Here is a 118936-nt window from a genome sequence, read left to right as displayed (position 1 = left end):
TAACGTTGCACAAAACAAAACAAAAAAACACAAACATTACGTTTTAGATCGAGTGAGTTTTTTCACAGAAGTGTTCGCATACACTTCTATGGTTATTTTTACTGGATCGATGGAAGGGAGTCGTTATGTCATAATTGATTGTGGGATTTTGTGTCTGGCATTTGCAACGACGGGAGACATGAATAAAGCATGATTTGATTCTGATAAATCTGCGCAGGGATTTCTCACGCGGAATAAAACCAGACCCTAATTTGAATATATGCTCTTTCAATTCAGCTTCTTTCTCTTACAGTTTTACTCTACAATTAACTGAAAATTCTGCTTGCTGAAAATGGCAGCGGTCAATGAAACCTCCTCATCAACAACTTCGACTTTGGATGCGGATATAGTCATCGATCCAGCCGCCACCTACCGGTAAGTTAGCTTCAAATTAAAATCATCCTTAACCATAAAAACGACTGTTTGACTTCCTATCCTGTTGTTAGTTGTTTTGTTTGTCCGTTTGTTTTTTGCTTTACGTTATTTGGATCTTGGCTTCTCAAGGAAAGCCCTTTCAGATTATTCATTCAAACTCACGACGGAACTGCACCTTAAATTGTTGCCCGCACAGTAAACAGCCAGCAGGACTCGAGCCCGCTTGTCACTAAGCAGCCAGCAGGACTCGAACCCGCTTGATCAGCACTGATAGTAAATGCTACAAGAAATTGCTTAATCGTTTGATATAAACTCTGCATTGTAAAAACTGCGACGTATACATAAAAAGGATTTTAAAACTATAGAAAATCTGTCACGAAGCGCAGGTTTTTAGTATGATAAAAAAAATTTCGTCTATATGATCAATAATTTCTTGACAATCTACACTTTGCTTGAATCGGAAATCGTATACAAAATTAATTACTTCATCACAGCAAATGAGATAGTTACATCTCAGAAGCATATTTGGAATATTTGAACTGAAAGAGAAATACCGCAACGATCCCATGTATTAAAACGATGAATTAAGGTCGTTTTTCATTGTCACTACGATATTAGATTTTCCGATTTTAATTCTGAAATCTGATAACTTCGCCAGGAAATCCTCATTTTAACCAGCGTGGGAAGAGGTCCCGCGCCTATTGGGGGATTTAAAACACCGACTTCATCGCGATGCCATTTTTCCGGAGTTACCCTATATCGGGATAGAGAATACGGATCCCACGGGGAACGGATTTGCTTTCACAGTCGTCAACTGAAAACTGAACACGTCTTTCGCGCTATCGATTCCCGTTGAGAGAAACAGTGAACATTCCCGATATCCGCGCCGCGCGCTCTCTCTCTCTCTCTCACTCGGTCTTAATCTGTTGCCGGTATTATAGGCTTCCTGACCTGAATATTTACGACAATAAAACGACAACAAATCGTACGAGTTTAATGCGCGGCGCGTTTATTTGGGAAGCTAGTTATTAGCCTCATACGACGCCTACAAAAATGAATGAGTAGGAAGATAGATTGGTTTCGTTAGTTTTTTTTTCTTGTGTAGAATTATACGGATAGGGAACTACTGCTGCTGCCGGGTTTTGTTGAACGTCTAATGAATTACAAAACCGACCTTTTATGACGTAGTAATCTGGAACTTTTTCCGGAAGGAGACGGCAATGTTAGTTGTATTGCTATAATGACCACGAAATAATGTTTTTCCTATTAGAGTTATTGCATCTACGAACTTTTTTCTAGGTGAGAATCCGTCATTTTGAACAAATTAATTTGTTCCAAGGCTAGCATCAGTTTAGCTATTAACCTTTTTTTCCTACGGGAGAAACGGTAATTTTGTGCTACTTATAACCTCTCAAATATTTTTCCCAGGAGATATCGCGTATGCGACCTTTTCCTAGTAAAGAAACGGCCACGATCAACTAAGTACTGCGGGAATAATTTTCCTAGGGTATTTCGTATCTACGAACTTTTTCCTAGGAAAGAAACGGCCATTTGCTAGGATATTTTCTCTGTGGACTCATTTCATGTAATCGGTAACATCTAGGCACAAAATACTGTCGCGTCCTTTTCTTTTTTTGAATTTAGTCGTCCCTATCAATCCCAAAAGTAGAAAATAGCACAACTTTACAAGACGAGGCAGATAATTTTCAGCAAAAAGGCAACACCGGATTTTATCTTTGTTGCCTGCAAACTACATCTCAATGCAGTAAATTTCATAGAAAGCATCAGCATCCAGTTCCACAGTTGGGTTAACTCTGAGTTAGGGTTAACTCTGAGTTAAAATTAGTTAATTTTCAATGAGTTAACTCTTAGTCAAATCTTAACACAGAACTGTGGAACTGGGTCCAGGAATCCATTTTTTTCTTGGAAATTGCACCAAAATTCTAAGATTTTCTGACCCCTCGTTTATCGTGTATTATGCCGTCTTTAATAAGTTGTACTTCAACAGTGTTTTCTAGATCCGCCCCTGACTAGGGAAGGAAACAAATTCATCTTCGTTCATTACGACGCTCGCTACAATATGTCACAAAGTTACAACTGACAAGAAGTGTATCTCTATACGATCTATTCTGACGTTACCGTCGAAGAATTGGAAACCTGACCGGACATAAATTAAAGTGAATGTTATCGTCGTTTCGAAAGACACGGTGATACCGAACGATATTTACGATCGTTCTTCGTCACATCCATCAATGATCGAACGTCAATTATGAATGAGTTTTCCATTAGTCTCGAGATAAACGCCGATCAGAGAGTCGTACATCGTTTCTGTTTACCGGCGAATATCAATATTTGCTTTATCAGGAAAAACTCGAACGTCGAATCGATTGGAGATATGAGGCATTCGACATTCGACATCCGCGTGTAATTTCCTCGACATACACAGTATCATAAAACTGCACATACAGAACGTTGCGGATATTGTGCGTTACGTCCAAATGAAAGGCTGAATCCAAGAACATGTCTATCGCACTTTTGAGCTCTACTTTTACTTAGTAGCCACTTGAGGAAAATAAGCAATTAACAATATCGGCTACTTTTCCAGTAGTATACATTTCAAAACAGTCACTCTGAAATAGTCTACCCTTCAATTCGGTTGGTGTTCTATAGTTGCTGTTTGAAAGAGTCTACTACCGAAAAGTGACCGTTTTAAAACACCAGGGGCCGGTTTCACAAAGCGTAATTAACCCTTAATTATGATTAAACCACTAATCATGATTAATGAAATTTAATCATGATTAAGGTCCTAATTATAATTTAAGTTAATTACGCTTTGTGAAACCGGCCCCTGGTTCTGATAATGCACACTAGATTTGTGTACACATCTTTAGCAAACATTCACAAACAAACGAAATATCAAAACGGATGACAAACCATGTAATGATTTGATTTGATTAGATCCGACCATTTGTAGTTCTGATACGACTCCTCAGAACAACGGAACCGAACAATTTCGGTTCGAAACTGAGTCGATCGCGTGAAACTGCGTCCGCGATATCTGTTCTTATCGTAAGTAACGGTAAAACTATGCATAGGGCGTCCCGGGATTTTTCAACGATTGGGAGTGGAATCCTTCCCTGGGAGGGCCAAAACCACGAGATCCTTACTTCCACACACTGCCGTAAGGGATTCTATAGATGAAAGAAATTACTGATAAATCTCAGGTTAGATATTGGTGTGTGACGTTTGGAGCATATTGAGCGTAATTGATGAGGAAGAAAGTATCAGTTATCATTCGAAAAAGGGCAACTGTAGCTCAAAAGGCAGAGACACGATCACTACCCCCGGGCACCTGTGCCATGACGATTCAATTCAAAGTTTGCATTCGTAAAACGTTTGTATATTTTTTTCGTAAAGCATTGTATCTTTTATACTTTTCGTTGCATCTATTTCTGTTAACGTATGTTGAATATGATTGACTTTTTATACTGTATTTCTCAGTTGGGAGAAATCTATATCTTATCTTATCTTATCTTGATAAGCTGAAGCGAAATGTTCAATAAGGGTGGCGTGTCTAGTTCCAGTGCGTGCATCGGGCCGTACGAACGGTAAATTTCAATCGCGTTTCTTTGCAGCTCGCGAGGAAATTCTCCACCGCCAACGACAACGACGAATCATGACGTCACGACTTCTGCGTCGCTATACCTGCTACACGCAATGTGCTCGACGTGGAATTAGTTTTAATTGGAACCGGTTGATACTTCTTACACAAACACGGGCACGACTGCAACAGCAGCAGCAGCCGTGGTTTATTAATCATCAACTCGTAAGAGAAGACGTGATGATTTCATCAGATATATTCGTCAGCAGAGTCTAAACTTTCTACACGTCGTCAACTTGTAACCATGCGCAATAATTCACGCGCCGAAGCGTTTTGCAATGAATGCGCGCGAGTTCTGCCGTCTAGGGTTTCGAGAGCTCAGCAGAGGGAGAGGGAGAGGGAGAGGGAGAGGGAGAGGGAGAGGGAGAGGGAGAGGGAGAGGGAGAGGGAGAGGGAGAGGGAGAGGGAGAGGGAGAGGGAGAGGGAGAGGGAGAGGGAGAGGGAGAGGGAGAGGGAGAGGGAGAGGGAGAGGGAGATTCATTTCCGTTGCTTTCATTTAATATGAATAGGAATTATCCTGAACGCGTCACTTAACGCGTAGACAAAATGATCGATGGTTGGGTGCGAGAAAAATATGAATGTCGATAGTTTCGAAGTGCCGCAATAAGAAAAAAACAACCGGGGAAGTGCTTCATATGCAGCGATACACAAAGGTATCGTTATGTCTGTGACAGTTGGCTAGGTGAATATTGATGGTTTTCGTTTCGTCCATCAATAACATAACATTAATTCTTTGGCAACGATTTTTCCGGCTGAACTTCCCGCTCTCGATTTCGTCGTTAACAACGGCCACCGCCGGGACCCCAGGTGGTTTTGACTGTAAAATCTCCATGGATACATCGGCGGTGCAAACAATTAGTCGCCTGAACGCGAGGAGCGGCGACGCACTCATCAATCCTTCATCAGACTCTGGGGAATGGTATTCGGTTGTCACCTCTCCGTAGACGTCACGCGGTTTTCAGAAGACTTAGCAGAAACCCACCTGAAAGCATCACTTACGCGGATTGCACAAACAAACGCTCGGAAAGCAAATGAAAATGTACCCCTTTGAAGATACGTCTAATGATAAGATTGAAGTTCCCTGGTGTTTTTGTTTACAAAACGCAGAACGCTTTTTAAAGGTCTATTAGGTCGAGCGAGCTATTTTCAGCGGATCGATGAAAGAGGGAGTCGTAATGTCATAATTGATTGTGGGATTTTGTGTCTGACATTAAATGTAACCAGGAGACATGAAAATGGAAAAAGTCATTTTTTGCACAAAATCTATTGCTTGACTTGAAAACATTTTATGAGCTTTTTTCCATGGATTTCGCTTCATTATGGGATTTTGCATACGGAGATTATATAAGCCAAGGCCTGCATTTGACTTAAGTAATGAAAGCTAGGGATTTGATTGAAAGATAGTTCGGTATCGAGTATATGACATCGTGCGAGCGCGCATTTATTCCAGTTGTTAATTCAGCGGTCGTAACTCTGGCCATGGCGAGGATTAAACTTAGAGCAGCTACACCGTCGACACGTCCTTGTCAGAAAATTAACATGAACGCCACTTTGCGTGCGGTTCAATAAGAGAGGGAGAGAGAGAGGGGGAGAGAGAGGGAGAGATTGGGGCTGTACGTTTAATCAAAAGGGATTTAGACTAGTTAATCGTGATAGAACGTAATTACCGTGGATTGGATTGATTCCATTTGCCTCAGGTCATTTTAGGGACGACGTTAAAAGAGATTCGGCGACGTATGTAGTGTGTTTGGTTCGTTTGTTAAAAGATGCTGTGAAGATCTATTCAAAAATGTATTAGCACGAAAAATATCCATCTGCCCTCAACGACCAACTTCGTTGAGCCGATTCTTATATACGATTTCAAGTTGTGGAATTTACATTTCTGTTCCCTTATTCGATCCTACTTTCTTTTCATGCTTAATTTTATTTCATCGCAAATTTAGTATACGGTCGAATGAATTTGATAATAAAATCTCGCCGGCAATCGAGTCGGCAGCCAACCTCAAGGACGCCACTTACCGCTGCCGCGTTATAGGAGAGAGAAAAACGCAATCGAATTGTCGAGTTCTGGCATCGCGAAGGAAAGCAACCCGAATGAACGAGTCGTTTAATCTCCTAGTATATAAACCGCGCTCGAATTTACACCGAAAGCCAATCATCAAAGTTGGCAATAACTCGTTACTGGCGAACGGGTAAAATGCTCGAATCATTAGCGCGCCAAAGTTGTATGCCTGATATACATATTTTCTATTAAACCAGGGTTAGTCCTGCGGGTATGATTTTCTGCAGCCGGCGTCCTGCGTCGCCGCGAAGACGTCATATTTTCGCGAAATGAACCGCGTAAAAAACAACAACGACGACGACACCCATCGGCGTCCATTTTCTATACCGTAATAACGAAAGCGATTATTTTACCAATATCTTCGTTTCGTCGCATTGGCTCGGCTGCGTCGAACGGGGGTAATGAAAAGCAAGAAATGTATTGTCGATTGCATACCCGCAGGCTGAGCGATTCTACGCGCTACAAGACGACATTCTTGCCATCTTTTTGACGCCGTAAAAACCGTTGCAATAATGTTTATATACATTGATACCTAGTACGCGTTATTCGAGAGGTCCTGTCTGGCATTATTGGCATTTCAAAATAAAAATTACGATTGTGAATTTTGGCATTTATTTTGTAGCTTAATACATTTTATAACTCTTATTTTATTCCTGATAAATTTTTATAATCAATTTTGAGAGGATGTGTGCTACGTCATCAATATATTGGGATTAGACTGGTTGCCGGTCAATTCAATTCAATTCAATCATTGATATATTCAAATCTGAAATAACTTTATTAATCTTCGATATTGCATGTGTATATAATTGATATCATCTTCTTTTATTGTCGACAGTATTAAGTATAATATGTGTCGTGTTGGTTTTCAAGGTGTCAATAAACTTTCAAGTTAGTTTTTTTGTTCATATATATCCTTGCATACACGAATTCTCTTTTTTTCTTTTGTGTTCATCACTAGTCTCGCATTTCATTTTCGTTATAACCGTTTATAGATTTACCACTGCGCGTCTACATCATTCATTAATAAACTATGAATTGTATAGAAACAGTTTTTCCACGAAAAGGCCTACGTTACGGAATGGGGAAAAACTGGTAGTCCTGGAAACAGGTGTTTGCGTTGTCATTTCATATTCAAAGAACTTATTATCCTGTCAAAAACTCACCTTAATCTGAGGAAATAGTTTACATCGTGAGAGTTTTGAATAAATCGGTATCTAATTAGTTGTTCTTGTCGATTGTGTGGGTCACCCACGGGATAACGGAAGCACTCGTCCAGAACCTAAGTCGACATTGCCGACGGAAAAATTCCGCTTGGCAGACAAGTAAATAAGTAAATATCGACTACGACTTTCCCCGTGGCGAATAACAACAAAGTCTATCGATCCTCTGAAACTGGGTTAGAAATATACTCAGTGCGATATTGCAATATATTGGCACACCGACAGTACGCCTATGGGCAGCAGTGACTCCTTTCGCATCGACGGGCCCGATCTAATAGAGTTTTCATTAAATGTACCATGGGTCACGAAAAAGTTCGATTTTGCCGCCTGTACCTTAATAGAAAAGATCATCAAAAGCTCGCATAATTGATTTTCTGATGCCAAGTAAAACGCGTGATCAAGATACGTAGTTATTCGTAAATCAATTAGATCATTTAAAAATATCATGTCGAAATAATCAAAATATTCACAAGAATATGGTTATGTATGTATTGAGAAATTAAAAACGTTTTGGCGTTCGTAAAACTATTATTTTTTTTAAACATTTGAAGGAATAACGTGACATCATCGATTATGTTTCCGTGTACAGATCACATTTCGAAAACAGCCTTCGACGTTTAGTTTTCGTGTCTGATCGCTATCGATGCCTACAAGTCGTGATATTCGGACGACGAGGAAGATGGGGAGGGGGCTCACACGCAAACACGGCGCTCACTGTCCTCGATCAGCTTGTCGCTGTGTGTAGCTGTTGATCGCTGATGCAGCGGCTGACACTGCTGCCGCCGCTGCTGCTGCTGCTGCTGCCGCTGATGAAGTTGTATTTTCACGGTAGCCATCATCGGTGCGACACTCTCTATCTCCCGCTCGCTCTGTTCGCGCTGAAATTGGATTACGGACCTCTCCGTCGCTTTATTGACGAATGGTATTCATATCGTAGTTTTGACGCCTTTTCGACGCATAAAAACAAACGAGCGTGGTTGGGGTTTGATTTTTACGTAAGGTGAGTGGGAACTAGAATAATATACTATCATAGGAATATCTTAACTAACTGAGACTTTTTCAAATGAATTAGTTTAGAATTCATCTCAACATATTTTAGATAGGAATCAAAAGAATAGAATTTACTGAAGCCTATTATACAATATAGAATTTGAGATATGTTTTAATTTTTTCTAAATGAAGTTCATTAGCAATTATTTAAAATGGGCCTTCAATTTGCGATATCATATTCAAATTCACAAATATCAGAGTATAAAGACATTCTTGCATATTCTTTAAAGATGAAAAGAAACAACAGTTTCAGCGGTTCTAATAATATATCCTTTGAAAGTTAGACTTTTTGAAGATGGATTTGTTTGTTTTCTTTTTCATCTGTTTCTTAACGACAGAACATTCATATTACCCGGTGGATTTCTATTGTTACTTTCGAAATAACGAACGCGAAAGATTCTTCAATACGTTATTAGTTAGTCGGTTGTTTATAGAAAGCAAGGGTTTCGTTTTAATTAACTCGAAATAGACTCGGCAATGTTTGATCGGTCTGTATTCGGTAATACTCTCCAAATAACAACGGCGCATATTATGCATCTATTTTCATACATCCATCTTTGATTCAGCAGTTTTTAAATCGAAGTGTTAGCTGAGTAATTAGTAAACACGACACCTACGCGCAGCCTAGTTTCAGGATATTCATATAATGACGTGTCCCTGCACCAAGGGAGCAACATTCCACCAACAGAGACCAATTCTGACAGGCAAAAATGAGATATTTATCAATTAGAAAACGTGTTACAATCTGTTCTTAGCGGTAGCGAAATAAACCTTGAGTCTTTTCTGGTACACAAGCTTAAGTCTAGTAGAATTTTCAGCTTTTGCCCAACTACAGGGTAGACACTTTAAAAATGTAGTCATTGAACTGAGTGACTGAATGGCAGAAGTTGAGCCCGCAAGCCCAAAGCAAACAGCGCAGGGAAATAGGGAAACACATGAAAAACGTTTTTCCCGAAACCATGTTTCCCGTTTCTCGTAAACGTAAACGGCACAAGGAAACGTTCGGAAACATGTCTCCCGTTTCTTTCACCAAGAATCTTAGTGTCTCGTGTACACTATAGGATCGCAGACCAACGGAGATCAACAGTGGGAACAATTCAACTTCCTAGAATGGGCTTTTAGGATGAATAGTTCATATCGTGAGTTGCGAGGGGACTATGCATCGATAGCCGACGGCGACGACAGAGTTAACGAACGTATGGAATATTTATTACGGCGTGACGACTTTGATTTCGCGCAGGCGTCGTTATACGGCAGCCGACCGAGGAGGCGTCGTGTTAGAACCGGGGCTGCTATGATTAATCGTCGATGATAGAGTTTACTGGCACGGTAGAGCGTTAGATAAGCCACGACCGATGTCTCAATAATTCGCAACAGCTGCAACGAACCCCGGTGTATATTGGCTCATCATTCAAAGACACTGAACGACATATTAGATTACCTGATAAAATTCCTGCTCCTCCCCGTATCACTGAGTGCTTATCGTTATTGTAACTGTATCTGATAGCTGTAGCGGCATTGTGTCAACGTCTTAATATCTTATTTCTCTTTACAACATTGATAATACGGTTTCGCTTGTTCATTCTTCACTCGCGCCTTAATAATAAAAGCTCAAAAAGCCAATTATCAAATGAGCATATGTCTGGGTCTTTTCCTTTAGAATAAGCCCCAACCTTTGTTGTAATAAGGATGTGATCGGCTTAAGATTTTATGCAATACATAGAATAATAGAACCGTCTTTGATAAGCTCAAAATAGTTTCGCAGACAATATTGTTAGTGATAGATAACAACAAAAACTAAATTTGATTTCAATGAAAGTTAAGTTTATTAACGAAAATAGGTATTAGTCGTCGGGACTCGAATCCTTGGAGTGCTATACGGCCATTGTTCTTTTAACGCCGAGCTATCGATGAGACGCTTGTTCAACGAGTAAGAATTAGTATTTTAACAGAAACATGGTTCAAAGAAAGCCCTCTTCACCGCAAATCCCTTGATGATGTTTCTTTTAACTTACAAATTGATGGAAGTTTTTGTCCGATCCTCTCTGTTCTGTTCAAGGCCGTTTGCTTGACATTGGTCAATGTCACAACGTGCACATTGTTTTTCTTTTTGGATGATGTTGTTATCCTCTTAACTAGTAAAACCAGGGTCCAATTCCCCCAAACAGTTATACAACTGTATAAGTCGCTACCTTCACAAATTGATTTCTGACGATTATATTTTCCAAGAAAATAGAAGGACTGTATTTGTATTGTATTTCTTGTAACGCCTTTCATCTGTATGGCGAAGCTTGTATAATTTTCGTTACAGGGGAGATTTTCTCCGTGAACCCCGATAACATTGACGACTCCAAGAGCAGCGTTATGATAGATTGCATTTCGGTGTGGTGTTGAATAGCTTATACTGCATTTTCTCTAGAATCGTTTTCTTCTATATTTCCTATTCTCCCAGACTTTCTCTTCTCCCTGTTTCTGATTAAGCCCGTATCGCAATGCAATCAGTTACGCTCTTCGACTTGTGTATTACGCTAGTTTCCGGGTTCCGCGGTTCTGGCTTAATACCTCGCCAAAGGCGACAACATCCGATCAATTCGGCGAAGTTGCATTACTGGCGATGGAAGCAGCGCGGATGGTAAATGAAGCTTCGTCACTGCTGAAGTTTGGTACAGGCCCCGTTTCGGAGACATATTCAAAGTATCGCTAGGAGCTCATAGGTGCAATATTCTCAGAACAGGCCCGGGTCAGCCGGGTGAAAATGAAAAAGCCAGTATCAGTTTTTCATAACGATAATTCTACTTTTTGCCTCTTTTGTAATGCAAGGCAACAAAAACTTGTTGTCAATCACCAATACAATACCATTATAGTGATCTCGTGTTCTTCGTCATTATTCTTGTAGAGCTATGTATTGTTTTGTTACAATCAAAATGGAGAAATAAAGATAGATTAAAAATAGGCCCGGGGCCAGTTGTTCTTCTAAAGTTGGCCAAGGATAACCGGCGGATGGATACCATAGTAATTGTCAATCCACTGGTTGACTTTTAGCCCCTGAACTTGTTTATATTAACTGTTCACTGTTGAAACTTGGTTAGACTAAAATTCGGGCGAAAATCTGATGTTATCGCTAAAACTGTCCGCTGTATCTTTTATCTACGATTCGTCATTGTTTCCACAAATACGTGCGGCAACTCAACACTTGATTTCCCCTACTTTACTACTGACTTTAAGTTTCATTTATATTTATACTCACTATTGTTGTTTATAATCACCCCTTAGTTTGCTTCCCTTTAATCTATTTTAGCGTGTAACTGTTTCTACGTTAATTTTCCTTTAGTTTGTATCATCTCTGATTACTTGAATTAGTCTCTTTGTCTCTGGATTGTATATATATCTCATAATTTCTGTAGTATCTCATTATTCCTGAAGATGACTATTAGGATATAGTCGAAACGTTGAAATAAACTACTATCTCGAAGTTTCTTTTTCGGACTTTTTATTATCATTGTGGGATTCTCTCCTCAAGAATAAAATCATTTCATCAACCGATGCGCAGCGTTTGATTATTGAAAATGCCCGATGTTTGATGCAGTATGCATAGAAATTTGGTAGTATTTCAAATACTTTATTATTAGGGATATATCTTCGAATATCTTCGATCTATCAGAAACGGGCGGACATAAATAAATGCTACTAGATATTGCCTCATTCTGTCTGTCTATAACTTAAAAGATATTTGAACATCTTTTCGTATTGTATGTCAGTATGAAAATCCCCTAGTTTAGTTAGTAACATCGCTATAAACTGAAGATCTGCGGATCTTTCGCGATATCGTCGTTTCGTATACGTATACTTTCAAGTTTTGAGAGTTGGAGTTGATTTTTCGTGCGGCTAATTTTTAGGTTCGGCGAGTCGATTTTATCTTGCTCTGTAAACGAGCGCGCTGACGAATTCATTTCGAAGGCCGCGGTAACGAAACTCTGGACGCCAATTTTTCCAGCGTCACTATCAGCAACCACTTCGACGGGATGAGAGAAATCCATGAACAGACAGCGCCGTTCAGTGGCGTATGACAAATTGGTGTTCTGATCGAATTATGGATCGTTCGTTCGTCATCGCGACGATGGATGGAAACGCAGCAAAAAAGGTCGTCCATCTCTCGTCGTTAAACATTACTGGAATGAATAGGAAATTAAGGGGTCGCTGGAAAATAGTAGATAAAATAAATGATGTACACATTTTTAGAGCGGAATTGGACGCGCATTTCTCCGCTAGATTACACGCGAAATGTCATGATTGTCGTGTCGCTTCACAAGGGTTTAGATGTACAACCGGTGGTGAGATAAGGCGCAGACGGCGTTTGCCATTTTCTGTCCGCATAAGGAAACTCGAGTCAGGTTAATGCCTAGCAATGTCGCAACGCTGATATTGGCTCAACACATGGACGTATAAACTAGTTTATACGTCCATGCTCAACGTTACAATTGAGCGTGTATTGAAATTTGTTCAGTATATGGCCAAAGCAGAGGATATGAAAATAACAAATCTCTTACGTAATTGAATGCTGATAAATGATATACGATAAACGATCGGTAAAAGATTGGGGAGTCCGAATGGTTTGCTTCAGCCTGTTGTTTATTTCGACGTTCCGACTATATCCTAACTTCAGTATTCCTGACGATGATCATCAGGATACGGCCGAAACGTTTAAATTAACTACTAGCTCAAAGAAGAAACCTTTTCGGGCTTGCATTTCTTTTACACTGTAGGATTTGATCGTACATTATGGTACAACACGGACTCGCACGGTTTTTCATTAAGATTTGAATGCTGAATTATTGAAAACTTGTAGCGCCGAGATTCGTCGAGTATTGACGCGAATTTCATTGAATTTATATTATTGACAATTTAGTGAAAATCTCCCGGTGAGCGATTGTGAATTTTGATTTTTCATCAGCGGGAATGGATCTCTTTCAGCCATGCGAGAACTATAAATAAACTGCATCGTGAAACTCGATAACAACCGATGATATGAATTCCGTCGTCATATCGAGTAGATTTCCCGTTTTGAAAGGCGATACAGGCTTAGGCGGTTCTTTTTTTAGTTACATCGTTATTATTAATTAATTCGATATGCATTTCAAAGCAGATGCAACAGAAAGGGTCGTCGACAATCCACTTTCAGGTCATTCACAGTAAGTCTCGCGAGCAACATTCGGCACAAATCTGTCAACGCGATATCTGGGTCGAATAGTCGGTGTCGTGTGACACTTGAAATCTCATGCCGTGCTTATCTGTAAGAAAATAAGAAAGTTCGTGCAGGGTAACAACATTAAAACATATGCTACGCACAAATTTAACACGTTCTGTTACCAGTGCCGGCTACGAATGTACAAGTACTTTCGGATATGTCACCAGTGCCAGCTACGAATGCACTAGTCTCGTACTTTCGGTTCTGTTACCAGTGCCGGCTACGAATATACTCGAACTTTCGGTTATGTCACCAGTGCCGGCTACGAATATGCACTAGTCTCGTACTTTCGGTTCTGTCACCAGTGCCGGCTACGAATATACTGGTAGCGAATATATTCGTAGCTGATTCTTCATATTTACAGTTAGATATTTGCACTCTGGTACACGGCAATGACACAGTTCCTGATTGGCTGGCTAGTGAACATACTCAGCTTCATTCTCGATGTTCATTGGTCAATTTCGAGCAAATACAATCAGCATATCGTATTTTTTAATTTTTGATTTTGATTCTTGGTAACCGAATCTCGTTTTTTTCGAATTAATTGTAGGTTTTTGAAATCTTTTAATCTATTCTCCTCGTCCGACCGTACGGGCTATTCGGGGTGTGTATGCGAAATTAAATGAACGGTTCGAACGAGCGATTTCTCATTTTGCTTCGAGTACAGTATACCGACCGCCGGATATCATAATTGCAGTTCCGTGTATACCGATGCGAATTGTTTATCTTCTAAATTGCTTCACAGCGCAGAAGAAAAATACCTCGAACTGCTGTTTGAACTATCGTTCTATTTCAATATACCAGGCGCTTCATAAATTCAATTTAGTTTCAACGGCTAAACAGTTCATACCAAAATCTGAAATTGAACACCTCGAAAATCTTAAGATATAAAAAGCTTTTAAAATGTCAACACACTTAAAATTGATCGTACTAAGATTTCGTATCGCTTGTCTCAGACACCGACCACCACCTCCTTACCTGAGACAATGTCTAGAACTTATACCAGCAAATTTCCAGACGCGAAGACGCGTAATCATATTGAAAAACAATATTCTGTCAGTAAAACGGCTTAACTACAAAACTTTAATACGTAATCTCTTGCAGCTGTCGGCGAACGCTTTTAACGCTATCGAAGCGTACAATACCCGCAACGATGACGTAGGAATTCGGTGCGCGGTTTGACAGCCTTGCCAGACGACGACTGTTTTCGGTTCGCCAATGTCAAGGCCATTGTAGCATCTCGATTGGGGATTGAAAACCGAACTTATACTGTCAATACGCGGGCCCGAATCAAATGAATTAGAAATATCGATTACTAATGGATGAGTGCGCTGAATTCATTTCAGACATTTCAAATCGAAGTAGGAAAAACCGGCAAATCTTTTTCAACTCATGAATATTTAGGGAATAGTCAGTTCTTTCTCAATCTAACAGTTTAGAATTGCGCTACTTCACCACCGATCTAAAAGCGACACGTATAGCACTTGATTGACAAGTAAATCCCCGGGGATTAGTAGCCGGTTACACGCAACATCGATCGGATACGATCTGGAGCAGTAAAAAGTTACGAACACTTCCTATAAATCAAGAGCTTACTGAAGGCACAAAATGTATGATTCCTTAATCGACAATAGAGCTGTCGGTTACAGGGACCGTATTCCGAAGCACCGGTAAGTTACGTGTCACGTAAGATTTACGGCTGGTTCGCGAATACGGCCCCAGGCCCGTAGCGTGGGCAGTTCGTTTTCGCGAAAATGTGTGAACCATTTCGTCGGACCTTTTGAAAGGGTGCTTGAAGGTTACGGCGGCAACGGCATTGCGACGACAACCACGCTCGCAGTTTATGGCTTCTTAATGAAGTTCCGGTCTTTCTCGTAAGTAGCCCAAACGAACCTTGAGTATGTAGGACAAGCCTAAAGAATTTTATTCTGAAAATTCTTGGATTTTAGGTGGTTCGTGGTAACCCCTTTAACCTCTCCCCGCTACGGACCTGCTACAGCAGTATTTACCCTTTTGAAAAGAGTAGATTCCCGCTTCTATCGGAGTAGTCCTGATCAAATTCAAGAAACAAGATTCAAGTGCACACAGTTCAAGAAACTTTTTCTTTCCTTTTTAGTTTTTTTTTAGGAGGCCGCCCTTGTATGATATGTCATTTAATGTTAATTTCGGATGTTCGTTATAATCAGACTACGGGATAGAATTTGAACTTGAAATTTAACTTGTTACATGCTTTTTCTCTCTGAGTTTGTCCAGTTTCTATCATTCAGTGCGGATTTATCGCATTAAGTTGAATCCTGCTTTTTTCTTACGCGTGATCATCATAGCTAGAAACCCTTTTATCCAGTAACTTGTTTCAAAGTTTCAAAGTTTATTTTGCTTCATATGTTACGCACAAAAAAAAATCAGTACAGATAATTCTGTCTTACAATTGTATTACAAAGTGGTCAGATGATGGCCAAAAAACCAAAAATAATTTTGCACAAGGTTTTGTACATATATGGATATAGATCCGATACGATCACGTTTTTAAAGAAATACTTATGAATCGTTATCAAGTGGAAAAACGAGGAATATGAGTGTCCTTTCATATACGAGTTGAATAAACGATGGACGTTGTTTGTAAATGCGTTGATTGATAGAAACGCTAAATATTCAAAGTCAATCTGCGCCAGCGTCTTAGAAAACACCGCCTCGTTCGAAGCCGCGCTGTTTCTCGCTATTTTCGGAGCTCTTCATTTCAACCTGATAACCAGTGATCAGCGAGTGGAGATATTGAAACAAAAGTCACGTTCAATCCGCCGTCGTTGTCGTCCTCGATGGTTGCGCTGGTGCGATGGTCCTTAAAGTAGCAATTTGTGGTAATTTTCTCAAAGGAAACAGGTAGAAACAACAGCTCTTGACAACGGATCTTCAGATCTCCTGCGCCGGGGATGATGCGTGTTTGAAATAATTCTCCGTTGCGATTTCGTAGCGCTACGAAATGCCGTGGTATTCGTAATGGCCGAACTAGTAAAGAGGAAATTTCATATCGAGATCAAAATGAACGACTCTCGTATAGTTCAAAATGAGATTTTCATATTTCCTATTGAAGCCATGCCTTTTCACTGAATTCGTATTCTTTCTCTGATTGTGTACTCGTTAATGGAACTTCTATTCAATATCGTTAAAACCCTCTTTTCTTCATAGGATTTTCAATTTCAATTCGCTGCAAAATATCGTTTTCCGTGTGCGGACTGAGATAGTTTATGATGTAAGTGCTTTTGAGTGAACAATCATTATCAATATGCCATCTTCAATTTAAATGCGTATTTCACCGGATAGCGGACGCTTAATCGAAAAGTTTCAGCATGCCCGATTTTATTTTCCGTACCTTTTCCATAACCAGAATTTTCCATATCCCCAACTTACCACATCGCCAACCTAGAGCGGGCCTATTCGAAGTAAATACGTGCCAATCATCAATACCATCGACAACGTGTTTTCACAAAGTTTGTTATCAAATTAGCCTAAAATTCAAAATAGACGATAGAAAAAAATATTTTGCGACCATTTCTGGTTTTCCATACCTTTTCCTAAGCCGTAGAGAGAAAAATGCAAAAATTCCATCGCCGGGGAAAAATTCCATTTTCCAAAACTTTCCAAGACTATTTCGAAGACCCGTATATAAAAACCCTGATGAAATACGAATTTCCAGAAGATTAATCGACATTTTTCTATCGCCGCGTCCGTTCGGTCTGCATCACTTGTTTGAAATCGGCTACTGTTTCTAGCACTGCGGCGCGGTGTACGCGGGCAAAAACAAAATCGACGAAGATTAAACGTTAATTGCCGAGTAAAAGCTTCTCGTTCCGAAACCCGAAGCAATTCGGTGCGGATCATTTGAAGTAAATTTCGTATAATCATTATTGAATTAATTCGAACGCCTGAATCCACAGAGAGACGACGATCAGACGCCGAACGACGCCGTAATTTGCCTTTGATAAGTTTATGTTAGCTACGGGCTTTACAACGTAACATCTCGACCGAAAACGCAATTATCCACGCTGATCGGTTTTATATTCACCAGTCGCCGATGTATATTGAATATGATGACGCGATGCTACAAGTTTTGACATCGGTCGTGCGGATATACACGTCGTAATTTTACCGCGCGCGCAAATACCTGCAGCTGATATAATGAGTAAACCGAGTGCAGTGAACTTTGAAATACTGTGTGATTACCAGTCACCTATTCAGCGGTGATCGTGATGTGATTGATTTCAGGAGACCGTAGAAATTTTGCGTAATTAACCTCAGGACTTGAACATACGGGAGAGACCGTGGCCGAGTGGGTTTTTGGTGTGTCTAGAGATATCCAAGCTGCCCCAGCGACTAGAACACGATTAAGGGTTAGGATCAGGGTAAGGGTATGGTTAGGCTATTATGTTGTACCACCCTTCGAGGTACCTAACTCAGAGAAGACCAACTTTTGACTAACTCTGACAAAAATCGAATCATTTTTTGACTTCCTAGCGAACGGACGAGTGGTTAAAGCTGCTGGTCGCCACGGTCCCGTCCGGTTAATGCTTCATGGGTTCGAACCCTGGGCGCTACCGAGTTCTTTTGTCGATGGTTCTTTTTTGGTCTGAAACATTGAACCCGATGATAATGCCCGCTCAGCGGGTTGAGGGTTAGCGAAAACGAATTTGTATATAAAGATCCATAGAACTCACCAACGCGATCAACGATGGTGTAGATGAGCATGTGCATGTTTCGAAAATCAAATTTAGCCGTATTATATTGAATCATTTCACGAGACTTGTCGCATTTTACCGAATGTTTATTAAGCTATGATAGAAGGCGCGAATCATCGGGGTTGCTTATAATGGCAGCCAATGCGTGAAAGTCTTGGGATGATCAATACTTTTGTCGAACAAGACATACTTAAAGCTACGGAAGATAAAAAATTATTTACGGAATCAATTCTGACAAAATTATCTCGGAATAAAATCGACAAACTTTTTAATTTAATCGAAATCGAAATATTTTTTCATGATATAATTTGTCAGAATTAATTCCGAAAACATCTTTTTATCTCATGTCCCTATAGGACGCTTCCATAACAAAACAGAAAACTCCATAATAAAACTTCATAAATTTCTGTGCTGGCGTTTCACTCTTCAAAATGCACGAGTCAATTTCATAACTGGCGAATCGTCTGTTTTACGAAGACCAGGTAACAAATTCCCTTGAAAGATTAGGATTTTTGAATCTATTCCGTTATCTATCTATTTATTATTCAGCAACGCCATCGGATACAAGGTTAACGGGGAAGAAATGCGAGAGCTTCAGTTAATCCCTTTATTCCTGAAGTTTTATGCGTCGTGGAAATATCATACGAATACATCACGACTAAAAGATCTTAGCGTTAACTGCGGCTGTGTATAGCGACAACGTTTAATCCTAATAAAATCAGAGATGGTCGCCATAAAGTATCAATAATATCTGATGATATCGTAATTTACGGGACGAACACCGCGGCATTCCTACGAAGTATGTTTCCCCATAACGTATCACCTCAAGCTGAGAATTATAACGAAATCGGCCACGAATTTCGCGCACAGCGTTGTCTGCGTCGTAGATCAAGATTTGGATGTAATGTTCGACAACTCAGACGCAATCAGCCGTTATAACGAGGTGATTAATTATCGAAACATTACATCAGAGCATATTTACACACGTTGCAGCGGTAGAGTCTAACTCGATCTCTTATAATACGCTGACTTATGCGGCTTTGTTGCCCTTACCCATGTTCGGGATATCTTCGCTGAGACGATAACTAGATGGAGTGAACCTCGCCAAACTCAGACATGTACTGGAAAAGACAAAAATGGTCCGAGTTCCTTCAGCGAGAGTCCGAGTAAAGAATTGAAAAACATGTTAGTTCAGTCAGAAGATTTCATTTTTTTCCGAGTTTGTCAAAAGTTGTTTATGTCTGAGTTAGGCAAATTTTTAATCAAGCAATTACGTTCACCCTTTTGACAGAACGAAGGCTGAACATTGACCGAGAATGCTCAGGAGACGTTACTCTTGTCAGAGATATCTCAGAATAGAAAGTTACTCGCAAACGGATTAATCAAGTTCTACGTCGTTCTCCGTTCGCGCTCACAAACACCGTTATACCATCTTGTCCTTTGCGAACCAATTATCCAATTACAGTTGAAACTACGAGAGAAGGTATTTGTATCCAATTTAGATTACGAACACGTCCTGTCTAAAGAGAAAGATTGCTGCTTGTACGGTTTGATGTCGGATTGAGTTCACCGGATCAAGTCTTTGCCGGCGCAGTATCGGGACTCGTAGAATATTACCGAGCTTCTGAAGAGAGAAAGAGACTTAGCTATAGATGAATGTTTTGCCGCTGGCGATTTTCTCCGCTCCCGTTTTATGCAGTATCGGTAATTAAACATTTCTGTCGACAGTTCTCTCTTTGGTATTCCGCAACTGATCGGACGCGATAATGAACGCACGCCCCGAAGCTGTGCAGCGATTTGAACTCGCGACTCGAAAAGATTTCAGCTTCCAGCGAAGTTTTCTTTCTTTGAGCGTCGTCTTCGTCGCCGTCGATATAAGGATACAACGCGAAACGATTAATGAGATTGCACTGTCGATTTTAAAACTACGCCATGTATTTTGTAGGATCTTTACTACGAATCATATAGATTTGCTTATGAAGATTACAATGGTGAAACCGATTGCAGGTGACCACTTTCCCAGTTTGGACGGTATCTCCTAATGCGTGGAGACAACTTTCCCAGTCTGGACGGTGTCTTCTAATGCGTGGAGACAAAGTTCCCAGTCTGGACGGTGTCTTCTAATGTGTGGAGACAAAGTTCCCAGTCTGGACGGTGTCTGCTAATGCGTGGAGACAAAGTTCCCAGTCTGGACGGTGTTTTCTAATGCGTGGAGACAAAGTTCCCAGTCTGGGCGGTGTCTGCTAATACGTGGAAACAAAGTTCCCAGTCTGGACGGTGTTTTCTAATGCGTGATGGAGACAAAGTTCCCAGTCTGGGCGGTGTCTTCTAATGCGTGGAGACAAAGTTCCCAGTCTGGGCGGTGTCTGCTAATACGTGGAGACAAAGTTCCCAGTCTGGACGGTGTTTTCTAATGCGTGGAGACAAAGTTCCCAGTCTGGATGGTGTCTCATAATGCGTGGATACCACTTTCCCAGTCTGGACGTTGTCTTCTAATACGAGGACAACACTTTCACAGTCTGTCTTCTAATGCGTGGAGACAAAGTTCCTAGTCTGGACGGTGCTTCCTAATGCGAGGACACCACCTTCCCAGTCTGGGTGGTGTCTCCTAAAGCGTGGGACCCAATCTAAGTCTGGACCGATGGTGTGTGTCTCCAAATGGAAGGGATGACAGTGTCTCGTAATGCGTGGAGACTATCATTCGATCCGTTCTATTCTGCGCATGCGGTTGAACGAAATATGAGCAGCTAAAACCAGCAGGCGGTAAAAATAAGCTTGCGCACAATCGTAGAAATAATATGAGTGATTGCAATGTCAGCGAGATAGAAAACGACGTATATTCGCGCAGCCGTTTCAGTGCAGAGAACCTTTGGTGATGTCGAAACGGAAATTGGAACCGATTCCAAAGCTACCGGATTAATAGCATTACTCGACTACAGATCTGAACGAGTAGACTGGCACGTAGGAAATCGTGTTCCTTCGTTCGCTCCTCGAAGGCAATTTTTAGACTTGTCGACTGAAATTGAAAGAGGTACAAGCATCGATTCTGGCCCCGGGGAGGTTTAATAGCGCGGGATCAGATCGGTCGTCAGTTAAGTCGTGAAAATTGAACGTCGGTTTAATCGGATCAAAGTCGAAATGTTTTTACCGGCTGACGACAAGGCCGCGTGTAATTGAACGCTGTTTAAGATTCGCCAGAGTCGGGTGGAAAACCATATAGACACTAAGCTGGAAAGCTATAGACACTAAGCTTTAAGAGCCTGACAGTGTTGATAAAACTGAATTGGATTCGAACACGCTGCGGAAATAGGTTTTTTTGGAAAGGCGCCTAAAACGGTGAATTATGAAATGAAATTAAAATGCTACGTAAACAACGACTCCACGTGATGATGAATTCATTAAATGTCTATAAACGAACGCTGATTGAAATACCACGACAGGATCCAGCTTCACGATATAGTTAAACTCAAATACCACGACAGGATCCAGCTTCACGAAAGAGTTACACTCAAATACCACGACAGGATCCAACTTCACGATATAGTTAAACTCAAATACCACGACAGGATCCAACTTCACGAAAGATTGAAATTGGTTTAATTGCTATTGGCCACTTCACGAGGACAACAATTTAAACTTTTAAGCTTAACATCCTCGTGAAACTGGTCTCTATTGGGTAATTAAATGAACATGAATCTTAACCAGAATATCTTGCAATTTCAACTTAATCAAATTGTGAAAAACGGAAAACTTTCGAGTAATCGTTTATCAAATGACCACTCCAACTGAAAATCGGTCAAGGCAGATTAACACGAAGTTACATGGAGGGAATTTCAAAAAGGGAAATATCTTAACCTCAACGTTTCTTATTTTCAATTTCTACAACTATTTCCATCAAATCCTTGTATGAAAATGGTGAAAAGAGGTCCGCTTCCCGGAAAGTTTAATTTCTCATTATACCGAAGGTCAATAGTCCCTATAGCTTTCTGTATCGCGGGAAGGAGAAACGCGACAGTAATCAAGAATATGTGACAGGGAACAAAACTTGCTTGTCACCGATTTCTTGCGGCGCTTGAAAAACCTAATGACAAATGGGACGCTAAGCTGTTTCATTAATCAAAGAAACCGACAAGTCTTTCGCCACATTGAAATTAAACCGAGATGAATTAAAGCCGAGGAAAACAAGACTACCGTTACTGATTAAATAATTACTGTGTGAAACAGCTGGAAATATAACGACAGCGGTAAACAAGAAATACCCCGGACCGCTACCGGTGGAACTACAGTAAAACCTCGCCTTACTCGCACTTTTGATTGAGTCGAACAAAAACAAAATCGTTTTTTTCAGATTTCCTTATCTCGGTCACCATCGATACAACACTATCCGTGTTGAGACGATAATATAACGAGAATCCGACAATAAAGACGACAAAATAATTACGTCCGAAAGTGTTTCCTTGAGCTGTTGTAGTTTATTGAAATTATTCATGAAGATGTCTATTTGTATATGGTCGAAACGCTGAATAAACTACTAGCTCAAGGAAACATTTTCGGACTTAATTATTTTCTCGCCTTCATTGTGGGATTCTCGTTATATCATCCTCAACTCGGGCTTCGGTTACCTCGGACAGATTTTGCCGGTCTCCTGCGCAGTTTCCGATTAAGACGAGGTTTACTGTATTAGTTAGTAATTAGTTAAGTTCGATTTCGGGTCCCTTTTTCGGAAGACTTATACACGGTACTTGTATCTCCGGGGAGTCTTTTGGGCGAATGGAGGACATTACTGATGAAATTGGATATTATGACCTGCCCCGAACCGTGACTGTGTGCATGATTGCCGAGCTTCGATTTGCCCGACGATCTATATGCTTTTAGCGTTCTATCGTCAATATGGGAATACGCAATCTGCTTCGACGATAAGTTATTTATTACGATTATTCCATCGATTTTCGAGACCGGAAAACACATCAGCCGCGTGTGCCGCCGCCGCGCCGACAACCGTATTTATATATCGGCAAACTTACTTATCGAAAAACTGAGAAAACGCTAAAAATCATAGCAATGCGAATGTTAAATATCGTTATGAGAGGTAATCATATTGTTGCCTTTCCAGAATTTCTAACCGAAATAGCAAAACGGATGAATTTGTTCTAAGAATTGACGCCATCCAGTAACTAAATGACGTTTTGTTCAAAATTATCTTTTTATATATATTTCGAAATTTGGATGATTACTGATATTAACCTTGTTCTCTGAAACGCTATTGTATTTTATTGTGGATAGACAAATTGAAAATTGCCTTTTTAACAAGATTCTGTTATTTCAAATCTGGTATTTCTGTCAGGCATTTCTAGATAGTTCTCGCATTTCCTGTTGAATTAAGACGATTAAAATCAACGATTTTTGCCTTTTTTTATCGACCGAATTTGAATTCATGACGTTCTACTGTAAAACGCAATCGGCGACGTATCGAGACCGAAATGATTTTTAGCATCTGTGATACGTTTTAAAACGGAATACACGCTACCGCGATCGATTTCAAGCATAACCGATACGGGTTTATATCCTCGAGGCAAACGGCGCGTTTCAGTTTGTTAATCGAAATGAAATAACGCTATAAATCTGGAAATTATTGCGAGGAGAAAGCTATACGAAATACGATACAGGTTGTTGAAGCACTCCTCGACGTCGACGCGGAATCCCGTAAATTCAAATGCATGCTCAGTAATAGAATATTCTACGTTGACGTCTTGTGTTGATTATACACCGTTAGCTTGACGTCATAGATCGGCTGCTGCTATTCCAATAGTAAAGATATTCATATCGGTATACGTTAAGAAGCGCTTCAAAGAGATCCTTAAAGAATAAAAAACAGTCATAAATAACCTTTAGACGGACCCCGCGTATACATCCCTCTGTGCCAGTTTAATTGTACAAAGGGCTCCACAGAGGCTCTGCGTAATTCTTAAATATGGAGGTTATTGGACCAAAATTTGTCATAGAGAATCCGACACTAATGTGACGAAATATAAAGTCCGAAAAGTTTCCTTTGAACTATAAGTTTATTCGTGCGACGTTTCGACTATTTCCTATAATAGTCATCTTCAGGAATCGGTGGCAACTCTGTGTGTCCCAGCGACAACAATTTTTTTTTATTTTACGTGCACCCCCTTTTCAAAACTTTCTCGACGTGCTCCGTCCAGTAAGTTATTTCGGTCTTGCTTAAGTTCATTCAAGAAGGGGGCACATCTACGCTCCTATTATTAGATTGTTCTCCATCTGGCCACCAAGCGGATTCTCTACCCTGCCTGACGGATAACAGTGATTACTCTATTAACCGCCCACCGATACTTATGTCCATCCGGCGTTGCACCGACGACAGAGGTATTCGTGCGCGAAAAAGTGCGCCGATAAATCAAAACGCTGAATGAAATGGAAACGTCGTTGTGGGGAATCAGCGGATATTAGTCTGAATAAATTCGCTCATTTTTTATAAACGCGTTATGTGTATGCCGGACGCAGACGGCTTTATCGTTTATTTTTATCACCCATTCGAGCTAATGTAAAACATATAGCCGATGTGTCTCTCTATCTGCTGCGTCGTTTATTTCAAGCGTTTGCTTTTTGTTTTATCATAAAAGCGGTTTTGATTTTAGGAAATGCATTAGTTAATCGTAAAACAAGTCGCGATTCGTAAAACGTATAACTCGTAAAGTCTTATATGGACTGTACAAGAATTCTGTACTTGAGGAATTCCATATGGGGGGCTTCCATAGTTTCGTTCGCTTAAGCGTCGTTCGCATCTTGATTTACCGTGGTTGCTGATTCGAGCCATCACTTAAGATTATTACTGATGTGGAAATGAGGGCACGAGAACGCCAGAACGCCAAAACGAAAAAAAAACATCGAATTTCCTTTTAAAAGTCCGTTTTGGCGCGGCAAAGCATATTTTCCGAACGACGGACTTTCGAATTCCTAATCTGTTATAGGCGCTAAAACGGATTTGACATTTTTCGTTGTTTCTGGCGGAGGTTGCTCGTTCAACCTTGAACCGTACACTGCCAGCAGGACTCGAACCCACTAGTCCCTTAGCACTCCCAGTGTAAATGCAACAGCATGACGCCATACACCACCGAGCTACAACTGAGGTCGCTCTCTGTGGATGAAACTTGTTTACTGATTTCAGGCGTTTCCAATCAGGATATCGATGTCGACGATATGAAATTCGCGTCAGCGGTAAAATCAAATTCGCGTAGACTTGCGCTGTAAAGGTGGGTTGATGTGGAATACCAGTCTTGTCGTTTCTGTCACGGATGGCATTGAGTTTATTGACTTTCACTATTCGCATCGGTAATTCTGCGAATCCAATGCGTCTTTCAAGATTCGATTCGCTGTTATTTACAAAGTAATATCTAACGAGCGGCGTCGCAGAATCTTCCTATCTTCCTATCTCTACCGTCTGTGTGCGATATGTCAGGGAAGCACTCGGAGCGCCGAGGTGTCTGGTTTCATCAGTCGTGAAATTGTAACACGAAGAAAAGCGTCCATTCTGTTGAAAGTACATGTAATGATATATATCCAAGTTCCTTTTGAAAACTTGTACATGTATATATCATATTCCCTTGACATTGGAGACTGACGTATTAACGTTTTGACTAGAATCCTAATTGCCCTCTCAACCTGGAAAAAGGAACAGCCACACTCTGGGGAACAGATAATCAGTTAAAAACCCCTATCCGTACTTCGATTTCGAAATCAAACCCCCGGTTTCGCTCCCGGCAGGTGTGGTGGGTTTTTAAGGGACGCCAACTCAAAAGAAATCGAACGAAATCTACCGATCAAATAAATAACAGGGTCAATCCCGATTCTAAAATCAAAAAACTACTGCATACATAATTTAAAACAAATACGATGTTATCTGATGGTTAGTTAGGCCAGATGGGCGACCATGGTGGCTGGCTTACGGTACTGGCTGGCTGGCTGACTGGCTTGGCTGACTGACCAGTTTCCCTGTTCCATAATCTATTAGATATTGTGTCGCATTTGAGATATTGTGTCGTTAATATCGCTCAAGCCACTTCCGTCTTGTTGGATTCTTTACGTACGCACTCGATGTGATAAGCAGGTGGTTATTGCGTCTAGCAGGGTCAATAGCCATCGGCAAAAAACAGTATCATTTAGCTATGCGCGCATATTGGAAGCCTAATCGAGGGAAAATGCACGCTTCTTCGTAATGTATTATCTCATATCAATCAATCATGCGTAAAAAAAGACAGTGTCGAGAAAGAAACACGAGTATTCCCGCGAGGGTAAACGGCCGTACGAAATAACAAAACAGTTCCGTTGGTGAAGTACTGTAATGCTGTTGTTCGTTATTTAAGTGGTGGGAGAGTCTGATAGAAAAACTCGATCCTCTTCAAACCATCCGCCCCGGCAGGGATTCGAACCTGATTACATCGCGACACGCCACGGTGCGAAACCCTGCAACACTTAGACTGGTCGCCTGTCCAATTCTGTGCCACCTGCATTCGCAGTCAGACCGGCAACCAGTCTATGTAACACAAGACGAGTGCGCAGCTACATGCGCATCGGAGATGATGTAATTATTAGCCAATCAGGAATTCTGTTTCATTTTAGCGTTGGTTATTCCGTGAGATTTGCCTCAGCGATCTTAAAACGGGCAATCTGATTAGTTTAGCGCGGTTAACCTGCGCATCTATCTGCGCACTCGGTCTGTGGAAGGGTTTCGTACCGTGGCTGATTCTAGCGATGCCATCGGGTTCGAATCCCTTCGGAGGGAGGATAATTCAAACATGCGAGCGTAACGAAATCACCGGTTCCCTAATCCGATTGACTACATCTGTATCGTTTCTACATTTCCTGATTCGATTATAATGCCAGGTTAGGCAAGTCGGTGATCAAACGCTCACAAAAAAACTAGCAACTTAGCTTTAATAGATTCCTATCCGCGGAAACATTTAAGATCCTGATTGATTAGCCGTATTCAAACACCAGCAGGACACAAGAGACGTGTTCATGTACCTGGCAGTAAACCCGATAAATCCTTCGTCTCGCACTTAAATCAGTTCATTGACAATGAATAGTTCGGATTCCGTTCGCGCTAGTTCTTTTCTTACATAAATCAATGATACAAGCGACGTTACAACCGATACGGACCCGGTGCATAAACTACACAAGCCAATAGCAACTCGACGGCCATCTTTTTATTGTCCTCGTCACGAAAGCCGACCGCGATCAATCTTTATACGCGGTTCTAAAGGAACATCGCAAACCTGTATCCGTTGGCATTTCGCATCTAGCCGAGAGATATCGGCGACTGAAGACAAGGATGGCATTGATACGCTTGATATCAGAGGAAGCTTCACTATACGAACCGTTGAGTTCGGCGATTATCGACGAAACGGTGTCGAGGGACTGCCCAGTATCAGATCTCCTTCCGTGTTTACTTTAAGAAAAACGCGAAGATGAATGAACGGAAAAAGTCAGGATTCGTAGATTATGACGGATAGCGATATTTCGTGACGCCGAATGAGAACGCTATCGAAATGTTTATACACTAGGCGAATGTGCGGAGCGTTAAGCAATAACTTCACGATTAATCAAAACATCTGCACCGAAAAACGATACAGCACGGATGTCCAAAGATTCGATTTTGATTCCGTGGGTTATACAGTCCGTGGCAAGCAATGGGCTCTCTATTAGTCCAATCGGGAGTGAATAGCCTTCACTTTGCCTACATTGTGCCATTTTACAAATATCTATTCCTTGGTTACTTTCTGATAGAAATCGACGGAACGAAGTTTTGAGTTCTGTTTGACAGCACGAATCATTGTAACAGCGAGGCACGTTATACAATACGCCATTTTATTGTTTGCAGTGGCAGCCTCGCTTCGGCCGGAGTCATGGTCGATTGTGGATAAGGCCTATGATAAACTAGTATAACCATAGAACTATAAGCGAACGGGAAGGCCGACTCCTCAAAAATCCGCCAGGCACCACTAGTAATCTTGTGTTTTGTTCAGCGCCCTCACCGATGGCGATAAACAATAGATGTTGTAGACTGGTTGCCGGTCTCTATTCTTAATTCGGCGTTTTTCATTAATTTGTTTCAGTCTCAATACCAAATCTTGAAAAACGATTATTTTCAATGCTCGCAGAGATTAATATAATCGAAAATATTTCCGAGAACCTATTGTTTATCGCCACCGGTGAGGGCGCTGATAAATTTCAAAGACAGCAAATGCAAATGTATAGTGACGTCACGGAGTATGCCTTCCTTTTCGCTAAAAGTTATATGGTATAACGTACAAAAAATTGTCGAACGTCCTTATTTGGTTATTCACGACGCACCTGTGGTGTTTAATGGTTTCTTTGTCTCGATGTTTTCATCCCCAATCGTCTAAAAGTGACGCCTAATACCGACGTTGTCTGTCTGGTCGGTGCTTATCCGAAAGCTTACCACAACATACATGTAACTTACTGACCGGATTACATGTAAGAGCATCGAATATCAAACTACTTTCCGGAGTATAAAGATTCGTCGGTGTTTGCCGCTAGACAAAGGCGGGTGGTGAGGTCGTCGTTTTCAGGTTTTCATTCTGAAGTGTCGACAAAATTGTTTATCTCGTGCAAAGTAGATAATTTTACGACCCGCCTCGGAAAGAATTATTCGAATGTGATGACATCGTAAAGTTGAAATGCTTGAAGAGCGGTTACACAGCCGTTCGTGTCATCAGAATACGACAGCCACTGGCGGTTCGAATCTCAGCCGAGGGGCGACGAATTTACATCATTGAATAAGTTAACAGCGAAATTAAGCCGCGCGTTAAGTAGTTTCACTACAGGCAAGACGTGCTCTCATCTGAATTAGGCAAATGTATCGAGCACTCGTTTACTGATTTATTACACTTTTCCGCAATGACACGGCTAAATCTTTTTGCACCGGGTGAATATCTCTCGACGTTGAGTAAACAGCAAGGATAATCAATTACTGCTCTCGTGTTCCGGCGCTGGTTACTTGTGGATTAATTCTTGTCAGAAACAGGGCGAACTAACCCCACCAGCGCCGAGGATTATTTATATAAATATGTTAGAACCGACGATCGTATTATGATTTATACAATAACACCACCTTGACCTGTTATTATTGTGAAGAAACCCAGATGCAAATTGAACTGACTGTTGATTCAGTTGTAGTTTCTGCTAAACTTGTCCAAATTACTGGTGGCGCCTCCAATCGGAGATTCTGTATTTACAAAACAAATCAATAACAATAAAACTTAATTGACAAAGAAATCGACATTAGACCCAAACTTAAGTGTTCATATAGAAAAAGAGGACCATGGTTCAGTTTTATGTAAAGTTCAAGCTTAAAAAGCACGTTATGTTTGAACCCGTTGCCCGCATTTAAAGTGACCGATACCAATTCAACCAAAATATTGAGTTCAACTCATTCTTGAAACTGGAAACTGACAATGAAAAAAGAAGATGGAATTCCCACTCGCAACGTTTTACAGAATATAGTACAAATGAAGTTACGGAAGACTTTGTTGAAACTACATTGACTCGCAAACTGTGTTTACTGTCTTACTCAGTTCAAAACTTTCATAACAAGATAACAAAGTTAGTGAAAGTTCATTTAAAAATAATGCGTATATATTGCTAAATATCGTCGACAATAGATAACATGTTATATAATTATATAATATCAAGGATCAATAAAGTTATATTGGATTTGAATATATCGATGATTGAATTGAATTGACCGGCAACCAGTCTAGTTCCGACATATTGACGTAGTGCACATTTTTCATTTTTAAACGCCAATATTGATGACGTAGTGCACATCGACTCACATGGAACCCCTCATTAACGTATCTACTCGCATCAATGTATGTAGATTTTATTGTAACAGTTTTTACGGCCAAACTGTTCTCATTTCAACCGTTTATCCGGAGGTACGCATTTGAACTTTGTTTGACGTGGAAAACTGCGCTAAGCGACTATCATCATTATTTGTACCGAAGAAGGCTGGTTCCGACATCGCACGAACCTTAACGTCTTCGCATCTCCGCTCAGAACTATCGTCAGATTTTACCCCGGTTTTGGGGAAGTTGAAGGGATATTGTGTACACGGTCGATACAGCTAAGTTGCTTAGTCTCTCGACCTGCTCGCAGACGGGATAGCACGAATAAACACCGGGTCCCAGTTGAACACGCAATATTCTGTTATTTGGATATACGCGTAATGAGTTCAATAACAGCTCATACGGTAAAGAAGACCGATCACCAACTGGGGAAATACACGAAATGTGATACAAATCTCTTCTATGCAAAACCTCTGTCATTTCGATCGAAGTTTTCCTAACATACGAAAAACAGAGACGATGAAACGTAATTTTTTTCGATTTTGGTGAATTTCTAAGACGATTACAAATATCGAGACATAACGTCTCGCCCGTCCCTATTGACCTCGCTTATGAAATATACGCGTTCTCAACTATCCATTACGCAAATTGGCCATTAAATCATAGCATTTTCACCGCGTAAAAGAAATTCGCCATCGGGCGGCGATAATTTCATCATCTGGGAAAAAAGATTAACAAGAGTCAGCTGCAGTAACGCGTCAAATAAGTTAAGTGTTTCTGTCGGTGTTTGCTTAGCGAATCATACGTCCCTGTCGGCGACGAAATTAACCTTGTCACCTAGATGGCTGGTGGACATAGATCTTTGCTGTGGTCCATTATCTCAACAGGTATTAATGGAAAGGACGGGCTCTCCGTTTATCGGGTTTTTGTTTGCCGTTCGTCGGGGCATCGCATTGTCGGCGCTTCTAGCTGTCAAACAAGCCCGGCTTACCGAAAATCCGGCGAGCCATTTCGATGGGCGTCTCCGCGTGGCCGCAATTGGTTACCCGAGTCTACCGCGTTTCAAGGCGTGGCAGCGAGGAAGGAAGGTATCGGAGACGTTACCTTTATTTCACCTCGCCGATTCTGTACAAATTAAGCCAATTGGTGGCAATTGTCATTGGTAATTTCGCAGGCGCAATTCGTACGAATCGAACGTGGTTACAGGCACAAAGTTAATCATAACCGACCGCGTAACGAGTATAATCATTACATCCTTAATGATCGGCAATTATGACCGAACCGTTCATCTCAAATATCTCCATCGTAACAATAATAATAGCTCTCATTACTCGCAAATATTCCGATCACGACGACTACGAATCATTAGCTCAAAATGACGAAGCTTTACTGAACAAGAACATCTTATTTCTTCACGCATAGATTGTGATAGTGATTTTTAGTAACAGTTATTCATAGTAATAGTAATTTTCACTTCTATAGCGCCCTTTTTTCACTGTGATACAATGTTCAACGGCGCTTTCCTTTATATCGGTATCATTACCTCCAGCCTATAACTCAAACCATTTATCAGTCATCTCTACCCGGGGAGAAGAAACATCCGAACAGCTGCTAGGCACTCAGGAGTCATCTATCTGAGTAGGCACCCATTTTTATCCTGGGTGGAGAGAGGCAATGGAGATAAGTGGGACACGACTGTAATGTACAGGGTTCGAACCCACGACCGAATGCTCGAACACTCACCCACGCCACTCGCTCCGATTGTGAATTTCCACCATTTCAGGAATCGATAATTGGAATTGACAGACTAATAACGTTGAATCGTTCACGGAACGGTTGACGTGAGGAGACCGTGTTTGACACATTAGGCGAATTCGGTGCGTGAAATCGCCGATAATTTTTTTTAAAACTCGCTCAACCCACTGAGCGTCACAAAGGGCATTATTAGCGGGTTCGATGTTTCTTTTTTTCCAACGGGGGAGGCACCAGAGAAGAACTTTCGACCAAGAAACTCTGTCACCACCAACTTTTAATTTATTCTTGCTAGTCGATTCCCCGACTAAAAACATCACCTCCCTCGGCGAAATTCGGCGAAAATCGCCTCGCATATGTCTGGCACGGGCTTAAGATTACTGTTCGTACTAAGAAGGGAAGCTATGATCGCTATGAGATATAAGCGCATAAACAATCTTCCTAGTATCTATCCGCACGCGACCTTGCTTTCTCGTCCTCTCGTTGTTGAATGACGTGTTGTTACCAGCAATGAAGATAAATTGTCCGGCCGGATTTTGTCGTCGTCGCGTACGTGATTTCTGACGCATATTACAGTCTTTCCCGGCCACTTCATCCCTGTGAAATACATCGAGTCAAGTGCGCAGCGACGTGATGTCCGCAAACGCATTCTTAATCCTCATTCCTTACATTTCCGCGTCTAGCGAAATTCTCGTCTCCTTTTCTATCTCATAAACAAACATCGGATTTATCCGTGCTTGACGAATAGAGTAGGGTGCGTGAGAAATGTTTCATGTCCACCCCTCTTCCATTTTCAAGTAAAATACTCTAGATGATCTATGAAAAAGATTGATATTTTCTCCGTCCAGCGAAATTCTCGCGTGCTTTTCTATCTCATAAACAAACATCGGATTTATCAGTGGATTTGTTGAAGTAGGATACTTGCAAAAGATTTACTGAAAACAATAAAATATGTGCGAAGTCGCTCATCGATATTTTTGCGACCGAAAATAAAAGCGATTCTTAGTGCAGTTTGGTTGTCCAGCTCATGGCGCCGCCTTTTGGCCCGTATAACCAACCAGCCAATCAGGGCCAAGTACGTAGCCACGTCTTTTCAGTTTCGGAACTCGGCGTGAAGTTTGATCCTTTTTTCCATTTTCAAGGAAACTAATTCTAAATGATACAATATACATAAGTGATAATTAAAAAACTATTATAAAAAACCTGTTTATGATATAATTGATTTGCAGAAGCTTATTCCTGATTAAGTTTATCACGAATTATTGCATTAAGTCATGCAACACGACGGGTTCTTTTCCGTCTTGTGGGTGCAGTCAGTTGCTCAATCTCGATACAAATCACTGCACATAGTTAGGTTATGGGGCCTAGAGTACTGGCGCATATTGAACGGAGCCTAACTATGTCCCCATAACATAACCTAACTTTGCACAGTGTTTTTTATTGTAGATATCATTTTAGACTGCACGAAGAAACCTGGTAGGAATCAACCGAAACATTTCTTGGTTTTTTTTTTTTAAATAAACCTTGTTTTCATTCGACAATTGTAGGATTCATTGTTTATTATGTGTTAGTTGATTAGCAAGCTCATTACTGGTTAAGTTCATCACGAATTATTGCTTCATGTCATGCAGCACGACGAGCTCTGTCCCGTCTTGTGGGTGCAGTCAGTTACTCAATCTCGTCGCGGCGATAGTTTCATTAAGTGTGCGCGATACGTCCATAAACGCGCACACGTCGTATACAACGCGTAATGTTCATTTTGCGTGACACGCATCGCGATAAATCAGGAAATTTCCACCATCGAGAATCATTTTATAGAGGGAAAGTTCCGACCAATATTCGCCAGACGCGCACGCATCGTTTGGCCATCGAATGAATAGGTAAAACGATATATCAAAATAACGACTCGGCTGAAATAAGTCTTACGGTTTATTGTGTGTGTAAAAATGTGTTAGGTTTTTCGCGGCGTTGTCGTGTCGTAACTCTTAATATTCGACATAAATAACTTCTCGAGACGCGGCTTTGAACAATGGATATTCTTAATGCATAACAAATGCGTAAAGGCTTAATTAGGATTATTTTTCCAATTAGATTAAGAGAACATAAGGAAGAAACATAGAATATACAATATATGAATATATGAAAGACGCGAATTACTGCACAAAAGTTAGGTTATTGGGAATAGAGTACTGACGTATTTTGAAAAGTTTGTTATGAGGACTGTTGAGACTGACAAATCGAAGCGGATTCAACTATATGTCTTTTTGAGAGATTGTTAATAGGAAAATTAATTTAGTTCCAGGGAAATTTAAGTTGTGCCCAGTTTCTTAAGAATGGAGGACTATATCCCAGTTTGACTCATTAGATGGGAGGGTATTCGACGAACTGACCAATAAGAACACATCTGACAAATCGATGCATAATTCATTTTTTTATACTAATAAAAATGCGTAGAATATTTCGTGTTTATTTTCGATGAAATTCATAATCGTTTTTACTTTATCAGTTTACATTCAATTAATATTAAGGCGCGTATTTGAAGAATCTTTCGCCGCCTTCTCGTTTTGAGAAAGGTCGAATCCATTTTTAAACGCCGCTTAACGCTACAAGCGCTTTAGAAACATCTGCCGGTTTTCTTGAACGTTGAATTTGAATACGATTGATTTTAATTTTAATAAATCAGATCGAATGAACGATATATAAGATAATAAGATATCGGTCGATCGATTCGAAGCAACTGCGTCGTTTACACGATATGTCTTTTTTGAAGAAACGGACGATTATCAACGTCGGATGCGGCAAGGAGGAACGAACGAATCGAATGCGCGCAAATACAACGAGAGGTCGATTACGATTTGATTCGGCAGCTGATCCGTTCGGTTTCGCAGAGGTCAACGACAAATCCTCTACGTGTGACTATCGTGCGTTGCGATGGCGCGATATTCATTTCTACATTAGTGGAAGTGCAGAATGACATTAGGAAAGTAGCCGCGCGGATGTTATAGTTTGAAGCTCTGGACCAGTCTCCGAGGATACGATAATAGTATAGTGTAGGGATTTTGGTACAATTACGTAAAACGACTATAAATCTGCTCTCTCTCTCTCTCTTTCACTGGTCGGGACCCTGGATATAGGAATTGATTTCTCATTTAAAGCAACGTACGAAATGAACCGTTGACTTTAAACGTCAGTGATCTGATAGGTCTTTATATGTATTCAACGCCCATCGATGATCGATCTTAGCTGTCGGCGAAATACTTCATATTGTCCGTTGACAAGAGACGAACAACTCGTTTCGCAAGCCGAGTCGACAAAAATTCGATGAACTGCCGGCTCCGTTTTCATGTTTTGCAGCAACATTAACGATTTTCGATGGCGATCGATTCGTTTCGGATATAATATATAGAAGGGCGGACGTATATTATCATCGCAAAGATCGTCGCCCGGATCGAGACCCCCGACCTGTCGCGGGAACTGACTTCATCAACAGTCTTTGTGGCCGCGCTGTTCTACACACAAAATAGTATCGCGCCATCCAGCAGCGCTAAAACAGTTCCTATGTTCAACGCGAAAGAACGTTCACGCCAGCATTGATAGAAGCTACGGTAAAAGTAAATTTCCGATGAACCTACTTGTACACAATAATGTTTCGTAGTACCATCATCTGTACGGACAATAAGGAATACACGCCGATATAGATAGAAGAAAATTGAGTCTCGATCGATACTCTGAGCGTCGTGAGAGAGCCGTCTGAGATTCTAGATTTTATAAGAACGGGAATAATCACAAACATCATTAAAAATGCCTCTCGATTTGGCCGCGCTTCAAAAACAATTAAAGGGAGATCAGGTGCCTCCGATGCGCAATTCAACGGATACACCACCGATCAATCAAAAGGTTGCCCATATGCATAAATTGGAAAGGTAAGTTATATGTGAATCGTCTATGAACTCTTTATTTGGTTACTTTCAGAGTATAGGGCAACGGTATAAAGGACTCTTTTAAAATTTCAGCATCATCTTTTCATGTTTTATTGTTAATGAAATAATGTGCATTAATTTACTTCAATACAGGCATTGCCCTGAAATCTTATAGCTAGATCCTGGGGATTTCTCAAAACTGTTTCCTTTCTTAATCTAGACCATGTCGCAATATAAATCATGAGAAATCTCTGCATTCGTACAAACACGCGAGGCTGAGTCCCTATAAAAGCAACCTCGCCGTTTCTTGGACGGTGACCACTGTGTCGTTAATGAGCTGATTGTCCAGTCGTGACTTTATTCGGTTTGTTGATAGTTATCGTGCTAATTAACGGGATAATTTTCAGCCACGACGCCGAACACTAAGAGTTCATTTGACCACTGACTGTCGTCGCGTGTTGGTGTCGGTGTTTCCAGATAATTAGCTCTCGCGATAAGACGATCTCCGGTGGATTCGGTAAAGCATGCCGCAGATGACACATTCCGATGTGTCTGCTGTATCAGAACACGAAGGGAATTTTCGATCTAAACATGTGGCCTAATAATGTTCACCTAGCAATGAGGCTCGGACGACAGGTTATTAAACAAGAAAATGAAAATCATGATTAATATCACCCAATTCCAAACAACGGCCCCCCATATTTAGCTCGGCAAAATCCAACGATACAAATAGAAAACACGTCCGTAAGGTTTCCGTGAGCTAGTAGTTTATTTCAATGTTTCGACTTTAACCTGATAGTCATCTTCAGGAAAAGACTGCTACCGTTTTTCCCGAAATGACTATTAGGGTGTAAACGTCGATTACAGATTTTGGAAAGTTGCAAAAACGCATTCTTTTTCGTTATAGCTCACAAAATATCAATATTAAATGTCTGCAATCTATATAATCGTACCTGGGAGATTTTCGAAAGGTTTTGGAGGTCAGCAACTGTGCGGATCAGTGCCGCTCGTCGGCCGTATTGTCTTACAGTCGTTCGGTAATCAACATACCTCGCATCTGTTGCCTCGGCTTCAAGAGTTATTACTAGCTGCTGAAGTGAAGTAATGCATCGTAAGCCACAGCGCTACATAGAGCATCGATGCCTTAAAATTCAATTTCACTTACTCATTCGCACACATATATTGTTAGAATTACTTAATAGCGAAATATTAAATCATGGCATATCATATCATTAAACATCACCGACCCAAAGACTTTTTACTGTAAACAGTCATATTCCTTAAAGCATTTCAAAGACAATTTTCGTTGCGGCTATAATCAGAAAGAACTGTTGTTTACATAGTAGGATTAGCGCTCCGCGTATCGAATAGCAATAATAAGTCGATTCCCTGGACAATCCGAAAGCCCTTTCCTTGACTTACTTCGTGGAACTGTAACTCGGGGAAGTATTATTATTCAGGAGGGATGTGGCCCGACCGTGATAACGTATCTTTCATTACGCACGCATCTCCGCGCTGAACGAAACGACGATTACCAATACCATCCAACACATGACCGACTTCACGTGAGGTAGCTACGAATGATTCGAGCGTCAAATATTTTCGTTTGTTCTCGTTGCCCCGAATCCATTTTCTAAATATCTCTGAGACTCTTCCACTATGATAATGGGCAGCCGATAATCCAGTTATCCTATGGGTAGTCTGGCATTCGAGCTCAGACCACTATTCCAAATTCTTCTATATCCTATAGTAAAAACAAGCAATTCGAGAGTTTAGTTCATATATAAGCGCGTAAATTTAGGGGAAATCCTGCTTATGGCTCATAGCCAGCATCTTAGCTACGCATTGAAGTGGTTTTCGCCCCACATACCCATATCCCAGTACAGGTATGCCAGTACATCCGAGCCCACTATCTAAGGGAATCCCCACCGTGTTTAGTACCCTTACTCCAAGCAAAAAAGGAAAAGGGAAAGTCCAGGGAATTCCTTATTTCATCATCAATCTGTCTCTCAGGATCAATGGATTTCATACATAACCGAATTTCGTTACCTATCCAATTTGCAGAAATTATGGCAACATTTATGGGGGACCTCTTCTTCACTCTAGGTACCATTTTTGGGGTCCGGCCCTACGCATCTTCGAGCTACTAACCTAATTGTGGTCTGATGCCATTCGGCTTACGCGCAGAAGACCGACTATACTAGCGCCACTAGGTGGATCCTCGATTGCCATAGTAGCACTCGGAGACACACGTCGAAACGCCTTAAGCCGATACTCCGTAGCTGCAACATCGCGAGGCTTGCGTCACGTAACGACGTTTGACCTTGGTTTTGAAACGGGATCGGTTAACCCTTTTGAACGGGGTACCGCCGCTGAAGTGTGAAATTGATTAACGAAATATCACTGCATTTCGCGAAGAAAATTGAAAAACCTTCCCGCGAGGCCCACTCTTGCGCTACCGTTCCTGTCAACGTAAATTATAATTTCAAATTGCATAATTACATTATGAATCCCGGGGAAGAGGCGTGATGGGTGATAAGAACTCTTCATTAATTCAGACATCGAGCCATTCGACGTAGTACGTTTTAAAACGGCCTCACTTTTCCGCGCTTTGGCGATTAAAAGACAAACAATCCGTATGAAGAGTTACCGATACCGCGGAGCAGTCGACAGCGAATAAACTACGGTTGCGCGGTTTGGGACTTGTTGGTCGGACTTCACCGTGTGGCGATAATGATACATCGACCCAACTCGAAATCCGTGCTGTCATTTTAGTACATTTGTACGCAGCGCGCAATTGGTAGTAAACGCGGAATGCCTTTCGTCGTTAACTACGACAAGCAAGGAAAGCCATACTCCGCTTAATCTCTTAATCTGTTCTGCCTATTAATTCGTGGATTAAAATGCAGCCTGTTCTGGAAAGGTAAGATTTTAATTCGATTTACACGCGTCTCATGAAACAATTGGTACCGATGTTTCTGCAAATGTCTGTTGTTGAGCTTTTGATAAAAAAAAAGGATCTTTAAAATCATAATATTTCATTTCCTCGCGTTAATATACTTAAGTATATTAACACGAGGTTAAGGCCTTTTTAAATTACTTGGAGAGGGCGAAGGGAAGAAAATAGAAATGAAAAACATTTTCAATCGGTGTTTTAAAATGGAAGGGAACAGGAAAAATGAAAATAAATTTTCTTTTACTTTTTGAGTGTTTTCCTCATACAACCTAGGAAGGACTTCAGAAAAAAAAAACAAAAAAAGAGTGAAAACTGTATGTATTTGTTTCAAATAATGGGAGAATTAAAAAAACTAACTTTTTTGCAAATCATGAAATTAATCAATTTTGAAAATAGATTTTACAAGTTACTAGATTGAAAAATCAAGATGGATATAACAAAAAGATGAAAACGCGAAGGAGGACTAAGAATCTTTTTTTTCAATTTGATGATTTGTTGCAGTATTCTGGGAGCCGGGTCTTTACTCCAAGTAATTTGAAAAAGGCCTAAATAATAACAAAAAATATCTACTTCATAAACTCTTTTTATTTCAAATTAATTGATTGGTAAATAAAAAATATGGAGTTTACTATTCTATTCTATCTTGCTAAGTTTCCAAACGCCTTTTATAATGAAGCCTAATCCGAAACAAACGAATGATTCATCAACAGGTTTTTCGTGCTTTCCACGCGAGATAAACAATTACAAACTTCTCCCTAATCCCAATAACAGCAGACATACGTAGCCCCGCGGGTGACAAATCTATATTTTCTTTTTCGTGGTAACCAAAAGTTTTTGGTTGGAACGAAATAATCTTTTCGTGGGACTAATGGATATCAGGTAGTCATGGAATCGATGAATGACTGCAAAATGGCTTTGATCTCTTTGGGGAATCTGTTCGACCACTTGCATGGATTCCGGGGTCGGTGGGAATTGTCATTAAAATCGACTAAAAACGTTCGAACGAAAAAAGACTTCGTTCCCATGAAAGAAAAATATTCATTTTTCACCATGTCACCTCCGGGGCTCCGCACAGACGCGACGTAATGAATTGTTTTTACGTCGATGCATACAGCGCGGCTGAAATGACATTTACAATTTCATATTGACTTACATTCATACATTATCGCCGCGATTCATTACATCGTAGGCGACCGCGCGCGCGAGTATATGACGAAGTTTGACCAGATTCTGTATCATCTACTTGTGCGACAATTTATTAATCAAACTACCACCAGCAACCACCGAACAGAGTCGCTCGTTACGCGGCGTATTGCAGCCGCTATTTCAGCGCTCGTTCATCATCGGCAAAAACGTCGGTAATGTAACAGGCGAAATTGATGGCGAAGCGAGTGGCCCGCATGTCTAATCCAGTTCTACTTTGGCGATCTGCAAAAAATACAGTTCTAATTTCGGACGAGTACGGCTTTTTTGTCCACTGCCGGATATGCGCAGCTAGAAAAGATCATTATTTGCCCGTTATTGGAAACGCAGTTTACGAAAAATGGAAAAAAGTAAAGATGGATGTTTTTTTCAATCCGATTTGGTCGCTGAGCATCGATGCAATAACACTTGTTTTCGATCTGAATCATTCATTCATGGTCTTAACTTACGTCAGTTTCTTCACCGATTGGTCGAATTTTTGCTTACCTCGAACAAATTATCTAAATCATCTCTGAATCTCTCCGTTGAGACAGGAATAAGAGGATTTTTATAGAAAAAATACTGCATTAATCTCCGGGGAAATCTCATAACAAAAAAGAAATCACTGAATAATAATCAAATAAAACATGTTATTTTAACGGTAAAAAATTCTCTATTTCGAAACTGACTTAGAAATAATGTCTCATAAATACAAAATTTTCAAACTGAAATATTATTCTATATATTTCATTTTGTTTGTAGATGGTCTTTGATTAATCGATCACTGAACCATTTTGTGTCGATATCTATATATTTCTCCCCCTCTTTGAGAAACACTCTCAACCTTCACACTGACTTTAAGAGGCATCGTCAGCGTTCGTCGAAATGTAGTATGTCCATTAGACGGTCTATAGCCGAGTAGTCGAACTACGCGCGGTGAACTTTTGTCGAATTGAATTACTCAGCATTTCAATACCCGCAATTGATATTTCCCATCAATACATTTTCACCAGGGGACTAGACCTCATCAGCGCCGGCCTTGTCTATCCCTAATACGCCTAGCGAACCTTCAAAGGATTCTATATTGAATTCCGATCGCTGACTGACTCCGAGAGACAATATGAAATTAGCTTTGTGTATAAATCTACATATTTTCACGCCGTCATCGCCGACACGACCAAACTGCCGCGACAGATATATAGAATACTCATAATGTTTCATAAGATATTTTCACGAGTAACAATTTCGAAGCTTTGCATTCGGAAATATATGAAATACAGGCCAACTGTCTTGTTTTTGCTCCTCATCCTCTCTCGCAGGGTAACGAACTTGATGGCATCGTAAAACGCAATCGCGCGTAAAGTTAGTGTTGTCTTAGTACCTCTAGAAAGTCGTAACAAAATTCCTCGTTCGTGGAGATTATCTACCCGGGACCAATTGCATGCACGGCAGCCCTTCTTATGTGTTTGGTGACCTTAATAGCGTTGACTGCTGGAAGACATTTCTAAAAAAAATCTTAAAAATCTCGCGCGCAAGCTCTTCTCCTTAACTAAAAACATTTCCCATTTTCAAATCAAGTCAAGTGCTTATAATTATTGTACAAACGAGGGGAAAACGTGACTGCACATTTCGTTTGACGCTTGAAGATATCGACGCGCCGCTGTCGTCACTGTGCGTGATACGAGGATGCACGCAGTTGATGAACGCACATTTGTTGTTATTGGTGAAACGTATTCGTACCCACGGTTTCGATCGGCGTCGTCGGTTATAACAATACCTGAAAGAAGCAAATATCATTTGATTGAAAACTGCAAATTAACTGGAAACCTATGAATATTCCGTCAGACACCGGTACACGACATAAGCGTAGCCTTGATACCAAATAATATTCGAACGACCGCGATTCATTCTCCGTATAAAGGCTTCGAATCTGGTTACGTGGCGCAAGACTCCACCGCGATTACGATTCATGAAATACTATATCCTAATAGTCATCTTCAGGAATAATTCATTCCTGAAGATGACTATAAGGATATATTGAATAAACGTTGAATAAACTACCAGCTTCAGTTACATTATCGGATTTTTTTTTCGTTATTATTGTGGGATTGTCTCTACTCCACCACGATTCTAGGGATGTGATCAGGTTCGATTCCCTGCACGGCGATGAGCGTAAATGTTCCTCTACAGTCATGTCCAGTTAAATTAATCAACTTCCTCTGATTATAAACCCATCGCTATAAACTCCCAGCGCATAAGCCTTAACGAAAAGAGAAATGTACCTAACTCATCCCGAGTTGGTTTTATTGACAATATCACGAGTTATGAGATATCCTGAAACGAACGTGCAGTACACATAAATCTATCATGTTTGACAAATTGGCGATAGTCGATACGAGCCATGACAGAAACATGTAATCACGTATAATGCCTATTTGTGATACTTAATATATATTAACAGTTAAACTCTGCGATATCCATAATGCTAGTGTTTACCGCCTTGTCAAGAACTGTCAACCAGGAATCGGGAATATTAACCGCCGCGCTTAGACTTGCGTCGGTGCAGATCCGTCAGATCGGCATCAATTTCTTCAGTCTCTGATTTCGGTCGTTGTATTATATATTAGGCGCTATATAACTTTCTCGTGGGGTATATATATATATATATATATATACATATACAATCGACCGGCTGCTGTGTCGTAGATGTGTCGATGGCGGAAATTCGTCGTTCCGAACGAGAATTCTAACTTATAAGCCACTTTCGTCTGTAAACTCGATATAACTCCGATTCCAAAAGTTGATACGATACAACGCGCTGCTAATTTGTTGTTAGGATGAGATGACGCAGCGATAGCCATGTTTTCGTACGATGCTGGTTTAGTATATTTCGCTACCGGATTATGTTGATAATTGACATTGATAAATCATCACCGGTTGTGATAGAGAGCGGATGAGGGATGTTTTTTTTCTGATGTGTGTTTTACTACGCGCGGATAGTCTTCGCAAAAACGCCAGCGTATTTTATCAATTTGACTTCGGTTACCACCCACCAGTCGTGTTCGAAAATAAGCAACCAATTTCGCTAATATAACGAGAATCCCACAATAAAGACGAGAAAATAATGAAGTCCGAACATGTTTCCTTGAGCTGGTAGTTTATTCAACGTTTCGACTTGAAACTACTCTATCATTTTCTCGTCTTTATTGTGGGATTCTCGTTATATCATCGTTTCAACACGGATATAGTGTTTTATCAATGGTGAACAACCGCTTTCGTTTTTCGAGGCGGAGTTTTCGTTTGGTTCATATCTAAATCGAACGTCATCTTGAAATAATATACCGTACGGCCGAAGCCATGAGCGCCGACAAGTATCTCACCAGGTAAGTTAGCAATCTGATCTGCATTTCTTCGAAATAATATGATATCGACGAAGGCAATTTTCTCGTAAAATCGTCTTCGAAAACATTTAACGCTAACGAGATTTCATCGAAACGTAATCTCGTTACAATCCGAACGAGCTAACAGATCTGGCGTCTCTTCTAAAATATCTGATGACGCTGTGATTGTTATTGAGTTTCTAGCCCGAGTCGCGCACGGCGGCGTCGAGTCATCTCCTACCGCCGTTTCTGATATATTCGGAAAACAAAACAAAAATCGATCCCCAGGAAATAGAGAGCGACGTTTCTTTTGCTCGTTTGAAAAGAATTTAAAACCTTATCTTTTTTCGTACATCAGGTTGAAAATCGAATTTCAACGTCGAGTGCCACACATTTCAGATACGAATAGGATGGATATATGTATTATTGTTATGTCCTATAGAACTGCCCTTTTTCGGGTGGCTTTGTCCCCCAAAAAAAATTTAAATTGTAGATACAGCCCTGTTACCATCTATTTCTATAGTATGAGTACAACGAGACGAGTAGTAGTATATATAGGTTAACTAGTTTGTTTATCGTGGACTCTAAAACGAAGAGTCCATGATTTGACGCGCGAGCTTTCGTAGCAGCTTCATCAGGTGAGTATATTCAATGAAAAAACAACGGTATTTATGGCAGATTGACACTAGAACTGAGTGATTTACAAACAAATTAATATAAGTGTTATGATAACCAATTACCAAGTGAGTAGAATATTCGTAGAGTAGCCGTGTTAACCAGGTTTAAAATCAGTAACGAGACGAGTAGTACTGTATAGCTATTTATTTGACGCACGAGCTTTCGCTTCTAATGAATAGAAGCTTCATCAGGTGAAAACTTACGAGTGAGAAGATTAATAGTTAATCACATTACAAAAAAAATGAAATGAATCTAAGTAAAATAGATTATGAGTATTTCTATAGTAATAGCAATTAATTTTATAGACACTGAAATAATCTAAAAATGTCTACAGATCGGCGAACTGATTACGGAAAAAGTAAACGATTGGTTCGTTGAATCCCGAAAAGCGTTCGACAGAATCAGCACGAATTCGATCGATTATAATCGACGCGTCTGAAAACGTTCCACGCCCGTATGTTCTATTTTCATGTCTCGGCGAATTTGAGATCACGCGTGGCTGGCGCCCGCGCGCGCCTGGAGTTGACATCTAGACAGACTTCAGACGCGGCGTTTGATTTTTAATATAATAAACTCGTCACCGGCTTATCCTACTCGACGCACGACGTCTTGACATACGCGATCGCTGAATCGCGAAGATAAAAGAATGTTTTCCGAACTACGAAAAGTTTCTATCGAGTTTAACTTGCAAATTCGCGAATGAGAGCATTCGTGATGATAAAACCAACGCCGCTCTGATAAGTTTATGATAAAATGTGACGAGTCAGTTTTTTAATTGAAAATATTCATTCACTGAAGCGGTAAGAGTTATCGCTGCTGAAATATCAGTTGTTATTTTTACGTTCATTGCATCAGAAACAACATCAATATTGATTGGGCTTCGGGTCGTAATACGGGTGTTGTCATACAGCCGTTTCTTTCTGCACGCTTCGCGCCGAGTTGGTCGGTCGTTTCTATGCGGTGACGTTGATGGCTAAACATGAATATTCAAATGAGAATTATAATTTCTTATTAAATAATCGGCTTAATGACGGTATCTTTCTCATCGATATCGTCGTTTTTCATTATCGTCACGCTTATATCGTGTGTTGATGCGGCGCTTACTCGAATTTATCAACGGTTATTGTTTTCGTGTCTCTCTTCTTCAAAACATCATCATCAAACAACTTGAACAAACGAATCGTCACCTCGCAGTTTCATAAAACTTTGTTATTCTATTGCCGATTCTAATCCCTCGCTATTTGAACGCATCCGACGCATAGTAAGCCGTGTGTAAGTTATATTTAAACGGTATCATCTTTAAGATGCCTGAGTTGAAGATGAGTCAAACGCGGAAACGAAGCTTCGTGCACTATAGCAGGATGAACACAATATACTAACAACAACGGGATTAAGATTTTTTTCTAAAAAAAAAAATTACTAGGATTATCAAGCCCTAGACTAGGAGTTTCAAATATTCGATATGACCAGTTCGTATTACCAGCGCAACAACAACGGAAGGTAGGAGGTCTTCGTAAAGTTAAAAGTTTCTAATCGATCAATCGAGTTCAAACGCTTAGAATCAATCAACCCTTCCTCCAGTCAGTTCTGCTTAAATAACCTATCAGTTAATGGCTTCATTACAATAATTGCCTGCGATTACGAATATGCTCTTAGTTCGGACAAGATATATCATTGATACCGTGTTAATCGCTAATATCTATGGTGGCTGATTCAGGCCAAATTTAAAAAACATATGACACTCAATCTCCATCATTTTTTGCGTGCCAGAAATGCCACGTTATTATCCAACTTTTCCATACATGTCCAGAAGTGACACTTGACAGAAAGCTCAGAATTCCAGAATGTTTCTGTTTTTTTCTAAAATGCAGACAAACATCCGGTATTCTAGTATATCGGAAAATCCACCAAGATGATAAATCTTCTATACTTGATTATGCGAGGGCATTAAAATATAATATTTCATCAAAATCATTGCATAACATTGAGGATTAAAGCCTTATTTTACATCATCCTAGAGAATAGATCAGTCCGTCGTCTGGCAATCGAGTTCGTTAATTCTTCATTCATTCCATTTCACAGTAACTTTGTACAAAGCACAGCGTTTGAAATACATCGTATATATTGTACATGTAACACAAATCTGATGCCAATACATGATAGAGTAATGATAATAATTAGTGATTAGGGGGATACGTGATGGACGTTCATAAGCTGCTCTCGATTTCTGCTCAGTTCGATTTCAAGAAAAAGAGTCCTTTTTCACTTTCCTATCAAAAAGGGCAGATCTTGAATATGACTATTTGAGTACCTCAAAAGATCATCTTAGAATGGACAAGTTTTCATTTTCGAAAAAATTGTTTCCAAATTTCGAAAAATCTTGACCCGAATTTTTTACGCCGACTTTTATGGGCACATTTTAGGGGGTCCGTTCGCTACCCCCGAAACCCCTCGGCACGGGCCAAAGGCTTCAGTGATAGAAGGCTTATGGTCCAGTTGATATAGTAGCTAAGGTCTCAATGACATCTACTTCGCGTCTTCAACATATTTTCTAGCTGCTGGGTAAAGCTTTACGTGCGGTGGATGAACCTTTTAGATTTTAGATGTGGATATTGGTTTCATCAAAGTATCTTACTATGTCATAATGGTTCCATCTGTTTAGTATCGATCGAAGCCTTTAGCAATATACGTATTATATCGACCAACACTGGGAGTAATGGAAGAAGCAATGGACTGCGCGCTGCGTTTTTGTAAAAAAAGAAAATAGGGAAAATTGTTATTGCGACTACAGGAAGAAGAGATAATCATCCATCGTACTAATGCGAACATGAAGTTTTTATTTCTATATATCATATCATATCATCGCATATCATATCATATATCATATCATTATTTGAAAGCAAAGAAGGCCGTAGCCCTATATACAGACATCCTTGTAGTTTAGATATTTAATGTCCTTTCGTGATGTGCGCTTAAAGTACCTCCCTTGACTTGATGGTGCCGTGATGGCGATCGAACTAATTTCATAGCTGTAATTAATGTAAGAATTGCGAGAACTTCACGTGATTCGGACAGAAATTAACGAAATAGTTTTGCCCTGATGCCATCGAAATTTCCAACTATGTAATTCGATTTACACAAAAACTCCGTAAATTCGACCGCCGATCACACATTCCGGTTTCAAAATCGAGCAAATCCCTTGTTTCAGTCCCGGCAGGTGAAATGGGTGTGTAAGGGACACCGAATTAGCAGCCAGTCCATTCAAATTCAATCAATCAATCAATCAATCAATCAAAAAATAAGAAGGACAGTCATTCCTAGTTCGAGATCAGATATAGAACACAGTGAGCAGTAGTTCTAGTAACGACGATGCGTTGCCGCACGGCTGCTGACTCCACAGCCTGCGAAACTCCACCCGGCAAGAAAAACCGCGCCAGGCAATAACGACAAGTTAATCAAAATAATTGAATGAATTATAGCGCGATTAATCAATGGAAATGGCAGCTTCGCTCGACCACGAAATTAGCAGCAAACCCTCGGCGGCCCGCGTGAGTAGCGCCGGGGCATAAACTCGACTCGAGTTTTTTTAGGCCACCCGTGGCGACTATACGATTCGACGTAGATAATCACGATGAAATTATAGGCGCTTCATCTCGTCTCCTCGATATCTGCGAGAAATAAATTGAGACTCACAAAATCATTCGATAACCCACCTGTTTCATCATCGGTCGTTGCCACGGCAACGATCGGTAGGAGGAAACAGCGGAATCCTTAAACGACAGAAGAGAGAGAGAGATAAAGTTTTGCACGCTGTTCGTTCGTACGTTCGTTCGGCGGCGGTGGCGGCGGCGGGGAGTAACAACCAGATTATCGCTTGTACTGTGTCTGAATTCGACACTTATCGAACGCGAGATTGGGATTTTGCCGATACACGCCGCATCCATCTATCCGCATCTACCAGGGCCCAGTTCCACAGTTGTGAGTTAGTGTTAACTCTGAGTTAAAGTTAGTTCATTTCCGATGAGTTAACTCAGAGTTAAATCTTAACTCAGAACTGTGGAACTGGACCCAACAGGTGTATTATCATATAGACGTGCATGGCATGAGCTTGCGAAAAGTCGTACTAAATCGCTACACCGCCTCCCCCCTCTCAAAGGTGACTAAGATCAATTGCAGAATTGCAGTTTTAAATTTTCCTAAAAAGTAAGTTTTTAAAATTCTTCTGAAAACTGAACTGACGGACTTCGTCTTATACTTTTAAGGGCAGAAGGTCCCACAAAACAATGCTATAAATTTAGATAACCCGTTAAACGCTTTGAAACTGACTCGTAGAGCGGAGAGACCTGGTGGGTGCATAGAGACACAAAATAGACCGTAAATACTCTGGACCCTGATATTTCCGGGGTTTACAGATGTAAATGGTTTTTCGAAGTATTACAGACGATAAAAGTGTCCCGTAATGGGACCCCGCGGATGCTGAGGACACAGACAGAGACGCAGAGAAAGAGACGTTCTGAATTATTTCGAAATCGATTTATCGTCTTACCTGGCGGCGAGAGTTCGCCGTTTCGTGTTCGGCGGAAGGCGTATTGTGATTGAAATAATTTCCCATTACACGCGGGTCGCAAATTGACTAAAATAATCTCGAGCTAATTTAGAATTTTAAGCATCGTCGCTCGAAGGAATCGACGCTGCCGATAATAAAACGAATTCTTGCGTCGCCTAAGAATCGCGTGGAATGTCTCGTCAGCTATTTAGAGTTATGTACTCCTGACAATCAAAATTCGCTCAGGGCCGCTTAGTATTATTACAGAGATCTTACACGTGACCTTATATTATAGTCTGTTAGACGGCCCATGTTTGAGACTTTTACCAAAAAAGATAATCGTTTATTTCTAATTTTGGGTAAATCTCGAACTTTCATAAATCTCACATTGATAGATGGTCACGTGATAAAAGCACATGACGCAACAAGACCTCGAGGCGCTTTCGACAGCGGCCTTTAAGCTTTGTCTGGCTTCACCCAGTCCCGGCAGTGGTTGCCTCCACAGAGATCTCCGTCACTACGATCCTAGTGTAACCAACTGTGGTACTTCGGACACTAAGTTTCTCGGTGAAACCTGGCCCACGCATTACGCATTCTGTCAAATGAACTTGAGCTAGAACGTGTTAAGTGACGCTCGGTCCTTTTTTGTAAAACTGAAAAACTTTGCGCGCACGCGATCGGAAATAAAAGATCAGTCACGTGATATGGCCGCTTTCATTGTACTTCCAGTTTTGTTTTGTTTTTTAACAAATCCTTGTCACACGTGAACGCAGGCGAACTTCCGGTTGTCGCCTTTCCGCAAATCGCGCGCTCGTGTTACTTTTGTATTAATGTCATTTGAACGCGGTTTCCGCGATAAAATCTATTAATATACAATTAATCATCTACCCCAGTTGAGTCCTGTTGTCTGTATGTCCGCGGTGTGTCTGACTCGACGACCATTAGCGGGATGCACCCAATAGTATTAATATACGGCTCGTCATAACAACATCGGTGCAATGATATCATATCTATCCCTGATCGACTCGGCACTCCACGCGACAGCGCGATTACATCCGTATTTGCGGACAAATGGCATCCGGGCATCGAACGAACGCAAATATTTTGTTTAATGAGATTTTAGCGATCGCATCATAGCTCAATAATGAGCTAATATCGTGCGCTACCGTAGAAAATCATTCCAGACCCAGACGTGGAAATTCCTTCCACGTCGGAAAGTTTCAGAAATTAATCTATTTTTAGCCAGATGAATATGAAAAATTCTTTCCTGCGTCGATGAAATAGAAAGCGACGATTATTCGTCCACCTCATTTCGCATCCCATCCCCAAATGGATCAAGCCACTTAGCTGATTAATTTATTCAATTGATTCTATTATTGATGAAGACGATGTTGATGATGATGATTATGACGATGACGATGATAGGTTGTGGGAGAGGAGCGATCGATTGCAGCCACCGGTAAAACCAGAAAACATGACCTCTGCGCGCGTTCTGGATTGATTTTGAAGTCAAACTAGCCATTTTTTTTCAGATAGCATTCAATACGTTTCTAATCGTAACCTGTAACTATTTAATTGGACGTAATCCACAGCTTTAAACACTTGACTCTACGATAAAACACGACTCAAGTGCATTCTACCGTCTGCTAGGAATCTATACGTTCTTCAAGTTTCTCCTCGAGTTGATACGTGGTTTTAGCTGCGCTCAAAGCGATCTATCAACATTCCCGCGGTAAAGCACTCGAACTAAACTAATGCCTAAATCAAATGCGCAACGGTGGTCGCGGTTGCATTACTGGTTAGTTAGGAGATTTTACTTAAGCCGCGTCACGTATACGCGGTGTTGAGAAATAGGTACACGAAGTATAACAACAACTGAGACGCAATTCGCTAGACGACGACGACGACATCGCCCAGCGCTACTACAACCGTCCATCAGTCATCGAGGCGCACTGTTAGCGAGCGCGCGTGTGTGTTTACGCCGGAGGAGACTCGCCGGATTATTCAAAGCTATTTTCGATCGCGATCAACTCGAATGTTTGATGGCCTGTGATTTTCTGAGTTCTATGATGGATCTAAACGGCAAAGAAACCGACGAAAGTAACGAAAAGCTGTACAAAATGTACGTAAGTGAACCTCGTTCGTCTAAACGTTTAGATAGATATACCGGGTATAGTTAATATAGTTAAAACACTCCAATTAAGCCGTGATTCTCCAAAAAAAATTTTACGAATATCCACAACGGCAGTTCGTATTCAAACGGCCGGTTTTGACCAAAATGTGTTCAAATTTGTATGTTGAAGCTACTTGAAAAAATAACAAGGATGCCAATAGCGTTGTTAATGGTAGTTCTTGTAAGCCTCGGAGAATAATACTATTATACAATGCAATTAAAGTTATTGTGCTATAATCACTTATTCCAATCTCTAAATTGATTCCTCGTTTATGTAGTTCCTCTAACAGCGCTCTGTCACTGAGTTAGCCTTCGATATCGAACGAGATAATATAAAAAGGCTGACTGCAAAACTTCAGCCAAAATCGTCGTTTTTTAGCTGTTTAGTGAGTCACGCTATGTGTTGTTTTGAATCAGATGAGGTATTTTAAATCGGATGAGATATTTCGATATCTCTTGGGAAAAGGGAAATGAAAATTGAAACGTAGAAATGAATATGATGCGGAATAGATAATCAATTCGAAATCGACCAACTGGGAATTATTCATTTCAGTCGAATTCATCTAATTTTGAATGGATAAAAAGTTGATAACGATTTGAATATCTACGAACGACTGAAATCGGGACAAATTTCACAATGCGCTATCGGCCACGCTAACTGTAGCAAGTGAGGATCCACCAGGCGTGCTGCTTACATTCACTCTTGGCTACTTCTACATTTCAACCTTAACGGCCAATACCGCCCGATTGACGGTTTTGATGAATCTAACAATAGGTTCAAATTCAGTTCATTTCGACGATTCCAATTATTATATCCCTTTATGATAATGGACAGCATTATTACCGGGCGTACGGGAGATTATAATCAAAAATCCTCTGTACACATGTAAGGAGATTAATGAAAGGCGATTTGCAATCATATAGACTTAATGTAATCAATAATTCGCCATGTTCCGATTTCTTATATGGAAAATCACTCCAGACAGACTCAAGCGCCGCAACGACGAAATCGTGTAATTTATCTGTTTCTGTCAAGTAATGTCGTCCGAAAGTCATCTATTACGTCGAAAATGGCTCTATTATGAGAGAATTCGTAGGCGTATTTACTCGTCAGTTTTAAGCCACCATGAAAATATAGAAGTGCATTGATCTCACAGGATTAGAAAAATAGACGCATGATCGTATAGCTGCCGAGGACAAAATGGTGTGGACATTGTATTTAGTCTATCTGAAATGAGATGAGTCCGAATAGTCTGCCAGCTGGTGGGATCGAACCTCCAACCTCATAAACTCCGGGCAGTGTTCGTTCCGATAAAGCCAATATTGTGACGGTTGTGTCCATTGACGACGGCCATGGATCAGTGAACGTGTTTGCCGTTGTCGACATCACTTAACCCCGTATACACATGTCCGCGGACCTTTGATGATAAGAGCGATGAATGTGCGTGAAAATGTTGCACAAATACAAATATCTATTACGATAAAAGGGTTGTTTCTGATGTCGACGTCGCGGTAAATCGCTTAAGACGATTCGGCCGACTGAAATATTACACTCGGTGATTTATTCGTTTCGCAAATGGTCAACGGCTTCCACTGACTGAAGCGTGTTCAGTCTCGTTTCTTTGCGTAGCTCTTATATCCATCGGAAGTTGCGCATACAGATTCATCATCATTGCCGTCGTCTCTCTTAAAGGAATCTTTCCACCTGCAACTGACAGCCATTAATTAAAACGCCTACGTAAACTACGTAACTTTTTAACGTTAGTTTCTACGTAAGAAATAGCGACGTTCTTTCGGCGAAATTGCTCTCTATACGAAGAATATTAGAAATTACTTCCGAGACTAATCTAAACGATGTAAATAAAAATCGGAACTTTTTCTAATTACTTGAGGTACTTTAACACACGCGCGTCGTGTTTAAAACGTTATTAAGTAGAAACCCGACACTCACGAAGGAAAACCGATATTCCGGGAATCTGGAAGACTTTGCTACGAGACATGTGCAAGCGCGTCGTCAACAAATAAGATCGTAAAGACATGTCGAGCATGGTAACTAAACAGTAGCCGTTGACGTCTTCTACCTTTGTTTATCCCAGTCAAAGAACATCGGGCATCAGGCGGAATATTTTCCAAGACGACGTACTTCAAAGGTTTTCTCGAAATCGACGTATAACCGGATTTTTTGTCGCGCAAAAAATCAAGCATTCGACGACAACGAGATGAGACGCATGCGAGGCCCGTTCCGGCAAATGCATAATTCTATCGTCGATGTCTCGGTGTAAATTGACAATATCGAATGGAGGATTGCTTCTTAGCGACGCGTACGAAATTCGATGTTTGTTCAACGTAGAAATGTTGAATAAATAAGCGGCGTTATTTCACCGCGAGCTGCAATCGGCTCCGACGCAATTGTTTTTAGCTGCCGTAAAACATGCATGGCTATTCGTCATCGCGGCTTATAAAAAGGCTGATAGATTTCGATGGATATATCTAATGGCAATCGATGCTCACGCTTATAGAATCGCTGGGCGAATGGAAAAAATGGAATGAATACTTTATTGTGAATATGATGTGCAGTCGACACAAATGTTAGAAATAGGTGATTCAAAATTTTTGGACAATCAAATCAAAATGAAATTTGTCAATTTTTATTCATGGATACGTCCAGGCCCGATAGGTTTTAATGGCTGTCCGTCGATAATCCATGGTGAAAATGATTTCAACATGGGTATTTGCTTATTTCACATCAGTAAATATGAAGGCAGTTATGGTAATATAATGATATAATACATTCATCAATATATGTTTAAGATTTTCTATAAATGATGCTTTGACATCCACAGGTCCTTCATAGGCCTAATTGAAAGGACACCTCTCAGGCCTAAAGGCTGTGCCAAAAAGTAGAGCCAGTTAGTACTGGGTAGGTTAACTAATTTCGGGTTAACTATTTTATCTGAATATTACGAGCTTTCGTTGCTAGTTTTTAACAGTTTCATCAGGAAAAAGATAAATCTTATTTTACGCACGAGCATTCGATACTAGTATTATAGTATGAGGAAAACAATGACGAAGCTTTAACTTTGCACTAGCGTCAGTTCGTACTTTTAATCGAATTGTTCGATGAATTAGTTAATCCGCAAAGTACTATTTGCCCTGACGTTTACTGATTTCATAACAGGTTAACACGGCCCCTCGACACGACTCTCCGTATTCTACATCGTAAACGATATGAGCAGATAGATCTAATATAGATTTAATGAGTAACCCTCTCTCTATGACTGACAGCTACATCTACGAGGTTTAACTCTACCGGTGCTCGCACTGTACTGATCAGAATTCATCAAACTTCCGCGATACGGAATCGGTTTAGTCGCGCACGGCGGGGATCACCCGGGTTCCTGAATGATCGATTATCATCTGTTGCCTTCAAAAGATCCTCGACGCAGATTAAAATTAACACCTATCTCCCTTTTCTGTCTGTTAGTCGGTATTCTATTGCGGCATTCGATTTGATGGATTACCGCCATTAAACGGCAATGACAGTGTAATAGTCGAGCCCGGACACTTCCTATCGACGAGTTTACGCTTGATTTATGATGGCGAAATTTCTGCGATTATATTTTGCGCAATCTATTAAATTCGATCTCACCTGAATTTGACACCGGTTTTAAGGCGAAATATTCCATTCTTTTTTCGTATTTCCTGATTAAAGATTTCGAGCTGTAAAGTCAACCGCCCACGACGCAGAGAAACGCGGAAACACGGCATGTTTGATCCTGGTAACCATTGTTTCCCGAAACCATGTTTATCGTTTTTCGTAAACGCGCACGTCACGAGAAGAGCTCGGAAGCCGCATGCTCTGTCTATGTTCCCTGCGTGTCCCCCTAAATAACCACTTTTTACATTTTCCAGGCGCCATGTTTTTGGGAATCCTCCAGGTACACATTTTTTATTTTTTGCCTTTTTCCAATCTTATTTCCTTATTTCGTTCATATCTCAAGATTGGATGAAGATAGAAACGCTAGTGAGATTATTAATCAAACTGGCTGATCATTACCGTTTCAATAAAACTCAGTTTCATATTTACTGTTACAATGCGAGCTGGTGACGATATAGACATTGATTCCTTCGCGCCGATAGTTAAACTTGAATTGAAATGTCTTTTAGACGAGGGGCGGAAGTTCGAACGCGGCAAATAGCGTGAAGTGGAGAATATTAAGAGAAATAAGATTAAGCCATCATCGCGCGTTATCGTTTTAAATGCAATTTCTGATGGAGTTAAGTGCGTTCGTGTTTAAGCGCCACCAGCGTCACGTTCAACGAATCCGGAAAACAATCGTGCTACGTTTTAAGCGCCGAGTCCTACTTGAAAAGCAGTAGCGTATAGTAATTGAATTTCATTCGCCTTAAAAATCAATTTTCACATCGTCTCGCGTGTGTACCGAACAGAGCGTTGTTAAAATGCGATGTAGTGTTTTTTTGCTAGGATGGCGTTCCATACGCGCCGCCGAGTCTCCAGACTTCAGAGCCGAGGCGTCGATTATGATCCGAGATATGAAAATCATATCGATCGAATCGAATTCTCGTCTGCGCGGCGGTATCGATCGCACCCGAGTCGAATCGTATGGAACGAATTGGATGCAAAAAAACTATACGGCTTACTCTCAACCACAGGCACTTGAATATGGGCTTTGATAATGGATAAATATTTGATAATTTACCAGCGATACGTTAATCCTACTTTAATAGATCCGCCATGTTTTATAATAAATTTACACATGATGCAACGCGCGCCGGTCGTTTAGTATAGCTAAACGACCGGCGCGCGTTGCATCATGGGTAAATCTATTATAAAACATGGCGGATCTATTAAAGTAGGATTAACGTATCGCTGGTAAATTATCAAATATTTATCCATTATCAAAGCCCATATTCAAGTGCCTGTGTCTCAACTCAACCGAATTTCGCTACGAATCCAATGACTAAACGGCCGCGCTAACGCGCTATTGGGAATCAACAGCGCTGAAAATGCAGCTATAAGCGAACTATCGCTTTTCACAACTCAATTAATATTTATTTACACACAAGCTATTTGACGCCCGTTGAAAGATAACCACTTTTTCGCGTCTCCGCAGAATGAAAAGTAAATAGTCTCTGCGTCGCCTGCATTATTTATAACCGAAAATCACCGCCGACATCGACGTCACGTTTTGAGAGTCGTCGACGTATACGCAACGACGTGACGCGGCGCTCCAGACTCGAAAAGATTCCTATTTACTTATGCGTTCATGAAATCCCTGTTATTATTCGATTATTCAAATTGCCGTTCACGAAGCCGTGAAATTACCCGGCATCTTCTCAGTCGGAGAGCTTAGTGTGTAAGACATGCCCGTGATCCTGTCGTGGATTTTGATTCGGTCAAAACCGACCGACCGCCTGCGCGATCTATTTGCTCGTAATTCGTGTAATTAGTGCCAGGCCACGTCCGCCGCTACGCGTGTCGCAGCGACCGCCGCCTGCGGTGGATTCCAGCATCCAGCGCGCAGAGGAATTATATCGAGCTCGCGGGTCAGTTTATATGCTACTTGAAAAAAGAAATGACAACCGCACATCGATAAAACCACCACGAATACATAGAAACCATACGTGAGAATTCCAATATTTAGACGAACAGATTTTTCGTAACGGTGTATAGCTAATTGGGTGTAGGTCGGGCACGTCTATGATTGCAGGAGCAATTTTCCAATCATTCGAACTACTCACAATTCCTGTTGTTGAGCCTTTCTTTCGAATGCCATGTGCAATTTCCCGCACTCGAGGGACTCAGGGTAAATCTACCTCTCGATAATACGACTCAAAGGCGTTCTCGAAATGATGATTTACCATCATCGCGGTTAAGATAGCTGGATAATAAATCATTGAATGACTGATTGAACTCGTGGTGTTGTGTATACTCGCCTCATTACGTCTGATTGGACGCTATTTTATTATTCTACGTCGAAAATACATCAATATATTATTATCATGGTCGTTATGGCCGGTCGCAACTTCAGAAGAAATTGTAAGATGTTTACCTCGCTTTTTGAATGTTTGTTCGGGGTGTACATAAGCCGGGCACATAAAGCGCGCGTGTGCAGGCCCGGAGTCATCCTCCCCCGGCAGGGATTAGAACCTGATGGTATCGCTAGACTCAGCCCCGCCACACTAGACCGGGTGCGTAGCTACATGCGCAGGTTTGCCGCGCGAGTCCAAGGTAATGGCAAGTTCGATTTTGATGGCAAATTCGACGCTATATCGTGGATCGTAAAGGACCTTCTCGAGATTCAATCTCAGTGGTTTATAGGGTACTACGAACGCCGTCTTTGATCGAAGATAATATCATACGAGCGACCATTCATTGCGCCGAACAACAAACATGAAAGAGATATCAGACAAACGACACTCACAGTGTTAGCCGTGAGAGAGGCGGCGGCTGACTGCGATTTGTGTTTACAATAATTGTTCTTGGCAGTAGGGTGAGCGAGGGCACTAAAACTTGCCCGTCCCTTCATCAATAATAAAGCCACGCTAAATTACGTATTCGCTCCAACCGCAGGCGTGAATGAAAAAAAGACGAAGATTGCTGTAAGAAAATGGCATAAACGAAACATAACTAATACGAGAACGTTAGATCTTCGCAGAGAGAGATTGAAAATACAATAGAGCATTTCACAATATGAGGTCATTAAGGACTAAATCCATAGTAACTACAACTAGTTGGCCTGCAGAGGATCCAAAATGGGATATTACGGCATTTTTTGTTAATGTTTGGCAACATACAGCAATCAGTAGATTAGATCCCATAGTTCATGAAAATGCCTGTTACCGTTCCGGTCGTATTAACCAACTGTTGACCGACGTGTTGGATCTTGTGGGGCAGTGAACGATGCACTGAATATTTCTCACCTATTTGTTGAAATATTTATTATTAATTTTATATTATAAACGTAATTTCTGAAGATATAATTTCGTAAATCAATGGGTACGTGAATAAGAAGGGCAACCTCAATGCCTAGGGGATGTGCCTGATAGGGGGTTGCTCTGTGTTCATGGTTTCTGTATGTTCTTCGGAGTGGTTCCATACATTAAGAATGGTGGGCAGAGAACATCCTAATAATGTGAACACGTGAATGTGAAACTTGCTGAAAACCTTGCGTTTTGTCTGTGTAGCTACGTAAAAATCCAATCCAAAAATGAGCAGATTTATGACGTAGTGAAATGGAATCCTCCTCGGGAGGAGCAATCACTTAATATCCGCTTGCGAGTAGTGTAATCTAGAGCCCCCGGATTGAGGACGACTGTTTGCATGTGTTGACGTATACATCCTGAAACACCAACTCACTTCATACATTCGAACCTCTCTCATCAGGATCGGTACCGATACTGTTTCAATTAATTAACGAAAGTGCTTCATATGCAAGAAGTGTAATTACAAAGGAAATATTTGTCGATCTTCGATGGCGAGCGCGATATTAATTTCAGCCCCAATCCGCTAATATTGTCCACGATTTATGACAGGTTTCGTGCCGCGGGTTCAGGCACCACGCAACTCCACGTGCGCTGGTTATCTTCGAATCCGAAGTCAAATATAGTTCACTTCCAATTATGTATACAGTTCATTTACGATTTCAATAACCAGGTCTGAATTTGAATTTATTAGAATTTTCGGTTCTTGCTACAACAAAAGTTCTGACATAACACTCATGAATCAAAACCCGATAAATTACAAATATAAACGATTGAAAACGAAATTTCTTTATCAAAAGTTTTTTTACAGTGGATTTCAATTTAAGTCTTTGCTCCATGTCTGAACGGACTATTCATTATGTGATTAACATTTTATCGTGGTTTTCATTACGGTTTCCTCGGTTTTAAATTGTCTAATTCACAACTTGTTGTTGCTTTATTGCTGTTTCTCGGTAAACGGCTCGAAACGGCCCGACGATCTCAATTCAGTGATTCGGAAGATAATTCGGCGCAATAATGATAAATCATTCTCTACGAAAACGACAAAATTCCTATCAGAATAAAAAACAACAGAAAGGCCTTAGAGCGGATAATGCCTGATATAGTTAGCGGATTGAGAATAGTCGGAAATTAGCAGTTCTCAACGCACGCCAAAGCATGAATACGAATTAGTGTCCAGTAATCGCATCGGTTGTCAAATTCAAATTCAATTTGTCTCGTCAATCGCGTTCGTCGTTTCCACAGCCGCGAGGATAAACCAGTTTGGTAGTTAGTTCCGACCATCCTCCCCGGTAGGGATTCGAGACCCTGCCACACTTTGATCGAGTGCGCAGATACGTTTGCAACTTAGTTAATGTCATTATTAGCCAACCGTAATTGTCTGTTTTGTTTTGTTTTGTTTCGGCTTTACGTCGCTTGGATCTTGGTTTTTTGATCGTATTGAATTATTCATTTAACCGACGGGCGGCCTTTGAAGTGTTGCCCGCACACTGTTAGCAGCCAGCAGGATTCGAACCCACCTGTCACTCGGCTCGGCACTGGTGGTGGATGCAATAGCATCATGCCAAATAGTACGTCACTGACCTACTGAGGAAATCCCTTTTTATTCTATTCTGGTTTTTCCATTTACAGTTTATCTGTGAAATCTGCCTCAGCGATTATACAACGGGCAATCTGATTGGTGCCGCAAGTTTCCTTGCGGCAAACCTGCGCATGTACCTGCGCACCCGTTCTAGTGTGACAGGGTTTCGTGCCGTGGCGATGCCACCAGCCATCAGGTTCGAATCCCTGCAGAGGGAGGAGTATGGTTTGAACCGACTTGCGTGCGTCAATAGTCCAGTAAATTAACCACATCTTTAGACTCACTGGCTGTAATCAACTCAATTCATTATATAATTCCTCGCGGTATAATCATTGTACATAAATAGTATTTTAAGGTTTCTTAAGCTACTGCTATGAACTCCGCCCTATACGACGAGTGCATGTCTCGTTAACTATAAATCCGTTGATAAATGAACACCAGATTCCTTAATTTAATCAGTTTAGTCGGGAAGAGTTTCTAAGATTCTTCGAATGGACAGGATGACACACGGCTTCATAGATTTCATACACAAAGCTTCGCTTTGCCGTCTAGACGTCCTCTTACATAGCCCCGGAGGTGAGACGGTGAAAATGAATATATATTGTTTTTCCTGGGAACGAATTTGTATTTTTTGAATTGTATTTGCGCGGCGAGAGACTGATGACCGCGCGGTAGCGCCATCTAACTTGTAAGTTACGGGGGCTCTGATTGGCTATCCGCAAGCCAATCAGACCCTTTCTCTTTTGTCTTTTCTTTCTCTTTGTAGACAACCATCTCAATAGGTAGACGTGCCTGGCCATAACACCACATACCTGTCTTTGCCTCAGTCTCTGGCTGCGTAAATTCTATTTCGATTCCTCGAAGAAAAATATTCATTTCTCACCACGTCACCTCCGCAGTGTTGTTTTAGATCTACAATGCGGGGTTTCGTGATATTCAAGACTGAAATTAGTCACAAACTATCTAGTGCATCCTCCATTGTGTTTCTCCAAACAAGCATGAAATATATAGGTGGCAGCATCACCTTACAGTCTGAAAACATTCGATGTTTGGGCCTTTAAACCAAGCATTTGCACCGTCGCCCCTGCCTAAAAACATAAAAAGCATGAAAGTTTATTTTCGCCTTGAAGAAAAACAACACATATATTTCACCTTACAATGATAACAACCTCGCCCAACCTTAAAGATCAAGGATCGCAGATGACCACTATACGTATAATCACTATACGTACGTATAGCGACTCGTCCTTAATCTTCACCTTGGCGATCATTGAAGATCAATCTGCAATCTTCCTCTCGAAATATGACAGCAATGATTTATCAAATCTAGTCACAGAATCTTCTGAAATCGGGGTTACAATCGGTGAGCGACGACGTCGTCCATTCGCATACGCAAATAACTACTTTGCGCACTTGGTCAGAATGTTGATTGGAAACGGCAGAATTTGTTTTGTTGTTAGACGCAATAACAAGTTCCGGTAGGCGTCGTCGAATGCGATTCGGTGGATGTGTTTGTTTTCGATGCATCGGGATTTGTCAGGTTAATGAAGATTTGTGGTAATTCTGACTTGAATCCGATCGATGGCGGCGTTAGCTCGCAGCCTCCGTCTCTTTCTCGTTTTCTATCTCCCTCTTGTACGCGCTCCGCTCATTCGATAGATAGAAAACACAAACACATTATAGAAAACACAAACACACGACAAATTCTCATCGAATCCGTAAGAAAAATCGCCTACGTGAAGTAAAACTTGAATGTTAGTCGATACGTAGTGCACCGGGGTAGTAAATGAGTCCGCTTGGGTATACGTCATCCGATCCGGAGCTCCATTTTTCAACTCCCGGCGCCGAAACATCGCTGACGCGTTCTTCGAAAAAAACTCCTGAAAATAAATGTCTGCAAAAAAAAGGATTTCGTGTTACAGATCAGATCTTCGCTCGGCTCGTAGATAAGGAGAAACTCATATTTCAATTTCGGCGAACGAGTTCGTAAGCTTGAAACAATGAGAATTGAATATTCCCAAAGGCGTATATGAAATTGAATCGTGACTAAAAGAACTCGTTCACAGACGATACGTATTAGTAATGTTCAATCTCAGTAATTCGGTAGACATTCACTTTCCCGGTTCATTGTCCACGTCACGAAGGATATAGTTTTACGACCAGTGAAGATCGTCTCTGTAGCCTATAATCATGACGAACGACAAACTACGCGTAACGTAACAACGCGCCGTGATGAGGCTCCGAACTTCCTGTCAAAGCGAACCCGTTCCTTCCTCCGCCGGTACGTGACTTCCTCCTTGTCTAGAGTCGATTGAATGGAAGCGCAGTCTCCGCTGTTGAATGGGAGGCCGCGGTGTACTTTCTTATCGTTGATGATCGCATGCGTCTCCACGCACAGCGGCGTTGCGTTGGTGCTTCTTACGCTTCGCCGATGAGCAAAACCGATGAAAGAAACAGAAAAATTCGAGGAGACCGGAATTAATCGGAATTGGAAGACAAAAAATGACTTCCGCGTTACGGAGCGACGCATACAGTCACGAAACAAGCCGGAGAATCGTTTCTGTTCTGTATTTCGGGTTTTCGCTGCGAAGTCTTTGGGGCACTTCGCCTACTTTTATCAAGTACGACTTCGACAGATGTTTATGCTGTGTACACGAAATGCACCTCCGAAATACACCAAAACAAAAAACAAAACGCACCTTCGAAACGCACATTTTTCAGTTTCAATGTGTATGAAAACTTATCGCAAAAATCGGCGCTAATGACCCCGACGTGATTCGAACACGCAGCCTTCTGATCTGGAGTCAGACGCGCTACCATTGCGCCACGGAGTCGGCTGGACGTTAATGAACAGTAAATCAATTTGGTAAAAGCATTCAGCTTTTTCCGGGTTTCCCTGCTCCATGTATGAAAAACTCAGAAAAGCTGGAAAACCACATTTGTTGGAAAAAATAAGCTGGAAACCACATTTGTGAAAGCCCAGCACTTGAGGGTAATTTCGTGAAACTGGGATGATTCTTGCACAACCTAGAGAAAGCAATCTGCACCAGCAGCTCTATACTCACGAGTAACAGATTCATCATTTTCGGAGCTATTCGATTTTCACACAGTTAAGGCAATCATTTTCAGTGAAACGCAGAATATTCAAGTGTATAATATGAACTATTCGATTTCTTTCGGAGCGAAATCACGACAAACAATATTCCGTTGATTATGATTGTTATCATTTTTTCGCAGATCGCGTTCTTTGCTTATACCTAATTCATTTTATTCATAGGCTATTATTATGAAATGACTGATCGACGATATGTCAAATAAACATGTTGATGGTGTTTATCGAACGTGGCGTCGGCTTTGACGGAACCACGCGCGACGCGACGACCCTCGAGTGCGATTCCCATTAAACAAATACAGTCACCGTCCGCTCCTTTCGGGATGTGCAAAAAAATACCAAATGCACCTTCGAAATGCACATGGACGGACAATTAACACACGATTGGAAAACGTATGCTTTATTTGGAGGCATTCGGCAACAAAGTTCGCTTGAGATAACGCGGTGGCAATATTTCGTTTTCGTTTTTAGAAATATTTTTGCAAAAACAAAAACGCACCGATAACCCCGACGTGATTCGAACACGCCATTGCGCCCGGAGTCAACCGCTCATCGCTAGTTACTAAATTTAAAAGCTCGAAGCGTAATTTTGTTCTGTATAACTATCCCAACGCATAGACCCTTAGATGTTTTGTACACGGAATAAGCCCGGTTCAATTCATAAAGGAAATGCCATTACTTATTCTTTACCGTGAAGAAATACAGTCGTCAACCAGTCATTGCGGGATGGGTAAGATTCTGATTAAACGTCTATCTTTCGTGGGCGGACCCAGAGGGGGTTCGGGGTTCGAACCCCCTATTCTAATCAAGCGTCCTTTTGAAAGTCACGGTTGAAAAATTCCCCCGGACATTGACTTATGATGAAAGTCCACAGTACCGTTTTAAGCAGTGATGAATATTCTCTATAATTGCAAAAATGTGCCTTAATGTTCAAGGGGAAAACCCCACAGTACTGGTTGCGAGCGCACCACTCCTTCGGTTCTAGACGACAGTGGCCTTTTCCAGGTGAACCCCTCTCTTCAGCCTGGATTCCCTGGCTGGCTGGATTCCCTGAGTTAAGTGGACGGAAGTTTATACGCGATTCGAACTTATTTGTATGGGGGTGATTAAAAGTACGCTTCGAAAAAACAAAAATTTTCTCACAACAAAAGCAAATTTCGACTACCTTGACCCCGACGTGATTCGAACACGCAGCCTTCTGATCTGGAGTCAGACGCGCTACCATTGCGCCACGGAGTCAGCGGATAGTTAGCATTCAGTAATTCCTATAAGACAGAACGTTCTCAAAATCTAAATATTCTATACGGAATAAGGGTTAAAAGCATCATTACCGATGTTTAATCGAAATCTTCGAACTGCCGACAGCCATGAAATAAGCTCTTGAACAAATTGCGACAATAGCGCATTTAATTTAAAAACAAGCCGATCTCTCGATTCTGTGTGATATAACGGCATTTTGCCGGATTTATAACGTGGCGGGAATACGACAGCTGTACAAACGGTCGTCTCAGTCCACGAATAATGTCTCCAAGCGATCTAACATCGAAGTCCACTGCATAGACGAATTTAAAGTTATGATGATAATATACCACTTTCAAAATGTTTGCGCCGGCGTATAAAGCTCAGCACGGCTCCAAGATCTAAAATCTTCCGGCGACTAATGTCGTCATACAACGTGGAGCCGTTGCTATGGTAATCATAATCCCTTCCCTTTGTGTTATCTGTATAGTACTGCTTTTGCATTTTTTGTAATGTGTGCTTTTTAAATTACGTGAATTCAAGTGGGGAAAAAAAGCAAGCGTTACGTTATCTTAATGCGCTCGGGATGAAGGTCGGGGAATTTCAAAGGTCGACTTGGCGGAACCTTCTCTACCTAGCCGTTCTCTTAAAAACTTAAAAGCAGCAGAAAAGTAAAAGCTTTTTGAATAAGCAATGATGGAGGGGGAGTTTCAGGACCACATTATCTTAAGAAATCTCATATTTTGCATTGTGTATAACGTTTTATGACATGTCGTAATTTATTGTGGAAATGATAATGATTATTATTATCACTATTATCATCATCATGTCCGTTGTAAGACGAGTCAAATTCTACAGCTGGCATTGCTCTAGAATATGACGTTGCATTCTCGAGCATTTTTCATGATTGGATTTATAGGAAATCTGTACAAAGTGTATCCCAATATTTAAGAAAAATAGATAAGGTCTCCTGCCAATAAAGCCTGACGGAGAGGTAGATAAGTGGGCGGAGGGAGAGATTGAGAATGATAGTAGAGGATAGAGTGATGAGACCGAACACTATATATCGATATGAAACGGACGTATTACTTCTACTTGTCTAGTTGTTTTGGAAAGTCATTTATAGTCGAGTTATTCGCATATATCTGCTTGATAGCGCTCTCCGTCTCTCTCCGCTCTCCAACTCTGATTACCCGCTCCCTTCATCCAATACGCATCATTATCTCCATACGCGATCATGTATGTATACGCCGCATATCTATGAGCAGACGGTGATTTTTTGTCTCGTCGACTTCTAGAATTTCTTCGTCACGTCGCATCATCAACAGGTTTTATTTTAGACCGGCGTATAGGCTTACCGGAAGGGCGATGACGCTTTGAGTAGTGTATCAAGCCCTGAAGCGACATTACGAATTAAGTTTTACAAATTACGTTTTACGAATTAATACATTTTTCGTTTAATGACTAATTAGCTTCAGAGTTACGCAATGCGTCATTCGTCATGTCGCTCCGAGTGCGTGTAATTCTCCAAATATCTTCAGTGTTCGTGTTTGTCGGGTTTCCGCGTAAAAATCAACCGCCGAATTAATTCGTATCGGTAAAGTGGACTAGAATTACGCGCACAAGTGGAACTCGCCGCCGACGATTTCACCTGAAGTATTTGTCGTATAGGAGAGCTGCATCTGCGGCGTTGATGCTCGCTTAGGTTTTCTAGAAATCGGATCTTTTTTCTTTATTCTAAAATTCAGTCACGCGCGGTATCGATGTCGAACTTTCACTTTAAAGAATTTATTTACAATTCAATCGAGTTCAGGCATTCGTGGTGTAAGAGCGCGAAATTCATATAGAAAAAAAAACGCGGTAGAACGCGATTTGAATAAATATACATCGGAATGAACACGACGGTGACAATGTCTCCATAAATGACGACAGTCTCTCGGGAGTACTGGAAGTTCGGGAAACGCGTCGTATCATGTCATTTCTATTCTATTTTTAGATTTGTGTCACTGCTTGCAGTCTAGGACCGTATCCGTAAATTAATTCAGCGTTTCGCGAATAAGGACTCTCCATTACAAATGAACTTACGTAACGCCAGCTTATACTCGGGTGTTCGCGAATACCGCCATTGCCGGTCGATTGCCGGTTCGCACCCGCCACACCTCCGTACGCCCGATCCACCAAGCTCCGAAGACAGGAATCCTTTGGACGCTTGCTTTCGTTACTGTTATAATATCATTATCTAGCGGGGTATTCATCTATACTATGAAGAGAGAGCTATCGCATATAGATTTTTCGTGGGAAAGGGTCAATCGGAGTTTTTTTTTAGGCTGACATTTACCCCGCGCTAATTTAGGGGGAATCCGGACTCCCTTCGGAATCCCCCATAACCCGTTCTCGATGTTTTTTTCTTCCTTGGCCCCACCGAAGACTCGTCTGATTTTCGAACCCGACGCGAAGATGGCTTATCCGCACCGTGTAAAATAAGTCGATCGTTCCTTAACGTTGTTGTTGTTATTTTTTATTCTGCATCAGCGCGGCGACATAAAATACTCTCTACTCGATATCGTCAGCCAGACTATAGACAGGTGCGGTTTGATCGATTCTAATACACACCAGACACAAATCGCCGAACTATCACCATGCCAACTATCAAATTATAATTAATTCGATACAATAAAAGTGCTCTGGAAACCATTCCCCAGTGACGTGATTGATTCCCGTTTACAATGCGTCAATGGTTGCTGTCTATAAACACGTTCAGACATTACCAAGTGTTTTATTTCGACTGCGCAGTAGAGAGAATAATCTCGTCTCGTCCATCTCAACCCCAGACGTTCATTTATATCTATTCACTCACTTTATTACCAAATACCCGATTCCAATAGTTTTCCGACGCCGTAAAAACCGTTAGAATTGGTATTGATATATACTACGCGTTATTTAAGGGGTTCTGTGTAAGTCGATGTGCACTACGTCATCAATATTGGCGTTTCAAAATAACAATTACAATTGTGAATTTTGGCGTTTAATTTGTCATAAGGTATATTTCATAACTCTTCATTTTATATTTGATAAATTTCAGTAATCATCTTTGAGAGAATGTGCACTACGTCTCCAATATATCGGGGCTAGACTGGTTGCCTGTCAATTCAATTCAATTATCAATAAATTCAAATTAACTTTATCGATTCTGAATATTTTACAATTCTTGATTAAATAATTCATATCGATGATATTATGCGTTATTTCTAAACGGCGTCAATAAACCTTCAAGTAAGTTTCTTGGTTATGACGTCATCCGTCACTCGGGTGTTGCGGACCAGGCATAAGGCTTCGTGGTCCGCATGTAGAAATCATCATTAAGAAAAATTGAAGGAACGACGAAGACATAGTTTTGCTTTATATGGGGTCAACATTTTCCTTCCGAGCATGGAACAGATATTCTATAGTACATGCGTATTATAGCAGTACACAGGTGCGGATCCTGCAGCGGGAGGGGGGGTGGTTTGGGTGCTGCAGCACTCCCCTCCATAGAAAAATTCCTACCGTATTATTAATTTTCGGATTTTCATTGCCACATTTCAAAGTACAAGGTATATCTTAAAAGTATGGGATTCTTAAGCATTGCCTAAAATGCATAAAAAACAGACCAATTCTTAAGATATTTCTTGCGGATGACCAGAAGAGCACTTTGAAAAGCCCTGTTCGAAAATCCTTGAGTTAAAGACTGAATGATCTCCTAGAGTATCCCGCGATGCCGTGTTGCATTTATCCTCATCAAATCTATACGAATTCAGAGGCAGTTTAGTAACGCGAACGCGTTGCGCCGGGTTGATCGAAAAACAAATCGGGCTTAGGAAAAAAAATCCCCGTCTGAATTGATATGTACACACAGTCGTTAACGATGCAGTGATAACTGTTTATTTTGGAACGGAACTGTATTAGATCGAACGGCGGCGCGTCTTCATTTACTCGAGAACCGTTGTAACGACGTAAACGATGATTGATGTTCTACTAATTAGCACACTCTCACCGTTCACGTATCGCTCGTCTCGTCAGCGATATATCGTTATCATTAATAAAATCGCGGATCGTAAAAAAAAATCCGAAATGATATCGTAAATATGCAGCATGTGATAATGGTTAACACTGGTTTATTGTATTCAGGCACTTTAAGAGTCGGTGTGAATGGGATGCGCATTGCCTGTGACAGACTGGACGAACTTCAGTTTCTAGCTGGTCGACTAGTGGCCGGAACCAAAAGAACGCGCTTATTTCGGTCGTTACGCATTTCATAGTGGCGGCCATCTTTGAACTAGGCCCGAACTAAAGCGACGTGCTCAATCCCGTGCTCGACCCACTCAATCCCATATAGTCTTATAGACAAAAATCTGATAACCAAAGTTCGAGTTGTTCGATTTTCGCCGGATTTTGCATAGTGTGCCATACGGGACGTGATATGAATTTTCTAGTCAGCAAATCGATTCGTACGAATCAAACATGCTATAGATATTATCATCGCCGAATTTCTAACGGAGATTGCCTGATTCGCCCCGTGTTTCACGGGCTTTAGTAATCAATGGGATGTGTATGGTGTCATCCACTTTGAAGGTTCGCTTATACAAAACAGATTTATACAAGGCGAGATTAACCTAGAAGTGCCCAAGTGGCTGACGCTCTTTCGGGGATACACGCCATCTCTTTCAAGTTTGATACTTGCGTACTTGTGATTTGTGGCAATGATAAATGTGGTGTGGGGGTGATACGGCCTAAACTGTTTAAGTCTTTCCGTGTAGCTCGATTATCTTGTTACATTTTTCTTCCTTAAGCAATAACGTCCAAAAATTTCCCTTTCAATGAAAATTTATTTCAATTTCAATGATACTAGCACAGACATTTTAGCCGTCTCCGCATCAGAATGGGCACGTTTCAAATATCATCCTTTCTGCTGTACAGGTTACTTCACATATTTTGCACGCGATTGCATGTGGTCGTATTTATTTGTACGATCAGAAGGATCTGCAGTTAGCTCTGTACGAAGCGTTCGCGTTCTGTACGTAATCACGATATACCCTCGGTTTTCTGTTATTGAAAAAAATTACCGACAAAAACAGACCGAAATCCGAAGCGGTTTCAGCCGAGTGGTAACTGGGTGCGTAATAAGTTTCGTCGGAAGTTAGCTCTCTGAAGCACGCAATTAAAAACGATTTGCTCACTTCAAATGGAACCTTTCCAGTATAACCCTTTAGCAGTGAACCGAGTGTCTGTGGTAAAAAATAAAGCAAACGAAGACCGATATAGCGTAGATAACGAGCGATTCCGCTCTGAATGGCACAGATCTATTTAGCCCATGTATTTGAAATTTCCAATCTATTGGTCTTCATTCAGAAATCGCAGAAACAAGTTTCATAGAATGACTGGATACATATTACCTTTCCTCAATAAGTCATCATAATTGTAATATATATTATGACTTTAGTAGAATAACCTCAGGCAAATAGATGATATGATAAAAACCCACTATGTACAGATAGATGTAAAAGTTTGTTTTTTTTAAACAAAGAATTTATTCAAACAAAAATAGAAATACACCTGGGCCCAGTTCCATAGTCATGGCTTAGACTTAATACCAATTCAAGACCATCTTAGTTCTATAGCCAATCTAACAACTTAAGACCAGCTTTAAAATTTAAGGATATTTTTGGACTTAAATCTTAACTGAGGAACCGGCCCCTGCTGACGATGATCTCTAGTGAGATTTCGAAACATCGTGTCGATTTTCATTTTTGATCGAATGAATTCACGGTTTCAAAACTTTTAATCATGTACGCAGTGGGTTTTTATCATATCATCATCTATTCCCCACGATTCAGTATATGGTCATTCTACTATAGTCGTATAGAGTGATGATAACTTCTATAAATCTATGAAACTTATCCCTGCGATTTTCTAACGAAATCCAGTTGAAATTAGAAATTTCAAAGGCATATCATTATTACTAAAACCAACGTATTTTTGCCAACTTTTAAATCGTTATGTGAAACAATCCCTTCAGAAATTCGTGATGGTGTATTATGTCAATCTTTATGTCGATTTTTGGTTTGTTGTCTGTAAGTTGCGTGTTATTAAGTTGGGTGTCAGTATACTGGACCTACATTTCCGCCATTTCTACCATCGTCGCGCGTGGATGACGCTCCATTCGATATGACAGTCGTGGCTGTTGTGACAGTCGGTATGAAAAACACACAAACCGTCATTTGACAGTAAATTCATATATCACCGGCGCTTGTGTGATATTTTTACCCGGACTTGTCAGATTCGGCGAGAAACGCAATAAGTTAAAACCAGCGCGTCTCGCGCGATGAAATTCGAGATAAATTTGACATCGATGCGAGCTCTCAGGCGCGCTTATAAGATGAAGTGCCCGCTCGCCAACCTCATCGATATAAATCGTAAATAAAAGCCGTTTAAAATGATATGTCGTTGCAAAGCTTCCCTGCGCCGAAGTAGATATCAGTTTTCAACTTGTTGATAGCGCTAGATTAATTATTCACCCGCACAGACAACTTCGTGAGAATATGAAACCAGACTCCATGTCGTTCGTTTTACTGCTGCACTGTCGGGTTTATATAAATACTGTAAAAAAGTGGAATCTAAAGATTTATTCTTTTGTGAAAAAGCCGATTCAGTACTCCCCCCCCCCTCCACCCCCACTTGGGCCCGGATGAGGTGATTAGTGCCGATGCATGGGGCTTGCAATTGAGGATCTCATTTGAGTGTCAAAAAGTAAAGGATGAAGATTTGACTTTCAACTAGTTTTTGTAACTTATATACGAGGTATTAGCGACAATTCGGCTATTTTCAAGAAAAAGCGATGACAGTTTTAGAAACAGAACTAATATTGAAAATGCTATACGCTGAAGACGACAACAAAAGAGAATCCGAAAATGTTCCTTTCGCGTTTAGTTTATTTCGACTATTTCCTGATAGTCGTCTTCAGGTTAATATACCATGTAATCTTACCCGGGCGTAGTGGTAACGATATCTGTTGACTTAACGGCGGTTACCATTTTGACCTGACCAAATAGGGTTGACGGTACGCGTAAACGGTAAATCCACCGGGGATGAGACGGGGGTTAACTGTAGCTATTGAATCCACGCAATTAACATCTCCTAGAAGTACAACACGCCGCGGTTTAAGTGTTATTTAATGTGCATTTTACGGCGCGAGACAATTTCCCGATTACTCGACTCTTCAACGGGATAAAGACCGTGATGACATCCTGGCTCGACCAATCTGCAGGAAATTAACTCTAAATATAGAGGACGTACTGGATTATCCGAGTACATTGAAGAGCGTACATCAAAGCACTTTGTCAACAGCGCCTTTCCTATATGTTTTGGAAGCGCTAAATGCCCTTTACAATATTGGATAACTATAAACATTTCCCGACTACAAGTTCTTAGTTATTTACATCGATGTCTGGTCGCTAGTTTATTTTAACGTTTTCTGAAGCTGTTTGTTAAAGGAGAATCCGATTACTTCTTGATGCAATAACACAACCAAAGCATATCATGTTGAGTTAAGTAGCTATCATATTATTATCTATGAATCATCCATATTGCACATAAAATCGGTTTTAATGATGATCGGTTTTAAAATAATTGCCGCCTAGATTTATTCAAGTCTAGTTTATAAGTTCATGAACATGTAGACGGAATATGCCCTAACTGATGAGTACAACGCGCGAAGAGGGAGATGCGAGTGTTTCTGGTTCTATAATAGACACTAACGTTGTCGAGCGTCTTTATCCGTACGACAGCCATCATCGTCTCTCCGGCGAGTGATCGACTGCATCAGTGAGCCATCTATCCGACTGATCATGCAGTACGGTTCTCGTTTCGCTAACGTTCAGGAGCCAGTTGTTCAAAAGTCAGTAAGGTTAACCAGTGGATAGTTGACGTAATAGACAGGAAAATATCTGCACCTAGCTCCCCCAAAGACTGCATCGTGAATCTTAAATAGATTTAGCGGTATAGCCTTTTTTATGAAACCGGGTTCTTAACTTATTTGTAGTGAAGCCATCAGCTAAGAATGGTTAATCGCTTATATATCGTGTCCAGCATCAATTGAATCAATTTTGATTCGAATTTCACTGTACAACAAACCCTTAAATACATTAAACCTTGCGCTTGTCGGATCTATTGGGACCAAGAAATATCCTCCGACTTAGAAAATAGTCCGACTTCGGATACGTCGGATTTCCAGTCTTTTTCCGAAAACTGCACGAGTTGAGAATGGATTTCTGTAAACGGAAAAATTAAATCAACATCTACTTGATTTAAAAAAAAAGAACTGAAATATTTCGGGTTTATTTTTCTAATACGTCTGTTGACATGTTATCGTCGATTTCCAGTCGGGAATAGGGAAGAAAATAGCTCTCCGACATAAAGTGAGTGATTTCAACTGATTTGCATTTTGGGACCAAATAACATTTATTCGAGTCTTGTAATTTGGCCTTCAGACATCTCATATTTGAAAAAAATTAGACATCCTGTAGCGACGCTCATCTTGCGTGAATACTCCGAAGCACGTAAAACGTATCTGTGAACATTTTCGTAGACAACGCGTTATCTGCTCGTTCTCTTATTTCGCTCGGAATGTTGATACTGCGAGAAGAATGATAATCCGTATGTGCCGGGTTTATAACGAACGAGACAAGAGTATAGAAACGACGATAAAACCGTTGCGCTGTAGATTTCAGCCGATAAATAATCCCGAAACCTTTAGAAAACAAACAAAATGCAGGTTGTTTCAAACCGCTGAGTATATAGTACGAATCCAAACGAGATATTGTACGATAATGGACGTTTTTTAAGACAAAAAAAAACAGGAATCTGCGCTAACTACTCCTACGAGCTATCGTTAGCAGAAGACCTCACTCAGAATATGAAGAAAAACTATCGTAGTTTTGACGTTTCGATTCAATTCGATGAGCCGTTTTCAAAACGTCAAATACTTTTTCCTTATATCTGGGATTTTCTTCAATTGAATTAGACAGCCACTTTTCTATAGAAACCAGCTATCGTGTCCGAAACATTCAATTTTCTTTCTAAGCGCTAATAAAAACTTCACGTCAATAGCATTTGAATACTATTAACTTACAAGCCACAGGTTCATCGATTATTGTTTAGCCATTACTTTTAAGAATTCGATCGACAAATCTATAGCAGAACAGCGAGCTAAACGTTGATTCGAATGTTGTGAGACTCAACCTATTCGAAATATATATAAATAAAGTCCCGAGAATGAAAGACGTCCGAGATATAAGTTTCCCCGGAGAACGAATGGTAAACTTCAGCGCAACGCGGAATGAAATCGTGCATTCATAGTCTCGACGTTCTATAGTACCCGCGATCGGAAACAGGTAACAAGCCAGGCATAAACTAACATGGATAGTTACAACTACCGCAAGAATCACAACTACTTCAGTTCGGTTGATAAAACGTGAGTACTTTGTGCGTGTCGGTTTTTATCGCTACTTTATCTAAAAAGGTGTCGAATGGATATTATTTTCATAAACACTATTTTCCCATATACACTTCCCGTATATGCGCGATTTACACCTGGCACTTTTTACGCCGAGCCGATTGATAATTCGCAACAAACATCTCATTCTCAAAAATCCACTTATTCCCGGGAATCGAACATTTTGGGTTTCGGATTACTGATAAACTTAGTAAGCAATTCTTGATTAAAAATACCATTGGTATCTGCGTGGTAGCTTGAGTTTGCACCAGTGGACTCTGAAAGGAAGAGTCCGATCTACCATCATATCCCCTTACCAGAAACGGAACACTGCGAGTGGGGTTCGACTCATCCGCCTTCCAAAACATTGGCATCCGCGTGGTAGCTTGAACAAACCCGTGGATTCTAAAACAAAAGCCACGATCACACGAGCATTTTTGGCCCGGGCCAAATTTGGCCTGGAATAACTGTTCACACCGGTACCAAATGGGCCCGAGCCTGTTTGGCCCGAGCCAAATTTGGCCCGACCAAAAACGTCTAACCAGGCCCGAGCCAAATTTTAGCACCAGCCAAATGATTGCGTTTGAATTGCAACTGGCACTGGAATTCACCCACTTTGCTTTGTTTGGGCATTGTTTAGTATCGAGTGAATGGTTTGCGTGTGAACGCGCTCTCTAATTAGGCCCGAGCCTGATCCGTGCCAATTTGGCCCGGGCCAAATCGTCTCCGTGTCAGCGCGTGTCGTCCATGTGATCTACGTTGCAAAAACTGAACAATGCGACTGGAGCTCGAACCGTCCCTTCCAAAACAATGTGGTGGTCATACATCCTATATCACGTCAATGATCATGGGTCATTTTGTTCCGGCTATTCTATGCTATTGAATGATAAGCATATTTTGATTGAATTCGATGTGATGTGATATGTCTAGCTGCTAATTGTAGTTAATGAACGATACTTAAACGCCTAATTATCTTCGCTTTACTGTAAGCCAGCTGTGTAGTGGATACCCATTCTATCTATCTATCTATAGATCGGGTATTTTGGTTATTGTTTCGGTGTTATACGCTCAATTTCACAAGGGAAACCAGGCCCGGATATTTAGCGAATACATTGCTCGAAAATGATGGTGAAAATTAGCAAGATCTCCCAGAGAGAGAAAGAGAGAGAGAGAGAGAGAGAGAGAGGGAGAGTGAGGTACATGCTTCAAACCGCACAACAAACACCCGGCTTCATTAATCACTAAAATACACTAAGAAAAATATCTTTACGTAAGTGGCGGTTTTTTCACTTCCAGTGCGGCAAACTCTTTCTTAAGTTTGAAAACAGAAATATCGACAGTTTTTTCTATTCGGGACGAACTGAAATTCGAGGAAACCGCACTAAACGGAACTAATAACAACATTCAAATAAATACTAGCTCTACGTAAACTTAGTTTTGTGGAATGCTTTTGTTTCGTGTTGGAATGTTTGTTCAAAACCCGGTAATAGATATTCCAATGACAATTCATCCGTTTAGAAATTTCAATATAATTAATCGTCTGAATAAACAGTCATCCTATTCGATGTACACCGAGATAACCCGGCGGGATTTCATATACGTGTTCGACGTAATCTCATCTCCAACTGGATTTCTAAGCTAGAAACGAGTCGAGTACAGAACGAATATCCGAACTCACCTCCCTGTCTCAATAAAGCTGTATACCGAGTTTAAATACACATATATGTGAGATAGTAGTTCATCTTCCTCGTGCGCTTCAGAGCTTGTTTTTAAACCATCGCGTTTATCTATCAATTGAGTAAAACTGATCGATCGTTCCATTATATCTGTCCAATATAGAGCATCTGATTCATCTCTTACTCTCATCATTGACCGCGCGTACTCAAACAACTTCTCCGCGGCGCTCTTGTTCTACCTACAGAGGGAGAGGGAGAGGGAGAGGGAGAGGGAGAGGGAGAGGGAGAGGGAGAGGGAGAGGGAGAGGGAGAGGGAGAGGGAGAGGGAGAGGGAGAGGGAGAGGGAGAGGGAGAGGGAGAGGGAGAGGGAGAGGGAGAGGGAGAGGGAGAGGGAGAGGGAGAGGGAGAGGGAGAGGGAGAGGGAGAGGGAGAGGGAGAGGGAGAGGGAGAGGGAGAGGGAGAGGGAGAGGGAGAGGGAGAGGGAGAGGGAGAGGGAGAGGGAGAGGGAGAGGGAGAGGGAGAGGGAGAGGGAGAGGGAGAGGGAGAGGGAGAGGGAGAGGGAGAGGGAGAGGGAGAGGGAGAGGGAGAGGGAGAGGGAGAGGGAGAGGGAGAGGGAGAGGGAGAGGGAGAGGGAGAGGGAGAGGGAGAGGGAGAGGGAGAGGGAAGAAGAAAGCGACGTGTACATCCCTTTGACATTGAAAATACCGTTACAGGCCAGTCGCGAAAGCACGTTTAATGTCTACATCCTCGACGGTATCGCGACTCTCAGTGTTGCCCAGGAGCAGTGTCAAAGCTTATATCGCAGAATATATAATATATATGTATTAGAATTAAGACGAAGATTTTAGATCTTAGTTCTATAGTCGAACAAACAAATTATGACCAGTTTTCAGTTTTGAGACTGCTTTTGAACTTAAGTCACAATTCTACAGCCCAGGGCCGGGTTTCACTAACGGGATTAAGTCCATAACGCGGGTTTTATGGCTAATTAACCCCCGTTCGCGAAAACCAAGCCCTGGTGGGAGTTCTGAAAACCAAGCTATAGCATTTTCTAGAATTCCCGTTAAAACTCGCGCTTAGAGCTTCGTACAGTAGGTTATTTAGGTAGCGCAACTAAAACAAGATAACATTTGAATTGTAACTGGTGATAGCGTAATACAGAATACTCATTATCATCACGATACATCAATAAATTAACAACTCCACCATCAGATTGTATTGCACAGTGTAATTAATCATATTATGAATCAATATAAAAGTTTTACTTATAATAATAAGAATAATAATAATAATAAACAGGATCTACAAACATATAATATATTGATATTGATAACTTTATATATCATATGTATATATACCAGCGTGGCTTTCTCGATTACCTTCCCGGTACGTGTACTATAACGCGAAACGGAAATAATCCACCTGTTAACATATAGCGGCATATAGGAAGCCGGTTACAGCTTCAAATCGCTGCTTGTATTCTCGCCGACCGTTTGACGATGGACCCGGTTTACGCGTAAGTAATATTTGTATATATTTCGGCTAATTGGTCATTACCTCTCGCGTACGATCAGGTTTACTGACAACGTAACCTTAATTATCAACTTCAGTTATGAAATGAAGGCAATCGTTCCGTTTAACACCGAGTTGTATGCACGCGTGCTATCAGGGCGTTCCGTACTACGTTTTTATATAGCCGTGTAGGAATTTTTCATTAGTTTTGTCGAGTGCAGAAATGAATATTTCGATGAATTTTCTGGAATTGGCAAAAATCAATGGTAATTTGATAATAATGGTATATAAACCGCCTAACAGTGAAGACATTTTCGAATCTTCGAATCGGGCTATACCCACATCTAGTCGATCTCGTAGATAATTTCAGCGTAAATTATGAAAACGATTACGACATAAAATACTAAGGTTTCGTTTGCGTTCACGAAGTTGTAGTAGACGTTGGTGACGATTAAATGATTTGCCCGACCACTTCGTCTGTGCATGTTGATTAAAAACAGATGCGAAACGGATGATTGACGATCTCTAAGTGGATTTACCCCTTGAAGCCATCAGTTCCGATGTCTTTACGAACTGTTTTTACAGCATTCCATCCGCTAATCGGCGAGACATCCGCATCGATCGATCTGAGAGCTAATAATTCGACGATTAAAAATCAACACGTGATGATTTTTTTTTCTTTTGTTTGATTCGGCGACAGCTTTTGCCATTCGCCAAACATTTAGATAAATCAACCTGCTTGCTGTAAACCTTTTGATGTAGACGTATGTGACATCAAATTACGCGTGCCCCAATTTTCTTAATTGATCCAAATGCAATTTTCAAGTTCGTACATACCTTTCATTCAACATTCATTCAGTCAGGGAACTCTTACAGTATACTATAGTCGATCGTCACCTTTTGGAATGGAAGCAAAAATGGACTTCACAAACACCACGTCGATAAGGTAAACAGATATACTTTTTGGTTTCAATGAAAATACAACCGAATGGAGCTGGCTACTACAGTAATTGTGAAAAAATAGGTTAATAGCTCGTAGTAACAAGTTAGGTCGCGATATCAGCGACGTAAGCATTTTTGAAAAAATGAACCCAGATTCTGTGAAGTTGTCCTGGCTTCTTAAAAGGGATCCTTTACGGCTAAGGAATGTTTTCTAATAATTTGATTCTAAAACCCCGTTAACCCTTTTCTCTGTAGCTGTTGCGTAAAATAGATTTTACACTTCACGAGATGCGATGCATATATGACATATGATCGGCGTATTGATGAATTCAAGGATCAAATAAACCTGCCGACTGCGCAGTTTTTTCCCCGTTGAGGTTTAATTCCACGCGGTACAAAACCCTGCGAGCATTTCGAGAAAATTACGAATCGGAAAAAAATCGGCAATCAGATTTTTTAATCGCCACGAGCGACGTGACACCGGAACAAACCGCTAACACATATCTATACTTAAGACTGGTCTTCAGGGGCCGGTTCCATAGTCGAGACTTAAGTCCAAAATTGGTCTTAAATCTTAAGACTGGTCTTAAGACTGATTAACTATATAACTAAAAGAGTCTTAGACCAGTCTTAAGTCTTAGTCATGACTATGGAATCAGCCCATGTTGTAAGATTGCCTAAGAACTAACATGGTCTTAGACTGGTCTTAAATCTAAGCTTTGACTGTACAACTGGCTCCCGGGCAACATGAGAGTCGCAAGACCATCGATGTGATAATTATGTAGGCACTTAAACCTGCTTTCACGACACCGAAACAAACCGTAACAAGAAAACATATCCATACGCTTTAGACCTTGTCATATAAGGATAGGTAAAAATCAAAGAAAAATTCTCTGAAAATTCGTTAGACTTTTCTTTGTAATTAGAGCAATTTCAGTGCAGCCAATGAAGCCTTTGAAGGGATTCAAAAATTAAAGTATTCACAAATTACAGAAACTTTTTGACGCCGTGAAAATCGTTACAATAATGTTTACATACATTGATACCTAGTATGCGTCATTCAAGGGGTTCTGTGTAAGTCGATGTGCATTACGTCATCAATATTGACGTTTCGAAATAACCATTGCAATTATGAATTTTGGCGTTTACTTTGTAATAAGATATATTTCATTTTACTCTTTATTTTATATTTGAAAAAATTTTGATGATCATTTTTGAGAGAATGTGCACTATGTCATTAATATATCGGGGCTAGACTGGTTGCCGGTCAATTCAATTCAATTATCGATATATTCAAATACAAAATAAAAGTCATTGATCCTCGTCATTTTTGTCGACAATATCGAACAATGTCAATACTCATAACGGACATTATCCCGGGTCGTAATTCATGTTGTATTGATACGTAAATAGGTGTTAATCGCTAGTCTATATACTCTGTAATAACAGATTTCCGATTATCATCCGCCTGTTGCGCGATAATGATATGAGTTTATCTTCACCGGGAAGTTTACGGTATAATTTACCGGCCTTTATATGCATCAACGTATCATCCTCAGCATCACCAACATCATCCTCAGCATGATCGTGATCATCATCATCATCATTGCAAGTCTCTAGCTAGACTAGGAACACATAAGGAACACTACAGTCCTGAGGGGTCTTTCTAGAATGATGCGGTGTATTTTGGTTAAAAAGCGCGGATCCTATCACGTACTCTAACACCAGATACCAAAACAGTGAAAATTAGGTCACCTACTTAAGGTTTTTTCTGGAATATCACATATTGAAGGGTTTAGCGTGGATTACTGGGGATGATAAGAGACTGTAAACCTATCGTCTGGTAGCCAATAGTCGGTTGTTATCGTTCAGTTTTCCGGAATTATGGCTGAGCGAAGGATCTACGATTTTAGTTTAGACAGGTTAGTTTGTTTAAATCATATGGCTTAAACTCGGGCTCTTTATTTTAGGATTTAGAATATAATTCTTGCCATTTTTACATTATTATTTCATCATGTGGTGTAATATATATATAATAGTATATTTTGAAACCAGTTTGCACGAAGAAACGTTTTGATTTCATTTGTTGATTTCAGCCGGTGAAAAAAAAACAATTACAGATAAAATATTCACGTGTGTTGCTCGGATTGAAATGATCGCGTATTCGTTCATGAGTGGTTTGATATTTTTATCGTTAAGTTACAAGTGCGTGCTGTTATCAGATATCGAGTACGTCGAATTTACCAATTCTGGTTTGTACATGATATACCTCTCATGTATAACGACAAGTGTTTGTCAAGCTATTATATAGGGAAATACTAGTTAAAAAAACATACATGTCTACAATGCGAGCAAACCGCACATCGTAAGTAATCACGAAGTTTTAAGTAAAATATATTTACAGATTTTTCTATATTCTCGTCGATTTCTTTTTATCCAACGACGTAGCTTATGTCTAGATTTTACTACAGATTTTTAAATGTTCTAGAAAGTAGGTCTTATACGACTAACAGGGTCGGCGGGGAAGCAAATTGACATTGGCCCAGCTCATATACGACGTTCGGGTGTCTTTTTTAATGGTTATATTTTGAAGGCCCTGGGGCTATTTGAGACCAGAGTTTTCCGTTATCATGAATCAGGTCGATTTAGTCACTTGGTTTATGAATGTTGTATTAGACGCAGCTGTTTCATAGTCGATAAGAGATACGATTAGGATGGGCGCAGGTCCAGCTGAGGTTTTTTTGAATGACCTTCAGGAATAAATCATCATCGGCCCTTAACTAATCTCATAATCGCGCCTTAGAAGATGTGCGGAGAGGCCACGGTATTTAGTTATACATTGTCAACATATATCGTCAACTTAATGCAGCTATATCGCTTGACGATACACTCCATGGCTTCAGTCACGAGGAGGAAATTCATATTCGCTTCATAGGAAAGAAATTCATGTTCCTGATACCCGGAAAATGGAGAAATTAGAGAGAGTTCATACATTGATAAGCATGTTTAGTTCGAACCCGCGTGACAAACAGGATGTCAGAAAATGCCATGAAAATAACCACATAAGTAAAAGCGATTTGTTCTGGATTTCTTTTTGGTAATAGTTGAAAACCATTATACACTTTCTATACGAATTAACCGAATCGGTTCGGTGCGACGCGGGTCTCAAATGCCACGAAGAGTCGCATCATTCATAGAAGCTGTATTGGTCGTATCGACGAAATGTCTAGACATGATCTCAATGGATCGAGTACGCACTTGGAGATGATGATAATATTTCGACGTTTTATCAAATGAAAGGCAATATCCGCGTCGCATTGATTCGTCATATATACTCAGTCCGTCGCATTTTATATCGCATTAGAAATATATACACTTTCATTTTATCTTTACTCGCTTTCCGTCATATAACTGTTGTACATTATCGCGCGTCTCGTGTAGAAAGTCACTAAATTGTCTCGACGATTTTATGCTCTCTATATTTATCTGAAAAAGGTCACGTACGCGCCATGTATTTTAAAAGTCCCTTGATCCATGTATTAGTGCATTGCTCTGGCGCGAACCTATGATTTACTGGTTCATTCATATGCGAAACGTAAAATCCTTTGACTGATTCGAATCGCCCATCATAATTTTTTTCTGGGACTTTTAATTACGTAAATTATTCAGCTTCTCATACGTAGTCATGTTTTGGCCTATTCAAGAGCGCTTAAAGATTGGTTTAGTAGTCCTTTCACAATCACTCACAACTATATGTACTCAATTGTTCACGCTATAGCATGCTATATATCCTATAGGATAGTAATTATGGAGAAGGGCTTCGTTTTAAGACCAGTATAAGATCATCTTAGTTTGATAGCTAATCTAACAATGACTTAAGATCCCTTTTGGACTTAAATCACGATTGCGCAACCGGATCCTGGGGCTGGTTCCTCAGTTGAGACTTAAGTCCAAAAATGGTCTTAAATTTCAAGACTGGTCTTAAGTTGTTAGATTGGCTATAGAACTAAGATGGTCTTAGGCTGGACTTTAGTCTAAGCCATGACTATAGACTTAAGACCAGTCTAAGACCAACTTAGTTCTATAACCAATCTAACAACTTAAGACCAGTCTTGAGATTTAAGACCACTTTTAGACTTAAGTCACGACTGTGCAACTGGCCCCTGGAGGATAGATTTAGGGCCTAGAGAGTTAGGGTTTCTGATTTGAGCTCCCCTTGACCTATCACGTCTCCAAGGTGATCGCCGATCATCGATGACGTGTCATTCTTCAAGGTCATATTTCAAGGTCGGAAAAGTGAAATTATACCCGGAAAGAAACCGAATTAAAAGTATCGACGTCGCTTGTGCGCGCAAAATGATTCGGGCGCTAATAAACCATACGCCAACGCGGTATTCTATACAACATTAAAATCACGCACTGCCGAATACGAAAGATTATAATTTGCTGGCTGTAACCGCGAGCTAGTCGTAATTTCAACGACAATCTCAGTTTCGGAACGGATCACATTTTGCAATTTAAGTACGCCGTTGGCGAGATGGGATTATAGAATGTAGCTGCGGGCGCTGGTTGAAATGACTAGTTACATAGTAGACCGACTCTTGAAATTGATGGTTATGGAATAACTCTCAGTCGGACTATTACGACTTAACGATTGCTTATTTTCTGAATCGTATATTCGCCTAATACTGACCAACGAAATGGAGAGTAAAGCGCGTGCAAATTGCGTCACTTTTCTATTCCTTTATAGATCGCAATATAAGTATTGGTAGATTTCGTTTGACTTGCTTCGATTTTGTATTTTACAGTCAATGAACAATCCTAAGTAGTTTTTGATAATCTTGACATAATTCGACAGGTTTTTGATATCCCCCGACGAAATGAGCACTAAAGCGTCGCTTTTTACAAGGGTGCGTATCGACGGGTCGTTGCGGTTGGAGAGAATCAATTCGCACTGAGTCGTTGGCAGTCGCAAGGCATACGCCTTACTTAAAGGTGGGCGCGTTGGTCGGACTTGCGACAGCTTGCAACTCACTACGACGCGGTTCACTGCAACGACCCACCGACTAATCTGTAACTCTTCGATGGAATATAGATCGGGGGATTGATATTTCATATCGTCATTTCAAATAAGTATCTTGAAGTGTGAGACGAATAACTATAACTTATAGGTGATACCAAAAATTCATAAAGACTATATGAATTTTTGGTGATACTGATTTCACCTGGGGGTAAGATGTATTTATTGACCGACTGATGTCGCGATCTTCCTGGGAAACTTTTAATCTCCCACGAGCAGAGCGTCGCGGAATCAGCTAAGCATGTGTGACACCACAGTCGATGGGGGCTCCCGCGTATGTATGTATAGCTGTGTAGCTAAGTAACAGAACATTTCGCGGCTGGCGATGTTTTCCTCTCCGACAAACGAAGCACATTATCGGATAAAGGATAAGAAATTATAAGGTTCCACCTTACGCGGAAATATAGCCACCGCGTTCAAACACTTCAGTTACTGAATCAGTGTGATCACAATATCCGTGATGAAAAAATGAATGTGAAATCCCACAATTATTGAAAGGCTAAAAAGTTTATTCAACATACAATAGATGTGGGTTTTTTAATTTAATGTGGGTTTTTTATTCTAATTGGAACTGAGTTCAAGTATCAACACATTTCGAAATTTCGACTTTGAAACTCAAAATTTTGACTTTTAATCTCGAAATCCTCAACTATATCAACTCGAAAAGACGAAATTTCGAGTTTCAAAGTAGATATTCTTCTTAAGAAAATTTTCATGTGGCCGCAATGCTCAATGTATTCGAGAGTATAATATGGGACGTGTTTTGATTTTTGTGAATGAACAAATCACGCGTGCTACTGAGGCGGTACTGCCGCACGTTCAGACCGATTTGATTAAAGGCAGATTGGATGTTTTGCACAATAACGGAATCGACGACAACGACGAGAAAATGTCGTCTGAATGATTGATATACCGTCATGAAATATACAGACGGGAAATATTTACATAAGTCGCTCCTCGAGCTGCAGCTGACCGAATATACGGCAATAACATTAATTATCAGTTGACGAGTATAAAAATTAATCAAATTGATGATAATGCATTCCGTTGTCAGCGAGTAAAAAGCGATGTTTAAGAGTTCACGCATTGAGGGGGTGATGATAAAAAGCCAGTAAATTTACGCAAGGATTATCAAAATCTACTTCCGACTGTTCACGAAATCTAAAATGGTTTTAGTGTCCGTCGACTGATCAACTGTAAGAACATTTCATTGCACTCCTAAAACCTATCATTGATTGTATTCACAAACCATGTTTCATATATCTACATATATAATTGAATGTGCTTATTGTTGTTCTGTATACAAAATTTTTTCATGAAAAAAAATAGATAAATCATTTTAAGTTCCCTCTGTATTACTGCGATAATATTACTAATGAAATGTCAAATTGGCCCTTGATAATCTCTTAAGTACAAAGCAATCATTGTTTCTTTTGATATGGAAAAAAAGACGTAAAATTCTTTCAAATAGCTAGAACGAAAATTTATAAATAATTTTGGACGAGACTCGGAAATTTGTATAATTCCTCGTGTCTTCGGCGATGCAACTAACGTAAGCGTTGGCACAGCGTCCAACGATGGATGCACATAAAGATAGTCTTGATTATATACGGGATAGGTGTTTATTCTTAAAGGCAGGCAATTATCGTAATCCTCTGTAAATAGCAGATCATTATTTCCAACAAGGATGCGTCCTTCGGTTTAACTATCGGTCAGAAAGTTGAGCGTGATAATCAAATATTCATGTAGCACGTTCTCCGGCTTTTGCTGCGTCAACGCTACCTGTATACACGTCGTCTTATCGCTTGCGTGAAATACTCGCTGCATCTTCCGTTAGATCGGTTCGCATTGCTCTAAGACATTGCGCGTTTAATCGCCGAGGTTTTTTGTGTAAATTCCCGGCGAAAGATTCGGTGCTTGTGCCTTAATCTACAGAGATAGAGGACGATTCGAATTCGTTTTTCTTGCTTCTGGATTCGTCAGTTTATACTAAGAGTATGATTTCTACACTAGGATAGCGACTTTGTAACTAACATCCATCTGTTTTGGGGATACAGTCTCGTTATAAAATGGATCACATGAATCAGGTGTGGAAACTACTGTTCAGGTTAGTTTCACTATAATGTTCCGATAGATCTTTGAACTTCTAGCGAATTTTTATAACGTACATAATATACCGCTTATATAGCCAAATATCTGGATCCATTTATTCGTCATACTGATAAATTTTCATTGTTAATGTTATACTAACCAGTAACTATGCGAAGGGCTAATTTAATTTGTAGCCTGTTTCGAATTGTTTTCATTACCGACGAATCCATGGGCACTTCAGTAGCTACCGAATAGATATCAACGATGTTGCGGGCTATACGTATTTCTAAGATGAAGTGAATTTAGTATAAATGAAAACAAATAAAAACCCACAGTTAGATCAGTAAAAACAGTTTATTTTCCTTACAGTTTCGAGGCCTTAACTAAGCCTCATCGTCAGCGGAACAAAAAACACAATAATGTGTTACTATTATGTGTTACATTATTGTGTTTTTGTTCTTCTGATGATGTTAGTTAAAGCCTCGAAACTGTAAGGAAAATAAACTGTTTTCACAGATCTAACTGTGGGTTTTTATTTGTTAACTCTACACTGAGATTGATATCAGTTGATTGCAGGCAGTTAGGATGAATGAGTTTTAAACGGACCGTTCTTCAGATATCGATTTAAACCCGTTCATAACGTGACGCATAATGAACGAAAAAATACTGAAGTGAAATTGTTGTTGCGTGGCGCTCGTACTCCGTGATAAGATTCTAGACCTAATCAATCATAAACCGAGCTCGTATTTTTCGCATTCTTCCGACTATCAAAAGAACGATAGAAGAGAGAGTTCTATTTTCTGCTAGTATTGCTTCAATTTCATTATTGTAAGAGTAACAGTGGCGGGTTCCATTAGTAGCCATTTAGGGCTTAAGTCGATTGTCGACATCATTATACGATTGGGTTGCGTATATGGATATGTTTTTAGTCGTCAAGGCGTACGATGGATGACAAGCCGAATCTGAGTCTCGGAAAAGACACCATTGAAATACGTCTCGCGGCTATAACACCGCATTTCCGAAGGACAAGACGACCCTCGGGTAACTCGCGTATTTGAGAAGTATTTCCAAATCATTTATGAAATTTGTGGAGCGTGGGCGTGTTCGAACCCCGGTTGTTCTGTAGTGCCCAGGCAAGGCATCAATTCACATTTGCTACTGGACAGATTGTATCGCTGGAGTGCATCGGGAACTACAATCTCCCCAGGGAGAGTAAGATGAAAGGTCCGGGTTAAGTGTTTATTGTTGTTGAGCTCAACAAAAGTTGAGATCTCATTATCATTATGAAATGGAGAATTTGTTATGACGGCGCGACTTCCAAGCTTCTTTGCATTATACGTCGCTTTTCTAATTTTCGTCTCTATCGATTGATATGGATCCAATCACATTTCGCGTTGATCAACGGTCACTCGATTACACGCTGGAATTATTTTGGCCGAAGGGATGTTTTTTTCACTCAGAAATCATCCCGACCGATTCGATTCTAGATATCCCCTGGTATACGGCGAGAGGGCGAGAGCTTACCCTCTGGCTAATGGTGTCGGCTATTACAGAAACCCGCAACAACAACTGATAACCGCTTTGACCTATTACATTCAATTCGAAGCTTATCACAGGCCTATCTGAACTGCACTTTTCTCTAGAAAATCGTATCTTCGAAATGATGGTATTTTACTTAGATCGATTCATGCTCATCTTTTCAGCTTTACTTTTGCAGTCAACAATCACAATAAAAGGCATCCAAAATGCACTAACATATTAAGACTGTGCTTATCATGAGACCAATGTTTCAGGGCCAATAGCCCATCGGACCTGTGGTTACAAAGTTCTTGAATACAATTCGACGCTAAAGTTAAAACTTCAGAAATGAGATCACTTAGCTGTGCAAACGGGTATAGGATTGGTTTTATCATTGTACCAAGTGATGGGTGACACTGGTCACATGTTTAATTGGCCTAACTAATAGAAACATCCGTTCAATGATCTTAATCCAGTCTAAAAATAGATTAGAATTCTCGGAATCGGTGACATCTCTAAGCATGACAAAACATTAGAAGAATGAAAATTGATCAAGTCAAAGACAACGAAACGATGACTGTTGAGTTGTCGGTTGTTGAGCCGGATTCTCACTAATGCATCGACAAACTTCAACTCTACCAACAGAGTTTTACATGCAATGATAGCGCGAATCCCCAACAGCTGAGCATTCCCGGTCGACAAGCCTCTGTACAATCCGCATCCATTAATCTCAACGTCAGTTTGATATCGATATTGGAATAAACGTACGAGGCAAAAAGGAAGGCTACCGGGTAAAAAGAATTAATTGACGTCGCTTCTAATGACGACTAACGAGATGCAATCGGTAATAGCGCTGTGTATGCGAACGCGTTTCCTAATAACCTTCACATCCCGCCTATTAGTACCATTATAAAAACAACCGCACAAGAAGCCATATCGTTCGCGTCATTGAGCTGAGGCGTACGAAGCCTTTGCAAATCAAACGTAATCAGCCAACAACGCCTGCCCCTTACCATAAGTACTCTTCAGTGTAAAAAGGTTCCAAATTCGCGATTCGGGAGGTGAAGCCCAATCTTAAGTTTTGAAATGAATATTACGTACCTGGTTCAAGTCTAGGGTACAGTTGCACAGTCTTTAAATAAGTCTAGAAGTGGTCCTTAGACTGGTCTACTGGTCTTTACTGGTCGTTGTTAGATTGGCGTAGAACTAAGACGGTCTTAGACTGGTCTTGGTTTTGATTTTGCGACTGGCCCCTGCAGGCTAAGGCGTTGTGTAACCCGGTAGGTATCCGGAAGCTAGCCCCTTGCCTCTGTTCCTCGCTACCCTAGTCAGCCTGGCCTTCGTTCCAACTATACGAGCAATCATCTTGAGATGATTGCTCGTAGGTTCCAACCAGCAGCCGATGGTTTAAAGCACGCTCCACATATCTGACATTCTCCGTCGAAAGCGTTAAACAGAATGCGAGAGAGAAAGTTTAGCGGATTTAATGAATTTTGTATTTGTCCACGTATATGCCAATCCACTGTTAACATTCTGCCAGGAAGTGCCGAGTCTCTGAAAGATTGAGCCGGCGGCAATCGCTTCCACGCCATTTCGACAAACAAACGACGCAAGCTGAATTCATAAGCGCAATAATTAACCGTCCTGTGACTACCTGTAACCAGCGTTGGGATCCCTACCGTATATATCATATCATAATAAGCCACACGTTTATACGTATACAATATGAATAATGTTTTTTCTATCATGCGATTCTTGATAAAAAAACCTCAGCTATAGAAACAGATATCATTAATTTCTTCAACATAAGTAAGGAAAGAATTATTTCATTTTTCTTCAGTAGTCGAATAAACACTCTAATCCGTGTACACTGTTGTTATAATAGAATTTATTGAAACGAAACCACGTTTCAGTTGTTGACTAACATTCATTCCAACTGATGATGGCTGTTAGTCAACAGCCGAAACGTTGTGATTTCGTTTCGATAAAGTTTGGTTTCATCCCGGACAGAAATTCTATCGTATAATTCAATTCAAATTGTGTGTCCCCTTCATTTAATCTTATTTAGTTGTGGAAATAGACCAAATGACGCTAAAATGTCCATCAAAATATGAAGGAACCGTTCTATCAATAGATCGGATTATCAGCTCTTATCAAAGGCTTTAACTGAGACAGTACAATAACGTTCCGTTTATTTGGCGCCTCTACTCGCCTGAGACAGGTATTCTCTTCAATTAATGGCTTCCTGTTGAGATATAAAACTATTTCAGCGACGGCGCACGCTCTCAATTTATTTTGGAGTGCGTAGGCGTAGCATCAATTGCCGTCGTCTTCATGTTCTGTCGCGCTGTCGTTAATACATATTGTTTTCTTGTCTCGTTTCATAAACAAACCTCAACAAACGCTTATATTCGTACGCGCGTCTTGACGTCATCATTTGCATAAGGCGCCATGTAGACGGACAAAAATTACGTGGAACTTCTACTAAAACACGCGACAAACGTTTCGATTTATAACATTTCGAGAGATTAATCTCAACACCAGCTAGAACAATAATGTTCAGGGGCGGGTCCTGACGGGAGCACAAGGAGCACGCACCCCCGTCGCAATTTTGCCGTGCCCTTTATGAAAATACAATGGCAATATTTTTTTAGGGCACATCAGTCCGCAGCGCTAGATTTAACTCAATATTCTCTTTAACGTCTCCCCAAGTGCCTAGAAATTGTATGAAAATGCACTGAAATTTTCCAGATCCTTATTTTGCATGCGTGTAAACTTAATTTGCCCCTGGATCCGCCCCTAATTTGCGGTACGATTGCTCAACGACTTCACCGGAAATAGCATTTATTTATTGTTGGGGATGCGAAAACACTGTTGGAATCTGTTTCTGTTATGTTGTTACCACGTGTGTTTATTTGCCAATATGTCGTCAGCTCTCGAGACAGCACCCGGTAAAATGGTAAAATCATTCTTGTCATTCATATGGCTCCTCAATTCACATAATTGAATTATGCCTACGTTGCATTGGGAACTTCGATGAAGTCGCGCAAGTACTCTAGACGTAATAGAACTGCGGATAACTCAATTAAAAACTTTTATTTTCTCATAAGCGGTCAGTCGTTGCCCCGGGTCGTGTGGGTGTTAGCTACACCAAAAAGACGTGAAACGTATATAGACTTCCAAACCTGCCTGGTTTTAGCGAAGTCTCATCCGATGCTAGCGCGAGTTTCGATGCTCCCAGACATTACGTCTGCGAATTTTCCGGTTACCCTAGATGTAAAGGGATCTCCTGCCACAAATGGGGATTTCCGTCCGACCAAGGATTCCATCTAGCTGAAAGTAGATCAAACAGAGGAAGTAGTTTACGTATCGGGGGCATTTCGACCTTCCATGGTTTGATGGAGCCAGGCGCGTGTGCCCTGGCACTGGTCACGTTGGTTATTCATAGGAAATTGGATTTAACCGACGACAGATCATCGTCCTCGCCTTTCATTGATATTCGCGAGCGACGAATTTTTTCCGTAGGCCTAAACCAGGGTCTCCGAATGTGTCCTTGATCGTGTCATTCAATTACGATGAATAAACTAAATAACTAACTAACTTGTATAAATCAGGCTGGTTGGAGGCTATAATGTAGAGATGATCCCACATATGATAACGAAAAACAGTTCGGAAATGTTCCTGCAGGAGCTAGTAGTGTATTCAACGTCTATGATAGTCATCTTCAGGAATACTGTTGTCTTCAGTATTCCCGAAGATGACTATTAGAATCATTCTAATAGTCATCTTCAGGAATACTGTTGTCTTCAGTATTCTCGAAGATGACTATTAGAATCATTCTAATAGTCATCTTCAGGAATACTGTTGTCTTCAGTATTCCCGAAGATGACTATTAGAATCATTCTAATAGTCATCTTCAGGAATACTGTTGTCTTCAGTATTCCCGAAGATGACTATTTGAATGATTCTAATAGTCATCTTAAGGAATACTGCGGCAACGATATAGTCGAAACGTTGAACAAACTACTAGCTCCAGTAACATTATCAGACTGTTTTTCGTTATTACTGTGGGATTCTATCTACATTATCGTCACAACACGGATACAGTGTTTTTATCAATCGCGATGGAGGTGATACTCTCCAATGTACGCAACAGTGACTGTTTGTTGTTGGTCGGTTCGGGGATCAGACGACAGAAAGCCGGTTGTGGCGTAGTTTTTGGCGATCCACGGTGAACTCCACTACATCAATGATACGCACAAAGGCCTGTTTTTAACGCTTGCTCGAATAACGGATTTCTCCGCGTTTGTATTTTGTAGAAAACACAGCAGCGGTGATTTGCACAGTCGGTTGAAAACTCGTAAATTACTGGGTGTCGGCGAGACTGATGATGGAGACGTGCACAGATCAAAGGTAAGAGCATATCCGCGCCGACCACCGCCACCACAAAATAACCTTTACTTGTCCGCGGCTTTTTGAAGTGATGCGATGGCTTCACTTTCACGTTTGTGGACGATAATGCGAGCAGACTTTTTGTGCGATGGCAAATTGGTTTGCCTTTCCTCGATGAAGTGACCCGTGAAACAAAAAGAAAACGAATAGAACTTTTGCCAGCGGGAAAATATATAATTGTATTCAGATTATCCCCCTGTATATAGTACGTGCATGTATAAATAATAGAAAGTCTGTTTTAGAAAGACTCTACGGCCCTTACGGTTTGAGTGTTGACGAGACTCGCTGTGCGGTCATTTCGGTTGACTAAATGAAACCGGACGTCATTTTGAGACTGATTTCTGCGCGGTTGATTTGATCTTAGTGAATAATCAAAGATCTCAGCCAGCCATGCGCATACATCAGTGAACCAGTAATTCCGGGCACGCGATGCAACTTGCGTCACCACACAGCCACACATAAATTCATCGCCGTAACAACAACATTTTTGACGCAAATGACGATTTAGTTGACACGTTGCTGTCTCTGCGTGTTTTAATTATGAATAATCATGTAAAACTGACACAGATTATGAAACATCGCCTTAGACCATACGACTATAACATCGTATCTATACTATACGAAGAGCGTGGTTATATAGAGTCACTTGTTCATCATTCCTTTCGGCGCGAGATTGTGTCGCTATCATCAACATGCTCGCCCCACCGACAAAACAAAAAACAAACCTTTACCCCCGAGGCCGGTGGCAATAACAGATAACAAAGTCGATCCTAACAACGCGTCTTTCTTTTGTCTATGAGACGGGAAGGTTTCGCCGTCTTCAAAAAGCGGAATTTACCTTTTATCTTATATAATATAATCTAGAAACGTTCAAAACCCGTCTAGTCCCAGATGGTATTTTTATATGAACACTGTGAATATATTATATTCACATAAACTCAATATCGGTCTCATCTTTTGATTGGAATACGTTACTTAGTTACGAAGCGTAGATATACACCGCTTCTTGCGCTAAACTTCCTACATTCACAAACATCGCATGGGTACGAGTCTGATGGATTTCGCCGACATCCACGTCTCTGCCAAGAATTTCTGTACCTTGATGATATAAACGTTCGTTTTCAAGATATTAGTAAAATCGTTTCATGGGAATAACGTAGCACAGCGAGAAAATCGAAAATTGTTAGTGCACATTTTGTAATGAGGTTTCTTCAACAGACGATGTAATGTTTCATGTGTTCTTTGTTCAGGAATCCAACATCAATGACGAAAAAGAATAAAGTCCGAAAATTATTCCTAGAGCTAGTAGTTTATTCGACATTTCGGTTCGTCGAATAAACTAACAGCTCAAGGAAACATTTTGGACTTTATTATTTATCGTCATGATTGTGGGATTCTCGTTATATTATCGTCACAACACGAACGAAGTATCTCATCAATGGTGTTTTATCTTTCAAATATTTCAGCTCAGTCAAATTCTCGGACACAGCGAACAGTTGTACGTGAAGTTACCGAGAGGTTTGCGTATATGGCAGGTTCTCGTATCGGTAATGTTCACTACTACAGCTTTATGGGTAAGTGTTGAAGATCTCTGCAAACTAAACGTCGAAATAAAGTGAAAACCCCGCAATAAGATAGGAAAAACTAGGAGAGAATCTGACGTTTCAAATCTATGGGCCATTTTCGAAATATTTTCTTTTCAAAATCAGATTTCGAAAATAGGTCAAGATATATGTCGAAAAGTTAGATTCTCTCTTAGTTTTCCCATCCTATTGTGGGGTTTTCGCTTTATTGATATCAGACAGCCACTTGCCTATGAAATCTGTAGTAATATCAGTTTAACCTACAATTTGATTATGCGAATTATGAATAGAACTTAAAGAAATGGTACCCATTTACTTCGAATGAAATGATGAAATAGATTGAGTTTTTTTTTCATAATGATTGTCTCCCAATGGGGGATGGAAAAAGTGTTTTGTGGGTTTCGGAAAAATAGTGAAGCACTTTACGTCCCTACCGTCCAAGATAGCATGTTCACCAGATCCGACAATGCCATTCAATATAAAAGCAATAAGCATTGACAAAGCTTCCCAGATGTGTCTCATCTTCAGATATTATCCTCCCTACTCGGTTGTAACGCCGGGGGAACCTTCACTATATCAATAACTTTTACAATAATGTATCAGAATATAATCGTCATGATTTCCCAGAGAATCTGCTCGTATCTCTCGCCTATTACTCGTGTAAGCCTCAATCTAATGTACATTTCATCTCGGTGATTGTGTCTGCCGGTTGTTACCCCCTGGCACTGACTCTAATGACTGAGCGTACGAAACAGAATGAAACTTGTTCCGATGTTAATTTATCATTTTCCATACGATGAAATTGATTTAAAAGCAACGCGCACCGTTTGAAAAAGTGTAGTACGCTCTCTTCAAAAAGATTCTCGGAGGTAATCGATAGTCGGCGATTGTTAGAAGCATATTTCTTAATTGAATTGAGATATAGATTTATAAATTGAAGAAGTCTGCGAGAAGTATTCTAAAGCCGTCTGTTCATGTTTACTAGCTCGTAGTGCATTTATTAGTATATTTTCATTTTTCGTCGGTTTTTCACCAAATGATAACCACCAAACTGAAAACGGAATTTTAGACTCGAACGTATCGGCCTCCGAGGACAAATCATATTCCATCATTGACTAAATCACGAATTTTTTTTCTTAATCCTAGTCCAGAATTCTTGCTTTTTCGAATGGAGATTATGAACCTGATAATATGGTGATAGTAATTGGGTGCAGTAACCGATATATCCTGATAGAAACAGATTTTTGAAGATTGCTGTTATTTATATTTTACAGGCGCTATTATTTCCTGGGCATTTATTTGATTTATCATTCGAAGAAAATGACGGGAAACATGCACAATTACCAATCAGACTATACGGAGCAGCATTACTGAGTAAGGATCAATCGAGGATTTTATGAAATATCATATTCTCTTTCTCAACATCCTCGGTTTCTGGATGACATCAGAAATCGCAAATGAATAATGCTTTTTGTTTCCATAATCGTTTTTATTGTCTTTATCAAAAAGTCGTTACCGCGCAGTTATAGACCTACCGGGGCTGATTTTGAAAAACGTTTTTTCACGAAACAAGCACTGCTTGATTTGTGTAAAAAAAAACGTTTCGTGTCATCGAAAACGTTGATAGTCCCGTGCGCGTTAGGCTTAAACTCTGAACTAAGTAGCCTTCGTCATACTGGCATCTCGAACTAAAAGACCAGTCAGAAACCCGGTATTCAATTTCTCCTAACATCATTTTCATGAACATTTACAGGCTTATCAATCGTGTTCTGGAGCACGTGTCAATCGGTAGATCGTGACGTCATCAGATGGTCCCTCATGTCCACGATCGTTTACTTTGTCATTCAAATCATAGGTAGGTTCGGTTCGTTTCGTTTAGACGTTATCGTTTTTTTGACGTTGTCCATCCTCCGACGCTTTATTTGTCATACGCTTGCGATATGGTTGTTATTTTTTGTATGTATATTGCGTTTTTACCACCACCGCGCTGTCCGGCCCTAATCATAATCGTTACTTGTTTGTTTCCTCGTAAATGTCGCCGTATATCACCTCCTTATCTTATGGTTTATTGGATTGCGCGTGCTTGGAAATAACACTGTAAACCTACAACGACAACGTAATAACGTTTCCTAATGGAATCTTATACGAACAGCGCGCAATATGGCGATGGGTGGATCGTTTAGTGGAGAAAAAATTAATCAGAAATACCATTATAGAAAATTACATCGTTGACTATAATTCGAACTTTCGAGCACCTGATATGCTTCGTGATAGAATACGCTTAATAAATATTCACGAACATTTCATCATGTAGAATATTACATGAAAAACTGCATGGACGCTGTTCTAACGATGTGACAGACTTAAGCACGAATTGACTAGATAATGAATATTGTGGCAGATATAATTTAGAGGACATTCGAAAGAGTTTATCATAAGCCGGATTAATGTTAACATATTCATCTTGCTATATTGAAGATTGGAGTCGATCCTTTCGAGTGAAATTATCAAACCGAGCGATGAGTCTGTCGTCAGATGTTCACTGAACAAAAAAGTTCGTTAAACACAAATTTCGTCGAACGATATCATCTTTTTACACCATCATATCTCGACTAATATCTAAGATGGATGGGACCGGTAAAAAGCACCCGGACGAAGGGAATTAGCTACGAGGTTATATCTAATTATGTTGAAAACTATACGCTTGAATGAACAGTCGTTCGTCGATAAGAGTATACGATTGTTTTTATACTGAAGAAATAGTGTTTCTGTGGACAATGGTCAAAGATACAACTTCGATTGTACAACAAAACTAACAAATCTAACAAACTAACACTATAATATCGAAACTACGTCTTTTACTATCGTCCACAGAAATCTTCAATTGAATTGGTCGAGTAGTTTCCACTCAGTAACACAATTCTTACGCCATTAGAAAATCGAGTACTATAATAGTAAAATCCTCCAATAAATGAGGTAATGCCCAAACAGTTTATGAAAATACTAGAAACACTTCGGGCGGTTGCCACCATCTTTCTTCAGTCTAATGGTTTCAACAACTTATTCATCGAGTACTACTTTTATCGATGGCCGATTGTGCATTCAAGCCGTGAAGTTATTGCCATATCATTTAATAAATCCTCATAGCTTCTCTTCTTTCGGTTGTTTCTTATCATTATAGTTTACCTTGAATAATAGTTGAGATATGATGATTTAAATAGATGGCATCGATCGACAAAGATTTGTGTGTTACCACCTAACTTTTTTGTTCAGTGTATTTCATTATTCTGTATAGAGCACATTTGAGTTAGTTTTTTTTCTTAACATTTGTAAACTTGATTCCTCCGAAATGTTTGGTTATATCATTACGTTACAATTTCAAGCATGAAGCGGTGGGTGGAAGAAAATAATCATCAAAACTTTCCTTTGAAATTCCTGTTATGAATGAGTTCGTTATTTTCATCGGTAACTTTCGTAATTTTCAGTTTACGTATTGTCGTGTGGTTCATCTTATTATTCTGGAAAATCAGCTTCTTAGTTTTAGTGACAGAATAAAGAAACAGTTTGCAAATAAGAAAATTCGTGAATCTGAATGCAAAAAATATTACTTTTTTAACTGATAGATCTCAGATTTTCCAATTCATATTATTCGATCATCATCTCATTGTACGTTACGCTAAATTTCGTGGTATAATCTTGACCGTTTTTTTTATATTTTCGAAACAAAAACGATCGAAAATTGTTCGTCTCAACATGGCCGGCTTTTTCGCGCACAACGGACAGACAGAAGGACGCAGTGTCGGTCATCCAACCTGTTATCAAAATGATCCATATTGCTCTGTATATTTTCAGCATGTTCTATATCCCTTGTGCGCTATGGTATCACGCTAGCCTGTATATTCACACTCCTGGGTTCGCTCGGGTGTGTGATTATGGGGTTCCACTTCTACCTCAGCTTATCAACAAAGGAACACGCCCGACCGAAGGGACAGGTATCTCTCTCTCTTTAATCAAAACAGTTTTCATTTCTTTTCTTCATCTTCGCTGCGCAATTTCGTTGCTTTTCGAGTGCTTTTCATTAGTTTTTATCGAGTGATTATAGTTTTTCTTTTAGTGATTTTTCTTCATTTTTTGTATTGAATAGATACCGCACGACGAAGCACTTTCACGAATAATCATAAAATGCCTGGCCCTACCCAACTCACTGTGGAAGTGATAGAACGAATATCCCACCTCACATGTTCATATATCGCACAATTTGTATCGGAAGCGATCTAATTACGCCATTTCCGCGATCACTATCAAATTGCAGTAGTCTACAAATGGAAGCAGTAATAATGAAATTCCCAAATATCAAATATTAGCAACCTTTTAACTGTATACGTTACTTGGGGATTCCGTTATTTATCCCTGTCACTTGCTTTAAAAGCGAACAAATAATATCTATTATCGCAGAAAATACTTAAGCTTTTGAGGTTTGTGATGTAGAGATGTCGAGTTGAACTGCTACGCGTATGATACCTGCTGGCCCAAGATGGATTATGTGATAACCTTTGCTTCACCATATTGCTTTTGGGGATGACGTCGCAGAGCCCAGTTCCACATCATTACGAATTAGACTTAAATTAGAAATGAACGATAATCCCGGGCCGGTTTTAAAAACCGATATAAATCATCTTCGACGCGGGGGCTAACTCAATTGAAAATGAATTAATTAATTTAGCCCCCTGGGTTAAGGTTAATACTAGTCTATAAAACCGGGCCCTGGAATTCGAATTTTTATGTATATTTGCATGCCAACTCCAAGAACCCTAATACAAAACCTTAAAAACTGGCTACACGTGGAACTGGGCCCACGCCACGCCTAGCATAGACATATATTTGTATATATGTGTAGAGTCTGCTTTGCTCTATGGCCTTGGTGAATACGCGAAATGATCCTCCGTGAAATCAGTCTGATATTCCATCCATTAAAAATCTTTTTTTAACGGCACCTTATTATACTACACTTTGAATCTTATATCGATAAGCATGATACTCGTTTCTTTTGATAATCTGTGTATATTTTTACCATCAATCTCTAAGGTACGTAAGTATGAAAAATCCGATGATACATGAAAATATATGATGAAAATAATGATATAGAATATGATGAAAATATAGAATTTCTCACCGATAGATAAGATAGCGACGTATTACGAATTAATATGACAATCCAAGTGTTAGAATGGAACTAGTTAACAAAATTCTTTTGTAGTATATTCATTCTTATATCTTAATGATGTATTTAACATTTGAACAACTATTTTATTTTCTATAATTTTCTTTTTAGTGACGATGTTCAACTTTGTGGTCACGTGGTCTGTCGATAATGACGAGCTATCGTTGCTCGGGTGTCGAATTGTATTCGCGCTGCTCAGTTACTATTTTTGCTGGGCAATAGTCGGACACAAGGTGCCACCAACGATCAAACTACGACGGACGACATCCAGTGAAAACAATACATCAACAGCAACTACAGCGACTACGACAACGACAACTTCTACGTCATCGACGACACCGTCGCCATCTGGCGGCGGCGGCGTGCATCTACCCGCGGATGGAGCGATACCTTCGACATCGTCTGCACATTCAGTGGAACCCGGATGTAAAAAGACGAATTGACCGTGTCGGCAATATTCATCAATGTGATCCCATGATAACTCTGTTTCTTCGTGTAAAACATACATCGAATGTAATATATCGCATATCCGATGTGGAACTACGTAAAGCTTGTGTATACGTATTTATAAGGCGCGCGCCATTTAGATATTTCATCCCAGTTTTACATACAAGGATATCGTATCTCGTTACGAACAACTTGATATTTTGTTATCGCAAACCATTAGAAAGGAAAACTAAATCTAAAAAGTTGTATTCGCGCTATTATTGAGTTCATTTTCATCGAAAAAAACGACATTTTATATAACTTTAACAATTTCACACTAAAAGGGGCCACGTCGTCATCGTCACTTGTTGATCTGTTTTCCAAATATGAAACAACGTTGATATCATTATTACCAATATATATTATATATTCGTATAACACGCTACACACATATATCATATATATTTTAATAGACTAAAACTGAAGCTCGCGCATGATAGTGATTTGTTTCCTTATTTCGCTGAGGAGGAATTTATACTTCATATCGTTAACATTTTATGTATCCGATGTCACTGAAGCGACTGATCTCCACGAGGTGGCGTTGTTTACGATAAACAGAGCGTACAGAGCGCTGCTCGGACAGTAACCGTTATCGTGTAGTAATAATTATCTTAAAGATAACTACTCCAAGCTGTTATAAACGAACGTACTGGCTGCGCCCATGGACTCTAAAAAAGGTTTTTGAGTCCCTACACCTTAGTATTTCGCAGGCTAGACAGGCGCTGCTAGCTGGACCGTAGCGAGTGTAGAATGAACAGTGTGTTACGTATAAATGAATTTATCAATATATCCTATATATTTTGTATTTTATCCTAAGAAAATGAGAATGGTGTTCATATGTTCCGCATAAAACGCATTAGGACGCAATTTATTGCGCGTATTTGTTGTTTTCTGCGCGAAACAAAAGCTATATTATGAATGACGGAATGGATTTTCCAGCCTGTTTTATTATCAAACAAAAAAAATATTATTCAATATCATTTATCTATCGAAAAAAATGAATTGTAAATCTTTATTATCAAATGAGTGTACGTATTCACTACCCTAGAAGTATCTATCTATATTATACAAAGCGAATTATTATTTAGCCTGTATTCTGCAGCGTGGAGATGGCGTATTGGTCTGATTGACGAATCAACCTTCGATAAACAAAAATCAAACGAGAAAAGAAAATATTCTAGTTTATAAATTTATAAATAAGTAAATGTGTAGCTTTTCTAGATAATTTTTGGATTAAAAAGGAAACGAAAATGAATTAGATTCGGTGTCATTTTGATAGGGCATTACGTATACATTTTTATCGATTCTTGGAAAGCATTGACTGAAAGTGTCGTTGTCATTTGATACGGTCGTCGAAGGCAATATTATTGGGTCATGTAATCTGGTGAAATTTTCAACGGGTGTCCGTCGCTTCGTAGAGATTCTTATCATTCGGACCTGTTAGCTTAAGTGATCGTTAGTTTTCTATGTGTTTCCCTAAAAAAACTCTTGGTTCATCAAATCTTCCGTCTCGGATTCAAAGCGTCACGGGCTGGTTTGTCTGCACGAGGCCGCCATGCACACGTGAATGTCAAGGTCGCTTGGTCGCGCACCAGATCGACACAAACTGACGAAAAAACCAAATCATTTCTCTTACTTGCAAACAACAACCGCAACTGTCCATAGTTTGTCTCCTGACAAAATGTCCCTTATGTGATGCCACAAAAGCCATAGATTTTAATACGCTTTTTAGACGCAAAAGAAAGAATTATCATACGATGACCTAAGCCAACGATTGAGTTCATAATCCCTTAGATTTCCATTTGATATATCGGGTTATTACTGCTCTAAAATTCGGCATCCATTGATATGATCAGATGAATGTTGCCATTTTTAGTGTATAACACGATAACGCGAATATATATATATCGGATAATCTCTGTTGATAAAGTTGGAGAGCATTATTAACCCAGGTATTTTACTGCTATGCGGTATCAGCTATTTTTCGAACGTCACTTCATTTTCTCCGATACTGCCTTTTTACGTATAGTTCATAATATACACACAGACGATTGGGTTATTAGTGAATTTAAAGTGACAGGATTTTATACCAATTATTGTACGTGTATCTAGAGTATACTGTTTCATAATAATACGTATAACCATAGTTATAACGTCTATCTTTTTCTCACGCTTTCTTAAATTGTCAAATCATGAATATTTTCCTTGCATCGTTTCTCGTCACGCGAGGCAAGTTACGTAGCTTTGCTTTTTTGCTATACATATATGTCTTATTCGAGGGCTTTTCGATTTAGGTTCTCAAAGAGTTGATACATATTTATCACGAATAATGGCTATTATTGATTGTATTGCTTGTTCGAGTGATGACGATGATGATGATTACATTTTTTTGAGAAAAAGAGGTCGTTCTTTGTATATGATGATTGTACCACTATTAACCGTATAAGACGCGTGATCCGAATTCATTGTAATTGTGTATACACCTGTATAAAAGTTCTATATTTAAAATAATCACCGATTTTTATTCATTCGCTGCTAAAAACTCTGGGGCAAACTGGAATAAATCGACTATTTGCGAACTAAGTGAAAATATGAACGTTCAAACTATAATTTAGTTTATACATCGTCCATTGTGAAATCGAATGTCAGTTAGTCGGAAACTGTAGTCCGGAAATAGTCGACCACGGGATTGAGCATGGACGCTGTAGTTCGGACCTTATAGTTCCAAGATGGGCGACACTATGAAATGCGGCGAGAAAAATTGAAAATTCCGTTGGCCAATAATAAACGAGTTTAAGGAACCCTTTATGATTAAACATGTCCAAAGTTTCATCTGCATGTAAAAACTTAAGGTTATTCCGTGAAACCGGCCCCTGGTCGAATGTCTCTAACTAGAACAATGGTCTCACGCATCTGTCAAGGTTGGGGCACAATGTAAAGTTATGTAGTCATTCATATACATGTTCCAACCAATGGACGGCATTTTTAATGTCAGTTGGGTCTTGGAGTAATCATTTGTCAAATGATTACTACAAGGTTGGGTGAAAGAGAGCTCCCCGAAATTAAAATAAACATTAAGAAGTACATAGAACAACCTAGAATGAATTTTAACTTTTGAAAATTTTTAGGTATCAATTCGATATTTTTCATTTCCCCGTAAAATGCAGTTAATCAATGAATACGGAGATTTTCGCAAATCTGGAGTTCACGGGAGGATTTGCGACGAAAATTACGTGGCTTGAGTGAATAAGGCACAATTTCGAGTGTATTGTTTTTTCTTATTGTTAACATTTATTCATTTTCCAACCAATGGGTGGCTCGATTTTTTGTTCATAACGACTGTGTAACTCTGAAAACGCAGGTAAGTGAATGACAGTGGCGCAGCAGAGGGTTCATAGATGTTGTTATCAGAGATGAACTCTTGATTTCGCATTTTCAAATGGCAAATAAACGATTTCATCTTGTTATACTATTATATATATCGTATATAGAATACCGCATTCTATCACACAAGTTACGAGCGAAATTGACTTGGGATTTACATTAGAGGAGTCCCACATCCTAAAGTCAGTCTCCAAAGCCAATCAGATGTTGGGTCGGCTGCATAGACAAGTTCAAAAACACAAGACCATGTATATTTTCTCCGTTTCTTGGGGGCACGATTTGACTCGCAAAGCGGACATACACATCTTCAAATCCTCAATTCCTTTAGAAAGTCTTTCAACAAATATCATCTAATTTTCAAACACGCCTTACTTCCCGAGGATACTTTTATCATCTGCCAAAAAATCTAACTTTATTCTTATATATCGCGAAAATGCTGCAGACACGTCATTTCGTTACATGCTGGGAAGAATAACAGACAAAAATAACTACTAATATTTCAAATTCACATGTATATATTATCATTACTTGTATACATAGATATATATATAGATATATATATATATTTTGAACGCACGGTTCACACATAATTCATTTCATACAATACACGTATGTATTTCATATCAAAAATGGAATATTTCGTCGTTTTTAAATAAATCTACACATTTAGCTATAGTCAGTCAGCCTCTCTGGAACGTTCATATGGCGGATGATGATCTGATATCTCTGAGGGAAGAGGATGATAGCGACAACTCAGAGAAATGTTAAAACTGGTTCTTGTCTCAAATCGAGCACATCTGTAACGAAAATTGTACGAAAAACTAGTATTCATTTCATAAGATTAGATTTATTATGGAAATGATGCGTCCTTGATTACCGGGGGTAAATAACATTTCGGGCGGAATCCTTCCTACCATTCGAAAATAAACTAAATAATAGGTGGCGAGCATAGGTATTACGTATATAGGACAACCTGTATAACCACTGGCAAATAGACTAGTTTGGTCTACTGGTTAGCACGCTTGCTTTCTACGTACACGAGACCCGGTTTCGATCCCCGGTGAGTGTGCGTAATTTCACCGTCGCTTCTCTTAATCGTTACATGGGGACACATTTTCGAATTAAATTCGAAGATGGGCGGAAGGATTCCATCCGAAATGTATGAAAATAACAATAACAGTTGTTCAAATCGATATTGCGGGTTACTGGTAATGATAACTGAATGGCGGTATGTACCTCCGATGATTCGATGCCACGGTAATGTGACGTATGTTAAATACGCATTCAGCGCTACAGAATTAGCGCGTCGTCGCTCTTTAAACCAGTACCATGCCTGACCGAACGATTTACCGATAAATCCATCCAGTTGATTGTTGTTCTCGAGCTCTGTAAGAATTAGCGTAGAATGACAAAGGGTTTTTTAGTTGGAGGCTACAGTAAAGATGAAAACAGATTTGCAGGCACGGATTGATAAAACACTGCATCCGTGTTGTGCATTAATATGTAGAGCATCTCCCAATATCAATGAAAAACTAGAATAAAGTTTGAAAATATTTCCTTGAGCTAGTAATTTATTCACGATGACTATTAGAATATAGTCGAAACGTTGAATAAACTACTAGCTCAAGGAAACATTTTCGGACTTAATATTTCTTAGTGGGATTCTCTACATAACCTTTTCAGACTCATTTTCTATTTGAGTGCGGAATTTTGCATTACAAGCCAATGAAGCCACAGGGGCTCGTATTTGAAGTTTGGGGGTGAACTGTAGCTTAGATCATCCAGTATCCCTGGTACTTTATATTTAAAAGAATTTTTGTATATTTTCTTTTTATATATATAGTACCAGGGATACTGGATGATCTAAGCTACAGTTCACCCCCAAACTTCAAATATGAGCCCCTGTGAATGAAGCGTACCATCAGTAAGTGTCCCGGCCTCGACTTCTTGAGTGCCGTCGCAGGCTAACCCGTCGACGCTCTGAGTTTCCGAACGAGACTTTCGCATTCCTTTCTTGCGGAAGCTCCAGTTTGTAAATGCATTCACCATCGTACTCGGATCGCTCATTCTACGCTGCGAGTAAGGATCATCGGACTGAAGATAAACATCAGAAACTACCATCAGATTCTCTGGTAATAGGAACCTCCAACGCTACATGTGTAACAATGTAGGATTCCACTTATGGAAAATGAGGATCCACCACGTTCGCTAGTAGTTACTCGGACTTCTGAGGTCAATTTCTTCTACATCTCGATTAAAATCAAATGAATTTTCTCCTACATAAATCAATTATCAATGAAAACTAGCACAAGCAATGCATAGGATGAATTTTAAGAATATTTGCTATGTCCTGTGATAATGTATAGATTCAGAAGCCTAAAAATTTCGTTCAAAGTTGATTTATGAGGCTGAAAAAATCGATACCTTGTTTCTTATTTCTGCTGAGCTTAAAAGTTGACCAAGCCCGCCGCATGTACATAGTTTTTTTAAAAATCATGATCAAGCTAACAATAACAGACCCGGCAGTTTAAGAAATGACCTGATTACAAATTTTATTGCAGTTTATAAAACGACCCGGACGGAGAAACAAGGTATCAATTTATCTTAGCCTAATGAAGTCATTTTGACAACATAAGACCGAGTGCCTATGACGCCATCTAGCAGGAATATCTGGCGTTATTGCGGTTCCCCGTTCTACGTTTTACTCACAGCACCATTTTCGTCATCGAAATCATTGACTGGAAAGTTTTCGATGTCTGGAGTTTCGGGACCCGATCCTTTCACGCGACTGACGGCCATCTCGGCGTGACCTTTCGCCTGCGGTCCTCTCATGCGCACGAACTCCACCCGTTTGTGGCCTTTAACCAAACCGACGCGCTGCGCAAATTTGGAAGTTAGACTAGACTGAAATAGGACGGGAATAAAAGAAATCATAAATATGAAATACACGTCATTGTATCAGGTGTTTACAAAAAATACGAGAAGGATGTATCAGAATTTTCAATCTTCTTTCTAACAACCCATTCATTGAAAATAACTACCGCCGTATTCACTGAAATTGACTTTTAGAAGACCGGAAATTGAAAGTTTTAAAATAAACTCCTCTTAGTTAAACACTTTTTCTCTCTTCTCATCATTACCGGTATTATTACTATCGTTAACACAAATGCTATATTTGATGCCCTATTCAGTGTTACACACTGCTCTTAGTAAGACGGTTACATCTCAAATAATCCTATGGATATCAAACCTAAATTCTATCAATGAGCAAAATCCACAGTTGATGATTTAACAATTAATTCTAACTGGTTTTGACTAAACTTCATCATCATCCACTTCATCAATGGTCGATGAAGTTAAGTCAAAACTTCAGAAATGTCAGAATAAATTCTTAAATCATCAAACTGCAGGTTTTGTTCATTAACCTCGAAATAACGCGATCGATATCAATCTAGCAGTTGCATAAATTCTATCACGGGTTTCGACCGTCTAACTGCGATCGATGAACTTACTCTGGCATCGTACACGCCTTTCAACGCTTCGTATCGTATCGAACCGAGGAATATGACTCCTTGTAACGCTCCGTTTTTATCACACGCCACGAGTTCTACGCAAACCATTTCACTGTCTCGAACTACTATATCACTAAATACCTGAAAACAGGAAAAACAAAAAAATGTATTGATAATAATGATGATATATTTGTTATAAATTTCAATTTTATATACATTGCATGGGCATCCCTAGGATTTCTTTTGGGGAGTCCGTTTTTTGGAATAGAATAGAAATCTCGTCCTCCCCCAGAAGATTTTTGAAAATTTCGTGCAAGCAAAATTAGTTCTGGTGCAATCTGAGGCCGATAGATAGTCTGGTTCCCGTTTACTTTGCATGTAACGATTTTATTTTGCTAATTTAGCACATTCAGACCATGTGCCGACGTTCGTAAACGTTTGAAAATTCAAAAAGGGGGTTTGTTTGATTTACCGAACCCCCTCTAGGGACGCCCATGCAGTGGAACCTCGTTACAACGAACTTTAGGGCACCAGAAAATATGTTTGTTATAACCGATGGTTTTCATATCCGATATGAAATGATGAAAATTATCTGATTTGGGATGAAATTCTAGGTTTCTGGTAGGAAAAGTCACTTCGAATCCAAGCTAAACGAAAGGTAACCATTAGCTGGATAGCGTATAATTGAATGCGATTCATGGCTTCATGTAATTGATTAGCGATGCATGCATTATGAACTGTGTATAACCCAATTAGTAACGTGATCACTATCACATTATGAAAGGTGAGATTGAAGTCAAATATCGTATCAAAACATCTGCACCAGTCACATATACGACTAAATTAGTTGTACTACGAACGTTACGTATAATGTCCATGGCCGAATTTAGACCTTTCAACTGACACAACAGTGAAAACTGTAAATATTTGTGCTCAATGTTTAGCGAATGAACCAAAGGTGTCGAGTTGTAAATAGTTGAGACTATTTACAGTCTTGAATTTTACTGAGCGAAAAACCCACAATATGAATTGGGAACCGGCACACCAGCTATCCAGTCTGATGACGCCATTGAGATATCAGACGCACTCGATCAAAATTAGTTCATTTTCAAGTAACTTTGATTTCGGTCTTTCAATCCAAAAATTATGCAAATCAAGCATCGAAATAACCTCTGATTAGTCTTGAGAGTTTCTATGTTCCACGATTTTCGTACTTCATGCATAGAATTTGGGAAATTATTGTTAGATTTTAATTGAAAAAGAAATCCAGCGTCTTACTGTACACTAGCTAACTTGGCGGATAATGGTTGAATTTTGCTCGAGAGGAATAAAATAATAATAATAATAATAATAATAATAATAATTTATTTTTTATATAGCGCATAACTAAAATAATAATCTATGCGCTGTACAAAGGGTTAATACATTTACATAAAATCAAGAACTTAAAAAGCATATGATAAAACAGCAGGAGCAAAGACACAGTAAAATAGCTTAGAACATATAAGTCCTTTTAAAAAGGTACGTTTTTAAATTTGACTTAAAACATTGCACTGATGGACTAAGCCTTACAGAGACAGGCAGGGCATTCCAAAGAGCTGGAAGCTCCAAAGCTCTCTTACAGCTGGATTTATAGCTAAAAGGAATGTTTAAACGACTGAAAATAGTGAGTTTTCTCTCAGTGTCCATTCAACTTGACATGGTTCCGAAAATTGAAAATCGAGGTTAAGTCCCTTTTTGGTTTACTGCAATACGAAGTTCGGTAATCGCGAAATAAAAGATTTTGAAAAAACTGAATAATTTCATCACCGCAATGTCAGGACAGCTTGTTACTTGAATTTTGAAGAACTTAACCGATTTCAACAACACCGACAGGCTGAGCTTTAAAACATTGCGAATTACCCGTACATGAATGAACTCGAAAAAGGTGTCTCGCGTAATGGCAGTAGAGCCAATTTTCGGTGTACTTACGTCCTCAAAATTATCTATTGTAAAAAATATATTCGGATAAGTAATTTCTTCTTCAGTTCCCTTGCCATCCATCTGTCTTTTACTAGGCGAGGCGTACACGCGCTGAAAATACGAGAAATTTCTATAAATATATATCCTCAATTCATTCTCCGAGCGTTTTAAATTACTCTTTCATCATCTCACGTTCATTTCATACCGAAGATGTAAAGCGCGCTGATTATAATTTGTAGGAGTGCGCTATATAAGAAAATGAACTATTATTACTCGGTTCCTTCAGATCAGTAATTCCAGAATTCAAGGACTTTTCAAGGAGAAAATATCAAATTTCGAGGATTGCCCGCTCACTATCATATTTCCATTACAGTGAACTCCTCCTAAATCAGTACTGTTTATCTCGGTAAACCATTCAATTTGGTGGAATATGCGCGTATAGCAACTTGGCCCAAAATCCAAAAATTTTCTAATTGCCAATTTCTCAAGATTCAAGGAGTTTTCAAGGACTTTTTGGCATTTTGCTCAAATTCAAGGATATTCGGGGACCTTGAAAAATATTTTTGGTTTAGAAGGAGTTTTCAAGGAATCGAGGAGTCGTACGAACCCTGTATTATTACGGTACCCACAAGCGAAGTGTGACTACGCAAGAGAAAACGTCCATTTTAATATGTATTCTGGCAGTGTTTCCACATCAGTACTACGACACAGTCCGTAGACCAAATCCCGATACTATCTATAACCAGATCCAATAATAGTGACGACGATTAATTAAGAGCTGACATGAAAAAAGGCATCCGGAGCAGTAAATCAGTAATTTCAATTTGCCAATCGTTCGACGCAGAACCCGGGCAAACAGAAGTGATTAGTGAAATAGCTAAAGCATTGCTGTCTGATAACACCGCTAACTCCCGGCGGGGGTGTCTGTCGAGCGGAGACTAATAACCAGTCCGTGCTGGTGATTTGTTTTGTCAGAAAGTCGATACATCGATACTTTATTACATTTTTATTCAAAATACGGCCGGATGCCGCGCGCGAGTGCCTGCGTGCCTGGCGATGTTTTAGAACGCTACAAAAGCTTCTCGAGATACCCGAGACCAGTGTGTTCATCTTTATCTAAACGCTGAACGCAGACCCCGAATGACATTCTTTTAATAGTTTCCCCGCGAATAAATCATGCAGTTTACAATTCGGTTAAACGCATTTTTGTCAGTTTCTGTCAAATTCCATTACAAGATAATAAATTGATTTCGACGAGAACATTGTACAGATCTCGGGCCACTTAACATTGAAGTATCATCAGTCGTCTCGTCTATGACTGTCTAATGAAACTTTAAAATTTTGTAGTCTGCGAAGGGAGCGTGGCCCCCGTTCTTTCGAACCGGACATAAATGGACTGAAATCTTAAAAGCTAATTTGTACAAGTCCATCAATGAGTAACAAACAGGGTCCGGTCCCTCTGCAGATCAGTCATTCCTGGATATAAGGAGTTTTCAAGGAGTTTTAATGGAGAACATTTCCAATTTCGAGGCAACTTCTGCATCACTTTCATATCTCGATTACAAGACTCCTCCTGACATAAGTCAGTACGGTTTATCTCATTAAACTGTTAATTCGGTGGTTTTGTAAGCAAATTTTTATCATTAATACTACCTAAACTTGGTTTGTTAACCACCTTATCGGGTAAATTCCGGTCCTAACTGTACCGATTGAGGGATAGTTCCAATTGCCTATTTCTCAGAATTGAAGTAGTTTTAAACGAGTTTCTGACATTTTGCTCAAATCAAAGGAGTTTCAAAGACCTTTAAAAGCATTTTTTGTTTAAAAGGAGTTTTTAAGGAATGAATGATTCATAGGGACCCTAAATACATTACGTACCTGAGAAAATTTTTTGAGTATTTGAAGTTGTTTTGCACCAGTTCTCGTACAAACTGCACATGTCAGTTTATATTCAAACTGAAAAGAAAAAAATCAAAAATCATTAGCATATATTAGCAAAAACCATAGGAAAGGTACTCAAAGGAAATACAGAAAGCTGCATTAGACAGCGTTTCAGCGAAGTCACTTAGATTAACTTAACCCTTTCAGTGCTGACTAATCAATACCTGACAGTGCTGAAGATAATTTGAAATTTAAAAAAAATTCGATCCCAGTATAAGGAATATCGAGCATACTAGTTTAGTGCTTCTACACCGTGGTGCGGTGTACCATTAGTTACTAATATTTCACTCAATGTTTAACAGGTGCTGCCATCTTTCAATAGAGATAATTACTAATAATATCAATACACCGCATCTCGCAAAGTCCATCAACGATTTTATACACCGCACTGAAAGGGTTAAGTTGGAACCTGCATTTAGAAGCTTTCGGAGATGCAAATCAGTAGATTTATCGGAATTGGATTTGAGAGGGTTTATTTAATCCATCCGTTTATAAGAACGTGTTTACTTCGCCGCGTTCGATATTGATTGAGAGAAATCCGTTTTTAAATATTTACAGTAGACTCGCATGAAATAAATCAAGCATTCTCAAATCTCTCGGCACTTTAGCTTCCAGCGCCGAGCGAGAGAGAGAGAATTCATGGCTGAATCGATCATTTCGAAGTGACTGAGCGACGAGAGGAATCGATTCCGTACGGGCCGATAACGAACGGTTCTAATTAGAACAAAGAGTGATGAATATCAGTGCAATGACAGTCAGCATGGCTGATTACTGAAACAGCAGTTACCCTGCTACATTGCTGCGTGCAATCTGAATCCAGTTCCGTAGTTGTTAGGTCTGCAATGCATTGAAGCTAGTTAATTCTAAACCGGGGACCAAATCAAGTTTAACCTGGTACTGGGGTCCTAACGTAAATTTTGCCCCAGGGCTGTTGAACTGGACCTGGTTGTCTGGATATTCAAATGTGGATCAAGACCCAGTTCCACAGGTCTGACTCAGACAGGAAAAAATGCACAAATATTGTAGAGCCCTTTTCCACGAATAATACAGCATCGGTCATCTGAGCCGGACCCAGGGGAACTAATGAGATTCATACAAGTCGAAGTCCATCAAATATTTTCGAGAACCCTTTTTCAATTCGTCACCTAGGAACAATTAGTGTAGTTCAATGCTAAGTGACCTAATATTGCCTTTGCGGACACCAAAGTGCCCTTGCAGGTTGTGCCGAGTCCTTCGGACCTGGCCTCCATATCCACCCCTGCCTGAACAGCCGCTAAACTCACTATTGTGGAACAGGATCCCGCGGGTTCCAGTTCTGTTGGATATCAATTTCCGTACATACACAAATCTGATAAACGGCATTAAGATATTTGACATTTTCTCGTCGTCGACTTATGACATTTTCATCGAGGCGAATCCTAGTAAATGACTCCTCGGGGGAGAGCTTCACTGTAGTGCAGTCTGTGTCATCACGATAATCAGACGCTCGCTCACAAGAATAAATTTCTTCATAGCGAATAGCTGAAAATTTCAGCATTCTCAGTAAACTGTGGATCCTCAGCGAGGAGATACAATGAAATTAGAGCCCAGACCAAATTTGGCCCGCCCAAAAATGTTGGACCAGGCTCGAGCCAAATTTTAGCATGGGACAAATGATTGCGTTTGAGTTGCGACTGTTTCCGGAAATGGTTCACTTCGCTTTGTTTGAGCATTGTTTAGTATCAAGTGAATGGTTTACGTGTGAACACGCTCTCTAATTAGACACTGGCCAAATTAAACTCGGGGCCCGGGCCAAATCCCCCTGTGTGATCGTGGCTATTATGGGGCCCATAAATCGCCGGATTTTTAATGCATTCTCTAATCATTCTGCCTGAAATCCGTTTCATCGATGCAGATATTTACAAAACTTCAAAATTTACCACACTCTTCATTGTTGGACATCTATAAGGGATCATCATTTATTACATACGCATGAAATCTGACTTTTTCAAAACCCCCTCTGTACGCAAAATCGGCCATTTTTCATATACATTAAGCATTACAGTACGCAATTGCACTGACCCCTCCCCCTCCCCTAATGCGTACGTAATAAATGAATGATCCCTAATATAAATCCAAGGTTCTATTTCTATTTCAGGGTACAATCTTGCGCGATAACAAAAAAATGACAACGCTTTTAGCGAAATAACGCGATAGCTTTCATACGCACGCGCGCGTGCAGACGGAATCTATTTCCATCTTCGATTAACAATCATTCGCGACTTTAATCCACCGAAGGACATGCATAATTAATCATCACCACACACGAAACGCTAAAGCCGAATCTTCAAATACCAGATCGTCGAGCAAATAATCAATTACGACTGGAAAAGCTTTTTCATTCAGTTTCAAGCGCTTAATTTTCTCTCCGCAGAACAGATCTTCGGTATCTAAATAGACGAGGAGGGATGGGAGAGAAGGAAGGTGGGCGTGCGTGTTCGTAATGATTACGGTGTTAGATTTCTGCCAGTGTCGTCTTACTTACTGTCTCTCGCTCGAACCAACATTTCATTTGTTGCGACTGAAACCGGTGACGTGCAGTACTGACGATATAGCTGATCAGTATAGAGTAATCACCTATCTCTCGTGACGGACGAACGAGGGATGATACAAACATAATCCTCCGTTATTATTTTTGAATATTTGTAAATGAAACCTCGATCGAGATTTCGATTTTTGAACGACAAGGTTTTTCAGCAACGCTCTATTTACTGTAACATGACGTACTACTAGGAAGCCCCTTCGTCGAAATTCCTGAATATTCTAATATGAAATCTCTGAAGAGTGAAACAGAACATTACCGCGTTTTATTGACTGCATGTTACTGACGGACGAGTTCCGCGGAAAAGGAAACTAATCTTTCTCATCGTAAATTTAAGTAAATCAAAATATGATCCCGAATGTTTATGTAAAATTCTAGGGATTGAGGACTTCATGGATTTACCCCGGATTTAAACAAGGATTCTTCTGTACATTTTAAGTCTCAAAGCCAATGACTTAAGTGCAATGTAATCATCGTTAAAAATTATGTATCAATTGGCACATAAAGCTATAGATACAAGGGGCAGACATGAAAAAATTCTGAAGGCCAGGGTCCAAAAGAAAAGAAAAGGCATTTCCATGCTACTAGCGCGGTCCCATGTGAGAGACATTTTTTATATTTAATATTTCCCAAAAGGATAAATTTGCAGATTTTAATTATCTTTGTCTTGGCGAAAACGGAAAATTCAATGGGAATGCAGGGGTCTGGACCACAAGACCACCTGCCAAATCCACCCTTGATACGGACTGCAGCTTAATATGCAAATCCATAAATGCCTAGGCACGACTGTAATATATCTTGGAAAACATAAGGCGACATTTTTATCATTTCGACGAGACATAATTTCCCCGAGACCCATAATAGGGTAGTAACCATTTGGTCCGTGCCTCGGAGGTGGAAAATGCGTGATTACGTTTAAGACCACACGAGATACTCGGCAATTTCGAGACGCATCAACGCGACGAACTCTCCAGAATGAACGATATCCGTAAATCATCGGGTTTCGCCGAGTAAATACACTCAGGTTGACATACAACACCGGCAAAACCGATTAATCTACAATTTATTACGCCCGCAACCGGGTATTAACAGACCGCCGAACCAATTGCTTCATCGCGAAAAACAACGAGCAAAACCAACGAAGCGCTGATAACTGAACCGATGACAGGTTCTCATCACCGCTGATGTGATTCTCAACAACAACGCTTCGAAATCTATTTCACCAAATTGCATCCCAGGATAATCGTCAATATATATATATATATATATATATATATAATATATATATATATATATACATGTCCTGTGTCTCATACAACTCGCTTCGAAGTAATCTCTTACCTCGTTATTTTAGAACGCATCCTAGCATGGCAAAATTCATTCAGCTTCTAACTACTAACTCAATCGGAAAACTTAGATCTGTTGGAAGATATTTGATTTCAATGTTCAGAAGACGGAGAATGCTTCGAGGCGACAAAACCGAGTAAATATAGCTACCCTATCAACTTGATATTTCTGTTTTTTCAACATGTAATTTTGTATTAAATTATTTTGTTAAGATTTGTAATTTTGATTATCTGTCATACAAGTGTAGTACACACTTTGATAAAGAGTAAACTACTTACTATTATATATATATAAATTTGATGCCCCCGAGTCTGAAAAGACAATTTCGTTAAAAGACGCAATATCGCGTACCTGATGATGATGGTCTCTAGACAAAGATTCGAAACCAGGAGCGGATCTAGGATTTATTCTAAAAGTTCTGAGGTTTGAACTAAACTTAATCATCAGAAAAATTTTCACCATTTTCATTTGAATTGCAACTGGTTCCAGAAATGACTCACTTTACTTTGCATAAGCATTGTTTAAGATTGAGTGAGTGGTTTATGTGTGAACGCGCGTTCCGATTAGGCATGGGCCAAATTTGACTCGGGCCAAATAATCGCTAGGATCGGCTTTAGATGATTTATCAGGTCAGCGTTTCATCCTTCAACCCATTCAGCGTTTTATTAGCAGGTTCAAGGTTCTTTCACCGCGGATGGTAGAAGGGCAAGTGAGGAACCTTCGACCGATGAACCATGGATTGACGAGACCAATACCACTCCAACTGCTAAACTTCTCAAATGGAAGAAGCTGAAAGATGACATGAACGACCCTCGACTCGGCGATAGAAAGAGGGACGAATCACTGTACAGCGCTAGAAGAGTAGAATCCATGTTTGATTTGAACTTACGCATCCCCTGATCTTCCCTGGGCCCAGTTTCACGAAAATGTTTAACCCTTTCAGTGCTTCTACACCGCAATGCGGTGTATAGATCAGTGATAGATTTTGCTAGTACACTGCAATGCGGTGTATCGATGTATTTAGTAATTAGTTTTTATTTCTCTTGAAAAATGGCAGCACCTGTTAAACAGTGAAATATTAGTAACTAACGATACACTGCACCGCAGTGTAGACGCACTATAGTGGTATTCCTGTTATTGAACACACTAGGGTGGAATTTTTTTAAATTTTCAAATTATCTCCAGCACTATAGGGTATTAATTAGCCAGCACTAAAAGGGTTAACTCTTAAATCAATTTAATTTCTTCATTAATTTAGTTTATCTTAAATCGATTTAGGCCTTAATCCTTTTCGTGAAACTGGGCCAACAGAACGATATCTGATATTAAAAGTAGTCAGCTTCGGGAGCAATGATATAATTATTGTTCATTACTTTAGTGAATTTACATTAATATCCCTGCGGAAAGGAAGCCCCGTCTCCTGAATACAGATACCCGGCAATGTCTAATCAACAACAGTAAACCTTGCAGTTAAAATCTAAAGCGCCCGAAGTACTCACAGAAATGCCATCAATAATACGGCAATGAAGCTTCGTTTAAGCAGTAATCTTAAACGTGAAATCAAATTAACTGCCGTTCAGGTCATGTTAAGCTCGAGTAATAAAACAGTATGCCTCAAGTCAAAGAGTACATGGATTACAATTCGATGTTTGACTAACCGGGTCACCACGGACCAACCATTCCTGGACAGACATGCCAACCTCTTAATTACCGCATCGAGGATAAAAACAACAATTCTCAGGGACACAACAAGGAGAATTAGAACCATTTTTAGATGATTGGTAGAAAATATTCTCAATAGCATTGAAAAACGCTCTCAGGGACATAGTGAGGCACTTTTACAGCAACTGTCCCTGACAATCAGGGACAGTTGGCAGCTCTGTCTGGATATAAGGAGTTTTCAAGGAGAAAATTTCAAGGAAAATTGTCGGCATCACTTTCATATCAAAATTACTATAGATTCTGTAACGATTATCTCAGTAAACCGTTAATTCGTTAATTGGTTTTGTAAGCAAATTGGGATTTTGCTCAAATTAAATGAGTTTCAAGCACCATTAAAGGCATTTTCCATTCAGGAGTTTTTAAGGAATCAACGAGTCGTAGGGATCGTGGACTAGGCGTATACCTGTTGTAGTATAATGTTGAGATACACGGTCTCCTCCCAGTCAATTTGAGTATCTTCTAGATTCGGAAGGTTTTTTGATTTTCGTCGATACACTTCGATTTCGGTCTGAAACAAGAGAAAAAAACACATCAGGAAGAACGTCTTATTTTGCCACTTTGTTTTAACTCAACAATTGAGAAATGTAGAACAAGATCCAGCGGAACATGTATATAAAATCATTCCCTGATGATTCATCAGCATAAAACTAAACCCAGAATTGAACACACATCTCGTAGCGAACCGCTGATGAAAATCCACAGAATTGAGACGATTTTTTAAATATTCCCAGGGTTTGAATAATTGTCTCTAATGGGACTGTGCATAATGTAAATTCTAGCTGATGTTCACGGATGCATAGGTTCTTTACATGAATGGCCCCTAATTGATAAAACCAACCCTGGTCGGTTCGCGCGTAAATCACACCATTATAGGACGTCGTACTAAATTTAACCTAGGAAAAATCGCCCATGAATACCATTTCATGATGGAGTGTACTTTTTTCGAAAGTTTAAGAAAACGGCACATACCGCGCAACATCTCTACTAACTTTCCCAAATTTAAGAACACCATTTTACATGACAAGACCCAAACATTAGCATAATGCAGCCATTGTTGCGTATATCAAATTGTATATATCATAATGATATATACATAGAATCTGGAGTAACTATAACTGTATAAATTGTAAACTGTTTATTTTTTTATGTATCCTGTGCTCAAAAGAAAAACTGTATAATTTCTGGTGCAAATAAATTCAAAATCTGCAATCTGAAAACTTTGCAAGCGAAAATTAATCGACCCTGCAGTAGATGCTGGAGTATTTATCGGCATTAGTACCGGAGTATCGGAGCCGGAGTATTGCCTGGTAATCAGCAATTTAAATGGGCATCGGCGATAGATTTCTATTTGAAATCACACCGAACAATCAGCGATCAAATAGCCTAGAAGAATAAATAGAAATCCAGCAAAAAATTGCATAAATAATTTACATTTCTATTTATGTTATAAACAGTAAAAGCACAGAGCGGGGGGGGGGGAATGGACGGATGAAGGGATCGGATGATTGAATGCGCGTGGAATCAATGTCAACACGACACTGACTCACACAGAGCTCTCTCACTCTCTCAATAAGCAGCGTGTTACTCATAAAATCAAATACCGTCATCTGTGAACAGCAAGATGCGTCTACAGCTGGGTAATGAGCTGGGTGCGGTGTGACAAGGCATACACACCGTCCGTAACAAAGCCAGATATAGTAGTGCTGCTAACAGTGTGAAGGAGCATAGGTTTAATTCCATAAGATAAAGCGAAATGGCTGAAGGTGGATCTAGAAACATCTAGCAATCAGTGTTCTCTAAATGAGGTTATAGATTGCCATCCCTGCCATTTTTACATCCACCAAATCAACCTTCCCCGTTCAAAACCCTGCTGCCATTGTTCTGTAATCGACTTAATGTCAATGTTCCATCATTGCTTACAATGAAAATCGCTTTCTACAGAACAAAGTTAATCTAATGACAGCAGATTATGTCCGAATCAAGCTAAATACCAATGTTTTCGGAAGGAGAAATCGACCCCCTACCAGTGTTCAGTATCCACTCTAAAAAGTCGGCGTATAGAGAACACTGAGCACTTGGTCCTCCGCCCAAAAAAAACCCATTCCATTCATGTAAGTGATGAAGTAATGATGGAGTAGAAATGATATCTATGAATATTTCATGAAGCCAATAACAGAAAATACTGACAGAACAGATGATTGATTGACAGCAGCTTTTAGTAAGATTGAATTCGTAACGCATGCAACATTCCTTTTTTCACACCTGAGGAAGGTCTTTCTAATTCGGTAACCACCTAATTGGGCAACAAATCCTGGTCCCAACTGTACCGATTTAGGCGCAGTATATTTCTAATTGTCTATTTCTCATTGAAGGAGTTTTAAAGGAGTTTCTCGAATTAGGCACAAATTAAAGGAATTTCAAGCACCTTTAAAAGCATTTTCCATTTAGAAGGAGTTGTAGGGACCCTGCTAGAAAGAGATTCCGAAACGTTATGTCGTTTTACTTTTGTTTTAATTCTTGATCGTTTCTTTCTTAACCTTAGATTTAGAGAGTTTAGGAGAGTTTTACATCCCAACTGCAAGTAACAGTGTAACCCTAGTGGGTCTTAACCCTTTCAGTGCGTCTACACCGCAGTGCGGTGTATAAATCAGTGATAGATTTTGCTAGTACACTGCGCTGCGGTGTATAGATGTAATTAGTAAATATCTCTCTTGAAAATGGCAGCACCTGTCAAACATAGTGAAATACTAGTAACTAACGATACACCGCACCGCAGTGTAGACGCACTATAGTGGTATTCCCGTTATTCAACACACTAGGGTGGAATCTTTTAAAATTTTCAAATTATCTCCAGCACTATGGTATTGATTAGTCAGCACTGAAAGGGTTAAAGAGTTGGCCTGGGTCTTTTTAAAGGTTGTTATGGCCCACAACCTGACTAAGTTAGCAGAGCTTAATCTTAATTCATGGCTCGGCAGCCAACGTCAAGGGTGGTTTCGAACTAGCAACCCCTTGGTTCCCAGTCCTCCACTCACACCAACTGAGCTAACCGCACAGGACTAATAAACTAGTGGGTTCTAAATCTATCACACCTGGTTTGAATCTAATAACCTCGTCGTTTTTATTTTCATTACCTGTGAACTTCGAATCCGACTGTTCGTGCTTGGAATTTTTCGCACGTAAAAAAGCAAATCGTCTCTGAGATCGTCCTCTTTCTCGTTACCCCCGCCTCCGTCTAGGAAGTTTTTTTCGAATAAAATCGTCCAGAAATCATTTCTGCCGGCTACCATCACGAAATCATCTGTAAATACGAATAATCAATGATTCAATTGACAATTTAGGCCTAGGCCTATATTGGTTCAGATTCAAATCAAGCTCAAATTCTTTGTATTGGGAAAGCATCTAATTTCATATGCATGATAAGTTGGTGTTTGGCCAATTGTGAAACTATTTAGGTAGTCAGGTTACTACCCCCTTCCCTACTACCAACCCCCTCTCCCTCTTCCTAGCCTGGCTGTGGTGGCACTTTTTTGCCAAATAGGGCTTAACTTGGTGTAATTTCTAGGTCTCATCATATGTAAGCATTGGCTACAATGTAATCAACAGCTGAATAACCCCCCCCCCCTGACAGTGCAGAACAACTATAACTATAAGTCATTTTTTAACCATGACTTTGGCACCTGGCCCCTGGGGATCGATGAATTGCTTTCAGGCCTCTGAGAAATAAGCAAGTGAACTTGCCGTAGGTTGGGAACAGAAAAAGAGAAGCTCAATCAATTTATTCACGAGTGCTTGTAGACTACACTACTTTGACAGTTCAGCAGTGCTGAGTGCTGAGAGTGTGTCACTACTGAGTGAGGACTGTCACAGTCAGTGTCAGTCAGTCAATCAATGAAAAAAGTAAACACTGCATAAAATCGTTGTTTTACTAAAAATAGGCGCGTTGAGAACTATAAATGAACTTACCTTCCAATCTTAATCGCTTTATCTCATTAATGCGTTCCTTTGCGATAGATTCGAGCATCTGCTGAAACGAGGAGCTCGGTTTCAACTCCGTAGAATCCACCGCACTCGCATCCTCTTCGTCCCGATCCGCCATTTTACACTGGTCATGTGACCTGGACAAAATGGCGAACGTCAAAATGCACTTCCGGAGCTACGAGGGGCGAAGTTACAGTGAAGGAATCGCATTCCGGGGAATTTTTCGTAACACCAGGGTCGAATCCCACCGGTGACACATTTTCTAATAGAGCAGGTCCGGCCCAGTGAGATCTGAGCTGTTATGTTCGAGTCACACTATATTTTAATAAACCGTTTTAGATAAACTCAGAACCCACTTTCACAAAAGTGAGTACCTCTTAAATCGATTTAAGAAATGAATTCGGTTAAGGGTTTTCACCTAACTCAGCCCGGTTTCACGAAAAAAAAGAGTACTCTGATTGAAGATAAACTGAAGAAGATAATATGGTTGATTTAGGATGAGTCGAGATGAGTTGATTTAGGAGTTTAGACCTTTTCGTGAAACTGTAAGCCAATCGAGTCACAGGGACTTGATGATAAATACTTTTATATAATTAAAAAAAACTCTATACTGGG

The 118936-nt window shown here is 40.1% G+C and overlaps 2 protein-coding genes and 2 non-coding genes across 7 annotated transcripts; 1 reads left to right on the top strand and 3 right to left on the bottom strand.

Moving 5' to 3' along the window:
- Positions 1 to 62212: 62212 nt before the first annotated feature.
- On the bottom strand, positions 62213 to 62284 carry Trnaw-cca (transfer RNA tryptophan (anticodon CCA)). The gene has a single exon. It is a non-coding gene; the product is annotated as a tRNA-Trp (tRNA).
- Positions 62285 to 63729: 1445 nt separating this feature from the next.
- Trnaw-cca (transfer RNA tryptophan (anticodon CCA)) lies at positions 63730 to 63801 on the bottom strand. Its single transcript has one exon. It is a non-coding gene; the product is annotated as a tRNA-Trp (tRNA).
- Positions 63802 to 76382: 12581 nt separating this feature from the next.
- On the top strand, positions 76383 to 100374 carry LOC141912537 (tumor protein p53-inducible protein 11-like). 4 transcript variants are annotated; one of them, XM_074803799.1, is made up of 7 exons: positions 76383 to 76522; positions 90469 to 90562; positions 92068 to 92175; positions 93459 to 93558; positions 93938 to 94039; positions 96037 to 96176; positions 97517 to 100374. In XM_074803799.1, the coding sequence occupies exons 1-7, from the start codon at positions 76506 to 76508 to the stop codon at positions 97517 to 97519; spliced, it is 564 nt and encodes a 187-aa protein (XP_074659900.1). In that variant the 5' UTR covers positions 76383 to 76505; the 3' UTR covers positions 97520 to 100374. The 4 variants fall into 4 exon arrangements, with proteins under 4 accessions (XP_074659900.1, XP_074659897.1, XP_074659898.1 ...); XM_074803796.1 differs by lacking the exon at positions 76383 to 76522 and adding an exon at positions 77390 to 77464; XM_074803797.1 differs by lacking the exon at positions 76383 to 76522 and adding an exon at positions 78957 to 79382.
- Positions 100375 to 101830: 1456 nt separating this feature from the next.
- On the bottom strand, positions 101831 to 118440 carry LOC141912676 (uncharacterized protein KIAA0930 homolog). Its single transcript, XM_074804005.1, has 10 exons — positions 118307 to 118440; positions 117475 to 117641; positions 114744 to 114848; positions 108628 to 108705; positions 106759 to 106860; positions 104788 to 104928; positions 103985 to 104179; positions 103195 to 103369; positions 102512 to 102661; positions 101831 to 102072 (listed from the first exon to the last, which is right to left on the bottom strand). Exons 1-10 carry the CDS (start codon positions 118437 to 118439, stop codon positions 102029 to 102031), a joined length of 1290 nt encoding a protein of 429 aa, XP_074660106.1. The 5' UTR covers position 118440; the 3' UTR covers positions 101831 to 102028.
- Between the last annotated feature and the right edge of the window lie 496 nt (positions 118441 to 118936).

This window comes from Tubulanus polymorphus, chromosome 11 (assembly GCF_964204645.1).
Source record: "Tubulanus polymorphus chromosome 11, tnTubPoly1.2, whole genome shotgun sequence".
Lineage (NCBI taxonomy): Eukaryota > Metazoa > Nemertea > Palaeonemertea > Tubulaniformes > Tubulanidae > Tubulanus > Tubulanus polymorphus.
Note: the sequence above shows the minus strand (reverse complement) of the source record. Positions and strands in the feature narration are given on the sequence as shown.

What these genes read in the sequence shown, in the direction of transcription:
- LOC141912537 (XM_074803796.1), top strand. Translation starts at nt 77,424, where the DNA reads ATGGAAGCAAAAATGGACTTCACAAACACCACGTCGATAAG. An exon ending in TCACTACTACAGCTTTATGG is followed by an intron (nt 92,176 to 93,458) that starts GTAAGTGTTGAA and finishes TATATTTTACAG; the next exon opens with GCGCTATTATTTCCTGGGCA. An exon ending in CTTTGTCATTCAAATCATAG is followed by an intron (nt 94,040 to 96,036) that starts GTAGGTTCGGTT and finishes GTATATTTTCAG; the next exon opens with CATGTTCTATATCCCTTGTG.
- LOC141912676 (XM_074804005.1), bottom strand. Translation starts at nt 118,439, where the DNA reads ATGGCGGATCGGGACGAAGAGGATGCGAGTGCGGTGGATTCTACGGAG. An exon ending in AAAGCGATTAAGATTGGAAG is followed by an intron (nt 117,642 to 118,306) that starts GTAAGTTCATTT and finishes TCGTATTTACAG; the next exon opens with ATGATTTCGTGATGGTAGCC. An exon ending in TCAACATTATACTACAACAG is followed by an intron (nt 108,706 to 114,743) that starts GTATACGCCTAG and finishes TTTTCTTTTCAG; the next exon opens with TTTGAATATAAACTGACATG.